Source organism: Rhea pennata, chromosome 3 (genome assembly GCF_028389875.1).
Source record: "Rhea pennata isolate bPtePen1 chromosome 3, bPtePen1.pri, whole genome shotgun sequence".
NCBI lineage: Eukaryota > Metazoa > Chordata > Aves > Rheiformes > Rheidae > Rhea > Rhea pennata.
In genome coordinates this window covers 113,774,146-113,918,324 of record NC_084665.1, presented here as the reverse complement: position 1 = coordinate 113,918,324, position 144,179 = coordinate 113,774,146, and the positions used below count along the sequence as shown (strand labels likewise).

The following is a 144,179-nucleotide window of genomic DNA, read 5'->3' as shown; positions in this document are numbered from 1 at the left end:
GGCCATTGAGTTCAAATGAATGATAGGGCCTTAAAGCAGCCGGGAGCATCTAAGGAGGAAAGAATCACGCGACTCACTCTGGAAGAAGTCCTGATATGCCATCCTGGGATGCCTGTAACAGAGCAAAAGCATTCAGTATATTCCAGCTATGCTCTACTAGCTAACAAGTATTTTGATCAAATGTGTTTCATGACATGAATTCTACAGACCTGTTACCATTATGGTGTTATGTCCCACCTGATAGTCTCTATACTTCTGCTTCTTCTAGCCTCATTATGTAGCCTGCCCTGCTGTGATCAGCTCTCCCTTCCAAAGCATTTCCTATTGCTTGGAGCAGATGTCCTGCATTTTCCTGCCACCTTTTCTCTCCATTTCCTGCTGCAGATGAAAGCAACATTGCTGTGGTGCTGTTATGGCAATACTATGATACCACATGCAGGGATCAGTACCCCATGGACATACCTGCACAGACTGTAGTATTAGGCAGGGCTATAGCCCACACTGTTGCATTTGGCCAGTATGCCACAGGAAATCAGGGAAGGCAAAGGAAGAAACTGAGACAAATGCTACTGCATAAATCCATTGCATGGGTGGCTGCCAACGTAATTTTTTTTCTCTCTCTCTCTCTCCCTCCCATCCCTAATTATTTACTCTGATTTTATTGTTCAGATCTCTAATTGCACTATTCTCTAAAGCATTTGTCTAATAGTCATTAAGCTAAACAAAGTCATGTTATTACATTATAGTAGTGTTGCCTTGAGCAGAGCCCCACAACAAGTTCAGAAAAGATGGTCTCTCTTACGCCCCAGCAATTCTTTCTTTTCCAGTATTGTTTGGAGTATACAATTATGCGCCCGATAACAAGTTATCTTACTTGACATTTGAGAAATGCCAGTGCTATGCTTCTTTGTATGCTTTTGGAAGAAAGGCAGCATTTCTGTAAAGTAAATATGCTTAAATTGAACTCGGTAATGTTCTAGTTTTGGTGTCTTTAAATTCTAAGCCCTCCTACATGGTACAGGGTGACTGAGGGAAAGTCAGAGTGTATTATAAAGTTATTGCTCTGGTCAACAAGGGTCAGAGAGGAAAGACTTAACTACCTAGAGACTACATTTGCACAAGGTATGGAGTGCACACCTAAATGAAACTGGGACATTTCTGTTGGAAATTATCAAAAATTCTCTCTCTAAGAGCAGACAACACAACATTGCCTAAAAGGTATGCTGTTTCCCAAACTCCAAATGAACTTTATACCCTTTCTCATAACTCAGTCAGTCCCTCTGCATCACTTCATATCCTTTTCCTTCTTAACATCTTTCATGTCTCTTCCAATACTCACTATCTTATAGCTAGTTTCTCCAATAGCAATGGCAACTGAAGTGCCTTTTTCTACCAAAAGCAGCCAATGCATACAACCATCAGTATATGCAACACAGGAAAAGAAGGGCTTTTTATCTTCTTCCTATCTTAGGTACCCTCAGGTACCCTTAGGTACCTTGGATCTGCCTATAATCCCTCTGTGACTGAGAAAATTCAAAAACGGAACCTTAGATCTTGCAGCTAAGCTGTAATTATGAGACTTCATGTGATTTTGCTTTTATTAAGAACTTAAAACTCTAAAGAGAACAGCATTTGTATCATCTCTTCATTTGTCTCCTTTTATTTCTTATCCCTATACATGTAGGTTTCCTTCTACGGCAGCAATGCTAACTGCCAGAAGAAAATGCTGCAGAAAGGAAAGGCATTCATTTTCCAGTAAACCTTTAGCACACAAACTACTTCCTCTTGGCACTCTATCAGGAAGCAGGACAGCTTGAGTTATCTAATTACTAATATTCTTTATGCATTCCTTTGTGATTGTATATTTTTAATACTTTCTATCTCTAAATAAAACACCAAAGAAGCTCAGCCTGTAAAGTGCATCCAGTCATTACCTGATCTTTAGTGCTCCATTTCTGAAGACTTTTTTTCTACTGCATGGATTTTTAAATATACACTTCTATTGTGCGTCTGGAAAAAGAGGTGGCTCAGAGACAGCTAAACCACTTAGCAATCCTTTGCCTCCAGACACAGAACGCTTGCACAAAGCTTGCAAACTGTTGCCTGCACCTACAACTGCAAAAAGCAAGGGAATTAAGTGGGACTCCCTGACCTAGAGCTTATTTGGAAACGAGAGAAAACAACAGCATTTAAATCCTTAAAAATAAGAGGACTGCCTGGGTCAGACCAAATGTCACTATCATCCAGCATCTTATCTCCAGCAGTAATGGGCAGCTGATGGTTGGACAGAACTGAGGAAGATGAGATGTGTATACATTAGTGTCTCATAATTATCTTCTCACAGACTCTATCAGGTAGATATTTAGAGATTTCCTGAGCCAAAGGCTGCATCCAGATAAGTATCTTTAACAGCCCCTGATGGAGCTGTTCTCCATGAAGGCATGCAATCCCTTTTCAAATTCATTTCTGCTTTTTCTTTTAATGACATCCTGAAGCAATGAGTTCTGCAAATTTAATTGTGTGTTGGGTAAAGAAGTCTCTGTGCAAGCTACCTGAAAATGTCACAGGAGTGACCACTAAATCTTGTAGCATATCTTCCTTCACTTTTCTCTCTCTGTTTCTATTTCTATTATGTCTTTTCTAAGATCCAGGGAACATTTGAACCTGTCCATTAGGTGCTAATATGTTCAGCTGTGCTTTTTCCTCTCATGTACATTACTTAAAGTCATTGTCACAGAATTTCACTTGCTGTTTTCTTATCAGGTCAGTCAGTATCACGAGGTTCTTACTGCAAGAAGAGCTCTCTCTCTTAAATCCAGAATCAAAGCTGAAAACGTATTTGTCAGCTGCAGTGGTGAAAATGACAGAGACAGTAGGAATATTGTACATGCTTTACAGTAACTCATCTCAGAAGAAGCTATTGTTTCACTGCCTCCTTGGTAGCACATTTTTCAAATCTCTTTTTTTTCCTATAGAGGAAATTTTCCACTCTGCAAAGGATCAAGTTTTATATACTACTCAGGTTCTTAAAATAGGCCTTAAGAGAAGCTTAAGTAGTGCTTAATATATGCTGATCTCAAGAGAGAAAGTATTCAGTGAGTCCATATTCCCTCAAGAAGCCAGAAATTTCTAAAAGAAACCCCATTGTTACTCAAAATGGAGGGTAGCAGCACCACAAAGAGTCTGGCTAATGGCACAGATCTTGTCTGACTGCTATTAAGTTATCTCCTTATCTGAAATCTGGCAAATAGCTGGTGACATCCTGCCAAAGCTCTCATTGTAGAAACTCCAGGAGCTAAGTATAAATTGCTTTCAAAGAAGTGAAATGAATAAAAAAGCAGCTGTATTCCTGAGCCACACTAGAATAAATAATAGCCATAATAGATGGATTTTGTTTTGCCTATTAGTTAAATTATTTTTTAAAATTGACCCTGGAATGTATGGTGATACACACAGCCAATCCCCTTGTATCAGAAAGAGAAAAAGACAATGTCCCTGGGAGCAAATATAAATCCCAGGAACTACAAATTCTGGCAGCTGTAGCAGCACTAAATTTTTAAGATGGCTTTAGAAGGTAGAGTCTATACATGTGGAAGTAAGATTCTATTTAATTATTAAGGTCTCAGTGGAGTAATAAGAAAATGGAGAGCTCAAACAGCTATTTAACACTGCATAGTCACTGACTCATAAAACATACACAGTATAATAAATTTAACCATGTATGTGTGCATGTGCATGTGCATGTGTATATGTGTATGCCCACACGCATTTGCAAGGCTATAAAGAGTGTACATTAATATCCTATAAACAAAGCATTTCACTTCATTGCCTGTGCTGACAATCTACGTTCTTGTCATTACTGTTCAGCACTCAGGCCCTTCAGCATAAGAAAATAAACTGTGAAGGAGATTACAGACCATACTTGGTCACATAAATAAGCTTTATAGTTTCCATCTATAAGGAAATATTTGTCACAGCAAAACATAAGTCTGAGTCATAGGAATTTAAATTTAACTAATTTTGTATCTTAATGACTATAGGTACATACTTTTTTCTATAAATTACGCAAAAAATCAGGAATACCAATTAGATCTCAAAATAACATGTTCATTGGAATTTCCAAAAACATCTAAGTACTCGAAATTGTCAGGAGTTAGCTCCTGGTACCAAGGGCTTCAAGGTACCCATCTACCCTTTTAGGCACTTAAATACCTGTTTAAATCCAGCCTCGCAACTTTACCAAGGACAGTTCAGCCATTCAGTTTAACACGATTTTTTTCCCAGCTTGCAAAAAACAATTGGTCTGTCTTCTAAAGTACTCCTAGAGGAGACAATCCATGATGAGCTGACAGCCACAATGCTGGAAGTGACATTTATAACATTAACATTACTTCAAATGTCAACCATATAGAAATAGCCCAAACCTATTTGTGCTGAGCTGACCCTGAAGTTTCTTACTTTTACTAATACAGACTCTTTTCCCTTTAAGTGCATTGAGAGCTAATAATTACCAAGGATACTTTTGATATATTTACACTGTGTAGGAATTCTGCCCCAGTGAGAACACTGACAGCTCTTTCAAAAGTAAGGCAGGAGCTAAGCATGAAGCTCTGACTTACCTTTGTAGCTGGATCTAGCTAGGATGGTTGAAAGAGTCTTTGCTTTGCTGCTCCCCAGAAGGTTGCTGCCCAAAGAGTCAGAATGGTTTGATGGGACATGTGTCTCCTCTTGCAGTGCAGCACAGAGTCCAGGGTATCAGTATAGCATGAAAGGAGAGGCAGTTTGCACTAACATACCAAGCTGAAAATGGCCTTCAGAGATGGATATGTCTCCTGTTCAGCGTTTTCTGCTTCGAGAACATTGACTTCTGCAAAAGGACTGATGCAAGCAGTGGGAACTACTTCAGCTGCACACATAATCCTGCCTGTGAACACAGGCCTGAACCCTGAGTTGTGTAAATGCAATTTGAACACAGGCAGGTAAAGATGCAATGGTTACCAAGTTTCAGAAATACATCTAGGAGGAGGTTTTAAAGAGCAGAATCACTCAGGAGAAGCAACAAATTTGGAATAACAATTAGTCTTATCATTGGTCTGTAGCAGTTCTCCGTCCTGGTACCTCTCTTCTGTGATGAATAGCAGTTGTCTGCAACATTTGGAGGTTGAGGGGCTTTGTGACTATGATTGTATTAATAAATTAAATAATGCCAGATATCATTCCCTGGCCCTGAAGCCATCTAAAATGGCCTTGCAATGTTCCCAGTATTAAATTCTCTTAACCTGTAGACAGTGGTACTCCATCTGACCATTACCGGGAGAAGTCCTTGGCCTCTACACTCTCTCAGACCACATTGGGAAGGGTTTCCAGAGACAATTGGATGGCCCAGGAAATAAGCCATATCGGGGAGTAAGCTAACAATTTAATAGTACAGATGACTGTGCTGCTGTGCTTAGATTTGTGCCATGTTTTTTTTTTTTTTTTTTTTTTTTCTGATTTGCTAATAGAAACATAGCTTGTATATAACCGCATACTAGTATTTCTGAATGGACACTGGTCAATGGGACATCTACAGCTCTCAAACTCTTTTTCCTCTTGGTTCAGGAACTGGCTTTGGTGTTTGCAATAATCATGTCTTCCTGGGTTTCCACAAAATTCTGTATAAATTCAAACTCCAAACTCTAGGTGCATAGCTGAATCCATGTGCTCAGTCTCTGGGAAAACAAAACAAAACCAAACAACAATAACAAAAAACCCCACCTCCACTGCAGGGCCTGTCATTATCATGCAAATCAAAGCAAGCACTGTCAAAGGACTTACTGAAGGGAGTCTTATGTATATGTCAAGCTTGCATCAATTAAAAAATTGCTCATTGCCTAATTTATTAAGCAGTAGGAAACAGAAATGAAGCTTTAAATTCAGCAGAGGTACTACTGCTAATATGAACCACAGTTTCTTATTAAGCAGTTGTCTGTCATTTTAATGAACAATATGAACAAAAAAGAATAAAATCTAATCTACTAATCAAAATATAATCTAATCATATCCAGTAGAATAAGTATGTGGTCATTTTCTCACAAGATCAACTAGTGACTTTATCTTGCTATTGTTAATTAACTGGGGCTTTATTGCTTGAAAATAACATGAATTATTTCCATATCACATTCCTTACTGTCACAAATAAAGAGGAACAGCATGCAGCACTTGAATAAAAAGCACTGCAGCAGGGATGTAACTCAGTTTGTTCTCTTTGTACTTTTTATATGGCATAGGACAATTATCTTCACAGAATAAAATCTTATCATGTGATTCAGGTTTGACTCTTCTCACTGCCATGGTAGCTACTTTGGGTAGATGCTACATGATTTACTTCTTTATGTGCTAGGTTCAAATGCAAATTATCTGTCTTTCATCAAATACAAAAAAAATAGACTGATACCCAATTGCTCTGTCTGGGGAGCTAGTCTTTTCAAAAGTTCCTGTCATGGTTTTACTAAAGCTAGTGGTTTCTCTTTCTGAATGATGAAATTTTAGAGGTAAATGCTGCCTTCACACACCTCCGCGTTATAACTGAGGGCAAAGTTTTCAAGCTATTACTAAAATCAATCCCTTTCCAAGAAAATGTAGATTATAATGGCACCACGTTTTTCTACAGGACTTTAATTAAACTGCATCCAATAAATCAGTTTCCTATGTCACTTTTTTCCACTTGCTCTACTGAACTTTGCAAATCTTACGTAGGTATTTGGAAAAAAATACAATTTATTATCTCTGTGAAATCAGGCCATTGGCTCAGCTTAACTCAAAAGATCCCTCAGAAAGGATATTCAAACCTGGGTGTCAATCTATAAATATGCTGATGACCACTGTCTTCCTCTCCAATCCATTATCCAGTCTTCTACCACTACAGAAATCAAATACAGAGAATCCTCATGTAATAAACCATGCATGGGCAAAAATGGTAGGATTTAACTCAGATAACTGAAGGTTTTTGAAAGTTAGATGCCAAAGTACAAATGAGTGAGCCAAGCTCACTTCACAGTCAACAGGCTATTGCAGAGGGTAATTCTATTGTACACAGCTATCTTAGGCTGAGAGAGACCACCTTCTAAAAGATCCTGTCTGTGTCCACTGACCATGAACAGTGTCCCTGTTAATTAGTATTGACTTAGATGTCCACTTTTTAGACAGCTAGCTAAGCAGAGAAGAATTCCATCTTACACCTTCTTCATGACAAAAAAGGCAATATTATCTGCTGTTATCATTCGCAGTATGTAAGAAATCACAGGTTTGGGCTTCAAGCTTAGATAAATATTTTTTTTGGCTCCCTCTTTGACCAGGACCCCAGTACTTGACAGGAATGAACTTCACTTGCTTCTACTTTACATTTCAGCATGACTGAAATGCACCAATATTTGAGTTTGGACTCCACAATATTGCGGGGGGGGGGGGGGGGTTAACAAGTAGCTTTTAAAACCTATCTTGCATTGCTTTGTTTTGCAGCTCTGAACATACCACAGCTCAATACTTCCTGGAGTTAATTAACGGTTATTGTTTTCCTTTGCTCCAGAGGTTAATTTTAAGACAGATTCAACAATGGCTAAGAGAGCACTGAAGATGCTCTTTTCCAGAACAGATGGTTAATTAACCTACCCCTTTTCTATGCTTGTTAAAGAATACACTGCCCTTTTTGTTAATACCTCCTCTCTTGAACTATCATTAAAGTCTGTGCCTTTTGTCTTGGGATCCAAACCTTCATCTTTTTTTTGGCTACGGATAGGTAAAGGACTGTCCCTTCAGTCCCATACATCACCTTCCCAGGCTGGGATACAAGGAAGATTTTAAAGGCTCTCATGAACTGTCAGTATTTTTCCATGTTACTGCCTTTCTTCTTTATTATCAGTGAACTTCAAAGGTTTATTACTAGTGCAACGCCTTCATCTACATTAGATTTTGTGGCTATCTAACTAGCATTAACAACTCAGTATGAAGCAATCCTAAAGGCAACATCTTCATCTTGTCAGGGCAGCTCTACGCAGTTAAAGACTAAAAATGAAATAATTTATCTTCAATTATCTGCTACAAAAACATTAATTGTGGATGCTGCATTCCTAAACCAAGATATTCCTATCTCTTTGCTCTAAACCATCAGAAAAGCCATGTGAAAAGCCTTCCTAGTCTGTTTCAATGGAAAGGCAAAATTGATTGAAGAAGACAAATTAAATTTAAAAATAAATTTTAAAGGATGCACACAAAGTCCAGGTCCCGGAATGGAACACATGAGAAACAAAACAACAGAGCTTCCACAAGAGTTTTTCCTGCAGATTTAATCTTCTGCTTCCCTCCATCAAGCACATAGTTATCCTTGCTCCTCTTACTGCATGCTGGCTTTCTGTTTGACACAGATTAAGCTGCAGCCGGTCTCCTAACTGCTGTGTTTATAAATGGTCCTGAAGAAACAGTGCAACCTGATCATCTTAGGTTGTGATTGACTTTACCGTGCTACCCACAGCCTTGAGAAGTAGCTTGCTATTGTTTCCAACTATCAATACATAATGGCGGTTTTAATTGTGTTTTCCATTTACTCTGAAATAACTGACATACTTTTTCAGTTTTACTAACTTTGGACTAAAATCGTGTTTGATTGGATCCTGATGATATTTGGGAATAAGTGTGATAAAAAAACATTAATAAAAGATGTCAATAGTAAAGAGACTGGACTGTTGGATTTCAGAAACAAATCTGGAAAGTTGGACTTTTATCTTTTGAAGTGACCAGGAGTATCTCCACAGGCTACAGAGACTCTGCAGTAGGAACTTACCAGTTCTAACTGTGCTCACACAATTATTCTGTCTTTCAGCCTGGACTCTGTAGCCTTACTTACAATTTAAGACTGCATCCATTAGGTCTCTATTCATAAAAGGAGTAATTTGTCTGGACAAATGTGGGTGTCATTCCATGTGAATTAGTTGTCTATGCTGCTGTAGTCAATGGAGAGATATGTAGAAGTTTTAGGTTGTGATTCATCTCATTTATTTTAATTGTCTTCATGAGGGTGAGATGAATCACATTCTAAAATTGTCTGTTTCTTACCACTGCGATGAAAGTGACACTGATTAAAATGTGTATTGTAGGCATCCACATCTGGTCAAATGAAAATCATGCGGATGTAACATCTATGCTACCGACACAAACAGCATCAGGGCCCATTCTCTGGCATGGGCTGGCCAGATAAATATGCTTAGCCTCCAAGAAAGGGTGATCATGTGCAAACTGCACATTGGACAAAGTCTCTAGCCTGGGACAGCTCCCTGGTTGTTCTCATGAGTGGTTTCAGGGAGTGCTAGGTGCCTCAGACCAAAACTGTGTCAAAGACTTTTATAATAGTTTAACGGTACAAACAACAAGTTCCTAGTCCTTGGCCCATGTCTTGGAATCCTTTAACATATTAGTATGGAGGTACCCAGTGTCTTAACCAGTCTTTGCAAAAATCCTGATATTGTGTTTCTCCCTTAGCTTTAAGTTCTAAAACAGACTAAGGATCAGGACATTTTAATAATAAATATATACTTTTTCTTTTCTTTTAGAACATCCAGAAATTTTCCAGAATCCACATTTTCTCATAGACTGTACTGCTTTGTTGAACCGCTCAACTGTTCGGTGCTTCAGAGTTTAGCACCATATGCCATCACCTAGCAATTGAAAGTAAAGCACACTTCTCTATCCATCTAATATTAATCATTCATTGATTTTTTGGAGAGAATTAGGTACACACACACATAGACAAGTCATTAATCTGACAGTGAACTGTGATACAATCTCCATGCAAGACCAAATCACTTACAGCACTTCCATCCACAGCAGATGCTACCTGTTCTCCAAGACTAGAACACAGAGTTTCCCTGTCTGCACTAACCTGCTCCCCCTGTCTGCTCACTAGTGAATTCTTCCATCCTACTATATAAAGAGGAATGGCTCCAACAGAAGGGGGTTGGACACCCCTTCTTTTTCATCCAAAACCACCTAGCTCAATGGTTACAGCTTACCTACATGAGATGCAGGTTTGAAGCAACTCAGGCAAAGAAAGCAATAAAAGAAATACACTCCCCGTATCCTGTTTTACAGCAGTGTGCAAAGTAACAAATTGTTTGGACTGAGCTCCACAGGGCATTTTTTAAATCTGCATGACAGGATCTTGACAGGCAATAGGTATTAAGTAAATAACACGCATAGCCCTGTACTTCTGGCATGCACAGAACTCTCAGCACTTGGCTAGGTTAATGTAGAGAACTGAGAGCTCTGTGAACCATAAGTATCTCTGGGTTTAGGTAGTAATTGTATGGAAGTGTTGATAATTTAAGTCTTTGGTTCCCAAGTTCCATTTTAGGTTCTTTTATGGACAAGAGGCTAATTCATTCACCAAACACAGAAAGTTTAGTGCAGCTTTGAACAGAGCCTGGCTGAACTGTATAGCAAAGTTTTCCACATAGGTTTTTTTCAAGGAGGCAAAGGCTAGAAGCATGAAGCATGAAAGGGAACACAGCACAACCCACCCATTCTTACAGTATCAGTTCCCTCTGCTCATGGTGGTGTGTAAGGATCACAGGGGCACCATGAACCTTAACCATATACTCATTTCTCTGGAGTCTCTGCCAGCCAGGAAGTCACTTTGCTATGCCTTGAGTGGTTAATGTGGTCTTGGGTCGCTAGTTGGAAAACCTCATGCAGAATCTTCTTTACAGTGATATTGCAATTTCAATAGTCTGATGTTTGCAAGCAGGATGATTTCAACATATTAATCACCTTGGTGCAAAGAAATGTCTCATTTAAAGATGAAAGAGAAATTAATGCCTTTAGCTCACAACGTCCAGCATTCAAAGCATGGGCACCCACGCTGAGATCTGTGGTTCCTGCCTAAGTTGTGGAGCATCAGTCACCAGTATGTGTCCTGATATCCTCAGAACTGTGTGGATAAAGTCATTCTGTTTTAGACTGGCTGGTTCTTCTTGGTTGGGATTTTTTTTTTTTTTTTGGCTTCTTTGTGCCTCTTTATTTGCTCATTGGTTAGTGCAAGTAGCATGTTCTGTACTTATTAATTAGACAGAGACTATCCTACTTTTCTGTAAACAAAGAAATTCCCACTTATGATATATGTTCACTATCTGCAGACATCTTCCCCTCAAATGCTGCTAAATCCTGAGCTTAGAAGAGGGTCAGGAAAGTTCATTCACTGCTGCAAGTCCCAAGCTCCAGGGGCTCAAAGAAGAGTTATGGTTGCAGGTGTGCTCCAGAGCAACACTAATGCAACCAAAACATTGGTTAAAACCAATCAGGTAACCATGTACCAAAATCTGAGTTGCAGTTAAAAAAAATAGATTACTCCCATACTTTAAAAAGGTTCAGAGAATCTTCTGACATGATTCCAGCTACATTCTTATCTTAATGGAGATGTTTAGACAATTCACTGAAATAAGGAAAGGGTATCAGAGACAGACAGGACTGTATATAAAACTTATTGCTGTTTTTAACATATAGTTTTTACATCAATGTGAATTTGAGAGCAGAATCAACTGACCAGAAACACATAAGCTCCAGAATGTGGTTGTGATGTAAAGCGGTGGTGGAAAAAGATGTACTTCTGTTTGTTTTTACTGCCTTGCTTGTCTGGAATTGATGAGCTTGTATTAAATATTTTAAAAGCCATTCCTTTCTTATTCAGTCTGGGTAAATCCTACCTGTGTGCAAATGAGAACAATTACTCAACTTTTTCTCTGATATGGATGAGACTGGATTGTAGCCATTTAATTTTCCAGATAATGCTGTAAATGGATAATGAATCAGCCAGGAGCTGCCAGTGCCATCAGGCCTGGGACAGGCACTGGCATGGTGATACCAAGATGCTTAATCCATCCATTTGGGCATTCCCTTGCCAGCCAGGAAAAGCACCCTTCCTTTCTCCCACCTTGGTCCCCCTGGTTGAAGTGGGAGGACTCACTCATGTGGTATGGTCAGAATAACAGGTTTGGCTTATCGCCCTGCAACAGGCTCTCCCAGGCAGCACTGGTCACAAGATTTGCCTGTCATATTATCCCTTTCCCTACGTCTTGGCCCCCCTTTTCATCACCCTTATACTGCCCTTTCTCCAGTCCAGTCTTCTCTCAAATAACCAACCTGTCCCCAATTACTTTTCCACATTGTCCCATTTTTGCTCTGTTCATATCCAGATTTGGTATTTCTGATACGTTTACGTAAGTCACTTTGGACTTACTAATACTACTGATATAGTTCCCTAGCCACTGTTGGACTTGCAAGATTGTGCTCCCCAAAATACTTCCCTAATACTTTTAATTTCTCACAAAATTTCCCTTAACCACCTGTGAAATTCAGTCTTCTCTCCAAGTAAATATCTCCTATCTGTAATTTTTGGCACTCTCACACTGCTAACTGTCTCCTGTCATGTCCTGCCACTTTCTGCATTCTAGTCAGGGAGCCTTACCTCAGGTCAGGACCTAGCCAGGGACCTGCAGCCCCAGCAAAGTATGTTACCGATAGGAAGGTAAGCTCATCTTGGCCAAGAAGCTGGTTTGGTATTTATTGTTGTTACTATGAAAGTACAAGATCATCTCTCCTAAGAAATATTAACATTTCTCCCCAAATTATCTTAAGTCATTTGCTAAATAAATAGATGTACTTCAGCCTCAGGAAGAATAACGGAATCACACAGAATCACAGAATGGGACCTCTGGAGATCATCTAGTCCAACACCTCTGCTCCAGTTCAGTGTAACAGCTGAGGATGAAGAAGCTGGTAACAACTTCACAGCAGATGCTTCTCTGAAATTTGTAAATTTGTGCAGCTAAAATCCCTCTAGTTAACACCTTTATCATTAAATTTTGTTTCTATATCTTCTTCAGTAACTCTTGGGGATCACTAAATCTGGATCATATTTTTAGAAAAATATTCCCCCAACTATTGCTAGGAAACAATTCTAACTTCTCTATCAGAAGATTTCCTTTAAATATCTGCAGCCCAGTCAACATGCATCTTTAGACCCTTCTTCAGATGGCAATCAGCCTAAAATTCACTCTCAAAAATGTAACCTCCTTATGCTTACCTTATATGCATCCTAAAAAAAAATCTCTTCGCAAGAAAAAAATAAAGAAAGAAATCAGATTTGGGAATCATTCCCTTCTGACGTAGCAGAGCAGAAGGATCACAGCCTTCGGCAATTCAGATACATCTCCTTTGGCAGCAAGTTCTCTTGTGCTGTCCTCCCCTTTGGTATCAGGGGTTAAGGAGTGAAGAATTAAAGCTCAGAGTTTATCCTCTGCCTCTCTAGAAGTAACTTGTTCACCCATTTCTGCGGCTTTTTTCAGGATGTAGCTTCAGTCTGTGGCTTCAGTGCTTATAAGATTTGTACTGACCTGTATTAGGAAGTATGAATAAGAAAAATAAGGCTAGGGAAGGGAAATGGAGCCCACAACTGCAGTTAAAGTGATTGTACTGACTGATACCCTACTGTCATTGCCCATCTGTCCCTACTGAAGAGCTCTGTTCCCAGGCTCCTCAAGCAAAAACAGTATGCTGTGATATTGAATGACAGCTCCTTATTTCCCTGTCTTTAGAGTCTGCGTTAATGAGCTATGCAGATTAGCAAACCAAAGTTATTTTTTTTTTTGACACAAACTAAGGGAGATGAATCACTGATGATTAAAGCAAGTTTAAGATCTCTCTTTGAATGGTTTATGTAAAACAAAGAGGAAAGCTACAGTCACGCACACAGCTTGGGTAGTGCCTGAAACACCTCTGAGCAGGGGTAGATGTTTCCATGAGTGTGCTTGAAAGCCATCAAAATCACTGGGGTTCTCTTTAACAGAAGGTTTCCAAAACAATTGAAGAGTTTGTCATATGTGGGTGAAGTATCTGGAGGAGCTAATATTGGCCATGATGGGCAGGAATACACTTACTCAGCTTCATTAGGAATAGTTTTGCCAGCAGGTCGAAGGAGGTGATCCTACTGCTCTACTCAACCCTGGTAAGGCCTCGTCTCAAGTACTGTGTCCAGTTCTGGACTCCCCAGTACAACAAAGACATGGAACTACTGGAGGGAGTCCAGCATAGGGCTATGAAGATGATCAGAGGAATGGAGCATCTCCCCTGTGAGGAAAGGCTGTGAGAGCTGGGCCTGTTTAGCCTAGAGAAGAGAGGACTGAGAGGGGATCTTATCAATGTCTACAAATACTTTAAGTGGGTGTGTCAATGGGATGGGGCCAAACTCTTCTCAGTTGTCCCATGTGACAGGACAAGAGGCAACGGGCAGAAATTGAAACACGTGAAGTTCCGTCTGAGTACGAGGAAGAAGTTCTTTCCTGTGAGAGTGACAGAACTGGAACAGGTTGCCCAGAGAGGTTAGAGTCTCCTTCTCTGGAGATACTCAAACCCTGCCTGGATGCAATCCCGTCTAAAATGCTCTAGGTGACCCTACTTGAGCAGGGGGCTTGGACTAGATGATCTCCAGAGGTCCCTTCCAACCTCAACCATTCAGTAATTCCATGTTTCATCTGTCTGAAGGTTAGATACTGCCTTCTTGGTTTGATCATTGCAAAGAAATATGCACCTTACCCGACCTATCAAGATGCCTGTCTTAGGATGAAAGGAGTATTCTTCTTTCTCTAACTACAAAGGCAGCCTAACTACCTGCAAATGTGTGTAACTCTTAGATATGGAAGTCAGATAGATGATTCCTGTTGTCTCTGCATTTGTCCTCTGCTCTTTGTTAATCAGAAAGAAACTCATTTAAACAAATGTCTTTAAAAAGCCAGCAGGAATTATTGTTTTTTGTGGAAGGAAAAAGGTCATATGAAAATGTACTGGATTTTGTTTTGCATTTTGTTTTCTATCTCTGGAAGTCATATAGGAATTGAAATTTAAGTAAAAAAGCAATCTATGCTGAAATCTATAAGGCTGTATTTATACTAATAAATTAAACAAGACACTTGATTTTCTAGACTGCTATGCTATCCATGGTACAATTTTTTCCCAGGCCAGCTAGCTCCTTCCTAAATAATTCTTGGATACAGCTTTTCCTAAATAATTCTTGGATATAGTTTTGGAGTTAACACAGGGTAGAGATCAATCTGGATGCAAGCAACATTGTTTCAGAAGCTACAGAGCTCAATAGTATGTTAACGGTCAGATCATGCCAATTGGCATGGAAGGCAAAGAAAGAACCAGATATTGCTTAGTTTGCCAGCAGAAGTATAAATGTAGTATATTAACAGCCCAAAGCAATGAAATCAAATTAGTCATATTCTACTCTCAGCTGTTTTGCTGTAACCACACTGAACTTGCTCAATTTGTGCTAGTAGTAAAAAGAGAAAAATCTGAGCTTTATGTTTAAGACTGAAAATATAACATGAAACTAACCATAAATTGTTCCTTCTTTATCTACTGCATGAAATCTAAGCTCTGGACTTGGAGTTCACTGTTGGCATTACTGTTTTTATATACAGTAGTGTAAGGAAAACAGTTGGGTATTTGAGGGGTTTAATAGAAGTGTCATGGGCAGGTTACTGCCATGAGCAAAGAATTAGGCTTGAAACAACAGAGCTGCACAGAATCAGAGGTTCAAATATAGGTGTAATTGTCTAACAATAGTGATATTTGTATAAAACGCATACTTTGTATTTACCTTGCATTAATCACACTGACATATGTGAACAACTGACATGTTCATATTGGTAATTTCTTATAATGCACTACCAGAGGCTAAGGCCATAAATTTTGAACTTAGGTGATAAAACGCAGACATTTAAATCCATCATCTGTTTCCTGTATTGATGCCCTGTCATTCTGATTTCAGAAGAACCTTTAACTACACAGAAGCTGTGAAAAACAGGTCTCATTTATGCACTGAAGCCGTGGCACCTGAACCACTCCACTCTGAACACATTAGCTCACTTAAAATCATACCAGTGGCAAATTCAAAAATCAAACCTGACTCCCAGTGTAGCAGCTCATTTCACACAGGCAGTTCCCTGGCAGCCAGCTGAAAAGAAGCTCTGTGTGTATGTCAAATGAGTCTTCCAAAAACACATTTTCTTACTCTGCTATTAAAGACCCACAAAACTTTTCAAAATGAGGGGATGCTCAGCTGTGATTACTTAGCTTTTTCCTCTGCTCTGTTAAAGGGCAGTATACTGGTGGCTGCTCATCAGAACTGGATGTAGTGACTGAAAAGTTCTGCCAATCCCTTAAGGTGAATATATGCTAATAAACACAATATCATCACTTTGTGATCAGCTGTGATACTTAGGACTCAAGTAGTGAAATGTCTTGCAAATTTTCTTTAAGATCATGTTTTAATTAGCATCAGGAAATTTCCAGCTAAGTACATAAATATAGTATTTACATATCACCCAGGTAGCCCACATGTGGAATACTCTGTTCCTAAAAATTCACATTTCACAATGGAAATATAGGTAAATTCTCATGATAATGTGTACATGAACCTTTCCATATAGGTAGTATTACCTTTGCATAATATAGAGATGCTTTGAAACAGTCACTAACAAAACATTTTCTAGTTTCTTGAGTCTTCCTTTTTAGTCTCCTAGCATCCATAGAGGACCCTGCTCATTTAATGATCTTCCACATTCAAGAAACTACTAGTTTCAACCTTTAGCAACATTGCAAGGACATGCCCTTGCACTCCCCTTCATTACCACATTGTAGAACTCTTAAATTAACATTCAAGCTACCCTGTTTCTTAGTCCTAGACTTAGCTGATAGGAGTTTTTAATTTGAAACATTGCCCTGCTCTCTGCAATTAAGTTTATTTCTCTAAGTTGGATGGGATGAAAAATTCGCTACTCTACTATCTCAGTTTCCCTTTTATCTGGTAACTCTGCATTCATAATTGCCTGATTTAAATGAAGTGTCCCTACATCATACTGATGATATTGAGTTTTGTAATACAAAGGATAGCCTACATCAGAACTAAAACAAAGACTCAAACTATTAAGAAATGATAATGAGAACATGAAAAAGAGAAAATCCTATTTAAACATAATATATATTTTTGTAACTGTGAAGGTAGTCAGGCAGACCAAACACAGAGGTTGTGTAGTCTCCATCCTTGGAAATATTCAAAACCCAGATGGACAAGGTCCTAAGCAACCTGTTTGGTTAACAGTGTTTTAAGCATGGATGCTGGACTACACAATCTCCAGCAGTCCTTTCCAACATCAATGATTCTGTGATTCTAATGAGGTTGGATCCATAAAATCCCTGCTTAAGGAGACAAAGGAAGGGTGGGACTTTGGATGGGACATAGTGGTGAGGGAAAGATCAAAATCATTATCAACTCCTGAGGGTACAAAAAAGCTTATCTAAAATTAGCAAATGGTCATCAACCTAAGGAGAACTAAGGAGGCATGATGAGTACCAAATAAACAATGTCCTCTAGGCTTTGTTTCACCACAAGGAACCTGGACTAGACTATCCAGTCCACCTGGTCTACCAGCCCACCTTCTAGATGCCTGAATGCTGCACAGGCTACTTGGACACTATGTATTGCTATTTACGGGCATGTGGATATGAGGTTAGGAGAAAAAGGATCAAATCACCTTTTCTTCCAATAAAATCTGGCATTTAGGTTTACAGTATTTTTACTACAACATTGCAGCATTGCAGCACTACAACAATGTGATGCAGTATAAGGCAGCATGATCTTCTTCTACAAAAGCACTGTAAAATTCAGTACACAAAATGCAATGTATGAGTTCCTCATCTGGCATAAATTGGCCTCTCAACGTTTGCTCATTTTTAAATCACGATTGTCTGCTTTTCTAAAAGATATGGACTAGGAATTAATTTGTGGAAACCTTTTGCTTAGACTTTTGCTCACTCAGGTCAGTCTAACCCAGCAGAAAGAACCCTTCTTGCTCTGAAATTGATAGATACTTCTATTTCTGAGTACATAATAAAAAAAATGCCTCAATAGATCTAATTTTGCATATATGAGTTTCCATTTTAAAGTTAGGAAACACTGCAATTTGTCATGTTAGTGCAGTTCAACTAATTTTACTTATGTTTTTACTTACTAATTTAATTTACTATTTTTACTTACTTTTTGATCAAGATAAGGGTTGAAAGACTCACTGCTGTTCATCCCTTTTACTCTTTTCCTCCTACTTTGATCTCCTTTCTCCAACATACAGCACCTGTATAAAAAGGCAACCATATTTGGACAGAGTGCAAGGATAAAATATGCTGTACATGAAGGTAAACAGCACCATCTGTCAGCTATGCCAGTATCTTGCAAGGAGCCACTGGGACTGAAGGAGCCTAGCACTGAGCCTAAGCAATCCTGAGGTAGTAGTGGATAAGAATAGGAAAAATCATTTTTCCCACACGCCCTCCACTCCCCTACAACATTCTGTATTTAAGGCATCTGCTCATGTACCATAGATTCACTTCATAGCTCAAACTAATAAAGAGTTTTTGGAAGAAATGCATCAAACTACAAAATATTTCTTGGAATATTTTGATTTGTTGCAATAAAAATGTCTCCAAAGTAATAGGCTAGCTTAATTGAAATGCTTTTGGGAAAACATTTCATCAGGTCCAGGATGGATTTCTGGTGAGAGAGACCCTGCCTCATCTGACCACTGGCGTTCCTGGACCTGAGTCCATCAAGAAGTTTTTATCTCCTGATGAAGCTGTATACTATGGGAAATCTCTAACTACTGAAGAAATTTCTGTCCATTCTTAGCCTGTCTGTACATTAGAAAAAGTCAAGATCAAAATCTTTTCACAGTATTCAAAGCCTTCTGTGAGACTAGTCCTAACTCATCTATCTGCCATCCAGCAGGGGAGAGGTTTTTACAAGCAGATGACACATGCTCAGAGGAGCTCTATCCATGATTAGAAACACTGGCATTTGACCAAGGGACTTACTACTTTCAGAGCCAATTATAAAATTCATTATTTTAGCATAGCTTTCCTCTGGTAAGTCACACACACAACAGGTTTTGCACATAAATTAATCAGAACATAACTTAGAAAGATAAGCAATATTCTTTTGTTCCAAACAATCCTCTCTCCCAGGGAATCTCTGAAAAAGAGTACAGAGGGTTGTCAATCCATCTCAATGTCCCAGAGAAAAAAAACAACACCAGAAAACTATTTCTATTTCTTTCTTCCCTTCATTTGCTCCTACACAGCCCCTTTCAGCAGTGTGTCTGTTTGAAGGAACCTGTCTCCCTGCATAGGTGGAGGTGGTGAGAAAGTTTCCAATTATTCTTTTTTTTAAAAAAATTTTGGAAAGTTGCATCTTCTGCTAATACACAAGCAGACTTGAAAACTCTGGCATGGAAAACATGTGAATACTAGAATCCAGCAGGTCTGACTTGCAGGATCCAATCATTAACTCAAGGAAAACACATTCCTTCTCAACATGGTTAATACAGATTTCACATACTTCTTATCCATGTTCTAAAATGCCATCAATTTAGCCTAGACAGAGTACTAGTTGGTGTCTGGAGACAAGATGATACTTTGATTTCTTGCTTGTCACTCATTTGTCATTCAGACAAAAAACAACGAACTTGCAAGATATCTGAACTAATATTTGAAAAATGAACTGCATCATCCCAGTGAAAGCCTGGATACCACCTGTTAAACAGAGTAAGTTAAGACCCCAGAGATTCTAGTGATACAGTATCAATCAATTTACTATCATATTAAATAAATCAGAGTCACAAAACAATACACATTGCATATGAGACGATTAATGTGAGTTCATTATACCACTGGCCTGGCTAAACAGGCCAGTTGCAAGACAAAATGGATTCCTGGAACTTGTGTGATGGTTCTGTGTTTTTTTCCCCTCTTGCTTGGGCTCAGCCTCTATTTTCATGGGCTTTTTTCAAATTTCTGTATTATAAACATCTAACCGACTACACCTGAATGTTTTTACATTGGAAGAATCCAAGTGAAACTGAATGCTCAGATCTCAGATCACCTATTCTCGTGTATCGTCCAGTGACTTCCAGACATGAGGAAAGGCTTTGAATTGGGTGAAATACTGATTGAGGAATGAGTAATGATAGCACATGGAAAAGTAAATCAACACAGTAACCTGCCAAATGATGCCATATAGACACCATGAGGGGTATACAAAGATGAGCTTCACATGAGAAAGGTGCGGAGACAGAAAAGTGAAGATACACAACCTCTCTGAAAGGAAATCACAGCTAGGCAGATCCCATCTGGGTATATAAGTGACATGTTGTATTTCATAAACAATGCTGTCAGTCACATCTGGCAATAAAGCATTGCCCCTTTTCACTGCCAGGAGAGGACAAATCAAATCATTATTACAGTGTCACTGTCATACCAGGCTGAAAAGTAGACATAGTTCAGAAAGAGTAATAGGGGAAAAAAATGTCTTTTAAGAGAATATTACTGCTGTCTTGATCTGGACAGGCAATGATTGGAGGGGTCTAGCCCATTCCAGTGGACAAAGAGATTCACTTTGTGGGGTTCCTTGCAACAGAAGAAACATTTTTTTGTATTACTGGAAGGGTAACAGTTCAATTTCTAAATTTATGCCTGAAAAGTGGAAAAAGGTGATCTCCAATCCATATGAAATTATGTACTAAAGCCAGAGGCATATGCGCTTTTTGCAGTCAAAATCAAGTGCAGAATTTTAATCCAGTGTCAACAGAGTACTCTCAATTTCCTAAGTTTTTAATACATGCAAAAAGACAATACTTAGCTTCACAGCATTGCAAATTAAAGCTGACATATGCCTGGAAGAAGCAGTGCATTTAAAGCAGTCAGTGCTTCTGGGAGTCCCATTTGTCTTGGCTCTTGGAAAGAGACAATTGAACAGCATCAGTAGCGCCTCCTGCTTGTCAAGTAAATAAGCTATAATAAATGCAGATACATGCCTGCATCCAAAGCTCCCTTAGTTTCTGTGGTTTGCCATGACAATTCATACCTCCTCTTGGTGGTTCCCAAAGCTCAAGTGCACAACAGCAATGTAACAGGATAGAGCTACAGGGCTGCAGGAAAAATAGCATGTTGAAATACACTTTTGCCACCACAATTTTGCACTCTCCAGCAGAACCTGAGCTATCTTAGATCAAAACAATTCACTCAGCTCTTTCTTTGTGATGGTATGGGAGTGGAGGGGGGGCAGCGGAATTTGTACCTACTCCACCTGTAGCACATCTACAGATTTCTCCCTCTGGATATGTTTGCTGAGATGTACCTACTGCTCATGTGCACACAGTGCCTCAGAGTGGAAGCAGGGTGCCTTCATGCACCAAATTAATTTACTGGGGTCTCTGCCCCAGCAGTCAATACTGAACTCCACTGTTCAGTATTAATGTTTAGGACATTAAATGCATCCCACTGGGAGAGCAGCAGGAGCATTAGACAATGCAGAATAAACAGCCAAAACTAAGTGTACATTTGTGATTTGATTATCTCTCAATTTCCCATCCTCATTCACACATTGAATGAGTGTGAAATACTCACAGTAAAAAAGTGTTTTCTTGTGTTTAAGTGGAATCTCCTCTATTTCAGTTTGTGCTCTTTACCTCTTCTTCTGTCCTGGGCAGCACTGAGAAGAGTCTAGTTCTGCTGTCTTTATTCCCTCCCATTAGGTATTCACACACACTGGTCACTGTCTGGTTCTATCCTCTTTATACCCTCCCTTCAGATGCCTATACACAGTGATAAGATCCCCCCTCAGTCTTCTCTTCCCCAGGCTAAAGAGGCCCAGCTCTTGCACCCTCTTCTCATATGAGAGATGCTCTAGTGCCTTCATCATCTTAGTAGCTCTCTGCTGGACTCACTCCAGTGTCTTCTTTGCACTGGGGAGCCCAGCTCTGGATGCAGCACTCCAGATGTGGCCTCACTATTGCTGTGAAGAGGGGAAGGACCCCCTCCCTCAACTTTCTGCAACTCTCTGCCTAATGCAGCCCAGGAGGTTGTTGGCTTTCTTTGCTGCAAAGGCATATTGCTCATGGTCAACTTCTCTGCAAAGCTGTTTTCCAGACAGTTTGCCACTAGTGTGTACTGGTGCAGAGATTACTCCTCTCCAGGTGGAATACACATACATATATATATATATATGTATATATATGTATATATACATATACATCCATGTATGTGTGTATGTGTACACGTATATGCATATTTGTATGTTTTTTAACTTACGTTTAAATGTATTACAGAGCTCTGATACAGTCATTCCCTTGCACTGTTTCCTCATTGGGGGTTGCACTGGCTATTTATAAGCTCACAAAGACTGACATGTGGTAAATCAGGCTGAGAGCAAATATGAATGCTAGGACTAAGTCACAAGATTTTTTCCAAAGCAACAGCCATAATTTTTTTCTGTTTTCCAATACATAACATCAAATATTCTCACCTTGTTAGTACTATCTTGATAATGAACAAGCCGTACTCGGTTTTTTTGTAAGTTATTGCTCTCTTAAACTTCTCATTTGATACATCTCTGCACACATGTACACACTCAGTCAAATATACCACAAACTTTTCATGTTGGAGAATCACCAGCTAAAAAGAAAAAGAGGTGCTGATGTGGTCCTCCAGTCTACATGGTCTCTGGACCATGGCTCAGCCTAATGTTGGATGTTGAGAGAAAGTCCAGAGCTGCTACTGGTGTGGCACTGGAAAGCAGCTGCTAAAAAAACCCTCAGGCCCACAAAGAGTTCTTACATGAGGACTGTGTAGTTGGAAGAAAGACTTGGGTACTCTGTCTAAAGTTCAGTGTAGTACCAGGGTTCTGCTCAGAGAAAAAATATCCAAAGCTATAGCTGGACTGGAGAGCTGGAAAGCATTTTTCGAAGCAAAGGGCTGAAAGATTTCTTCCAGCCTCACTCCTGCGGTAGCTCTGGGTTTTCTCTTTCTCTCAGCCTAACACTTAAGTAAAGTGCAGGCTACACTAGTCTTCTTTTCTGAGGAATAGTTAGTTCCTGGACTGAGCAGGATCTCCAGCCTATGGTTTAGTCTATTACTAGAGTCAAGGTTAGGTCAGAGATCAAGAAAAAGACCACAGCTGTAGCTAGAGCAGGACCAGAAGAGGCTGCCAAACAAAAGAAAGGGCTCCAAGAAGTATCTTCCCTTTAAGACTTTTTAACTGGGGAAAGGTCTGGAGTGCCATGGCCAAGGGACACCATAGGATTAGGTTTAGAATTGAGTTGAGAGACAAAGACAGTACAAAACAACAGTTTCAAGGGGACTAGAAAGCATATTCAGAAGTAAACTAAGGGCTAATGTTCTGAATCTTCTCTTAGGAATACTTAGTTCAGAGGAATCTCTTACCCTGGGGCTAATGTGGCTTATCCTCACCAGAATTTTCTAACATCAATAAAATCCTTATCATTCTGTCTTAGTAGTGATTAAACAGGTCATAAACACTGCACAAGTAATATGTTACAAGAAGGTAAAATATAACAACAGAGGCAACATTACAGTTGTAAACAGGTGATAGCCTGTTGTAACTTGGAAGAGGCTTCTTTTTTGTTTTTTGTTTTTTGTGTTTTTTTTTTTTACTAGTGCTTAAGCACTTTACAGCACTTTTGTGCATTTCTGCCCCAACTTAGTTGCCCTGTGTGGATTTTACTGTCTGTTCCCAAGTTCAGACACGGGCATGTGAAAACTCAGGCTGAGTGCAAAAAGGAACTTGCAGAAGAGCTCTACAAGGTTCTTAACAAGGTAGTGACCATTTGTTTCTGTTTTCCATTATGTAACAAATAAACAGTCTTATTAGCATTATGTTGATAGTGAATAACTTACATTGTCACTATCATTTCTATGATAGTATTCTTTTAAGTCTCTTTTGGGTTACATAACCCTAGGCACCAGTACAAGCTGGGAGCTGACCTTTTGGAGAGCAGCTCTGCAGAGAAGGACCTGGGAGTGCTGGTGGATGAAAAATTGACCATGAGCCAGCAATGTGCCCTTGTGGCCAAGAAGGCCAACGGTATCCTGGGGTGCATTGGGAAGAGTGTTGCCAGCAGGTCGAGGGAGATGATCCTGCCCCTCTACTCAGCCCTGCTGAGGCCTCATCTCAAGTACTGCATCCAGTTCTGGGCTCCCCAGGACAAGAGAGACATGGGGCTACTGGAGAGAGTCCAGCGTAGGGCTACAAAGATGATCAGAGGGCTGGAGCATCTGCCCTATGAGGAACAGCTGCAAGAGCTGGGCCTCTTCAGCCTGGGGAAGAGAAGACTGAGGGGGGATTTTCTCAATGTGTATAAGTACCTGAAGGGAGAGTGTCAAGGGGACAGGGACAAACTCTTTTCAGCTGTTCTGTGTGACAGGACAAGAGGCAACGGGCAGAAATTGAAGCACAGGAAGTTCTGCCTGAATGTGAGGGGGAGTTTCTTCACTGTGAGAGTGAGAGAGCACTGGCACAGGTTGCCCAGAGAGGTTGTGGAGTCTCCTTCTCTGGAGATCTTCAAAGCCCGCCTGGATGCAACCCTGTCTAACATGCTCTAGGTGACCCTGCTTCAGCAGGGGGGTTGGACTAGATGATCTCCAGAGGTCCCTTCCAACCTTACTGATTCTATGATTCTGTGATATGTGCACACACATACACCCTTCCTGAAAATTTTGTGCTGAGATCACTACCAGTTAAAAGCAACTAAACTGCTGCTGAAGGGTCGGTAGTCACACATAGATTCAAAAATGGCACAGTGGCATCTAGTGGATATTCGTGGTATTAGCTGATATCCTTCAATAATTTTCTTAATTCAGGCTGTACCTTGCACTAGTGCTGACAGAGATGAATATAAAGTCAGCAAAATGTCAGAGAGATCCAGAGGTCTGCCATTCTGTCTTTACACCATAGCGAGAACCCCTTGCCTTAGGGGAACCCCTCAGGCTATGCATCTGTATTCTCAATTGCTCTTCCAATGAACAGCTTAAATGAGCACTTTTTTAATTTACTCTCACTTTTTCACTGCCACATACTATAGCAAAAAAAATTTAATCACCTGCTTATTTATACTATACAGATATTTATCATCAATGTTCAGCTACATACCTGGCATTTACTTACTATTTAGGAAACAGGTCATCTCAGTTCATCTATCTAAACTTCTGTCACCTTGAAGATCTTCTCCAAAACAGTTGCAATTTATTGGTATTTCCTTCTGGCAAAATAGTCCTCAATATCTGTGTCATGGTGGGAATAAATGCAGGCCTACATATTGTTCAGCTAGTGAAGTAATATCTCTCACCCATTAGCACCTCAGGCTAAGCAATTACAGAAGAGCTAACAAGCTTTGTAGTACAAGCTTTTACAATCCCTTAATGAAAGACAGATAAGCATGTGAGAACATAAAAGCAACAATACAAAGGCAGGCCACCCAGCTCCATATTCTATTCTCGAGGAAGGAGTTAATAACAACAAAAATATAGGTACCTTTTCCCAGTATACTCTGACAGCCTCCAACATTCTGTGGTTACAGGATTTCCTGAGTCAGAAGTCATGTTGTTAGCCATGAGTGGATTCTTTTTTCATGACTCTGTCCAGTCACTTTTTGTATCAATTTGAATTTTTAGCACCCACAACAGCCTGTGGTAGGATAGTAATTTAACTACATCCAGTTTTGGTTTTGAATCAAACACCTACTATTTTTATTCTTAGTGCTTAACTCTAGTACTTGGTGTCAAGGGGATGGGGACAAACTCTTTTCAGTTGTCCCGTGTGACAGGACAAGAGGCAATGGGCAGAAATTGAAGCACAGGAAGTTCTGCCTGAACGTGAGGGGGAATTTCTTCCCTGTGAGAGTGACGGAGCACTGGCACAGGTTGCCCAGAGAGGTTGTGGAATCTCCTTCTCTGGAGATCTTCAAAGCCTGCCTGGATGCAGCCCTGTCTAACATGCTCTAGGTGACCCTGTTTGAGCGGGGGGTGGGGGGTGGACTAGATGATCTCCAAAGGTCCCTTCCAACCTTACTGATTCTATGAGTCTATGATTCTATGATACTTATAAAATAAACAGCTGTTACCTATCTACTTTCTCCATGCCACTCAAAAATTAAATTCTTCACATTTATTGTAGTTAAAAAAGTCTCCACAAGAAAGTTACTGCAGAACAGCATGTTAGTACCATGACAGCCTATATTGTATCCGCATGCTCACAAGCGAGGCAGTAAATTACAATTTTTCAGCATTTATTCTTCATCTGAGTTATGTCTCCTTCTCCTAGAATTATATGGAAAAAGTCTACCCATACAGGACAGATAAGCCTGTCTTTTCCATGCCATACAAGGTGATTACCCCTGCTTTATATTCGTTGCTCTCTAGAATACACTGCACATAATTCTTGTTCTACTGAAGCCAGGAGAAACCTGGTAGTGGGGTCAGGATTATGCCTCCAGGCATTTCTAGGCTTTGATGACTCAGAGTACCTAAATTTCAAGTCACTCTCTCAGACAGACTGGCCTGCATTCTCCAGACTTAATCTCATTGATCTCTCTTAGATCATTCATCTAAGTCTTTGATCTGTTTCTTCGCACTTCCAGCATAATACATAATATTGCCTGTGGATCTCATTAGTACACTTTTTCCTTTGAAATCGTTTATGATCCTGACCTAGCTAGATGTGCTGCTGTCCTACTGTTACCTTGCCTGCATTGTTTATAGTGTGATGCCCGATACTCCTGCTACTCCTTCAAAACAATTTCTTGCATGGTTCAGTCTCATATTGGTTTTCTGAGTTGGAGATTCCTTTCACTGCCTATGGCTTTTAGCATTTTCTACAGTCTCCTACATTCGTTTCTGCCAGTGGAAGAGGCGAACCATGTGGAAGAGACTGTGCTTTCAGGACAAGAAAACACAGGTCAGGAAATCCCAGGAAACACACAGTCTGCTGGATAGTTGAAAGTACAGCTTGCCATTGTGCACAATTGCTCTGACTGAGTGTATGTACAGACCTAGACTTATGATGGTGTAAGGAAAGCAAGAAGGTGGGGCTCCAGCATCCTCTGCTCTCATCAAGCACTTCCAGGGCCACGGACGCAACCACAGCTGCAGACAAGCTGCAGGTAATGCAGGCTCCTGCATCCAGTCAGACTGGGGCTCTGCCCACCCCATATGAGCAAGCTAGCTGAGATTTACATGAATAAAACTTCTGAAAATATTGCCTTCCCTGTCATGGTTAGTATTTTTCCCTTCTTTACCTCTACAGTTTCCTCCTTGGTTAACATACTCTGATGCATTTTTCATCTTTCTCAATATCTGTTTTCTCTTAGTCATGTTCCACTTAGTGCTCTACTCTTTTCAATCTTGGGCTGGTTTGTGTGCGCGGTGTATCAAGGCTACACAGTAGAGTGCTGTGCCCTTCTCATGCCCCAAGCCTTGTGGACCCTTCTGCCAAGGCTTGCAGAGGAGCCCTGTGATGAGCCCTCTCATAGCACTAGGCAGATGGACTGATCCCTATCTCAGATAGGGAGCACTTGGAGAAAGCTCTGCTATAATACAGGTGAGGCAAGGCTGGCCTTATGAGACATGTTTATCACGGTTTAAGGAGAACCCTCCTGTCAGATGGTAGAACAATATAAACCTGGAAGGTCTAAAGGAACAGGATTTCTATATTTCAGTGATTTATTAAACAAGGCCCCATGAGAGGGAGGCCCCATTATATTATTATTATCATCATATATACATATTAGATGCCCCCGAATGCAGATTTCTGCAGAGATATATGTTTGTAACAGGTCCCCTTCAAGTGAGTTTTACGTGACTTCAATTCTTCCATCACTTAACTAGAAATCACTTGATTTTTTTAACTTATTTACATTCCCTCTAGTACAATCTGATATGAGCTTTAACTCCTGACTGCACTGTTAGTTGTTGGCTCTTAGCCTTTCAATACCTCCAACAGGTTGATGCTTTGCCTTGATGAAAAGCACATGCTTTTTTGGTTAAGTGGCCATACCTATGCTGTCTGCATCCATATGCGGCATTTGTCTAGCAGTAATAGTGATTAGATGTGTAGAAATACACATAGCTATGAAGCAAAATCCTTTGTGTGGATAAAGCTTACCTCCACAGAAAGCCTCTCCCAAAAATATAGTTTGTCATGCAAACAAAAGCTTTAGTTACACTAGTAATGTTGTGTTCACTGCACAGGTAGATGACAGGGTTGGGCCATTTTGAGGGTTATTATACTTGTCTGATTCCAACAATCACAAAGGCACAAGCTGTCTAGCCCCCTAGATAACTGATATGATCCAGTCAGCCCTGAGATTCATTAAGATTGGACTTCCGTGTTTAGCACAAATGTGAGGCCTAATTGCAGCAAAGCTAATTAACTGGAGGTACTCTAAAGGATGCTGTGTTTGCAGTGAGTTCCCCGATCCCATCCAAGCTCATGTTTCTTCCTGAAAAACTTATTCTTTTGTGTGACTTTTTAAAAATCCTGAATGTTCTGGTAAATTTGTCAGGAAGATGATAAGTATTTTTCCAGTAGCTGCTATACTGTTTCTGTGCTGCCAATCCCCTTTAATTACTTCAAGCTAGAGGGTTTGAGACTTGCCAGGTTAGAGAGTTTGAGATTCACCAAGCCTGTACTAGCTAGGTCAAGCTGAAGAAAACAGATAAGTAGACTCAGAAGCAGCTCCAACTTTCTCTGCTAAACAAGAGTTCATTTTCTCTACTATTTTCCTACTCCCTGCTCAGAACAGTGGGCACAGGAAGCCTCAAAGTCTTCTTATCCATTGCACTTTTCTAGCTGTATTCTGGAATTTATTGTAATGGCAATGTATTGCCATTTCAGTTTTCCTTTTGCTGATGAAAACTGAGGGTTCAGTCTGTGGCAGCTTAAGCTAATATAAGTCAAAGTTGTTGGGCTCTTGCCCAATTCGTTGCCTCTGAATCTGCACCCTCCCTTGTGGGCTGGCCCGGGTAATCAAGGGAAATGAAAAAGAACACTACCAAAAATAAAATGATCAGCTTTCAGTTGGGTATCCCCACAATCTGACTGTCACTCCTTCCAGAGGCAACGGAATGAAATGAAGCCACATTAGTAACTCTGTTTCTACTAGCACTGCCTAATCCTGAATTTCTTTAGAGTTAATATGATCTCTAGTAAAACCTGCTTGGGTAGCTCTTACGGTTATAAGTACTAAGAAAAAGGAACATCCTAAAATCACAATTTCTGTTGGTGTTTTGAAGAAGGGGTAGGTGTATACTCAGATCTGGATAATGTAGGCTTCACAGCTCAAGGGGGAGGACCTCTAACAGACACACTACAGCAAAGAAGAAGCTGGAGAAAGCCTCAGGAAATCCTTCCAAAGATTACTATAATGTGACCCAGCTGATGTGATTGGACTTTGTATCCAGCTCATCTGTTAGCAGGATATAACCTAAGAAAGCAAACATCTGGCACTGGTAAATACCTTCCCTTCTGCTGTTATATGTAAGTGACAAACCTCACGTTTATGTGCCATGTGATTTGAATTTGGGGCTGGCAGCCAGCACAATGAATTCAAACTGCTAAGTGCATTTAAGATTATTTGTTGTTCAGTGTTATTTTGAGATTTCAAAAATGATTGTAAGCTGGCTGTGTAACGGACTAGTTCCAAGTAAGTTATGATACAGAAAAAGCACATAACAGGTCATGCTGGGGACAACAGCATAAGACCTGTGAGAGAAAGAGAAAGGCATGGATCTGAAGAGGTCAGTTCAAATAATAGAATAGGGAAGGTGGCTGATTCCAGCTACGGTGGGGATATGGCTAAAATATTCTTATCTGTATTAGCATAATGTTGAAGCTTGGTAACTGAGTTCCCATGAGGAAGGTGAGGTAGCACACTGAAGAGGTTATTCCTCGTTCTGATAGCCTGAATCTGATCAAGGCAAAAGGGCTCCAAGCCTGGTGACGTGAGGGAGAAGCTCCTAAGCCACATCTACACCTCTCTGCTGGATAGCTGCCAGTGGCCACCTCACAGAGTACTCTGTGCCAGCTGCTGGCTGCAGGCTCTCAGCGTGCCACAGGCAACAGGACCTGGAGGCACATTTGTGTGGAGCTGCCATGCAAGGGACCCCCAGCCTGCAAGCCTTTGCTGAAACCCTAGAAACGTCTTTCTAGGAATTTCCTCATGTCTCATTTGTCTATTCCAGCCCTTCTTATATACTAATCCACTCTAATGCTTTCTTGCTAGTATTATGATACTTTCAGGGTTTTAGATGCTTGCTTTTGCTGCAGAGGCTGGTGACTTCACTGTATGGATTAATGAGGGATGGATGTCTGGGTGAGGGCTGGACCTATGCACTGTCAATTAGCTAGATTACTTACAGCAGCTCCTTGACCCACTCCAGGGTCAAGAGGCATAGATGCACAACCCCGAGGTGCGGCCACATGTGTCTCATACTTTAAATCCAAGAGAGCAACCATGATGCACTGGCCTAACCCAGACTGCTCATAACTGTGTTTTTTTGTGAACTCAAGTGAGACCAGCCCAGTATCTGAGCTAGGAATAAGAGACCTATGTGTGGGTTGTATGGGGTCATTGCCTTCTGCAGTCATCACAGCTCAAAGGCAGGGATTAGGGGGACAGGTATGTAGGACAGCAAACAGCAGAGTTTCCAAAGGATATACCTATTAGGCTTTCATTTGTCTATCTGCAGGGTTTAGTGTTTGTTCAACACCCCAGCTCAACATCCTGCCCGTAACAGTGGCATCCTAACTAGTTTCTGGACCTGTTACGGTTGGTCCATGCAGGCAGGCCTCCCCGTGGCACCATGCAGACAAAGGGAGTTGTTGTAGTGCTCTTCCCAATAAGTTTCTGATGGGATTCCCTTCTAGCAAAGGGAAGGTCTGTAAGAGCTGGGCAGACCAGTGGTGCAGGTTCCTCAATTTCTAATTGCCATACTCAACTCTCAAAGTGAGTTAATGCCTTCAGTACCTAATCCTGGGAACTGAGAAAAAGGGTTGGAGATTAACCTCCCAGATAATATCCTTCAAAACATGATAGAAGGTTTAGGGTAAGTAGAGAAATAATACATTATCTGATGTTAATTATGACCATTAATGATCAGGTAACTTAGTAAAATGGTACTGAATTTGTCAGTGTTTTTCTTTGTCCTATTGCACCTCTGAGGAGCAATGGCTGATGCCTGGAATATGTATAGGGCTAGACCTGGCAGTTATTGAAAGCATCTCAAAACTTTTACTGTTCCCAAATCTTCTCCTTCTTCAAATATGTTTAGTTCTGGTCACATGTACCAAATCAGCTGCCATACGGCTTTCTTCTAACTTCCCAGACCCATCTTCATCCCAATTTCATCCTAAGCAGACAGTAAGTCTCATGAAGTAGGCAAAAGCTTGTCTGTCTAAGCTGTCTAAGCAAAGCAACAATCCTGAGGCTGAATGGGCAGCTGCCTCCCCTTTTGCTGGAAACAAAGCCAGTTGTTCCAGAGACCAATCCTTATCCCCACTTCTTTTTGCCAGCTCTAAGGCTTCCCTCGCTTTTCCTGTCTCTAGTAAAACCTATCTGCTGCCTTCTCATAATTAAAGGCCACTGAGATTAAATGCATGTAAATCAAAAAGGTTAATAGCACAAATGAAAAATGCTCTTTCAGGTGAGCCTTGCTTTATTGTGAACTACATTTCAGGAACCCTCAACTATTTCTCAGTTTTGGAGTCAGCAAGTACCCAAATTGTATAAAGCATACGTATAACGCATTTATGCATATAACGCATAAAGCATAACATCCCTGTATGTTATGGCCTTCCCATTCACAGGAACCAGGCAAGATCCCTGAAATACAAGAATATTCCTTCCAATTTTAACATTAATCCTCTTGCTAGCTGTTTGGTACAGAGACACGGCAAGGAAGAGAGGCAAAACATCTACGCATCATTAGTGGGGTTACCTTGTAAGGTTATGTAAAAAAGACCTATATTAAGCAATTCCTATGGTTTGAGCTCAGCTGCAATGCAGTTAGACAAAACAGAAATGACAAATGAACAAGATTCACTGATATGTAGCAACTAAGGTTGCATTATGAAAGAATATTTTTAGTTGAGCCCTAGAAGGAATCATTTACAAATCAAAATCAGGATAGAAAGGCAGCATTGTTAGTAAAATCTGCCTTTCTCCAACAATAACTTTCAGATTCTCTCCTGTGACTAAGAAGGGTCAATCCGCAACAGAGTAACCTTAATGAAGATATCTGGGTTTGGAAGCATTTTTCCAAACTTAGACTGGAAAAACCTTATTGTTTTCCACCTATCATTTCCACTCATAATCTGTTCCTCACTACTCAAAATCACAAGGCTTTCATCCCACTTCTACCATATTGATCCTGATGGAGATTAAAATCAGCTTAACTTAAGGTCTTAAATCCACTGGCTGAATGGGTTACAAACTCCAAATACTTTTTAGAGCATAGATGTGCATGACAATGAGCTATAAATCAGCTTCTCATCATTTTGAAAATAAAACATTCCTAAATCTTTTGGTTTTTGAGAAAGTAAGTGCATTTATCTGTGTGATACACATTCAGATCATAGACCTTAACACAAATGCAGTCTGTATATATACAGAGAGAGAATATAAGCCAGATCTTGCAGACAAGAACCTTGTGTATTTTTTCAAATACCGTTACATTTCACTGGTGACTGATTTCCAGTTTTATAGCAGCCAGCTCCCTCAGTAGCCTTGGATGCATCTGTCTGGTCTCAAAGACTTATATACAGACTGGTGTCTGTGATATCAGAGGGTTGACCTAGATAACCTGCAAAGTTCCTTCTAATCCTATACCTAAACATACGTATATGTTTTAAAATATAGACCCAATAATTGGTCTCATGAATCTCTGTAGACAAAATATATTTTCATTACTTCCCTTTTTATGGTGCCACAAATCACATAAGCCTTTTTACCAATAATATCATGTTAGAAGTTCATATCACAATGGAAAAACAGTATATAAACCTGATACTGGCCTGCATTCTGTCTCCACTCAGACAGTGAAGTCCCACACAAACCCTTCAAATCCTTTGTGCATTTTACCTGAATGCACCTCATTTATCAAACAATCTGTACCACTGCCTTGCTTTCATCATTATTTATCACTCTACTAATATTTGTGCTAGTGCAGGTTATATTAGTACTATCTTACATGTATTGCTAGAACATATATAAAAATGTTGAATAAATCCTGGTGTAGAATTGTTTCCTGTAAAAACTCACAAGGAATTCACCAATTCAGGAAACAATTGTGTTAAAAACTTCTCATCTGGCAATAATCAATTTGACATATGCCTTCTTGATATTATAATGTTAAACATAAGCGTTCAACTTATTATTCCACAGTACTGATGAAAAATAATGCATTCTACCTTTATGCAGATCCTTTTATTAACAGCAAATCCCTAAATTTATCAATTTTCTTCTACTTGCCACAAAACCATCCTATATCTGTATTTAAGCATTTTGCCTGAAGCTAATGTCATGCTAACTGCTCAAAAGTGGCCTGAGGTGTTATGTTCACTTTTTTCAACACACTGGTGCAACAGAAGAAAAATACTGATATTCCTCCCCTGCTGGGAAGGATGCATTATATTCTCCACAGCAGCTCCTATTTATCAACTAATGATCTCGCATCAGAAGGGCTGGTACCCAGAGCCACTAGACAGCATCTCATCTAAGAAGCTTTTCTGGTGCCATAACGTAAAACTTCCACAAAATAGAAGACTTTTACAGACGGATTTGAAGTCAGTAAAAATAACGTGTTAAGTATGTTGTGTTTTATCTTAAGAACTAGGAATCATCACAAACTTGAATCTGTCTGTTCAGCAAGCTGCCTTTTTTAAGAATAAAAATGCCAAGATGTCAGTATTACAGGGCCACTCTGATCGAGACTGCTTAACTTTGTGCATCCATGTTCCTCCCTATCTGAAACAATGTGAACTTGATAATGGCTGGACACTGGTCTCACTACTGTGCTAACAATTTAATACTTTAAGGGGAAGGTCTGAGTAGCACTAAAAGAGCTATTTCCAAGCATGAAATCATGAGAGTGTGAATAGAATTAGGAATTAGTCGATTTCCCATCCAATTTCTAAACTTTTCTATTTTGATAGTAATTAAGTACAGCTACTATTACTGCACTGAAAAATCAACCTCTCAGTGTATCTTTGAATCTTAACTTCAGCCTGGATCCATGCCCAACACCACCATAGCCCCAACATGATATACCTCCTACAGTGTGCAAATACATGGAATAAAAAAATGAGGATTTTGAGTCAGCTGTTGCCATACCTTCTGAAGTGGGCTATCTTCCAGAGTAGCCATACACACATTGCACCACTAGATCCAAACTTTCCAAGTCTCTGTTGGATGCAGGGAGGCTAGCCAAGCTTTAATACTGCCTATGTTGGCATGCACCAGTCTTCCTCACCTAAACCCTTCCATTTTTTTTCCCCTCTGGCCTCCAGCAGATATGCTTAGACTAATTTCAGTTTGTGCATTCAAGCTTTTGGCTTGTAAACGTCTTTTTTTTTCTCTAATCGAAGTGTTGGTCCTGGTTTTCAATTGTCAAGACCTGCAGGCTCAGCCTGCTTTTCACGGCAGCACAGGCGGGGCCTTGGCACCAAACAGGCCAGGACACAGGCCCGTCTCTGCCTTAACGCCCTGTGCCGTGCTTCGCCCAGGCCCACGTCCCGCCAGAGCGCCCCGCTCAGCGCGGAGCAGGACTCCTGGCGCTCCGGCCACGACGGGACCGCGCGCAGTGCTCAACCGCGCACTAACGAAGCGCCTCCCCCGGCACAGCCCGCCGGCCGCGCCCGCGGGGACACCCCCGCCGCCCCCCGCCCTCGCCGGCTCCCGCCCCTCGCGCAGCCTCGCTCGGCTCGGCTCGGCCCCGCGTTCCGCTCCGCACGACCCCAGCTCCGAGCGGCGCCTGACGCGGCCGCCCCCCATTGGCTATGCAAATGTGCCAGCGCCGGCGCCGCCAATGGGCGGCGGCCACGGCGGGGAACGCGGCGGCGCGTGGGTGCGGGGGGGAGGGGCAGGGAAGGCTCTAGTAGCGGCGGCGGCGGCGGCGGCTGGGCAGGGTGTTGCGGCAGCGATGGGGGCGCCGGGCGTGAGCCGCCTGTGGTGGGGTAGGAGCCGCGCGCGCGCAGCGGGTCGTGCGGGAGGCGCCGCGCGACGCGGCGGCGGCGGCCGTTAGCGGGGTCGGGAGGGAGCTGCCCCGCCGCGAGCGCGGTGCGCGCCGTGCTCGCCTGGAGCGGGGGGGGGTGGGGGGTGGCCGCGGCGTCCCCGTCAGGGGCACTTCTGGCCCGGTTTGCGGGGCGAGAGGTGTCTGCGGCCGCCCGGGAGAGCCGAGGGGCCTCCTCGCGCCCCTCGCCGCGGTGCCGGAGCGGGGTGTTGGGGTCCTGGGGCCGAGCAGGCCCGGGTGGTCGGGTGCGGGGTGGGCCTGAGGCGTGCCCGCCGCCCGCACGCGGGGGGCAGCGCCACCTGCGCGGCCTGCGGAGAAAACTGGGCCGTGCACGCTGTCCTCTTGGTGTAGAAGGTGGGAAGGGGCTAAGTTAAACGGTGGGAAGCCTCTGAAGGCACAGAGGGGATTTGCATCTGCTTCAGAAGAGGAAGTAAGTGTAAAGATTGCGGCTTTTTCATGTGTTACCAGCACGAGCCGATGCGTTGCCTTAACGTGCGCTAGTCTGCCTCAGTTGATGGGTTGTCACCGTGCAAAAATGAAAGTAGGAGGTTTAAAGAACCTGGCGAACAAACAAAAAACCCTCAAAAATCAGTATTTTCATTCTGAATAGAAAATAAGAAAACATTTCCTTTAAGTGGTGGCACTACTTGTCTGACTATAGAGTTAGTAAGTAATTTATTATTGGGGGGGGGAAAGGGGAGGAGTGCATTTACTTCTTCTTCCCCCTGTTTTGGGGTCTTCTGTGATGAATTAACCAATAACCAATTTACTAAGCATTCTCAGTTGTTCCCCTTTATTTATTAAGTACTGAAGTGCAGATTATTACCATACAGAACCAAAGAGATCTTGCTCACTGAGTGCGCAACAGGAGTGCTGTGTGAACTTTAGCATACCAAACTCTTGCGCAGAAGATGCGGAAGTTTGTTCTTTAATGATTCTTATAGAATGATCATCATCCCTTAATAGGGAAGGCTTTCCTTCCCAGTTCTAAGTTACATTCTGGCTTTTCAATGAGAACTGGTAATCCTAACATGAAGCCTTCTTATTTGCCTTAGCAAAACTCCTATCCAAGTGATTAATTTACACTGGAAAACAGCGAACTTTGAAATTACATTATCTTACATTATCTAAAATTTTTTTTGGTCTTATTATCAAGCAAAGCACATGTGTTTTCCTGACTGAAGTTTTACTGGAAAGTGATCTGTTCCTTACTTAGCTAAAGAGGAATTTAACTTTGAATATGTTAAAAAATGCAGTGACGTATGATCAGGTGACATTCACCATATACTTCATTCTGTGAGTTCTTTGGCAAATGTTCTTGTATAAATTAGTGTTCTCACTTTGAAATAGCTGAGAAGTGATGGAAATGATTGTGTGAACTCTGTTTGGTTTCTGAGTATATTCGTAAGTGAATATGAAATATGCTGAATTCAATTTAATGGTCCACTTTCATCTAAGGAGGAGTTTGTCTTTCTTGAATGACAATAGCGTTCAAGTAGCTTTTTGCATCCTTGTTTTCTTGTTCTACCCTAATGGCAGCTGTTACTGTAGGTCACTGTGACATGCTGTGGCAGCCACGTATTGCCCTGGAAGTCTGTGCACTCCCGCAGCAAAGACTGATCTATGCTGATGAAGTGTTGCTTGTATGTGGATGTACTGAAGGGAGAGAGAGCGCCTTTCTGGTGTGCAGATCTGATGATGGAAACCAATTAGGATCCCCCAAAAGAAAGGATTTGAGTTCCAGGGCTAGAAATCATTGGAGGGAATATGGTGCAATGGATAGAGCACTGGGTTGCAGTGAACAATTCAGTCTTGATCTCTGGCTCAGCCTGCTAAGCAGTTTAAATGATGTTACTACTTTCAGCTTCCCTCAGGTGCAGAATAGCTATAATGAAACTGACGTTTCTTGAGCTGAATTGATAAAATGCCAGTGATGCTGAGCAGTCTGTGTGCTACAGACTGTAGAGTTTCTGCATCACTGAGCTGTATCTTTCTCTCGCATTTGGTTGTGAAGAGTGAGAATCTGCCACTTCCTATTCAGGTTATTAACCACTTGGAACAAAGTTAACAGTTTTTATCTAACTTTTAGTTACATGTCTAAGCTCTTACTGCCTTTCTTTAGTGAAATAAGAGTTTCCTGCTACACAGGTTTATTATACAGATTTATAATAAAGATAGTTGTCTTTTTTCATGAGGTCATCTCTTAATCCCTTTGACAAGATAGAAAGAGAGATTGTGAACTCTTGTACTGAATGTCTGAAGCAATTAAAAGGTCCTGAAATGACTAGAAAAATGAAGTATTTCTTAACAAAGTTAATAGCCTTGTGTGTGTTGTATGTGGTGGTTTAGGGGTATTAGGGGTATTTTGGTTTGGGTTTTTTTTTTTTTTTTTGAGTTCTACAGGTGCTTGAATCATTAACCAGAGATTTAGCTGTTCTTCAGTCCATCAGTAGAGCGCCAAACCAATGTGAGAATAGGATCCCCAAGAATAAGAATAAAGAAGCTCTTTACTCTATCAGTGCATAAAATGCTATTCCTAAAATCAATGTAATTGACAGTACTAAGGCTAGTTAGTAAGGGCTTGCATAATGTGATCCTATGAGCTTGACAGCACAGTTCTTAGTGCCTTATTGCATAAGAGAAGTGGAGATAGCAATTTCTTTAAGAAAACTGAGGAAAAAATTCAGCTGATTTTGAGCAAGATCCATGCGAAGCACTGTCTTGTGCTACTAGTTAAGATTGCAGCTTTGACAAAGTTTTATGGAAAACCTTAATAGGTTGGCACCACTCCAGCTATTTTTGTGTATAGAGAATCTGTTATGTGATCCTATGGAATCATGATCTCAGTGAGGAGGAAAGACATACTGCATTAACTTCCTTTTTTCTGGTGATGTTGGAATCCCTTTTCCTTTTTTCTGCTAACTTATAGGATGGCAGAGGGGGGGGGGGAGGTGATTTGATAATGGAAACAGTGCTCCTGCAAGACCACTTACGGCTTTCCTAATTACTTTGCTTTTGTTCTAGGCACTGTGAGTTGCACATTGTTCCTGGCTGTTAATGCGTTATATTCGGCCAGTGATGATGTGATAGAGCTAACGCCAACAAACTTCAACAAGGAGGTCCTTCAGAGTGAGAGCTTGTGGCTTGTGGAATTCTATGCCCCATGGTAAGTATCACAGCTGCACATTTGTTTACTCTTACCTTGCAGAGGCACCACAGGAAGCTGGTGCTGACCAGTCAAGGGTTTTGTTCTGTTTTTGGCAATACAGATCTCAGTTTGGTGATCACATGACTAGCAAAATCAGCTGTGGTTGGTATTTCTATTTTCAACATCCTTACCAGGGAAACATGGAGGGAATTAGTCTTGAGTTGGCAAGAGGTGTCTTGAGTTGTTAACGTGTGTAACAAAAATCTTATATGCCATTTTACTATATTTCATTTCTGTTGAGATTAGTATTAAAAATGACTGATCGAAGTGCAATAGATGAGAGAGGAGGTCTCTCACTTCTGTCTGTCTTAAACTAATCCTGAAATGAAAGCACATGCTTGAATTTACTCTTCAGGATTTCCAATTAGGAGTTACTGTTTTCAGTGTAGTTGTAATCTTTATCACCTCCTTCTCCCATCCCATTTGTCTCTAGAACAGAAAGTCTCTGACAGCCTGCTTCATCTTCTGTGTAAATTTGGGTGGTGCATGTTGCGTTTTCGTAGGCATCTCCTGCACTGTTGCTATCCAGACCTCTGCATTCTGAAGAAAGGGCCTCTCATCGCAACAGCCTGGTTGCAGCTGCACTGAGAGGTTTAGGCCCCTTGGTCCAGTATTATTGCAGCTTTACAGATTGAATAGTGGGAATGAAATGTAGACTAGGTGTCACTAAATGACCAGCTCTCTTTTCCCACAGACCTGTAATGCAATGATTACACACTGGTTGCCAGTCAGCTGTTAGTCTCCTGCCGTGGAGACCTGCAGGAGATGAGCACAGATTTGTGGCATGTTTTGTTAGGGAGTTATCTGTGTCACTATCTGAGGTCTGTTTTAGCTTGCAACAAACATACCAGTGTGCAAATCTGGATTTTGGTGCTAGCCTTTGCTTGTGTGTTAGAAAAGTCAGGTAGCTTCTGATACTTCTTTATTCATGTCGATCTCAAAACCTTTCATAACTGGCTCTGGTTTTAACAAGGGATTGGATTTTTCTCATCTAAAGTGTTAGATCACTCCATATCATCTATAAAATTACTTGAAATAAAACACTGTCTTTTGATATCTCCTATGAAGTGTTATCTGGCTCTGTACAAATGAAACAGGATAAGATGGATAGGCTCAGTCTGGAAGTTAACTTACACTTAGGATTAGTAGGATTTGCTTTTTAATTAAGTGTATTGGGTTTTGTGCTCTCTGTATGGTCTGTGTTTAAAATAAACTCTGGAAGTGTAGTGTGTGTGCATATATATGTGTGTCTTCTGGTGAAGGTGTCTGGATTCAGTTTAATATCACAACAGATTAGTTGGTTGAACTGTTCTACTGTATAGGAATTCTCTTCACAGCAAAAACACTGATGGAATTCCTTCTTTCACTTTTTTTCCATGGTTTAACAGCATTGTGATGCAAGTTCTTTGTCAGTCCTACTTTTACATCTGAGTTAGAAATCACCCTCTTGCATATTTTTAGATGCTGCTTCTCAGCAGCGTATGTTTGTAAAACATGCCTCTGGAGGTTTTTTTTCCAGATGTCTGAGCCATACTGTGATGTGATGTCATGGCCTAGCATCTTGCCCTCACCATGAGTAGGACTTAGGACATCTACAGATTGCAAATTGTGTGACTGTTTTATAATTCCAAACCCAATAAGGCTACTGTCATACTTTGACATAGTCATGCAGTTTTGCATGAAAACTGTTTTGTGTTTTACTTTCCCTAAAAGGTGTGGTCATTGTCAAAGGCTAACCCCTGAGTGGAAGAAAGCAGCAACAGCATTAAAAGTAAGTTCAAGGTTTTTTTCAAATGTCTTTGTGACTGTTGATTGAAGACAGTTTGGTTCTGTCATCTGGCTTAGAAATGTGAGAGGGGAAGGGAAATCCCCCAAGGTGTTGTGCTTTGTCAGTCTTGCAAAAGTTATACTTCTCTAACCTGAGAATTGACATACATATCACAAACATTAAAATATCAGGATTTTTTTTTATTTTTTTAAAAAGGAAGCCATTATAGAAGCTTTATAGAGGACTGTAGAGGAATCAAGGCAATTCTGTGCTGGTAAATTTCCATTACTGTTTTCCAAGGCTGCTTTTAAAACCATCAAGATGCTGGAACCCAGCCATTCTCTGGAGTACTGTATTTTTCTTCCCTTCCTTGACATCCTGTCACTTTGAAGTTCAGAAGCAGCATGAACTGAGTATTCGAACACAGCTCAGTAAACTGTGGTTGATGAACACTTATTTCATTACAGAAGACTTGGACATGCAGTGATTTGTTGAACTTTTTCTGGATAAATTAAATCCCCTTAAGAAAAGTCATCTATTCAAAACTTAAGTTCTTCAGGGTGAAGAAGAATTAGGCACATAGTTTTCCATGATTTAATCCTTTTCTTGTGGTACATGTTCTGCCTTTCTAATAACTGTCTGTTCAACCTGCACAGAGTATAAAATGCATTAAATCACAGTGGAAGATTTGTCTTGATCAGTTTCTGTTTTTACTTTAACAGGGTGTAGTGAAAGTAGGTGCAGTAGATGCTGATAAGCATCAGTCCTTGGGTGGGCAGTATGGCGTTAGAGGATTTCCGACTATCAAGATTTTTGGAGCCAACAAAAACAAAGCAGAAGATTATCAGGGTAAGTGTGATGCTCTTTCGTGTGTTGCATGCCTAAAAATATCCTTGAAGACAGTAATTATGTTAACTGTTAATGCTGGCTTTTGTGGTGTTTTCTTCCTAAATGCTTGTAGTAGCTGTTTGAGAGGCAGACAGTTGAGATTTGTTTGACCAGATTGTGCATGTGCCTGAACTACTTGTCCCATCTCAAGTTTGTAGTTGGTGGGGGTTAAAAAGCAATTCAGGGAATTGTTCTTTTCTGTTTACTATGAGCTTGCCGTAGTTACCATCTTTCTAATAAGATGAGTGTTTGGAAGTGAATTGAAATGAATCCTGCTGCATATTTAGATCAGCAATATCCAGCCACTAGTGTCACATCACTTGCAGCCCAAGTCTGCTCTGCTTGAATCCACCAGGAGACAATTTGATCCCTTAATTTAGAATTCAGTCAGTGGTTTACCTTAAACTTGCTTTTTAGTGCTTTAATTGTTCATTTTGCTCCATTGCAGGTGGCAGGACGAGTGAAGCCATTGTCGATGCTGCTCTAAGTGCTCTTCGGTCCCTGGTAAAAGACCGTATTAGTGGCAGAAGTGGAGGATATAGTTCTGGGAAACAGGTATTTATCAGGAAATGTGTAACTTTATTTGTAAATGCATGCTCACCTGTGCAGGAGATCAGGGGCTTGTGCTCTCAGCTTGGAAGGGAACTTTACTGACTCTCTATTCCAGAAACTGTCTAGTCCAACATGCTCAAAGCAGGGTCAGTTAGAGGTGGTGGTTTAGGACCATGTTCAGTCAGATTTTGATCATCTTCAAGGATGGAGACCCTACTCTGGGCAGCACATTCCAGTGTTCAACCATCCTCAAGTTTTTTTTAAGCTTTCTTATGTTCAAGTGACATTTATTGTGTATCCCTCTCTGCCCATTGCTTCTTTCCTGTGCCTGGGCACTACTGAGAAGAGTCTGGCTCTGTCTTCATTCCCTCTCGTAAAGTAATTATACATATTGATAGGACAACCCCAGAGCCTTCTCTTCTCAGGTTAAACAATTGCAACTCCCTCAGCTGCTCATACGCTAGATGCTCTAAGCCTTTAATAGTCACTGTGGCTCTTGACATAGGAGTATTGGAGCAGGTCTGACCCTTGTTGTACTGGGGCGCCTAGCACTGGACTCCACATTCCAGATGTGGTTTCCCCAGAGCTGAGTAGAGGGGAAGGATCACCCCACCTTGGCCTGCTGGTGACATTCTTTCTAAGGCAGCCAAGGAGGCTGTTGGCCTTTGGTGCAGGGGTGCTTTGTTAGGTTGTGATCAACTTGGTGTACTCCAGGGTCCGTAGGTCCTTTTCTACCAAGCTGCTGGCCAGCTGATTGGCCTCTGGCATGGGACTATTCCTCTCCAGGTGCAGGACTTTGCATTTCCCTTTGAATGTCATGAGGTACCTGTTATGCTGTTTCTCCAGCCTGTTGAGATGCCTGTGAATGGCAGCACACCTACCTGATATGTCAACTACTCCTAGTTCTGTATCACCTGGAAACTTGCTGAAGGTGTGCTTTCTGTCCCATCATCCAGGTCATTAATGAAGATGCTAAACAGTATTGGCCCCAGTAACAACCTCTGATGGACACCACTAGTGACTGGCATCCATCTGGACTTTGTCACTGATCACAGCCCTTTGAGCCCAGCAGTTCAGCCAGCTCTAGTCCACCTCACGGTCCATTTATCTAGCCTGCAGTTTATCAGTTGGTATAGGAGGGTTTTGTAGGAGACAGTGTCAAAAGACTTACTAAAGTCAAGTTATATAACACCCACTACTCTCTCCTCATCCACCAAGCCAGTCTTCAGGCATGATTTCCGTTTTGTGAATCCATGCTGTGTACTCCCAGTTACCTTTGTCTTAAATATACTTAAAAATGCCTTCCAAGAGAATTAGGTCTATCAACTTCCTAGGGATTGTGGTGATGTTTCCACTTGGTGTCAGGTTCACTATTTTCACAGTCCTAGTCTAACCTGGATAGATAGGTTTTTTTAATGTTGTAATGCTCTGAAGTTTTCTGTGACAAATTTCTCCCCAAAGGTGAATTGTAAAGATTGTGACTTCTAGTGCTACTTTTGAATCATGGAGCAAGTACATTCTGACATTCCCAGATTGACCCAGTAGAAGACCTGGATGGAGTGTACCCTGTAGGGTACATCCCACTCACCCATGTTTTCTTTGACCTGGAAGCCAGGGTATGATGTGGAGGGGGGATGGCGAGGACTTTGACTGACTTGAGCATGGATAACTGAGATGATGTGGGAATGTTTCCAGTTAGGTACAGTTTGACCTGGTTTCTCTTTTTGTTAAGAGAAAGTTCACTTGCCGTTTCTTGAAAGTGCTGTGGACGTAAGCTGCAGATACTGTGTTCAGCTCCACAATGGGAAAGTTGCATGATGTAATGCTGCCTGTCTTGTATCTAACTGAAATGCAGACCATTTGGTACATGATACACAGGACATGGCTTGTGTGGGAGATCCAGTTTGGTTATTTCTTATTTGAGAGTCTGTGTTTGTTTCTTACAGAGCCGAGAGAGTGGAGGCGGAGATAAGAAGGATGTGATTGAGCTGACTGATGACAGCTTTGATAAAAACGTCATAAATAGTGACGATGTGTGGATGGTGGAATTCTATGCCCCATGGTGTGGGCACTGCAAAAAGTAACTGAGCTTTTTGACAATTCAGTTTCAGTTAGTGCTTGCTTATGTGGAGCAGCCTTAATCCTCTAAGACCTTGCTGCTTTCGTTACATCAGAAGTCATTTTTTCCATAAGGTGTTCTACTGAGAATGCGTGAGGTTCTCTTGCTCAGGACACCTAAATGCTGTTCAGTGTTTAAGAGCCTTATCACTGCACTCCTTATTAAAAAACTCCCACTTGCCCCTGGGAATATAATCAAGAAGTTATATTAACCCTTTATTCCTTCTGATGGATGGACTGAATACAGTCCCTCTTGATGCTGGACTTAAGACTATTTGGAGTAATCAGGCTAGCTGTCATTCTTTGCAAAGACTTTTTTCCAATCCCAGTGGAGTATGTTGCATAGTATTGGCATGTCAGCTAACTTTTGGAGTACTTACAGCACCAATAATCTGTTTTTCAGTTTGGAGCCAGAATGGGCAGCTGCTGCCACTGAAGTGAAGGAGCAAACTAAGGGAAAAGTAAAGCTTGCTGCAGTAGATGCAACAGTCAATCAGATGCTGGCAGGCCGATACGGGGTGAGTGTGCTCTGCAGTGGTTACGATTCCTTTTCCATCTCTAGAAACTCCAGTTTCCTTTTAACGCTTATAGAACTATTTATTAACCTGGTGCTTCTTAGTGTTCTATACTAAATACTTTAAGAGTGGCACATACCATATTTCCACAAAATTATTTCCTTGATGTGGGGTAATAATGTGAATAACTGGGGTGAGGGGAAAGCAGAGTAAATGTGGATGTTGCTAATGAAAAAGGCCATTTGTTTCCTTGAGATCTTGTATAGTTCTACCACCCTATGTGAGATGTTTCCCCTTTCAGATTGTGTGCTGGCCAGGTATCTCCAGAACACAGACATGTTTTGGTACAGAGACTGTAGTGGTTCTTTTAAGCCAGTTACCTGGGATCAGTCCAAAAATATTAGCTGCTTGAATCAGTTATGCTTTGAGCCTGAAGTGAACTGGCAGTCTTTAATTCTCAGTGATACAGTACAGGGCAACTTAATAAAGTACTGCTTAACATGTCCTTTTAAGTATGTGTGGCTGGCAGTCACAAGGACATTAGGCAAGTGTCCACAACTTCCACTTAGGAAGTGGAGCAGAGGGAGCCTAGAACTTGCTCGTTGCCATGAAGACACAGCACTGTCTTCCCAGGGCAGAAGTGGATTTAGGGTCTTAAGACTTGATATCTTATAAATATAAAGGGTTAAGATGGCTCCCCTGGTATTTAAACATGTAGTGCTTAGTGCCTCTAAATTGATGAGACCATTTCAGCTTCATCAGTCATAAAAATTTGAAACTATTTCAGTTGTATTGACACAATTTTAAATTGTTGATAGACAAAGAGATACAAAACTGTTGAATTCGGTCATGTGGTGTTGAGACTTTTTTTTAAGGGTAAATCTCTTCCCTTAATCTAAAGCACAGTAAAAATGTTCAGATTTGTTTGAAATGATGGCTTCAAGTTCCCTTGCAGATTCGTGGATTTCCCACAATCAAAATCTTTCAAAAAGGAGAAGATCCTGTTGATTATGATGGTGGAAGAACTAGGTCCGATATCGTTGCTCGTGCTCTGGATCTGTTTTCTGATAATGCACCGCCTCCTGAGCTCCTGGAGGTATATTGACTAAATAAAACAGGCACAAAGTGTGCTGTTTGTGGGATTTAGTGTGGCACCATTTTTATGACAGAGATGTACAAAGATTGTAAGTCTGATCACTTAGTTTTCCTTTTTCTGCTGTGAATATATTGTTCACTGATAGGCTCTCAGAACTAATAGAGTGAAGGCACTGGCAGTGCTGGTACCAGAGTGGATTACCACTGTGTCTGAATCATCCCCCAGAGGGAATGGGTGAAAAGGTTGGGTTCTATGCTTAATCTAAGAACTGAGGGTGGGGTTTTGTCATCTACAGTGAAGTCCATTAGGAGTTGGACAAAGCCTGTGATTTTGCTTGTTGTCTGGAAAACCCCATTCGCGTGTAGTGGTTCTCAGTTGTAGCTTAAGGTAGATTTGGAATGGTGTTCTAAATAACAGTTGATTTCTTTCTAAGGTAGTAGATCAGTAACACTTCACTGACACAGACAGAGCAGTCTTTAGTGCTGCACCCTGCTGGCTCTGCTTATGCCAACAACAGTGTGAATGATACTGACAAGGCACGTGCATAGGTTTGGGTGTGCTATTTGCAGAGTAATTCGCAATTTATTAGAGTAGTAGTTTGTTTTATACCATCACTGGTCCAGAGACAGTGTTTTTGAGCAAGAAGTGAAATTTTACTGGATTCCCTGTAAGCATCACTTATTATTGTTTAGTGCTGCTACTTCTCTGTTTTATCAGAAGGCTTTGTGAACTTTGACTTATGTTGGGCAACCAGTGATGTAGGAGATGCTTATAAATTGTTGTGCCAAGTTGTTTCAAAAGCTTTTTTTTATCAAGTAGGATGGAGTTTGTGGGCTGATGGAGTACCCAGTTGTAACTGCACTTCCCTCCAAGGTCTTAATGTCATTGATTTTCTGCTTTTTTTTCCTAGATTGTTAGTGAAGATGTTCTGAAGAGTACCTGTGATGCTCATCAGCTCTGCATCATTTCTGTCCTGCCTCATATTCTTGACACAGGTAGAATTCAAGGAAGCAGTCTTCTGTATGAATTTGCACCTAGTGTGCGTAGTTACATTTTTCTAACTTGTGCAATTCTGTCTGTTGAACAGGAGCCTCAGGGAGGAATTCTTACTTGGATGTCATGTTAAAAATGGCTGAAAAGTACAAAAAGAAAATGTGGGGGTAAGTGTCATTGTAGATTGGGCTGGTCCTTTTGGTAAAGATGGGAGATTTTTAAAGAGGTAGTGGAAAAGAACATTGCATGATAGTAACTCAACTGTAGATAGTTTTTCTGTGTTCATGATCCCACGTCATGTTGTTTTTTGCAACTGTACCTACTTTTGTTGTAGAGATGGATAGTTCTTGTTCTATGAAGTCATAACAGAATGAAACCTAGTCTGCTTAGTGAGTCACTGGATTACTGGGGGGAGGAAGGGGTTAATGGCTCTAAAACTGGTGTATTTCTTTCCTTCTTCACCTTCCTCTCAAATACTTCATTTATAAGTAAAAGCTGATAAACACTAATGAGATCAGATGAAGCATGTTTTACTGTTGTCCTGGACACTAAAATTGGGCAGTGCTTAGTCATGTTTAGATCTGTGACTTGGGCCATTTTAAGCCTTATTTAATGTAGGTTGGAATATAGCAATTTGTTAAATTGATAATGTGGTTCTTGACTTGGAATGTCTTTCATACCTGTTCTTCTAATACAGTTTTCAGTAATTGTGGGCTGCCCTACATATGTTATTTTTGAAAGGTTTTCTTCTGCTGTGTGGGTCAGAATCAGGACCTCACTATCCCCTGATGACTTGAATAACAAGGAAGTGGGATGGGGAAATGCTGTCAGGCAGTTAGTACCCCTGCAAAAACTCTGCAGGGCTGCTGAGTATATGTTGTTCTAAAACAACTGTGCTGACTTTGCTAACTATTTTCTGTTTTGTTTTTTTTCCCCCCAAGATGGCTGTGGACAGAAGCAGGTGCTCAGTCAGATCTTGAGAGCTCTTTGGGGATTGGAGGCTTTGGGTATCCAGCAATGGCAGCTGTTAATGCACGGAAGATGAAATTTGCCCTTTTGAAAGGATCTTTCAGTGAGCAGGGGATTAATGAGTTTCTCAGGTATTAAGTGTTTCTTTAAGTGATTTAAATCTTTCAGTAATTGGAGCTGTGACTCTAGAATAAGAAAGGACTTGCACACTTAAAATTTAAATGATGGATAATCACTGGATTAAGGGAATGAGTTAAGTGGAGTTGGACGTACTAAAGCAGTCTTCAGTACTTTCTTTTTTTTATGGTGGACAGAAGTATTCAAGAAGCTGGCCACTTGCAGTTTAACCCTGAATGGGTTTTAATGACCATTCAAAGTTAACTTTGATCTTGAAGAATTCTTCTCCTCTGGTAACCAAGGAATCCATAGCATTTGATGATCAATAGTATTTAATTCAAATGGTGCATTCTGGCTAATATTATAAATAGGTAGATCCTGACTTGAGAATTGTCACTTCACAATGGTATAAGTAAGCCTGAATCAGGGTTGTTTTGGTTCTGTTTGTTGCTAGTCATCTTCCCGCAGCCTTCTCTTTGCTCCTGGTCTCCTTCAGATTGGACTTAAGGTGAAATGATTCTGGAGAGCTGTACCAATCCAGCCAAAGTCTGAATGGTTTTCTGCTCAGTGACTCCCTGAACCAGCCTCTTCCCTAATCAGGGGAGAGCCTGTGTTGAGCAGAATTGAATGGGAAGGGGAATAAGGAGGAGGACAGGGCAGCAGCAGCACTGAACAGAGCAGTTAATGTTACTGAAATGCCAAGTGAGATATTTGGTTGCTGCAGCAACCATAATTCTGGATAAAATCCCAGCTGCAAAAAGGCATGTAAGAGCCTTTGAGAATTCGTGTTAGTGTTAATCTCCATGTCCTTGCTCAGAGAATGGAAGAGAACAGTTAACAGTTGCAAAAACAGATGTAACTGAATCTATCTTCTCAGCATTCCTCAGGAAGCACATTAATTGATCCCTGTTCCTGCTGGATTCATGCAAAGAGTGTTAGATTCTACTTTATTTTTGTTTCATATATATACAGTTTTCTGTGCGAGTTTCTTTTCTTTCCCTTTTTTTTTTCTTTTTAAGAACAGAACATTGCTAAAGAGAGAAGGTTTGAGAGGATTAAATGAAACTTAGGATTCAGATGCAGGAAGAATATACTGGACATGCACGTCAAAGAAATGTCTCTTTCAGACATGGCAAATTCTCTTAGGTTGTAAAATCCATCGTAGTGAAACTTCTGGCCTGTGTGGTTGGTGCTTCCAGGACAGAACAGCCAATTTAACAGCTTAGTATATTAGATGAGTGGATTGATACTTTCTTACTGCAGAGCAATAATTTGGGAATAATCTCTTATTCTACACTTCAGCTCAGCTGTGCTGCCTACAAGGGTATAAATAGTCACAGTTAGTGTAGCTGGCTCTTAACTCTAGCCACGTATAGTAGGATTTCTAATCTAATAGAAGTATCCAATGTTGACCAAAATTAAGAACTGGCACTGAGAAAAGCATAAAAATGTTAGTCTTATTTAGATACAAATGCTTATACAGTCTGATTTCCTGCTGAAAGGTTACAAAGGGGATAGCTCTTCAGCATTTTAAAATGTTAGATTATTTAAGTAAGCATAATAAGCAGATTATGCCTAAAGGCAGAAGCTGGTTATTTTGTGAGTGCCTTTGTAACCAGTAGAGGCTTAGAATCAGACAAAAAAGAGGAACTTAATGACTGGTAGTTTTCAGTAACAGCTGTATAAAATCAGTAACTCTCAAAACTGGAATTATACACTGTTCTTGGACTAACTTTGTGATACACAGAATAAAGTTAAGGGGCTGCATTTGTTCATGAGTATTACTGGGGAAGCTGCTGAAACACAGAAGCATGTAGGTCACAAAGTTCTTTCTTTGAAAAAAAATCTTGAGATCTAATTGAAAACTATCAATACTGCTTGAAGGGCTTTTTATCATTCTCTGCTTCTCTGAAAAGCCGCTGCTTTCAGACAGTTCAGATTGGAGATCTGCTTATACCTTGATCATGTTTCTTGAGGCAAGCTAAACATTTGACTCTTATCCAAAGCAGTCTTCGCTCTGTGTGAATGGAGATTGGAAAATTTCTCCAAACCTAATTTTTACTTGTTTCTTCTTAGGGAGCTCTCTGTTGGCCGTGGCTCTACAGCACCAGTGGGTGGTGGAGCTTTCCCCAAAATTAACGTAGTTGAAGCTTGGGATGGCAAAGATGGTGAGGTAAGAGATGCTCCATCTCTAGAAGTACTGTTGCTTTGCTAGGTTGGAAAGTGACTGGAGAGAGCTTTTATTAAGAACAAGTACTATAAAAAAAAAAGTCTTTGTTCTCCAAGGTAGGATGGTACCTAAGTTCTACTAGAATACCAAGAAGAAATCAAATACCAGTTGGTTGTCTGACACTATGGGCAATTGTTCCCATCTAGCAGTTAAGGATATGATCTAAATTTGAAACCCTTGAGGGAAACTTGAGTTATTAGGCTATGCTGGGTAATGAGGAGGCTGTAGTGGGTGCATGCAAGACCTGAAGTTTGCAGACACTGATTCTGCAGAACTTGACCTTGCCACCAAAGTTTCACTGTTGGAAAGTGCCTAGGTAAAACTTGCATAATTACACAAGGCTTGACACCAGCATATAAAACAAAGCCACTACTATCTGTTGATCTCCTTTGATGGAGTAAAATACAGATGATAATGCTGTTATATACTGTTTGTAGTTACTTTTTTATATCTGAAATATTTGTATTAGTAGACTTGCAGTCTTAACTCTGAGAACTTGACCTGTACTTAATAACACGTTGAGCTTTTATGAATGGAAGATATGACAGGAGCCATTAAGCCCATGGAGGGAGCTTTACTTCTAAAATTCTTTTAATAATGCTTCTAAAGGTATCCTTCAAAGTCAGTGATGTCTCAATGTTACTAGGTGCTTCTGAGCCCTTGCTTAAAACCCTTACTTCTTCAACAGCTTCCAGTGGAAGATGATATTGATCTCAGTGATGTGGATCTTGATGACTGGGATAAAGATGAGCTGTGAGATCTTCAGGAAACCTCTTTTCTTGGGAGAGTTTGTGCAGTGGTTTGCAAGCTGGTTCCCAATCAGATGGATATTCCAGTGGCCTTTCTATGGAGAAGTAGTACATGATACACCATGCTACTTGGTCTACTGCAACAGTAAACTGTACGCATCTCAAGAAAACATTGCAAAAATTCTATGAATTGTTGTAACCGGTAAACTTGATTGTATTCTGTGTAACAAATATTTTGAGGACAACATGGATCTTTCTTTGAAATACCTTAGGTTTTTTGGTTTTTTTGAGACAGTATGTGCTATTTGAATGTTACTGGAGATTGTTAGTGTAACTGATTTTAAATGTGACCTTTTTTTATTGAGGTGGAACCTGGTCAGCTTCTGTTTCAATTAAAGAATAAAACAAAATATTTTCAACATACAGTGTTAGTCTTGTACAGAGCAACAAGGGTGCACATGATAAACTATCTAGGTTTGAATGACTGAAAACTGAACTGTAGGATACAAAGGCTGGTGGAGAGTGGAGTCCTAAACCACCCCCCTGCTGTAAAAGACCTTTAATGATTTGGCATAAAGTCTGATTAGACAATCTTAGTTTAAATGCTCTTTAGTCTTCCTTTTCCTTTTCTCAGGGGCTTTCTTTCTTTTGTGCCAGAATTGATATGATCACTAATACAATGAAAGCTGGGTTGCTGCTCAAATGGGAGATGCATCTAGTAGAAAGTAGTGACAAACTGGGAGCTGTTGGTTTTTCCCCAGGGTTAGCAGGAAAGCTAATCCCAGTTTAAGGCTTGAGAAGATGCTGACAACAAAATTGCTGTCCCCGGTAAATGGGATCTGATATTTCTTTACTTCCCATCTGCTGTTTTGATTTGAAATTGCGATTCCTTTTTTCTTGGAAGAGGGATCAGGATTGGGATTGGAGGGGATAGCTACTTTTTTTTTTTTTAATAAAAATACTCTTACATTACTGCTGTTTTCCATGTCTTGTGTATCAGTGTCTAGTGAAGTGACCCTCATATGATCAGCTTTATTTATAAGGTAAAAAATGAAAGAAGTGGAAGTTTGCATCCTTTCAAGGAAATAATTCAATATGGATATTCATAACCCAGTGTTCTGTAAGAGAGTGCCTTTTATAGAAATGAGCTAAGGCAATACAGTAACTGCTGGTAGCAAGTTATAGTTTGACCACTCGTTTGGGACAGGAAATACATGCTCTGACTCTAAGCTCTCTCAGCAGGCAAACTCTAATGAGCATGTTTTAACTGAAGTGCCTTGGCAAAAACTAAATCTGTGGGTAGTTGGGGCTATAGGTGACATTACAGGTAACATTGCCTTTGAAGATCTGACTACTTAACATTTTTAAGATTAAAGCTTGAGTTTTGCTCTAATGCTGTCTACTTTTAAGTGTATTTTTTTTATAAAACCGTGACTGTACATGCCTACTAGATCTATTATCCACCACAGTTTTTAAAATTCATTTTATTTCAAGTCCACTAAAGGTTCTCTTTCATTCCCTGCCTCCTCCGGGAAAAAAAACAAAGTGAATAAATACTGCCATAATACTACTTGATTCTGAAATGTTTTCTGAAAACCGCGAACCAGAGGCAGTTATAGTGAAGTCATTTTAAATTATTGGAGGTGTTAGGAAAATCTTTACACTATCATCCTGCTACTGAGATACCTGCATTTTGATTTATTTATTCAAGTAACAGAAGTTTCTTGGAAATGTTTAATTAGGTTTGAGCAATTCTCTCTCTAGCTGCAATCAAGAAGACTGAAGTCAATCTTGAAATAGACATAAGGATAGTATTCTTGGTTACTCAGTTGTAAGCCAGGGATGTCCATGCCAGGCTGTAAAAGGAGAGAATATTACTTTAGCACCAGAAAATTGTTCCAAGCTAATCAGCTGCTTTTACACACTTCTTTGGTAGATGGAATGGATGCTTGTAGGTGTGCTTTCTTTGCTTAGTGCTTGGAGTTCACTGTGTGAATCTGGAATTTGCTTGGTGTTTTTAGGCTGCCTTATGCTTTATTCTGATGCAGTTAGCACTGAGAATTCACCTTTGGTTCCATTGTCTTCCTTTCATGCAATGTCAGTCTCATGCTTGCCTGTTACTAAGCTGTTTTAACTGTGATAGTTCATCCTAGTGGGAGTAATCTTTTGCATGCTTGAGATGCAAGGAGAGAAAAAGCAAGTATCACTATCCACTGAAGTACTAGCAGAGATGTCTAGTCAGTAACAGATCTTTACAGAGGAGGGAGGTGTCATAGTCCCAGCATTTGGTCTGGGTTCATTTTTGTTGTTTGCATTTGTCTGAGGGTTTATAGACAACTTGGCTTTTTGCCTAGACAAACTGCCTGAATGGAACAGACCTAGCTGTAAACATCAGATACTTCAAAGGAAAGTGTAAACAATCTGTGTGTTGATCTGATTCTACTTGTCATCCTAATCCATTCTATAAGTACAAGTGATCACTGTAGCTGCATCCAGGGATGCTAGCACTGCAAGGCATGAGGAATTGCTTGCTCTGGCTCTTAAATTACGAGCATGGTCATTTGACTAAACTGTGACAAGTTATAGCAAGTGCAGTTGTAATCTAAATACATACATCCATGATACTTGCTGCTGCTACTTCATCCAGGTGTTTGAAGACCACATTTAGGACATCTCTCAGGCGTTTTACAGACTTCCTGTTTGGCTGCAGCAACATTGCCTGGAAATTTACTGGGAGGCCATACCTTGAAACACATCAATGTACATGATCATTTCCTGGGAGGAGGCACGTCTGCCCACTCCTACCCTCTCTCTCTTCAATCTCCTGGCACTCTAGCTGATTGTTTCTGCATCACAGAATCTCAGCTGTGTTGTGATGCCTCTGTACCTAAATGCATTTTCTTTTTGAAACCATAAGGAAACTAAACTATATTTTTCAGTTTCCACCTTCCCTGAAAGCACTCCTAAAAAAAATGTTGTCAACTTCATATGTCACCTCTTTTGGTAGTCACCTGTATTGTCCCCTATGAGCTCCTGGACTCAAGTGTGTAAAATGGATATTCTCACCCATGAATGAACAGCCCCAGAAAGTGAGCTGTGCATTTTGACTTCTGTAGGAATCTCTGCCAGCCTTGCATGTTTACCCACTTACCTCAGGACGGATTCAACAAAAACTCTCAAGGCTTTCACATGAATCCAAGCCACGAATGCTTCACTGAAGTTCACTTTCAGCCAGCGCAGTAATGGGCCCTATGAAAGCAGATAAAACAATGCTGTGGTCCCTTTGCTGTTTGAAGTGGCTCCACAGCTCCCACCGTTAAAACTGATGAGGTGCTGAGTTCATTCTCAGGCAGCCTGGCATTGGCTTCCAGCTTACTGCAAACTCAAGTGACCTTGGACAGGTTGTGTTATCTACCCTGTGCCCCAGCTTTCCGTGCTGAATAGAGCTCCTGGGAATCTGTTGGGAGTGAGGGCTGCTTAGGCACACTTGATAACAAACGCTGTCAACGGAGGGGTCATCAACTGCATGTGCTACTTACGTACTGTTGCTTCTTATCAGAAGCTAATTTCATTAGCTCTTCTTTTTCACATTTCAATTCTTTCTCATCAAAATAAAATTCTCGAACCATGAACCTGTAATGGAAAGACATTTGTTCTCATCTATATTCTGTGTGATATGCACACCCATTTCTTTTGCTTCCGGAGAAGCACACATGGGATGTTTTGAAGTTGCTGGTCATTTAACTATTTAAAGTATGTGGAAGGTGGGAGTTGAAATTACCCTTAGAAAGCAAGAGTGAATCTTCTGGCTGCTCTGCGGCATGACAGCAGGAAGAACAATGCCAAGATCCATAGTTTGGGGCTTAAAGAATGAATTCACTGTATCTGCTGTCACAGCACCTTCCCACCCTGCTTTCTCAGTGCCTTTAGGGCCAGTAGCAGACCCAACAGTAAAGCAGCTTTAAAAACAATGATGCATTTAACTGTGCTGTACAAAGAACAGGCCTCGCTTATCCCCATATCTGTTTGCTAGCCCGGCCTGCGGAGCAATCAGTGATCATTACCTGTTCTCTCTGGCTTTAGCCTTGAAGTCATCCATCACTTTTCTAAATAGGGTCACTGTGAAGAGTCCTCCCTCTGCATCTTCAGCAATCATTCTGCAGGAGGGAAATTCACTGCTGTGATTTGGTGTGACAAATAACTCACGTCTTGTTCACATTCCCCTTTTTGCAGTTCTTTTTTTCATTTATGATAGTGAACAATACCCTGCTTTTCAAGACCTGCTGTGGCTGAAATATGGAACAGACTTTACTAGCATCACCTACAATATTTCAAATCTAGATGTCAGTCACTTGAATCCATCGCAGTGTATACTCTGCTTATCTGTTTTTCTGTGTCTCCTGATAATCTTCCTGCACTTCCCTTGTACTTGTGCCTTTGAGACAGACAGTGGCACACAGCTGTCTTCGTCCTCTTCTCCCTCCATGTCTAGTTCTTCCATTTCAGATAATATTACTGACAACTCTTGTGCCCTGGATTTGACTCCATTATGTGCTTTGATCTGAGCAGTAGAATATTTAATTTATAGTAAGGAGTTTTTAGTCCAGGTGAAAGGATAAGTGTTAATATAGCATTTGCTGATACAAATAACAGTTTGGAAACTGAATTAACTTTTCTACAGTCGGAAGCAATTAAAGATGCAAGAATAGTGTTCGGTCTTTGTCAAAGTGGTTTCCATAAAGTTGTATGTGTTTACCTAAGTCTGAATTCTGCCTGCATTGCTGTAACATGTTTATCCGCTTTTCACAAAAGGCAAAGGACGTCATTCATTTTTTGGGTGAACACTGAAAGCAGATAGAACTAGATTACTGGAAAAAGGAACAGCAAACTAATTGGAAAACACCTCTAACAGTCTTTTATTTCACCATCTATACTTTCCTTCAGCAGAGCAATTTCTCATTTTAGTCAAGGTTGCAGCAGAAATGAGACTGGGCAAATCTGTATGTTAACATGGAATCCATGTGTTAGACAAATGATTTCCTCCAGGCTCCAGTAATTTGAGGAACAGAAATATGACAGGGATCTCTGGAGCAAACTGGGAGTTTAAACTGAAATTTAACTTACTTTGTGGAGCGAGGCACTACCATATCAGAGAGGGACTCATAGGTTTTCTGCCACTGCATGTAGCTTGACCTTTTGGTAACACAGAACAAAGCACAGTCAATAAATACAGTATACTAGGAAGCAACATATTGATAAATGTAGTTAATTATGCTAATAGCTTGGGGTAGGAGGTTGGAACTCTTTGGGTTGTGTTATGTGATAAAGGCATTGCCTCTCCTACCCTCTCTCTCCTGTCTTAGCCACCAGCTGGTCTGAAGACAGACGTTTTCCTCAGTGCCGCACCCTTACGCCCCTCAGCTTCAGGCTTGGCACAAGGAAGGGTCTAAAGCAGGGATCTGAAGATGGGAAGTATGTGGCTTTTGGCACACACTTCCAGGCTGCTACACAGTGTTGCGTGCTCCAGCCCCCCTGCACAAGATGCAGCCAGTCTGCAGGTGGGTGTGCTACATCTGTGCAGCCTCAGGCCTGATCTCATGCTGTACTGAAAACATGGGAAGTGCTGGCACTGAGAGAAAGAGGCTCAAGAGAAGGATGAGGGTTTGCAAAATGAGAAGTCTGTTTTGGGGGAAAATCTGAGAGAACATGAACATGTGTAGATAAAAAGCTCAAAAACTTACCTCAGCTTTTTGAAAATGTTTTTCACAGACAGAAGATTGATGGTACTGTATGTATGTATACTGTGAAAAAGCTTTACTGAGAAGATAAAGTTTTGTGGAGGCTTCTAAAAAAGGACACCCTGTAACTTTGCCACTGACAGTGAAGGCAGCCATCCCACATGCAGGTATTTAAGAACACAGGACTGGCAGAGGCTCTGTCAGCATGGCAGGTCTCATCCTTTTTATATACTGGCTAAGTTCCAGTAAAGATCTGCCCCCCACTTTTTTTTTAAAAAAAAAAAAAAAAAAAAAAAAAAAAAAAAACACTTTACTATTCCTGCTGCCAGGAGGCTGTTTGAGAAGCCACTCTGTAAAGAGTTAATATTGCTTGGATCTAGTGTTTAGGCCTGAAACTCAATAGCACACTTGAGCACATGTGCACACATTATAGCCTTACTTTGGCACTACGACTAGGAGTGTGATAAGATACTCAGAATTCAGAACAAAGTCGTCTTTGTGCACAATGTCTGCTAGGGTCCGGGTCAGTAGATTTCCCCTACAATGAACAACACAAAGAAGAAATAACATTAGCAGGAACCCAGCAGTGGCACACTGGAAGTACTGCACTGTATGTACAGTTGCTATGTAGCAGTATATACTGAGGAAGGGAACATGAGGAAGAAGGTGGCTAAAGACAACGTCTGCACATGGTGATTTTTTAAGGCAATTAGAAAGAAAGAAAAAAATGACTAACTCTAATGCCAGAATATTGGTGACTAGCACTAGGCTAGTTTATGCTCTTTCTCTATGTGAAATTCTACTATTCTGCTGCTGTTGCTTTTATAGTAATGGTGCAGATGCTGGAAAAGTGCATGTCTCAAGTTACCACTTGTCCCTTAGTCATTGCTACATCTTGCTGGAGGTACCTGCTTTTTCGAGGCTGCATGTTAAGCTGACTGTGTAACCACACTTCAGTTACGGTAAACAATGTTAGTAAAGACTTGAGCCACCATAGCAAAGCTGGCATATCTAGACTGCATCAGATGAGCTGTCACTCGCATGAGCATGCAGAGCTTACCTCCAGTTGAGGACAGTGGGAGCAGCAGCCTCACATGCGGGTACTGTGTGACCTGGGGAGGGTATCTATTTACAGCCTAAGCCTATTTAATCATACAAAGTCGCACTAGAGCTGCACACCTAGTAAGTGCAGATGAGTAGGGCTGGCTGGGCATGCCCAGCAGGGAGGGACTGGGGGGCATGAGAAGAGAGTACCTGCCCTCCCTGTCACTGCCCTGTGGGGCAGGAGTGAGGAAGGACCAGTTTTTGGTTAGCTGTGCCAGTCTGAACAATAATTACATGGCCAGTAATATCTCATTAGCTGTTTGTTAAACCTAAGCCAGCTGGCACAAGTTCACACCAAAGAGGCCAGTATTTAAAGGCAGACAGCATTGTGAGAGGGAGACAGACACGGACCATAAGCTCTCAGCTTTTTTCCTTTGCCACTCTCCTAGAGCCCTTGCACTGCTCACATTCCTACACAGACCTTTTGCCTCTCTTCGGGTGCCTAAAGCTGACACGGGAGTTGTGGAGCTGGAGAGAAGCTGCAGAAGTGAGCAGGGAATATAAGGGCTGGTTTCTAGGTAGGCTGCCAGCTGCACTGCCTGCAGTGGCAGGGAGGCAGGGACCAACACACTCTGCCTAGAGCATGAGCCTGTGTAGGAAAGAGTGGCACTCATGAGCATGCATTGGATGAGGGCTTGCACAGCATCTTTGAAGTTGCTCTACATTTACTACTTACAGGAACAGTACAAGAACTAAGTATTCTCTGAAGTCATACCCTGGAGAAAATCCACATAACAGCACTGACAGAGGTAAAGAGCATCAGCAACTGAAGAGAAGAGAGAAAACCTTTGGGAAGGCCTGAGTGAGTATCTATGATTGCTCCCACTAACAGAATGAAAGAAAGAAAGAAAAGAAGAACTAACTGGGTTGCTGCTGAAGTAAGCACAGCAGGGAAGGAGAATTCAGCCTTTGCCTAAAATATTGTAAAGCTGACCTGCTGGAACACCATTTACAGATCTCCTGTTGGAAACAGCTCTGAGTTGCAAAGGAATTCACCCAGTTGACTCAGTTGATTTAATTTATGACTCCCTGAAATCTTGTCAGAACAATGCAGGAGCATTTGGTTATGATTCTTTCCCAAGACTATCTGTTGACACTGCCCGTAAAATCATGAGGAACTGCAGCCTCCCTCAAGCTGATTTTAAGACATGCTGATCACAACAGCTTCCCCTATCTTCCACTGGGTCTGGGAGGGGCTAGCATGCCCCAAAGCCAGACACCAGATTTGTTCCCATCAGAACACATGGTCCACTGAAAATAAGTGAATGCGGGCATGCTTTTTACTCAATTCAGCCAGTAGAGATGGGGACAGGCATGTGTTGTACATACATAGTTTTTTTTTCCAGGCTTTGCAAATTTCCTTTAATGTTGTTGTATGCAGCTGCGCGGGTCTTCAGGTCTGTTTCTATCTGAGTGATTTGCTAGAAACAAAGTAAAAAAAAGCCATTCATCTAGATGCTTGGGATGCATTGCTCTCATCCTCCTCCCTCTACCTCTGCGCTGTAAAGAAAGAACCTGACAGCTGTCAGCAGCCCCTTGTACAGCAACCTGGTTATGGCCATGAGTGAGCCAATATCAGACCTAGATGCCAACGAGTTCCCCTGTGGCAAAGACCTCTTCAGAAAGTAGGATTCAGTTAGCTGTGTGTATTACAGTTGTACCTAAAGGAGCAAGTTAATTGTTTCATATATTAGCAATATCATACAACAGATCATTCCTCTCCAATGAATTGAGAGTGTAAATAACTGTTCCAACTTACAACGTGTTTGATTTAACATAAGGCCAATAATTTTGCAAGAAAACTCCACATGGAAAATAATACTGCAGTCTCTAAAAATGATAAAATATTACTATAAAGGGGAATAAAGTGAAGAAAGCATGTCAAAATCTGATAAAGTGTCATATGTTTATGGAGTGGACAGGTTTCAATATATTAGTATTATTACAGTAGAAATTAAAATTAAAATAATAAAATAAAAAAAAATGAAATAATGCCAGAAGATTTAAGAAATTAAAATAACGCCAACTGTTTCAGCACATAATGTGTGCTTCTGAGACTGTTTGTGCCCAAACCAAAGGCAAAACTCTCATTGACTCTCGTGAGAGGAGACCAAAAACTTCAAAAAGACATGATTCCCCATTCTGGTGCATTTTAACAATTTAGAGTATAATTTACCTTTGCTAATGCTTCTGATATATTCTTCAGTGGCTGCTTTATGGGATATTTGGCCATGTCCCACTCAAACTGGGTCAGATAGCTAATTAGGTCAACTGAAAATACAAAAAAAATGTATTAAATCAAGCTGGTTACTTTCGGGTAGCAGTCCCAGCTATATTCTAGATGTAATTTTCATTAACATTAGAGGTGTATTTGAACTAGATAGCTTTGGATCCATTTGATCTTGATCTAATATGCACAAATCATACTCCAAACCTGGAAAAAGCTGAACCAGAATCTAATTTTTTTGCACTACATCTGTTAACACTAATACTGCAAAATCGGCTGTACCAGCAGGACAAAGCGATGTGCATCCAATGTCCACTGTAGAAATAGGTCATGTAACACATCTCAGTCTTGATGAGGGATTCAGTATGCCCGAATTTAATCTCAGCAAGAGCTATTAGAAAAATACTTTGGGTCCAGCTCCTGTAGTAATATTCAGGGTTGTTGAGAGCTTGATCCAAGATATTAAGAGCATGGCCCTCCAAAACAAGTCAGCCTTGAACCCTAAGAGCCCTAGCTTCTTCCAAGAACTGAGGACAAATGATGCACAGGACATCCAGCTCTTAGAACAAGCTCTAGCTGTTTTATTTCATTTGAAGACCAAGGCTCCTTAACACCAGAAAACATTAAGGCTTGGGAATGTTATGGTACCAAATAAAAATTCTCCTCCAACAGCTCGCACAATCAAGTGGACAGCTCTTTGTCTTAGTGGAGCCCAGAGACCCTTAGGATGCCAAACACCCTCCTACAGCATTCTTGGGCAATTTCATGGGGTGGGGAAAACTCACAAAACCTGATACAAAAAAACAGAGGGGCTGGGACTCTCACCCTGCAGGTTAGGAAGGCTGGAAAAGGCAGCAGACACTGTCTTAGTGTCTGGACAAATAAGCTGGAGGCACCGACTCACATCAACAAGGTGGACTTGCTTCCAGACCAAGAGGGTGCACATGGAGAGTATCTGGGAAAATTGCTCTGGGGAAATGGGGAATAAATGAAGGTCAAGGTGCTAAGTAAAAGGAGGGGACATGCTGCGACTACTCAGAGCTCTTTGCTACCTTGTCCAAAGAGTTGGCTCATACATGCAGCAAGGACTGAGCATGATTTCTTGTGGATGGTCTTGCAGGGTGTGGGAAAAATTTTGTGAAGTGAGTTATGTGAAAAGGATTGTGATAAGTTGCTTAATTGCCACACTACCAGGCTGACGGTACTACACTATGTGGTGTGATACTGAATACCTTTGGCAGGAGAGCACTATCCTTTCCATGGGCTTCTCTCACCCTACAACAGAGTCAGTTTACCTTATTAGATTTCCAAAGCATGGAAAGTCTTGTGTTAGAAGGACACAGGCTCCTTATCAAAGGATAGCCCTGTCCAGGAGGTAGATAGCACTGGTGTGACTGAGTTCTCCCCCTCTTTCTTCAAAACCATAAACAGCCATGTAAACTTCCCACACGTTCAATGTACATGAGTCACAGGGCAAAGATGTAGCCCTTCCTCCCAGGTCTGATGAGGGAACAGCAGATTCTCTTGCACAGGGAATGTGCAGGACAGGGACAAAACTTCAGAGCTCTCACATAGCCACTGCGTGCACAGTTTTGTGGCAGCCTTTGCTCACAGTCTCTGAAGAGAAAGGGAGGAAATCAAAAAAACTTGAAAAACAAAGATCATGGGAGCATTTTCAGCATTATGGTTTCAGTAGTCTTCATGCAACAGTTCTGTTGGTGCCTGTTTCAAGGGGTGAGGGATATGATGTGGATATGACTAAAGGATTTCATCCTGCTGCCTCTCTCCTAAGCTTTCCTGTTCAGCCTTAGCTAAATTCATCAGAAATGAAACCTGCAAAGAATTTGGTATTACAATGGTATTACACAGCTGTGTGGAGGAACAGTGCATTCACGTACTGACTCTTTAAAGACAGATACCGCCCTATTTATAGCTGAGGAGATATGAAAGTTCCCTCAAGACATACACATGCCCTTTCCACCCTTATATGTCTTTAATCTCAGTAGAATACAAATGTCAGGCACTTGTGCACTGCATGACACTTCAACTCATTTTACAACCTTTCCCCTCAGCAGTGCACTGGCAGTGCTCTGGCAGTGGCGCAGGGAAGTTAAACAGCCTCCTCTTGGGGATGGCAAAAACTTCCCTTCTGTGAACAAATTAATGGAACGGAGTTTCAAATAATCAAGCAGTATTGGTATTAAAGAGCCCTGACACTCCTGGGATGGTGTCCCTTCATTCATGGAACTTGTCGAGCCACTTCTAAAATATATTTCATAGCTGCCCATCCAAAAGAGACACTTCCTGCTCCACTGTGCCCTGTGCCCACAGGCTGAAACCTCTGATTTACTTACCTTACTGTAAAAGGCTATTTTAAATGTTTTTCCTACAAAACTCTTTATTCTTCAAAATATTCATGCTTCTCATTTTAATTTGTTGTTCATCACAGTTTTAAGCTCATTGTAAAGAATGGAGTTATTTCATTGATTATCAAAATTTAAAATTAATTTTGGATTAACATCACTGTAAGTGGAACAGAATTTGGTCTGAACCCTTGAAGAAGAGCTTTACTTACATTTCACATTTTTGATTCCATCATGTGCAAGAAAGCATTTTTTGCTGCTGTGATATTCTGAAATTCCAATAATACACAAATACACATTCTATAAGAGAGACCTCTCCATATTGCTTTCAGCTTTTGCCCACTGAGATGTAGTACATGTGTTCACTTAGCTAAAAGAGCTGTATTTTTCTGCTACTTTCCGTGTTCCTTTGCACAAAGCTAACAAAACAATTGTTAGACACCCAGCCACCACTTAGTCAGTATATGGGCTAAACTGCTGTTGGGAATATACACAAAATGAGCTAAAATGGGACAGCTTGCATAGTGTAACTTAAAATTTGAGTTGGAATGGTTTAATAGTCTGAAATGGGACCGTGCAGCATGAGGTCATATGTTATAATCTCATTTCTGACTTTATGACCTCAAAGAAGTCTTCAATTTTAGGATCCTTCCTTTCCTAATTGGGAAAGGAGAAGAGGAAGAATCCCTACAACTATGTTGTTGCTGTCTACAAGGAATGACATTGAAATATATTAGGAGAATCCTTCTATACTAAAACTGACTAATTTTTTTTAATACACAATCAAAAATATTTGAAAGGTTGAAGTCTTATGAATCACTCAGATGATCAGAGGACAGAAATTAGTAAAATGTACAGTCAAGTAATTTCCACATCCTTCTATTACAACACATGCAGAGCTGACAGGAAAGCAAAATGATGTAAAAAGAGGAAATACAGGAAATAAGTTAAACCTGTTGTTTCTCAAGTCATAGGGATATCGTGATCAAGCTACGAGGTTGTTACTTGAGAAATCCATCGTAACCTGATCACTGTATCTCTACAACCAGACCAAGACTTGTCTCTAGCACTAATACACACAAATGCATGCTTGCAAGAACACTGCAATCACTAGTTCTCAACATACTTTTTAGATATTTCATTTTGTCCTTTAGCCCTGAAACACAATAAGTGAGATTATTGTACTTGTCAAGCAGTTATATTCATCAAATGCCAGTCTTATTTCATGCAAGAACGACATTCTAAAAGAACTTCCTCCCCTTAAGATACTCACACAGATGTGAAGTACATTACAGGCAGTTAAAGGATCTGATGGAGTATGCACTTTTAGCTTCTTCCTCTGCCAGTTAAAGGTATCACTTTACAAGCCTGTAGTAGCATGTGTAAGGCACCTAGCTTCGCTCTAACATTTCCTGGATAGCTGGGTAAAACCACACTTTTCAGCAGCCCTGAAACCCACTCAGGATCTAAAGAGATGTGTGGAGATCCCTGTTAGGGAGCCATCAGTCTTCATATGTTAGTTTTGTCCTTGATACAGATTCCCTTTAGGGCCTTAAGGATCATATGATGAAGGTAGGAAGTAAGTCCATGGAAGTTATAATAGCACCATGTTGAATACTTAGCAATGATGCAAGGGTGCATACGATAGAGTACTTCTGCTCCCATAGCCCTTTGTCATGCCAGAAGTGCTTCTGCTGTCAGTGCATGCTCTTATCCTCTGCTATGCAACTGCTGCCAGCCAGGGCAGGATGTCAGAAGAGAAACCAAAGTGAATTCATTCGCGACAGGAGTAGCATGTAGCATGTGCACATCATCTCAGCTTCTGGCACAACCTTGTGATTGCAGTCCAGGCTTCCCTGAGGAAATGGCATACAGACAGAGCCCAGCAGAGCCTTCCCTCTGGGCCACAGAGAAATTGTGTTCTGCTGCTTGTACAGGCCTATAAAGAGCACATATCTACCTGCCTGATGTAGAACAGCAGGGTAGTTCTACTAATAGAAGAAACACATATACTGAGTTTTTAGTATCAAAAACTGCTCAGGCCTCACTTGCTATTGCAACACTGACTGTTAACATGGTATTTTTGATCTTGCTGCTCACAACCAACTCATAACTCTCCATTAGATTAAGTTTTTCATGCTTCAGAGCTGTCACCTCGCACATCCACCTGTGATGTCAGACAGACCCACAGCTGTCTGAACACATCCTCTATCCCAGCACTGTAGGAAGGAAAGAAACATTATATTTCTGATGGATGTCGTGCAACCATATAGAATAAACTTTAGCTGCCTGTAAGTGACTAGGCCCATAGAGACCTCCAAAAGAGTTAAATTATTTTAGAAATGAAGGAGAATATCTCCTGCTTTCTTCTTCACCCCTCAGGTCTGGTGCTGGAAAAATTCCTTCCTTAAAGGAGTACTGGACACTGAACATTATCTTGGAAGCAAAACTGGAACGGGACAAAACTTCTAAAAATTTTGAGAAAAATGAGATCAGCCTTTAGATGTGTTTATTAAAAGTCTTGCTGATGTTTGTCCTTCATAATGTGTTTGGATTCTATATGCTCATATTCTGAAGCAAACACAGGCAGTAACCAAGCATCAAGGTATTCACATTCACAGCACCTACCTCCATTGGCCAGAAGATTTTCCTGGACTTTGTCTTTTGAGTCCTCCATAACTTCTCCTATGTACTGGGCCATTTTCTTTATTACGCTTAGGTGTAATAAGAGAAACTTTGTTAGTGAAGAAAGTAAATGAATATAGAACAGTTGCCACAATTATCTGATTAACATGGAGATAGCCAAACAAAATACTTCTGAAGCAAGGCAGTTCGATTTGTAATTCAAATTACAAATGATAATGATAATAGACCTCTGGCACATTGCTGAACTAAATGCCTTATTTCTAAATACATCTATCTCTGTAAACATACTCTAGGCAATATCATTTCCAAAAGAAATAAGTGTTTTAGACTTTCACAAGGTTAAGATTCAGCCTTCTGTACATTATATCTCATGATACTCATAGAAGAAAACAGAAGAAAAGAAACACATATTTAAAACTCTAGCAATGATGAAGGGTTCAGAGGCTACACAGAATATTCCAGACTAACAGTGGCTGAAATAGATCTCTTCCACAGGATACTACATGTATTTTTATGGCTTACTAAAATAAAGTTCTTACAAAGTACTTAGTAGAACACAACAACATTTTCTCGTTTGACAGTGAGAATTTCCTTCTTATTCCACTTCTTGAGGGGATTTGCTTTCTCTCTTCTCATTCATTCCTCTCCCTCTTCAGGAAGGGCAGCAAGCTTGGAATCCATGAGATGTTCAGTGGATCTGAGCTCAAGGTGGCCATAAGAGCCACCTGCTCTGGGAGCCTGTGCTAGTGCCCCAAAGGCCAGACATCCTTGGCCTGCCTGGCTCCCTCACAGCACAGTTTCCAGTCACTGCCAGCCCAGCATTACAGAGTGGCTGTACCCACAAGGTTCTTTGCTGGGTTTTCCTGGCCTTTCTCTCAGAGCAGTAGGTCTTAATCTCCTTGTAAGGACAGGGGAATTCTTGATCCTCCAGTTCAGTGACTACTAAGCAATCTAAGCAAGAACAAAAACAGTCCTTTACATCATTTACCATTTTTGAAAAAAGAGACTTTCCAAGATTTCTGTTGGAATGTTTAGCACCATTCTTCTTTTTCTTTTTTACTAAAAGCAATGAGATCTCTTTACAGGTAGGAAGAGGTGGTTGTGCCTTTCATTATGCTTTTTAGTTTAGCAGACTGAACGCTTCTTTAAGATGTGAGAGAACTAGACTCAAATTCTCCTTCTGCCCAATTCAGAGTAGGGATTTGAACAGAGCTTCTCCTGGAGAACATTCTCTCCACTGGGTTACCTACTCTTCGCTTGTTTTAAAAAGGAATTGATAAGCCCCTTTGTCATCCCTCTAACATCCCTCTAACCCTAGTCAAAGTACCTATTTCATAAAGGCTGAAGAACCTTTCTCATTGTTCCAGTATCTTTCTGTACTCAAAAACATTTGCATAATTTGTCTTCAATCCCCTAACAGTTCCGAGTTGACTACATCTGGTAAATAAAGAAACAGCTGAAAATAAACTGGCTGATCATAAAATTTGCAAAGACATGAAATGGATATAATCCTTCAGGTGGTGAGATGAAATGGAGCATAATGGCAGGTTTCTTTCTCTTTTCTTTGCTTAGGGAGAGGAAACTATAGTGGCTGAAGGTGTTCTAGAGAATGAAAGAGTATTGCAATGTTTGGGCAACGTGTCTTGTGACATCCTGTGGCTGTCAGAAAATCACAATCATGGAATCAGGAAATGGATTTCAGGTCAGGTACAGATGCCATGAAAGCATCAGAGAAAAAGAGTTTCACTGATGTGCTGCAAAGCAGATATGTGGGCTGTATATAAGGAATAATTCATAGGGGTAAAGATTTCTGTCCATCTCAATTCCTGTGAAGAAATTCACAGTTTTTGGAAAAGTTTTCCTGTTGTGTGATGGGGGAGGAAAGACCAGTGATTGTTGATGCTGCCACAAATGTAGTAGTCAGAATTGCTGCTATTCTCATGACTCTAGACAGGTGCAGTTCAAAATCTAGGCAAGTGACTAGTGAATCAGATAAAAATCCCTCATTCCTTGGGAGGAATCTGCACTATTTCACTCTCATTCACTACCATCTAAGGGCTGCTCTAGTTTTTCACTGACTAGCTGCAGCTACTTAGGGACCCTGCACCAGCTTAGTTTTGCTGGAGAACTTTGCATTTTGTCTGTGCTCAGGCTGTGGATACAATGCAGGAGTCAACCACAGCAGCTCTGTGTCAGCTGAGACCTTGTGCAATTTTCAGCCTTCAGACCTGGCTGACTTTCAGCTTCTTCATGATGCCTAGAAAGCCCAATGGAACTTGGAACAAAACAAGACTCCAGCCCAGGGGTAAGAACAGCAGCAAAAGGCTAAAGGCGTAACGGACAAAGCAGCCAAGAGGAAATCATATAGACCAGCACTTACTGCAATGGATCTGATTCACATTCATTCCTGTTGAGGCACTCAGATGCTAACCTGATAGCTGGGAGACAGCAGTCTCTCTGCCTAGGTGAGGACTGCAGGACAAATGGGGGCTCTGGTACACCTTACAATTCTGGTTGCTCAGTCAAGACCTGGCTACCTGGCTACTTGGCCAACACACCCTGGCATCCCTGCAGATGATAGGATATGGCCAGCATGTAGCCTCACGAGGTGCCAGAGAAGTGCTCTCCAGTCCCAGTTTAGTCTCTACGCCTCATCTTCACTCCTGTGAAATGCAAGCGGGATTCACTCATCTAAGTCTGACTAGCTATAGTCTGTCACCTATACAGGGAGAGGCAAAACCCCCTCCCTGAATAACACTGTTGTCTGAGGTAGGTAAGAAGATCATCCTACAGAAGAGCCCCATTGACTATGGCAGCAACTAGTTCTTAAACCTCTAAATTTGGATGAGATTAATTCCACCCTGAGCAAATATTATGTTCAAATGCTGTGATGTAAAATGAGAGGGTTTCAACTAAACTGCAGCTGAGTAATAGAAATAAAAATCTATGAATAGACAATGTATAAAGATAAATCCATGTAACCTATTATAGCATCTTGGAAAAATCACACATTTTGCTTGTGAAAGTATCACAATATCATTACTTTTTTTTTAAAAAAAAAAAAAAAAAAGCATATAATTCTTTAAATGATACTGTGTATTAAGCAGCACTACCAGCTAGGCCCCCTTATACTACTGGGAGCAGCCATCCTGCAATCTCAGGACACCACAGAATGCTCTGCAGACCTAGGAGCTGGGAGAATCCCTGAGCAAGAGTCACTCAGGGGATTGTGAGCCTCAGAGAGCACCATGCTACCATATGGTGACATGGAAAAATACTCTGACTCCCCGTGTAAATAAATAATAAAAGTATGTGGAAACAATAGACCCTGCAAACTCTTGCCCCTTCTCTGCTGTCCTGGCAGGAGGCAGTGCTGACAGGTTTGTGCTGCCTGGCTTTACTGGCAGTTTTGTTTATTAGCAACAGTTCAGCAGGTAGCTGTGTCAGAGGAGCAGGAATGTAAATGCCCAGGTCATTTAAACAGGCTTGTAACCCTCTGTATGTCATTTACTCCAACTAAGTGTAAGTGCTTGGCACTTTAACCTTTGAATAGCAATTTATAATCGAAACCTGGGACATTTATTTTATGCATAAAACAATTTTGTACTTCTTTGTTGCACTTTACATGCTGCTACATTCGTGTTGATTATTCTCTGCTCTTACTCCACCCTGATGCATTTTTCTCACTTTTCCCTGTTTTTACAACTCTTTGATCCATCTTGATTTCTTAGCTCTATAGATAAACAAGACAAATAGGAAGAGTACTTTTCTCAGCAACTTACTCTGTTAGGGCCTGACTGAGCCCTTTGCTCAGTGCCCATGGCATATACTATGATGAGTGGCATTACTTGTTTTAAAGGGACAATTAGTGGAGTAAAGTGGCATTCAACTTGAACAATAACCTGCACCAAGTTATGACAAAGGTAACAGAAGGAGATAGCGAGCCTAGGGAGGTACTACTGACATTTCATTTAAATTTACCTTCAGTAACCTGAGCGCGTAACCTACAGCAGGTTTTTCAGATATCCTAATTCCTCACAAAGTTGGGAATTAGTTATGCCCTTCTGAAAATAAGTTCTGCATGATTTTTGCAACCCTCAAACCCAAATACATAATTGCTTGGGTATTTTTTAATGTCAGCAGATCCTTCTGCTAGGATAGCTAACTCACATTGGTACTGTTTCTCCCTATTCTTACTCACATTCCCACTTCATTCCAGCATGAACGATCTCTGCAGTAATAACCAAAGGCCTGAACACCTATAACTACCACTCAAGCAGATCACTGTGCAAATCACTGTCACTGACTTAATTTAGCCAAATTTTAAGGAATGGTCCTTTATTTGTGATGACTCTATGATAATCAACACAAGGGTTAAACAAAGCTATCCACTTCAGTTGAGTTGCAGTCCAGGTTAAACTGAGTCAGACTGAGGTGAACACAAGGACATACCATCCCATAAAAACAAAAGACTGTTTCTCATTTGTATGTAGTAAATAAGATCTATTTTACCTTTCAGCAAAGCTATCAAGTTTTCCCAACTCATCTGAGAGTCCAACAAGAGCATCCAGTGTCCCAACCTGTGCAAAAGATGAGAAATAGGTAAAAAATGCACAAGGCAGTGAAAAGTCTCTGTTGGCAGAGTATTAGGTATATTGACTTCTATTTAGCATTTATGAATTCATAAGTTTAACAGAACTGTATTCATTTAATGGAAAGTAGTAGCAATTCCTTTTCACGAGACATAGGGCAAAAAAACCCTTTTCCAATAAAGGAAAAACTGTGTATATAGTCTCAAGATTACACATCAGTGTCTTCCTTCCTATTTTTCATTCCTGAATCATCAAGTAGCATGGACTGATCTTTTACCTCATAAAATATTGAATAGAAATGCACACAATAGATACATAAAAAAGACAAATCTTATGTACAGAGAGGAACAAGGGAAGCAGCAACATTTACTCCAAAGAGAGTCTTTGACTGTGTTCTTCGCTATTACCAAAGACTAAGTCTCTCATAAAAACCTTTTCCTCTAGGTCCAATATCTACTTTTGTATGATTCTCTGTCCTGCATTTATAGTATTGCAATATATTACTGAACCTCTTCTCATAATATCACCAACTCAGTGTGGCAGACTATATGAAGGGTTAAATTGAAAGAGAACAGGAGAAGAAACAAACTTTACAGAAAACAATTAGTAAAATAAGAAGAGCTGCATCTTCAGATATTGCAAATGCTTTACTTTGAAATTTATGAATTGACACCAACACCAGCTGGGTAAGGCCCATAGATGATAAAATCATAGCTATCTCAGATACGCATGTAAAATACAACATTTCCAGTCTTCAATGTTCATGTGAAAATTGTTATTTAAGAATATGCCACACTCCTATTTCACTTACATCCTTGTGTAACTGGAATAACTTAAGTTATAATTTTCAACATTTTTTTTTTGGATTAAGGCCAAATCCTGGATGCCTTGTAAGTGATGGGTGATGGCAACCCCATGGAACCAAGCTGCACATCTGTTGTAGATCTATTGACTTTAATGCAACGTATTTGAATTTTTCATACCCATAACTGAAATAAGTTGCATATCTTTTAAAATAAGGATTAAGTAATGCAAAAACATGAAAATCCTGGATTAATAATATTCCTATTTATATGACACCTGGTCATGTAGCTGAATGAAACACACCTCCACTTCCCACAGACTAATATGAATTATAAGGGACTACCTTCTCTTGTCAGCAGTCTTACTGGTGTAGTTCTAGATACTTAACTACTCCCTTGGTAGTAGTGATCCAAGAGGTACAATGTTGTACGACTTTCATGACTGGGAATTAATAGTACACTGAATGCAATAGATCAGTTATTTAATTAGTCATCTTCACTTCTTATACCTATATCCTCTCAATATGAACAAAAGCCTCAAGCAGACTGACTTGTCTCTGATCAATTTTCAGCTGACTACAATTCATTCTGTAATTGCAATCCTCTTCTATTCTATGCATATTATCCCAAAAGAGAAATCCTATATCAATCTGAAAAATCTTTACCCCTGGCTGGGATTGCTGTATTTCCCATATCCAAACCCTTCCCCCTTTTACCTTTAAGTCTGGAATATGGAATTTGCTGTTGCTGGACAGATTGGATTTAGATGTCACTGTGTTCATTCTCTCCCAGGCCTGCAGATTTGTTTTGTCTCCTGGAGCAGAAATGAGCCAGAACTCTGACATGATTTAGTCTTTCCCCTTTGCTCCTGGTCCCTGTAGAAACACAAAGCAAGTAAGAGGCTAAAAGAGTACTGTATAAAATGAGTTTTTTCCCCTAAGAACAGAAAAAGTTAGAATGAACCCCCTGGATTAGTAATTTTTTTTTTTTTTTTTTTTTTGAAACACAAGGACAGTGAGTCATTCCTCTGTCTCAGACTGAAATGGAACATGAACGTGACCTTCTCCTGAATGTCACAGAAAAAGTGCAGCAGTTCCTCCTTTCTCAGGGTTTTCATCCAGTTTCTGGGCAGGACATTCTTCGGAATGAAGAAATGAAGCTTCCTCCTCCCCTTTTCCCTCCCACCCTGTTCTCATTTGCACTGTACAGTAAAACTCGTATCAGTGCCAGTCTCCTTTGTGGAGTTTGGAGACTTCAGAAAACCGTCCAAATGTAATTAAGGATTTCTACTCGATTAATATTGTCGCTTCAAATCTTTGGGTACTTGTAGGCAAGAACTGAAAATAAAATGTAAAAAGTCCGCCATTGAACTTTCAGGTTGCAAGAGATGCCATTGGTAAGATGGAGCATCAGCTTCCTCTGTGTTTTTCTTTCCAAGTTTGATGGGAAGGAGTTGAAGAAAGGCAAGTCATGATGCACAGAGAGAGTATCAGCAAAACACAGTATCTGTAAAGAACTGTGGCCAAAATCCGTGGGGACAACTAAACCCGTGTTAACTGAACAGATCAGAGCAGGACAGCAAGAAGCAGGACCGGCACACACAGCTCTCCCATTCTTCTCCCCAGAGACTCCCCAGGCGTCTCTCCTGTGTGGTGCATCTTGGTCTCAGGCGAGCGGGGTAGAGGAGATTTGGCACTTACCGCTCAGCACCGTTGCCGACGGGCCCCAGCGGTGCCTTCGGGGGCGGCCGCTGCCGGAGCCAGCCTTGCCTGCCCCCGGGGCCGGGGCACTGCCAGCGGGCCGAGCCGGGCGGCAGCGCCCGGGCCCGGCTCTGCGGCCGGGGGAGCCGAAGGCGCAGCGCGGAGCCGAGGCCGCGGTCAGCGCCCTCCGTGCTGGCTTACCTCTGCGAGGCGCCGCTTCCCGCAGCCGAGCCGAGCCGAGCCGAGCCGAGCCGAGCCGTGCCGTGCCGTGCCGTGCCGCGCCGCCGCTGCCCGCCCGGCCGCGGTGCCTCAGCGCAGCGCAGCGCAGGGCGGCGGCGGCGGGCGGCTCCCGGACATGCTCGGTGAGGCGCCCGGGGCCGGTGCGGGACCGGGCCGAAGGGCCGCGGCGGCGGGCGGGGAGCCGCCCGGGCGGGAGGCTGCGCAGCTGGACCCGAGTGCCCAGATGTGGGTAACCGTGAGCGGGGAGAAGGCTCCCCCGACGGGTCAGCGGGACCCGCTCCTCCGGCGCGCCCGGCGCAGCTCCGGGCTCCGCCGCAGGCTCTCCGGGGCTGCGGCCGCCGGGAGTCTCTTCCCGGCCGTTCTCGTGTATTTGCGAGGCGCCTCGGGGGCTGCGCTCGTGGTGGAGCCCGAGCGAGGCAAGCTGGATTGCTCTTCACAAACCTCGGGGCAAAAGGCAAGGAGCCGCTCTCTTGCCCTGGTGAAGGAGGAAAAGGTACTGTTTTTCTTTAGACTCTCAGGGCAGGTTATTACACCTGATAAGACAACTCCTTAAAACCTGTTAAAAGCTGTTACTTTTGTGGTTTCATCTTCATACTTTCTTCTAGCTTTAACTCACAGAAATACCGCAGAGATAATTTATATTCATTGAAAACTGGCTGCCTTTATCAATTCTGAAATTTTGGGGATCACTAAAGACACTTTTAGGAAACTTTTGTTTACTGGACTTCCCTGGGTGTTTTATTTGACAAATCTCACATTCTGCAGAAATCTGTAAAGTTTCCTGCCTTCGGCGATGCTTCTTCTTTGGCAGAATATTGTTGAGGCTTTTAGTTCTTACTAAAGCCTTCAGTTTGTCTTAAGCTGTCCTAAATTTGCCTACAGTATGAAGAGTGTTTTGGAGCTCATGTTGGATAATGCTCTACAGGCCCTTCTAACTAGACATCTAGTTGGGAGATGCTTTAAAAGAAACCTTTGTCCATTCCCTGAACACTTAGACTGCCTGGCTTTCAATGGCATTTCTGCAAATGGGAACTTAAACCCTTTCTTACTCATTTTCTGCAGAGTGCTCTAGTCACTGTGCTACCATATAACATTTGGACACCTCTATTATTGGTGCTCTTTTTCTTCCAAAGACAGTGCATTTTTGCTCTGGGCTTACTCATGTTTCTGTGTGCCCAAAGGTAACTGAAGCCCCACAAGAATTTAAGTGGAAGGATGCTTTTGTTTTTCCTTGTGATCTGTCCTAAACTGAGGTGGGCTTTGGATCAGGCAGGTCTGGCCATGCACAGAGGCAGAAGTCTAAACACTTCTGTGAATCTTAAAAGAAGTTCCCTATGAAGTTTAGGCATATCTAAGCATGAGGCAGAAGTGGGATGGGAGACCTCCTGAATCATAGTATTAGACTGGGATACCTCTGCTCCATCTGAGTCACACTTTAGGCTGTTAGCATACAGGTTCTGGTTTTAGACTCTACATATATAGAGTCTTTAGATTAGATGAGATAAAAAACAGGATTCACCTTTTCTCTTTAATCTTTTTCATGGAGGAGCATAATCTCTACTGAAAGCTCTCCAGAAAGACACAGAGAATTTTTAGCTCAAATAATCACTGTCGGAGTTTGTTTGTTTGTTTGCTTTGGTTTATTCTCTTTCCTTTCTAAAAAGGAAAGAAAACAGTAAGAGTTCATAACTATAATTAGTCTAGTTCTTTTGAATCATAGTGTCCTCCAGGGCACAGCCAAGGACTTCACAGAAGTTAGGTAAAGAACCTATTACAGTGGTATATGTGTGTGTATGATGGGGGGAAGGGGAGGTAAGACTGAATCCTCAAACTGGCATTCACAGAAATTGTGATTGTTGTCTAATCTTCCATTTTTTGTTTCTCTAGGTATACATTTTAATAATAATGAAAATAGAATTATCTGATGTTAAAGCATATACATCATATATTTCTACTTGCAGGCTGGTGGTCTGACAGGCACAAAAACCTCATTGTTTAGGTAAAGCCATTCTTCCTCAGTTCAAACCAAGTACAGAGTTTCATCAGATCCTTGATGCAGTCTTAAGCAATAGATTTTTTTTTGCATGAATCATTTTAGAAATGTTACATTCTTATAAGCTTCTTATATTTAAATTGTATCAATTGACACTGATGTAAACAGATCAGAAATGTTATTTGCTGCACTGATGCTAGCTGTAGCAAGGTAATATCCAAACTGAATTGCTCTTAGATTTCTGAATTCCACAATATATGCTATTTCATTCCCAAATGGTTTAATTACAGCAATGTCATTTTAATGATTCTTATTTTTTTCATATGGAATCATTTGCTTTGGTTACTTTTATTAAAATGCAAGTCACCATACTCCTTAATTTACTACTATAATAGCAGATTATCTAGGAAACAACTTACTGATATTCTTGCCTAAGCAATGTCCTCTAGAATGTTTTCTATTATGATATATCTTGTTTTTATCGTGACTTTTAAATCGTCTCCCCCCTTCCATTTTACACTCTTTTTTTAGCCTGGATGAAGCAGCAAAGAAGATGGAGGAGGGAAGAATTGTCCAGCAGCACAGCTCCTGTCATGGGATAGGCACCATATGCTGTACACGCTGCTGGTAACACAGCTATGACAGCTCCTGTGCCCTAGCTGGTGCTATGTGTTATGCCTTGTGATCTCAAGGCTGTCTAATTCCCTTATGATCATCATGTGTTCTTCTACTCATTTTGATCTGTCAGAGCAACCAACATCTCTAACCGAGGCTTTGCCTCTCACTCTGTGTATAAGTACCTCTTCATGTGTCACACTGATATGCAAAACTCAGTCTCCAAAGAGTCACTAAGAGTACTGTAATATCCAACTAGAAATACCTCCTGAGGCAAATTTCTCATAACAGATAATCCGAGTTGATTACTTAGACACTTATGACATTGATATCAATAGGAATGCTTATGTTCTAAGTATTCGGTTCTAAAACAGCAACCACAGAGCTATAGTCCTCTATAAAACAACTTACACAGCTACTACAGGCATTACCTATTCAGTATTCCAGTAAGGTGTATTTTTTCTGCCTAATTAAAAATAATCTTTTAGAAATAGCATTTTCTGGTCCTGTGAGTGTTTTATTATTATGGTAGTAATGTATTTAAAAATATAGTCTGCAATATTTCAATGAAATAAACCACTGTACTACTTAAGTGAAAATAGTTTCTGTGTACTGTTAAGACACAAGATTACTTTGTAAACTATTTCTTTAACTATTATAATTCCTTAGCTGTGTATCTGTACCTTAAATATATTGTTAGGAAACATCGGTTATTCACTCTCTCATACCCTGCAAATATAGCAGGAGCTTCTTGATGAGTTACTTGTTTACTTTTGTACACTGAACGTGAAACATAGTTTCAGTGCAAATATACTTGACAACTTGTACTTAGCAAATTTTTTATGTTCCTAATCAGTGCTTGAAATTGCCGGTACAGAAAGTTATACTATGCCAATACTCCTCAGGGCATCAGGTCTGCATTCTGGCACTGTTCAGATATGAGCTGCAAGGTTGATAGGTTTTATTTTTGAACATACACATTTTCTTTTTGAGCAATTAACAGAAATAAAAAGAGTGTATACTCCTGTAGGTATTTGACATTTGGAATACAAATGATTTCAAAGTGTCTGTTTAGTTTTGAGAAATAAGTATATAATTCATGGGTTCTGAGGCCAAAATTGTAACATACAGGTTGCTTTGAAAATGACTTTGACATATAATAATCATATACTATATTGTAGCAGAAGCACATTACAGTATAAAAAAGAGAAGGGTGTTCACAGCAATCACCTTGAGGAAAAGGCTCCTCAGAAAACAGAAGCTGAGTTAGATGAGCTGCATGCATGAGGAAGCCCATCTCTCTTCACTGACTACACAGAGTAAGGTGACTAGCTCCCCAGTAGGGTTAGATGCCTTGGTTAGGTATATTGAACAAATTGAAGTGTATGTACAACAGATTTTGTTTATAAATGATGACAAAATGTGACAAAATAATTGCCACTGTCCCCCAAAGAAATAAAAGCATTAATAATAAATTAGAATAGTTGTGTTTTTGTAGGGACTTGTAGGAGTTTGTAGCTGGGTAGGGGCTACTTTGAAGCCACTTACTGAGTAATATATTCTCTGTGTATTATACATGTCAGAGCCTTCCTCTTCTAACAGGTGGGACCCCCCCCCACCAGGCCTTGGAAACCATGATACTGACAAAAGGAGTACAACTATGAGCATGTCAGGATGGGATCCATAAAACCTTCATGCTGAGACAGAAACTCATCTAGAAGTGGCCAAGAGGAAATGCTAAGCCAGTGATTATATCTGTAATCTCATGACCCTGCAGAGAGGAGTTTAAACTCATAATTTCCTCTCCTAAGGTACATAACCTAACCATCAGGTTTTGCTCAGATGTATGAAAGGTAAGTGGCTATGGGACTCAGGCCCCCTACTTCTGGAATGCTCTAACCATAATTTGTTTCATAACTTAATTTTAGAACTACTATACCTATTATTCAGCCCTTGGGTTTTTTTCACTGGTTTCCATTTACAAAATATTTAAATCCTACTGATGATTCATGTCTGTTTGGAAACCTATATTGCATGCCTTGCAGTCTCATTTACTGACAACTGAAGAATAAACAAGAAATGAAAAATAAGCATATATTGTTTATGCAGTGACATCATTGGGCATTTTCATAGCAAAAGAGAGAGATTGATGATTGCATATCCAAGCACAATATGAAATAGTTACCAAAAACTAAACTATGTATGGATTAGGTCTGTGGTAATAATACCATACTAATAAATGTTTCCTACACAAACAAAGGTACCAGTTAGAATACAGGTAATGTATCATGAATACAACAATCAGATCAATGTTAGAAAATGTTCAAGTGCCTATTTTATAAGTTAATGTTGTGAATCCTTAGTTCTATGTAAAAATTTCTTAATTACTTTTTTAAAGAAGTAGGTGGCCTATTGTCTTCTGGAGGGAAACAATTGTATTATTTTAATCAGTAAATAAACATTTGCACAATATTTATTGTTCCACAGATTTGAGAATGTCACAGCAGCAGAATGAGAAATGTGTATAAAAGTTGGAAATTCAAAACTGCACTATACTGAGGGGACTCTGTGCATCTGTTGTCATCAAAGTCAGTAAAGATTATTTTCAGTTTGCTTGTAACTACATCATTTCACAACACTGCATTATGTATTTCAGAAGATAACGCACAAAGCAAATTCTGACACTAGTGAAAATAAGAAAAAGCACACAAAATAATTTGGTCTTAGTTGGAAGCATTCTATATCACACCTATTTGTAATCAGTACACCTAATTCTTCTTCTGTGTTCATTCCAATGGAAAATCTGAAATATATGATTACTACATGCAACTAAGAATCATACTATACATGAAGCAAGACCTTGAGCATCATTCAGATACTGATTTTTGAACTCACCTGCAGTAAGTGTAACAGGCAGATTTAATGTCTCAAGTTATCTGGACTGAAACTTAGTCTCCATCTCAGCTGATCTTTTCTCTTACAATTTTCTATGAAATTTACATTTGTGAATGACAAGTCTTAGATTTATCAGCTTTGCATGAGAACAGAATTTGATAAAAGGAACAAGAAATTTCCATTTCAAGCAACTTGAAATAAAATGTTACTCCTTGCTGTCCAGCAAGAACCTCTGAATTCTGCCCCTCTTCTTTTGCACTGTGGTCATTGAAATGGGTCTGGAGAATGGACAAGAGGAACAAGAATCCTTTCGGCAATCTTATCCAAAGAAAGTCACATAGCTCTCTAACATGTCAGAAACTCCAGTGGCTCTTCCTCTGGGAATTTCAGGAATTCTTTATAGGTTAGCCTTTTGAGGTATCCTGGAGCATCCTGCCTTCATCTGCTGTTGCAGAAGGGTGATTGTCTTGTACAGATCTTGTGCCACAACAACCAACTCCATACAGGTATCTTGGATATCTTGAAGCATTGCAAATCACACAAGACACCTATGTGTGGGCAAACAAATTGAGCTTTAAATGTCTATTAATAACCAGTGATGGTCCAGGTATTTAGACAGTGGAACCTAAACAAAGATTCAATTCTCCCTGAAGCAGACATCTAGTGGCTAATAAGCTACATTGCTCAGGCTTCATTAACTCTATTTTTAGGGATGAGATTCAGCTGCCTGAGCTTCTAGTGCCATTTGAGATGTCCTTGCATATCCTGCCTGGCCTCCAGCTCATGCTTCAGAAAGAATGGGTTTTCCATAGGTCTGATGTCAACGCTATCTTCTAGGTGTCCTGGATACCATAAGGTATCTCAAATGCCACTAGACAACCTATATTTATTTAAGTGAATTACACCTTTGCTTTCTGAATGGGAGCTTAGATATCTAGCATCCATTTAGACACAGTTAGGTGTGTTTGATCTAACATGAATTTCAGCTCTAAGACCTTATAATACAAAATAAAACAGAGTCCTTTCCAGCTGTGATACTGATATCATCATTGCAGAAACACATAATCTGTGAAATACCATACTGACGTAAGATTTATTTCAAAAGGCTTCAGTTTGCATCTTGTACCAGAGTTGCATATTGCAGTGATAAGAAATCTAGTTGTAATACTCATTGCTTTTCTGAGATGATAATTTGATAAACATTTTTGTTGCCATTGTTGTTTTTGTATATTTAGATATTTGATTTTTGCATGCCTGTGTCTTGTTTAAACTGTGATGCAAAGCAATAAAAATATGCAATTTTTCATGTTTACTGGCAAGATTCTGATGAACCAAATTCTAGATTCATGGTTTTCCATAAATAACTAACACGGTTTGTTGTTAGATCAAGAAAATGAACTGCCCCAACAAAGTCTGTGAAAGGAACACCTGCCTTGGCGATGGTTTGGAGTGGCAATGCCAGCTACCTTGTGGACAGGCAATGTTTATGTTTTGCCTCACAGCGAAGAGAACCACAGATGGTGCAGCCCAGCCACCCTTTTGCCACCCTTCTCCATAACCATCGATCTGTCCTCACTCCTAGCTGTAACCTGCACAGGTATTTCTGAACGTCAGAAATTACTTACTAACGTTTGGGGAGAGCGTTAGTAGCTAAGAATAAACCACTTTTCTGTAACCAGTGGAATGAACAGAGCCTGGTTGGTTTACGGAGCTGCATCCTACTAAACGTCTCCCCATCGCTCACCCGGCCCGCTCCCGCCCCCGCCCCTGCGCCGCGGCCCGGCCTCCCGGGCGGCCTTCCGCTTCCCCTGAGCGCCGGAAGAGGCGTGCGGCGCCGCCATGCAGGTCTCCAGCCTCAACGAGGTGAAGATCTACAGCCTCAGCGCCGGCAGGAGCCTCCCGGAGGTGAGGCAGCGGCGCCCCCCCCCGCGCCCCAACGGCCGCTGCGCCCCTCCCCCCCCCGCCCCAACGGCCGCTGCGCACGGCTGCCCCATCGCGCGCCCTGCGGCCTGGCCATGAGGGGAGGGAGCGCGGCGCGGCCGGCGGCGGCGGCAGTCAGCGGGCGGGAGCCGGGAGGCAGAGCCGGCAGGGGCGGGCGGCGAGGCGGGTCTCGCGCGGGGGAGGCCTGTGTCGGGGCGGCGCGGCGCGACGCGGCGGCCGAGCTGCGGAAGGGGGAGAGCCGCCGGCGAGGGGCTGCGAGCGAGCTGCCCGTGCGAGTCCGCACCCTCCCCGAGCCCGCTCTTCTCGGAAACCAGGTGCTCCGCCAGGCGCGGCCTCTGAGGCGGAGGTCGCCCGGTCCGCGTGCGGCTTAGGGGCCGACTGCTGTCGCCTGGTCCTTGGCACGCGTGTTGCGGCAGCTCCCTGCTGCTGACGGGGCTGGGTGCAAGGCAGCTCCGGAGGTACCACAAGGCCTCGGAAGTTCACGTGGGCCAAAAAGGAAATGGATGAATCCATATAAGAAAAAATTACCACGGGCTGATAAATGCAAAGAAGGGCTCGGGCTTTGGTTTGGTGGAAGTTGGGAAACAGGTAGGGAAAACCACTGTGCCCTGCCTCATTCTTGTTCTGTTTCCTGGGCATCAGTCGCTGACTGCTGTAGGTCATTTACCTGACCGGGTGTGGCTGTTTATATATTGTTACAGCAAAAGCTTTAAAAAGCTGTATTATTCTTTTGGGCCTGATTTCTTTCCTTTTCCTGAGTTACCTAAACCATTCTAGGTGTAACTCTTGGAATTTTGTTTCAAAATGAGAAAAAAAAAACAGACTAAAATGAAATCCTTTTGGATTTGTTAGCTAGCTAGTTTGTGGGTTTTTTTGTTGGCTAGTATATCTTCTCTATAATATGCTGGTAAACATTTGAACTGATGCTATATGTGTAGCTGCAGCCAAGACTAGAGTGGCTTACAACTGTTCTATTTTTTTTTATATATGCTTATATTGATTTTTTTTTCACTGAAACAGTTAAAATATTTTAAAACTAAAAATACAACTTGAGTACATATATCTCTGTAGGTAGTTATTCTACAGCCACTCAACAATTTGAATTGTTTTTTTTAATGTAAAATTGTTAAATTTGGTAATGGAATTTTTAATGTAATAATAGAAAAAATTTAGTGCACTTGACAGTTCATCAAATTATACTTTCAAATTTGATGAACTTTAAGCATTCGTTTGTTTTCTCTGTGTGTAATGAACTTAATCCTGATAGCTGTTTACTTTCTTTCAGTGGCTCTCTGACAGGAAGAAAAGAGCTTTACAGAAGAAAGATGTTGGTATGTTGTCCCATTATATAGTCCTTAATAATATGCGGTTGCATGTACACAACATGAAAATCTAGAAATAGACAAATAAAATTACAAACTGATAAAGTTAGTTATATCTAGCTCACATTTTGATAGCTACGAAATTAAAGCTACGAAGAATTTAGCTTAGAAGACTATAATTTAACTTCCTATATAGCTTAATGTGAATAGAATGTTACCAATATCATTTTAAGTTCCAAGCATTAAGTATTGGGACTGTAGACTGAACAAAATCATGATAGGTACGTTCCATGTATATTTTTTAATAAAGCCTAACTTCAGAGTCCTTGTGTATTCTGCTGTGTTTAGACCAGTGCAGGAAAATCATTATTTTAGTCTTAAGCTTGTTCTGCAGAAAAAGGATGCCATTTAAATATCGTAAGTAGCATCATATAATAATACCCACCTAACTAAAACACTTACAGAATAGGTAACAGGAAGGTGGGATATATTATTCAACCTCTCAATTGTATAAAATGTGTGATACATATTTGCTAATACAAGATATAATAATGTGTTACATTTTTGCTACTTCAGAATAGACATTTATTCTGCATGAAGATAGCCTACTTCTCAGTAAGGACTCTATTAGTCTGCATATAGCATATCTTAATTACACTTAAAAGATCAAGACTACTTTTTTGTATTCAATTCGTTCAACATACTTCATAAGAAACTCTTACACTTTTTGACTGATAAACACTACTATATTTTAAAACAAATTTGTTTTTACAGATATTCGTAGAAGAATTGAACTTATTCAAGACTTCGAGATGCCCACAATTAGCACAAAGATTAAGGTGTCAAGAGATGGACAGTATATTATGGCAGTTGGTGAGTTAACTTAAATGTCTCTGTATAGCAAAGGCTGAAAATACTAGGAAATCTTTATCGCAGAAGACCTTACTATTTAAGGTAGATTCAATAGGGTTTGTTTTTTAAATGGAGCATTGTTTAGAGTTTGCGTTTACTGTTATGATATGATAAAACCAATGTCTTGATATTATGACACTGTGCTAAAACAGGTTTTAACTGTTTCCTAAAAGGAATACCTGTATTCTAAAAACAAACTAACTCCTATTTTAATATTCTATACATGTATAATCTTTATATATAAAATGTATACAATATTTATATTTCTGTGTAACTTCAGAACACTTGTTTGAGTATTGCTTTAAAGGTCGTTAGATAATACTACATTTTGTAACTACTGAAGCAGACTACAAACTTCAATACTTTAAGTAGAATTTATTAGCATAAGAAGACTTACTGGAAGATACTATTACATTTTAAATAGTATGTCCAGTAATCAAAAGAACCTATGTGTAGGTAGAGGACTTCCAGGCATCAAAGCGAAGAGATTCTTTAAGATTAGTTAGAGAGGCCAATTTTCCCAGTCACAGGCATTTTGATCATTTTGTTGTTTTCTAAGGTCAGAATTCTTGTAGTTAAAATGTAGTAAAGTCTATGTATGTAAGACATGCATTGATGTTATCTTTTTAAATTTCTTATTAAAAATCAAATGTTTTTTTCAGGAACTTATAAGCCAAGGATTCGCTGTTTTGATACCTATCAGTTATCCCAGAAATTTGAAAGGTGTTTAGATTCTGAAGGTTAGTACAAGATATGACTGCTTACTACCTTTCATATGTTATTCAGGTTCGACTCAAATGCATGTTTCCTTCTGTATGTTGAGAAGTGAGAAGGTGTTGGGAGGTGGGGAATGATACAGGAATCTAGAGTAATATGTAACCTGATTTTTATTCCTTCTTGTTTTATCCTTTTTTTTTTTTTTAATAAAAGTTCTTCCCTTGAAGCCAAGTGAAGAATGTAGCATTCATTTTGAGCCAGTAAGCATGGAGCTTGGAAAGTGAATGTGATCAAAGACCACAACTCTGAGGAATGTTATGTGTGTGTGTGATGGCTAGGTAGCACCAAGTTCTCTGTTTCTCTTCCTTCTGTGAACTCCTAATGTAGAGGAATGCAGTGAGGTGGTTGCACTATCATTACTTCAATGAATTCTCATTGTTTTCCAACTGGAGCCCATGCTCACTAGGTGAGTTACAGAAGCAAGAGGTTTTTCTTAAGAAAGCAAGTGCTAGATGGTAGCATGAGTAAGACCTGAATTACATCTTGTTTGCTAGTATTTTGGTTGGAGAAAAACTGTAGTGAGGACAGCAAGGAGCCATCTGAACAATGAGCAAAGGAGAATCTGTTGGAACTTAAACTAGGGGAGGAGATCAGAGCTGCTGTGGCTCTGAGTTTTAGGAAGCATGGATTTGAGGAAGATTTTGTTTTGTTTTTAGTTAAAATATGAAGACTAAGGGCTGTAGACTGGGATACAGATGTGAACAAAATAATGAGTGATGAGTACAGTGGCAGAAGCTGTAAGTCATTGCAGAAAAATGAAACTGGTCTAGCTGTGGTGTGTGCGAAACTGGATTAAAAATGAAAATTAAGAAACACTGGATTAGATCAGGAGAAGGAGAGCAAAGCATAGTGGTGTTTTCTTACACTATGCTGTAGGACTACAAGCAATCATGTAGTAAGGGGACAGTGCTGCAAGTGAGTAAGAGGAGAGGAGGTGTAGGAGTAAGGGTTATGAGTGGCTGGGGAGAAGAGGAGGCAGGAGTGAGACCTGATTTATTTTTAAGAGTAGAAGTCATTGCAATAGTGAATGATTGCTGATCTATTTGAGCTTAAAGTTAAATATTTTTGAAACTGTCATCTCACTAGACTGAAGTTATGTTTACTTTAAAATTAGCAGAGTTGCTTCAAGTAACTTAAGCTAGCTCATTTATATGCAGCCAGCTTAGTTGAAGCAGCTACTACCTGATGTTCTTGACCCAGCTTATCTAAAGCTAGCTGAAATTCAATACGTTTCAGTCAAATTTGTGTTTATTTGATCCTTAAATTTTTTTTCTGTGGAAGTGCTGACACCTTAGAAAGTCCATGTCTGCAGATTTCTGTGTAGCATATCTGAACTCTTTTTCTTTTTTAATCATCTTTTTTGCATCGTCAAAGATTCATGGACCACACACACATGCTGAAAACCATTGGTTTAGACCTTTCTTGAGCCAATAAATATGCGGTTGAGCATTATGTTGAGGAAAGTGTCAAATGTACAAGAATGATAAAAAGATTACAAGGTGCTTCATATGTTTGTAAAGATTTAGAAAAGTACTTACTGTCTTGCAAATGAAGTTACATAATTAAAGATTTTATCACAATGCTTACACCATGCATTGACACCTGTGGGGAATACTTATGTGACTACGGCTCACATAAATGGGTTTTCAGGATTTATGCCAATGTTTACAAATAAGTTTGCTTACTTAGCTGACTTAAAACCTTCTTGCTCTCTCCTCTAGTGGTTACATTTGAGATTTTATCAGATGATTACTCAAAGGTATGTTTAATATTTTCGATGTATAAATGAGAAAATGTGTTTAATGTGTATATTAGAATGCAATTTCATATATAGTTAAGGCAGTCAATCACGACTTTGGGAACAAAAAAAGGGTAAACTTTTATACTTTCAAAAAAAATTTTTTTTGCTTCTTTGTACTATAATTTGCTTTATTACCTTTAAAGTCTTTTGACTGTAGTAATAAAAAAAAATCAAATAACAGTCTATTCTCTGAATAAAATAATGTGAAAAGCAGAATTAATAATTCTTTTTAGGGCAATATATAATCATAATAATTTGTAGTGGTAGCCCAGATGCACCATTTTTGAAATGTGGCATAGCTACAACGAAGTAAATAGCCTGATCTGGCAGTGTTGTTGTAGTAACAGTGATCTAAGCATATGAATGAGGCAAAAATAGTAGAAAGGAGAATCTTCTGTTTTATGAACTGCTGTAACTGGAGAAAACAGTAGAGTTCATATGCCTATGAGCCTTTCTTCAGGTCTGATGCAGATACCTCTTGTATAGTTAATTTCATAGAATGGTAAGGTTGGAAAGGACCTCTGGAGATCATCTAGTCCAGCCCTCAGCATACCCCATACAGGGATTGAACCCACAACCTTGGCATTAGCAGCATCACACTCTAACCAACTGAGTTAAACTTGCCTTCTGATTCCACAAGAAGAATTTATATACTTGAAAGTTCATCTGTTTTCTCCAGCTACAATAGTTGACATAAAAAAAATCTTTCTATAAATTTCCTTTACTGATTCATCAGGGTATGTGTCCAGTTCTGGGCTCCCCAGGACAAGAGAGACATGGAGCTACTGGAGAGAGTCCAGTGTAGGGCTACGAAGATGATCAGAGGGCTGGAGCACCTGCCCTGCAAGGAACAACTGCAAGAGCTGGGCCTCTTCAGCCTGGGGAAGAGCAGACTGAGGGCGGATCTTATCACTGTGTACAAGTACCTGAAGGGAGGGTGTCAAGGCGATGGGGGCAAACTCTTTTCAGTTGTCCCATGTGACAGGACAAGAGGCAATGGGCAAAAACTGAAGCACAGGAAGTTTTGCCTAAACGTGAGGGGGAATTTCTTCCCTGTGAGAGTGGCGTAGCACTGGCACAGGTCACCCAGAGAGGTTGTGGAGTCTCCTTCTCTGGAGATCTTCAAGGCCCACCTGGACGCAACCCTGTCTACTATGCTGTAGGTGACTCTGCTGAGTGGGGAGGTTGGACTAAATGATCTCCAGAGGTTCCTTCCAACCTTACTGATTCTATGATTATGTGCCAATTAAATATGAAATTTAGTCATGCAGGTAGTTTTGCTGATTTCATTGGGACAAGCGATTCTTTGTTAGTTGTTTACGGAAATATTTTTCTGAGATGAAACCTTAGTATTTCTCCTGCGGGTTTGTTTCAACAAGTATTTCTGTTTTGTCAGATAGGTTCTCAGATAGCTTTCTAGCTCTAGCCTTTTCAAAATTTCCACTGTGAGTTTTCTAAGCATGTGTGTGAATTCAAGTAGAAGAGAGCACTAATGATGTAATACAATTGTCTCCAATCTGTCTGTCTGTGGGAGAATGTTTCCCATTTTAAAGACATTTCTCACTCATATAGCTGTTTGGTACATTCACAGATCTGTTTTTGACTAGTTACTAGCAAGTCTTATGTATATATTGAACTAAAATTGGTACTGTATTCCAGACTGGAGTCCCAGTTTACAACCTTCTCTTCAATTTTATTTTCCAGAAGTGTACCAAATCGTTAGAAAGAAAACTGTTTTCAGATAGTTATTTGATTTATATCTTAAACATGATTAAAAGAGGACAGTAATGTTTGAGAAATTACACTTGAAATGTGTAGAATCATAGAAATATTGATTGGAAAGGGAAGTCATTTAATGCTTGAAGCAGGACTGTTGCTAATAGTGAAGTCTCTGGATAAATTGTTGAAATGCTATGCTACCACTTCATAAAGATTTTTTTTAATTGATGTTCAAACTGATCCTCCAAACCTCAGTTTTTCACTATTGCTTTAGTATTTTGTAGCTGAGAAGATTTTTAGTCTGTCATCTTTATAACTATACTTTAGTTATATAGGCTGCTGTTAGGTAATGCCATGGGATCCTCTTTGCTTGACTCTGACTTTGCAGATCCCTCAACCTTTTGTGGTAGTCAAGTGTTCTATGTCTTGTCTGTTTTGGTAGCCCTCTTCATCCTCTCAGGATCCCTCTTGAAGGGGGATGCCCAAAACTAGATGCATTGCCTCATAAGTACTGAGTATAGCACAGAAAATAGCCTTTACCCCATCTGCTGCCAGGATGCTGCTAATGTAGCCTCTTGAGGCTGGTTTGTCTCTTCACACTGGGAACACACTGCTGGCTTATATTCGATTTGGCATCCACAGTCCCAGTTACACTGCTGTACTTTTCCTGGTTTTAGACAGAGTTACTGAGTGCTGCCTTTGTTTCAGCCTTTACTGCTGAGGCCAGCAATCAGCAATCCCAGACCTTTTTTTTTCCAGATTCTCTCTCTTATCTCCAGGAGGACTTTCTCTTAGTTGAGAAGGGTCAGGTTAGAGGTTGTTTAGGCAGACTTGACACCCACAAGTTCATGGGCCCTGATGGGATGCACCCGTGAGTGCTGAAGGAGCTGGCAGATGTTATTCCCAAGCCACTCTCCATCATCTTTGAAAGGTCGTGGAGAACTGGAGAGGTGCCTGAGGAAGAAAGCCAGTGTCACTCCAGCCTTTAAAAAGGGCAAGAAGAAGGACCCAGGCAACTACAGGCCAGTCAGTTTCATCTCCATCCCTGGAACACATGGTGATGGAACAGCTCATTCTGGTTCTCGTGTCTAAGCATATGGAGGAAAAGAAGGTGATCTGGAGTAGCCAGCATGGATTCACCAAGGGGAAATCCTGCTTAAGCAATCTGATAGCCTTCTATGATGGAATGACTGGCTGGGTAGATGAGGGGAGAGCAGTGGATGTTGTCTACTTTGACTTCCGCAAGAAGACTTGATGCTGTCTCCCATAACATTCTTACAGACAATCTCAGGAAGTGAGGTGGATTGAGAACTGGCTGAAAGGCAGAACTTAGGCCTGTAGGTAGTGATGTCCCCCAGGGATCATTACTGGGTCCAGTCTTACTCCACTTATTCGTCAGTGAGCTGGATGAAGGGGCAGAGTGTCTCCTCAGCAAGTTTGCTGACCATACCAAACTGGGAGGAGTGGCTTATACACCTGAGGGCTGTGCTGCCCTTCAGAGAGACCTTGACAGGCTGGAGAGCTGGACGGAGAGAAACCTAATGAGGTTCAGTAAGGGCAAGTGCAGAGTATCTAGCAAGGAATAACACCAGGCTGGAAAGCAGCTCTGCAGAGAAGGACCTGGGAGTGCTGGTGGATGACAAGTTGACCCTGAGCCAGCAATGTGCCCTGGTGACCAGGAAGGCCAATGGTCTCCTGGGGTGCATTAGGAAGACTGTTGCCAGCAGGCTGAGGGAGGTGATCCTGCCCCTCTACTTAGTCCTGGTGAGGCCACATCTGGAGTCCTGTGTCTAGTTTTGGGCTTCCTAGTTAGTACTAGAGAGACATGGAGATACTGGAGAGAGTCTAGTATAGGGCTATGAAAATGATGAGGAGCATCTTTCTTATGAGGAAAAGCTGCAAGAGCTGGGCCTGTTTAGCCTGGGGAAGAGACGGAGAGGAAATCTTATCAGTGTGTATAAGTATCTGAAGGGAGGGTGTCAAGAGGACGGGGCCGGACTCTTTTCAGTGATGTCATGTAAGAGAACAGGGGGCAACAGGTACAAACTGAACCACAGGAACTTCCGTCTAAACATGAGGAAAAACTTCTTTACTGTGAGAGTGACAGAGCACTAGAACAGGTTGCCTAGGGAGACTGTGGAGCCTCCTCCTCTGGAGGCAATCAAAAGCTGTCTGGACACAATCCTGTGCAATGTGCTCTTGGTGAGCCTGCTTGAGCAGAGGGGGTTGGACTAGATGATCTCTGGAGGCCCCTTCCAACCTCAATCATTCTGTGATTCTGAGAAATGCATTATTCTTACTGAATCTTTTCTCTCCCTAGTAACAGTTTTTTGTTGGCTTACTATTATTTTTGTCAGCAGAATGTGACACTGTTATTTAATTTAAATATGATTTAATTTTGTGTTACTCTCATGAGTTTACTTAGCTTTTGTGCTATGCAAAGCTGCAGAAATTTCTTCTTTTGTGGTGATTTAGGTACATAGAGAAAAGTTTTGATCTGAATGTTGGTTTAAGAACTAAGTAAAGAATTTTGCTTGTTTTAGAGATAAAAACATGGAGGTATTAGTTGACAGTTGATTGAATTATATGTGAAAAACAGAACCACAGAACAGTTATGGTTGGAAGCAACAACTGGAGATTAGCAGGTGGAGCTCCCCTGCTCAAGCCGAGTTAGAGTGAGTTGCCGAGGATCATGGCTAGTTCATTTCAAGTATCTCCAAAGATAGAGACTCTACAACCTCTCCAGACAACCTGTCCTAGCATTCAGCAATCCTCACAGTGAAGTAGTGTGTTCAGGAATGTCATTGTTAAACATCACCTGTGCAGCTGCATCTATACTTCTGTATGAAACGGTAGTTGCACTTCTGAAAGATGATATTCTGCTTCGTTTTGGATCTTAGAAGGACCTACCTATGAATAAAAGTTGAAACATTGTGATTTCAGAAAAGACATAACTAAGAGGGGACTTGGTAATAATTTTTTATGAAGTAATTATCCAGGTTAGTACTTTGTTGATGTCCCATAAACGAAGAATGTATCAGTATATGAATAAAGGTGACAGATTTAAAACCACAGTGGTACTTAGTCTTTCCCAAGATTCTCATCAGTATTAGCATTGCTAACAAAGTAGTCCAGCAGTGGGGAATTAAAAATCTGTTGTGGCGTGTTAACTTGCCATCAGGACTATTAAGCAGGTTCTAACCCATTTTATCCATTTTAGGGTAGATATCTAACCACCTGTTTGTGCCTCACTGTGGATTCTTTTAGGACTGAGAAATTTATGTGAATTTCAAAAAAGAAACAATAATATCCTTATTCAGTCAGTAAACAAACAAACAAAGTTTATTCCGAGGTTATTGATGTCATTTACTGAAACACTGCCTTGCATCAGGATATAGTCAGTAGGCTTAGTACTTCTATGTTGTCTATGTGGTGTTGTATTTGAAATAAATTATTTCATCTACTGTGTGAAAGAAAAGCTGATACTAATTTTGGTGCTGCAGAATACAGGCTTCTGATTGTAGAGTTAGTTTCAGAGTATCACATATACTTCTGTTAACATTCATTTAGTATTATTTATAAAGTGCTTTGCTGTGGCTAATGTGAATGACAAAGTACTTGTCAGTTCTGTCATTTTAATAGAAATGATTTATATGGATTGCAATAACCCTGTGTGGGTTTGAAAAATCACTGGAGTTTGTGTTGTAACAGAAGTTGAGGAGATGCTGTTGTTGCCTTTTGTATATTCTATTCTCTCTATTTTGTTTTCAGATTGTCTTCTTGCAGTGTGACAGATTTGTGGAGTTTCATTCACAGCATGGCCACTACTACAGAACAAGAATACCAAAATTTGGTAGAGATTTTTCTTATCATTATCCATCATGTGACCTGTATTTTGTAGCAGCAAGGTATTGCTCAATGGATCATTTTGTTTCACTTTTGTTAGGAATGTTTTCCATGAATAAAATGAACACAAAAGTACTGGAAAAGTTAAAGACTACTTTTTTATTGGGAAAAATGGTAGAAATTCCAAATTCAAAGTGGAAACTGTTTGTGAAGAGTAGAAAATGTGGCAAGTCTAGATTAATTCAGTTTATTGCATCATTTAAGACTTTAATTCTTAAACTAGGTGCATCATGTTTTTGGAAACTTGTCATCAAAATTGCAATTCGTTGTATTGTATTTTAAAAATGATGCACTTCTAAATAAGGAAAATGAGAACTTTTTTCTATCCTGGTTGGTGTTTCATTATTGTTCAAATTTAGTCTATTAGTAAAATTGTATAGAATTACTGAGTTTGTGAGAAGACATAGTAAAAATAGGGTCTTTAAGGTTTCAATCAAGTTGTGATTCAAGATGTAAGTTAATCAAAGCAAATTAAAAAAAAGTCTTAAAGGAATTAATACATTTTTCCCTGGAAAAAGAGTAGTTGATATGACATTGCAGTGTAATAAATGTCTTTGAACATACACTTCTTTTTCTGTATTCTTAAAATTGGAAGGTGGGTGTATCTTATGTGATAGAATGCAAAATCTGAAAATTATTTATTTGGTAAATTGAAGCTCTTGACAAGAGTTTTCATGACTTCCCCTAACTTATAACAATATTTTTAAGTATTTGGAAGAAAAATGAGTAATTTTAGGTTTTTTTTTTCTTTTCTTTGCAGTTCTGAAGTATACCGGCTAAATCTGGAACAAGGAAGGTTCCTGAACTCTTTGCAGACTGATGCTTCGTAAGTATCTGTAATGCATGATGGATGTCTTTTTTTTTCCACCAGGTGGAGCCAAACTACTAGTATGGCCACTATCAGCATTGTATCAGAGTACTGCCCGAGTACTTTGTAAGGTAGAGTTCAAAAAAGAAGCACATGCTGAGTGTAAGCCTCATTTTATTTTATGTTCTGACATTCTTTGTTTTTTTTAATATATATTTTAATAGAGTTCTATTTAGTGGATATTTTAAAATTACTTAATATAGACTTATAATCAGTATTATATAACTTGATCTTAAGAATGTTCCATTAAACCTTTGACATTAATCTTCAATTTAACCATCATATGTAGATCTACAACAGGGCATGAGCTTTCCCAGACATGCCCTTGTCCTTCAGCTCTTGAAATAACCAAAAGAGATTTTTATATCACCAACATGTCTGATGTGTTTGAAATCTATACCAGAGCAGCTGCTGAGCTGCTTTTGTGTGGCAAGAGAACAGACTTGACGGATAAAGTGCCCAGTAGATGGGCAATAGCAGGTAGTCAGTGGGTAAGATAGCTTAGTAGCAATGTTTGGGGAGGCACAACTAGAGAAGCTGAGCAGCAGCAAAACAAAGGGCATAAGCCTGAAGCAGGAGAGTTGTGGGTCTTGTGTGAAATCTGAATCCTGGAGATGAGACTTGGAGATAGAAGGCTTTGAGGTAGAGGAATTGGTTGTGTTATAAAATTAGAGGTGGAGGGCTTTGAAAGGAAGAGGTTAGAAGGCTTTGGAATAGGTAGGTATCTAGGGTGTAAGGAGCAGTTAAGGCTTTACAAAAGTAAATATTTGTGCTCTGGAAGAGCTGCTGGAGATGTGTGGAGCTTCTGGGGTGCGCTGTTGAGAGCAGGGTACTTTAGAGAGGGAAACAAAGAGTGTTGCTCGGAATACACTGGGGATTTCTGTAAGCTTCAAAGGATATGGAATCTGGAAGATCTTTTGACAAAACTGAGGTGTTCATGAATATAGTGGAGGAGGCAGATGTTGCAAGGCTTGATGGTAGTGTGGTGGGTATAGGCAGAGAATTGTTCAGGTTGGAAGGAAGCCCAGGAGGTCTTCAGTCCAGTATCCTGCTCAAAGCATGGTCAGTGCTAATTCAGATGAAGTTGCCCAGCTGGGTCTTAAACTCCAGGAATGGAGATTTCACTGCCCTTCTGGGAAGCTTGTTCTAGTGTTTAATTATCCTCATGGTGAAAAATGTTATCTTTACATCCAGTCAGAACCTCCTGTGTTACAGGTTCTGAGTACTCTGTGATTCTCCTTCTGTGCTTGGCTACAGCTTCTTGATATGCTCCTCTTAGGTATTGAAAAGCTGCTATTAGGTGCTCCTTTGCTTCTCCATGCCAAGCAGAAGTGTACCTGGTTACCAAAACCTTTTTAGTTGTTCATGTGTCAGGTTATTCTGAGGTCATTAAAAATACTCTTTATTTTCTGTTCTAGAGAGAATAATGTCTGTGACATAAATCCTACACACTTCTTGTTTGCTACAGGGACAGCTGAGGTAAGTGTTTGCATCCCTTTTATAAAAAGGGCAGTAATATTTGTTTCTCTTTTATATTATTTTGCAAAAAGATAAGAAGAAATCATGACATATAGCTAAGTACTTAACATAGCAAGTGAGATTAATTATAGAACCATTAAACAGGAAGGCTATTTTTAGAGAATAATGTGGTTATAATTTCTGAACTGTATTGGTTACTGAAATGCTTAAGATTTTGCAGATGAAAGAGAAAATAATGTTGTCTTACCTTAAAATACAGACATTGTAGAAATTAACTGGCATGTGCACCCTATTAAAATTGGGAATTTTAATATTAGTAGTTTACATTGAGATCATACTTTTAAAAAAATAAATGAAATGTGTAGAAATTGTGCCGTTAGAACAACCATCAACCTAAGAAATATGATTGTTTATATTTGAAATAATTCATAATCAAACATTTTCAGAATGCTGGAAATTTGTTATATAAGCTCACAATGTATTTTCTGTACTGTTTAGGGTAAAGTGGAATGTTGGGACCCTAGAACTAGAAATCGAGTTGGGTTGTTAGATTGTGCTTTAAGCAGTGTGACAGCAGACACAGAGTGAGTAAAAACTGCCTTTATAAAGTATGTTCTTTCTTTTTTAACAAGTTTTGCCTTTAGAAAAAAAATTCTATTTTGCATTAATATGGCATGCAAATTATCTCCTCATTGCTAGTGTGAATAAAGGATTCATCCTGCCTTTGATCACTTTGTAACTGATCTGAATAAAAATGGCTATTTTTCAACTATATATACAATGGCAGGTTGTAAATAATACAGTTTTTTTGAAGAAGTGCTTCTTAGTGATACCAGTAAATTAATTTGCATTAATTTTAGCTATTTTTCATTTTTAAATAGGTATTTTCAGCTTTTAGTGAAATAGTGTCCAATTATAATCATTATGCTTTGCAGAATAGATGGTTTACCATCCATTTCAGCACTGAAATTTAATGGAGCTTTGAATATGGCTGTTGGGACGTCTACTGGGCAGGTAGATTTAACTTTGTGTACAACAGATCTTAGAAGATCCTATTTTTGCAATTGCCAGTTCATGCATGTCATATATTGGGTACACTTACTGTGATGTGAATATAAAATAATAAAAATAAGATCATAAATTTAATGTATAGAGAAGTAGTAGTAGTCATTCTTACAGATTAATCTGATCAAATGATCCTATGATCTTATGGTTCAGAATACTGTAGGGACAGTTTGAAATGATCACAGCATGCATACTATATAATTTCAAATTCTGCAGTTTTCTTTTAACTAAGGAGTCAAGTAGGTGAGGAACTTACTGCTTTTCTTACTGCTTTCCATGGCTTTATCAGTACCATCTCAGTGCAGCGTATGTGCTCTTCTTTATCTTGCTTGTCACTACAGAAGCAGAAGTGATTCTTTCAGCTGTTGTTTTTACTTTCTTATCTTCCTCTGAGCAAAATAGGGGATCATTTCTATTCATTTTTATGAATCCATTTGTAAAGTGGAGTACAAGGATTTTTTTTTTCTGACTTGAGTCTTTTCATCAGGTTAGAAAACTGTAGCTTGTTCAAGAGCAGATGCATACATAAGAGTTGTAGCTGTGATGGTCTTGTACATGTGAGGCAAGTTTTGTTGGAGAATATATTTTTTATTAGAGAAAAACTAGTAACATTTCTTCCTCAAAATTATTAGTATTCACATTTTGCATGTGAAAGATTTAAGGTATTCCTCAGGTTTCACAGACAATTTTTGAGATACACTAAGGAGATACTAAGAGCCTTGAAAACAGCTCATTTTTCAGTGCAAATTAGAAAGACTTTGGGAAGATGGTAAGGTCTTAAGTTTACTCTTAATTTTTCTAGACTGAAGCATGTTATTGGTTAAAAAAAATTGTAAATTGGGCTGGTTTAATAGGCATTCTTCAGATTGCTTAATGATTTCCATTATATAAAGCTTGTCATGTGTTTTTATTTAAAAAGAAAAAAAAATCATAACTTCATTTAAATCACTAGTGGAGAATTGTTTTAGGTGAGTACCTCTTGATCTGCAGTTTAATCTGAATTTTATTTTTCTAGGTTTTATTATATGATCTCCGGTCTAGCAATCCATTAATAGTCAAAGATCACCAGTATGGCCTGCCTATTAAGTCAGTTCAGTTTCAGCATCAGTTAGATTTAATTATCTCTGCAGATTCTCGAATCATAAAAATGTGGAACAAAGATACAGTAAGTGTTTTTATGTTGTTGAATTTATATCTTGTATTTCTGTATGTCTTTTTTCACTGGCATTTCAGAATTAAATAATAAAGCTTAAATTCAGTGTGAGAATTTGGATTTTTTACTGTGTGCTAATTTATACAGTATTTTGTCCTGTCTGACTAAACAAACTAACATTTGAATAAGTATGCAGCAGCCTGTCAAGTGTAAAGATACTGTCTTAGTTTTAGCTTAATATTTTGTTAAGATGCTTCTTGCAGTAGAAGATTTTAAAAATAAAAAGCAGTATCTTAGCCATTGCTATAGATTGTGCATTTCTCCTAGTCTGCTTAAACACATCCATTTTTGATTTTTTTTTGTCAGAGAAAAATTGGTCATCTACTCCAATTTCCTTCTCAAAGCAGGGCTAACTTCAAAGGTAGATCAGTTAGTTCATAAACTATTAAAATCAGGTACTGCTTTTTTCCACAGAAAGCTATTCTAATAGTGAAACAGACATTACACCTATATCAAAATTACAGTGGTTATTACATTGTATTAATAGATTATGTTGTAGTAGGCAACATCTCATCCTTGCTTTTTGCATCTATAACAGAAGTTGAACTTTCTAATTATGATGCTTTCATTATATTGTACTTTTTTTTTTCTTTGCCTAAGTGCAGCTTGCACAGAATATGCTAACCCATAGATCCATAGTAATACTGCTGTAATTTGGTATGGTTTAAGGGTTTATCTTTAGTCATTGTATTCCTTCTAAAAACATGCTCTATCGTGTACCTGTACTTTTTTAGCTTTATAATGAAATATATCAAGAGCAATTAAAGTAATTTAAAGAATTTTTTTCTAAGTATTTCAAGTAGTTGTTTTTCTGTTGTTGTGTTTCTTCATAAAATCTCAGTGGTCTCTCTTAGTTTTTCTGTGATCTCAAACGGTCTTTTTGTAAACTTCTCTGCAGTTACTTTTCATTGTCTGAAAGGGCAAATAAATTATTGGTTATTTATAACATCTGCAATGGCCTCTCTCCATTTTCCTTAGGTATATATATTTCTTTCACTGAGAATTAAAAACTGTAAGGTTTGTCAGGTGGCCTCTGCAGTGGGAAAAGGGAGGGGTCTTTGCTGCTGGAAGGCAAAGATAGCTTTGGACTCTTTCCTAGAGTATGTTCCAGCTGGCTCCACCTCTCCCAGATGTTGGTTCTTGACTATCTCTGGCTGGGAACCAACTGCAGAGGCAGACTGTGGGGTGGAGAGCATATGGCTTTGATACCAAAATAGCCCCATGCTGAGACGTGCCTTGGGGTGGGGAGCACGAGGCTTTTGTCTGCTAAGATCGGGGTGGGGGAGGACTCCTATTAATCATCGGGGAGAGACCAGAGGTGGGTGGGGTAACAGCATATAACTGGGAGGGAAAGGAAGGGCCCAGAAAGGTAGGTGGGATTGCTGCAGGGAAAGAAAAAAGAGGAATAGGATCAAAATTTGCTCTATTCCTGTCCTTCATTTAGAACTGTGTAGACATGTACACTCATGCTTCAGAATCTGTGGCCCAGTTCTTAGAGACTCTTCTTTTACTGACTGTCTTATATGTTGGCATATAAGAGCACCTGTATTTTGTCTGGGTTTTTCAGACTCTGTTCCAACTTTTATTTTTTGAGACTGCTGTTTCCTGCTTTTTACCTTTTCCTTAAATGCTATTGCAACTTCAATTCTAATCATTTTAAGTTAAATACAAGTGAGTGCTTTTATTCAGACTTATACAATACTGAATTTGTAAACTGCAGGTAGTGTGAAGTGGTGTGATGAGCCTCACTTTTATGTAGACGTGAGCAGAGTGGAGGAATCAAACTCCAGAATCAAATTCCACTGCCAACTTACCATTTAGCTGATATACTTACTAAAAATGAAAAAAAAAAATTAAAACTACCACATTTAGACTTGGACAAAATAAAACTTACACTGGCAGTGTGCTAGTGACTTAAGGACCTTACTTTGCTTCTATAAAATAAAACAGCAGATCTGACATTTGTATTTTCAGTGCAGAAGTTGGGGCAGAGACAGTACAATCTCACTGTACATTACTGTGTCTTCAGTAACCAGCAGGCTGCACCTCTTTTTAAGAGATCTGATCAGTGACAAAATATAATATTGAATTTGTGAATTCCTTATGTTCATCCATGTATATTTCATATTTTTTAGCTTCTATAATGGCTATCTTTTACATTTAGTTTTACTGCATTTAATTATAATGTTTGAATTCTTTATAAAATATTTTCTTCCTACAATTTCAGGGGAAGATATTTACTTCAATGGAGCCAGAATATGATATCAATGATGTCTGTCTTTATCCAAATTCAGGTACATTAGATCTATTAAGCAAGTTCAAAAGAAAAAGTTAATGCTACCCAAAGCTGTGATCTTTTTCTTATTTAGGTGATAAAGATTAGGTCTACTTTCATCCTTATGTCAGATCTAGGAAAAAAAACGGTTGCTTGTCAGTTAGTGTCACTATATCCTCTGCATTTGTGTTGAATTGATGCCTCTTTGTAGGTGAAAGTTACTGTGCTGTCAACTGAATGATCAGCTGCTTTTGCCTCTTCAAGTGTCTTAAATCTTCCATAAGAATTTTAGTCTTTTTTTAGTCTTAGTCTCAAATGAATCAGAGTTCTCTTTCTAGAGCTAGTAAAAACATCTTTATAACAAGGTTAAAAACTTCTGCAAGTATTTACAAATATTTTATCTCTCTTGGTTTTAGATCTAGCACTTGTACCCAACTTACAATTGAGTAGTCTGTTTAAAATTTTAGATTTCTTAAGTTTTTCTAAGATTTCCAAGATGTTAAATTTTTGATTTTTGAATGCACAGATTGGCATGCATTTATTGTGACTTTGCTCAAATTTGCTGTGTCTCCAAATGTAACCAAAAGGTTACATTTAAAAGTCGAGACAGAGAATCATTTTAACCAAGGTTTCTGGATCTTATCTGAGGAAAAATGTTTTAAAAATGACATATATATGTGCATGTGTGCTTTGGTTCTATGTGAGATTGTAACTGGCTTTAATTTTCCCCACTTGGTTTGAATTGCTAATTGAACAGCTAATTGGTGTTTATAAAGCAGTACTGAAAAATGAAACTAAAGTCCTCTAGAATGGCACGTGACAAAATCCTTTATCCAGAGAATACCTATGTTGCAAACTCTGCTCTTACCTTTATTTTAGATAGAAGTAGCAATGAAGACAGTGACTTGGACTTTAGTTTATACTAGCAGCTGAAAATCAAGATTGTAGATAAGTGAGTTTGAGATTTCTGACAAGTTAAAACTTATCCTGTCTTTTCTGCCAAGTTTGGTTAAGAATGTGTCCTTTATTTCCTGCAAGATGAGTATTTAAACACTCAGCACTACTGACATGGTGGGCATTTCTGAGTTCATGCTGTAGCAAAACTCTAATGGTCTGCAGGATCTTACTGATAAAAATATGAACTGATTTCCATGTTGCTCAGGGCTAATCTCTCTGAAACAAAATGGTGTTTCACTACTTAGCAATTGGGCCAGGTTAGCTTAGCTTTCAAAAAGACATCAATACCATTTTATTAGTGTCCCATGTACTTGTTTTTTTTCCCGGTTCAGAGTGCCGTAAATAATGTGAGTAATAAGTCAAAGCCTGCCAGAAGAGAGACCCTATGGCATGATGCTTAGGGTACATATTGCATGTTCTGGTTATATTTACAAGTTAATTTGTGGGTATTTGAGAATAGCTGTGGTAAGTGTGCACCGTGTAATATGGAGGTCACCAAATCTGGTCTTGTTTCTTCCACAGTGCCTACAGGGGGAGGTCATTAGAGTGAATTATGCTTAGAATCATAGAATCGGTAAGGTTGGGAGGGACCTCTGGAGGTCATCTAGTCCAATCTTCCTGCTCAGCAGGGTCATCTAGAGCATGGTAGACAGGGTTGCATCCTGGCAGGCCTTGAAGATCTCCAGACAAGGAGACTCCACAACCTCTCTGGGCAACCTGTTCCAGTGCTCCGTCACTCTCACAGGGAAGAAATTCCCCCTCACGTTCAGGCAGAACTTCCTGTAGTTCAGTTTCTGCCCATTGCCTCTTGTCCTGTCACACGGGACAACTGAAAAGAGTTTGTCCCTGTCCCCTTGACACCCTCCCTTCAGGTACTTATACACGTTGAGAAGATCCTCCCCGCAGTCTTCTCTTCTAACATCCCTGCAGTATTGACAATAATGGACCATGAGAAGGAGTGAAAAGCAGCTAAGTTGTTTGTCAATGACAATTGTCAAGCTTGACAATTATCTTAGAATAATATACTCCGGAAGTGAACAGTGGAGGTCCTATGTTCCTGCTCAAAGTGAGGCCAACTTTGAAGTTAGATCCAACTTCAAATCTGACTGGGTTCAAGTCATACCCAGTCGAGTTTAGCTAACTATAAGTTTGGATGTTCCACAACTAAGGATGTTCTACAATCTCTGTGGTATGTAGGCATACCATAAGTGCTTTTGCAGACATAGGCTTTATTGTCATGAGACTCTGCAGGAGTCTTTTAGTGTGAAGAATTAAATGTAGATGTCTCCCTGATGCTGCTTATTGGACATTGCATTTTTAAGTGTCTGAACCCAGTAACGTAGACTGTGTATTCGAGTCCTATGTTCTATGACTCCTTGTTCTTCTGTGTAAATTCTTCTTTCTTCTTGGACTGTATCTGTAGAAGGCAGATTAAAATATGGCATTTGGCAAGAGCTGTTGTGGGATGAAACTGGTCTCTATTTTACAGCCCTATAGAGACAAAGGGAAAATTAAGGGACAAGGGTAAAAGTGGTGCACTGCATGTTTTTCATAAATACTGTTGCTGCAAAATGTAAGATGCCTAGCACTACCTTATCCTCATTGCAAATATGAATAATTAAATTCCTGAAAATCTGGAAATAGTTTCTGTAATATCAACTTCTGGTTGTGGGAATCAGGAAAAACAAAATCATTTAATCACCAGTATGGCTACAAATGTGCTGTCTTTGGTCTCCGAGCATCCCTCGATGTTTGTGAAGCTATCGTGAAACAGCAAGTCCTGAGAGATCCTTGCCTAGGCTGTACTCTTAATGCTTTATGCAAAACTACTGCTTGCAAAGTCCTTTTGCTTATGTTCTTATATTCACTTAAACATAGCTTTTGCTGTTCATCGTTGCATAGGAAAAGATACTTGGATGTTTTATTTCACTGACGTGGGTCAAAGTTTAGAGTTTTGATGAGAAACACGTGTTTTATTTCAAACTTGAAGAAAACTTCAAAAGTGTCATGAACAAGAAGGCCTTGAATTTATGTTTAGAACGCTTTTGTTTGAGAAAATTGTTGTTTCACACACGTAGATATATTACATTTTATAATTTTATGATAAGAGTTGTAACATTCTGATTTTATTTTAAAATCACAAAAGATAGCTGCTACTCTGAATTGCAGCCCTTTTATACAACAAAACGTCTTTTGCATGTGCTGTAATGAAATACTTTAATGCTGCATTGTCAGAATTATTAAACAATAACAGAATGAAAACAGAAACTACATTGAAACAAAATATTGTGAAATATTTATGGTAAATTGTGGGTCTGTTTAATGCAGAAAACTTACTCTTGAATAAGTTGAATAGATATGTGTTTCTCTTTTTAATAAATGGTTTCACCAACCAGCTTCATTACTACTACCTTGCATGGGAAGCAAACCCTTGTGCGTCAGTAACCAAACTACATGATGACAAGGTTTATTACATCTCTTAAAGTAATTATGGGTCTCTTTTCTTAATCACACGTGTACAGAACAGGGTTAGGGGGAGAAAAGATTTGCCGTTATTGAGTAGCCTTAACTCAGCTTCAGTTAAGTTGTAGAATATAAATGAAACCTAACAGCATTTTAGCAGCAGTGGATAAAAATCTATGCCTCATTTGTTTCAGTTATTTTAAAACTATTTAAAAGGAAAAGCAAAACCTTTTGCTTTCTCTAAAACTGCTTCTCTCATTTAATACTACTCATACTTGTATTTTTTTTAATCCCCTTAAATCGATAATAGCATATTTTATACTATTTTCCTCAGATGATCCTATTAAAATTTCTTCTCTGGAAAAAAAAGTTTTCTCATTTATTTCCCTCTGAAGAATTTGCAAGTGATCAAGTAGACTGTTTTCTCTTTAATAATAGGTGGAAGACTCTCAAAGATAAGGCTTTTCTTTGTTGTCATCTTTGAAGCACCTGCAGAATTCATTTCTATCATTTTGTCTCTCGTGATTTTTATTCAGTAAATGATGGAGAAATGCTTTTCTCTGGTGGTAGAAATGAGCATGCTGATACATTAAGAAAGCTCTTAATTCATGAAATATATTCTGTAATTTTTTTCTTTTTCTTAAACTGCCTGCAAACCTTTCCAGATTTGATTTTTAGCCTTAGTTTGCTGACTAAGCTTTCACAAATTTCTTGCTTTGCCAGGAAACCAAGTCCCCTTTTTACCAACATTGAGAGTCCAGCTGCATTGTATATTTTTAATAAAAGGATTAGGTAGGAAGGATTACCCCACCCAAGTTAATTGCGTTCCTCTAGTTGGGTGTAAATTATATTTCTACCCTCTGGGTGTGTGGTAATTGACCCCATTATTCATAGTCTCAGTAGCATGTATTACAGTACTTCTAGATCAGAAAGTTATCTAACTTGATTGCTCTTTTTCCTCTTCTTTTTCATGCTCCATCTTCTTGTAATACATGATGTTCAGCTACATAGGAAAGTCAAAATTAAGAAAAAACATAAAGTATATGCCAAATGTCCTTACTATGTTCTTATGTAGAAAGAGTATTCCTCGTTTTGAACTTAACCTATGACAGTTCCAGTTTTCTGTGAATTCAGTGTTTCTACAGTAGTTTTTTTATATTCAAAGTATTTGCAATCATTACTCATAGCATTTCTGTAAGAATAAGTATTTCAAGTTTTATGTTTGCCCTAGATTGTTAATAACACTGGTATTACTACATTTGAAGCCACAATATCCTGTCTCTCATTTTGTTATCCTTGATTTCCCAATTAAAAAAATATAGAAAGCTGTAAGCCATGCTATAATTGATAACTTTGTTTAGAATATATGTTTATATTTGAAAACAAACCAAAACAAAACCAAAAAACCCTTGTATTATTAATACCAATTTATGGCCAGAGTTTTAAGTGCAATACTAACTGGATTTGTTCTAAGGAGTAATATGTAATGAACTATTTAAATTTGTCATAAAAACTGGCAGTCTGCAGGTGTCAGAACTTAGTGTTTCTTGAAGTAGTGATGGCCAGCTGTTAAGTTAGAGGACAAAAGGCATAAATATGTAGCAAATTAAGCGTCATTATTTGTATTGATGTCACATCTTTCCTTTCTTAGTGTATGAGGTAGCAACTTATTAGCTATTCCATGGCCCCATTAGCTATTCTATTGCAGATCCTGAATAGATATTGTATGAGTTACAGGTAATGTAATTTCACCCTTGCACCCTCAACATATGGAGGTTTTTTTTCATACAAATACTCATATTTCCATTCTAATAATTATTTTTTGGCAGCAGTAAATCTTCTCCTTCTCCCCCCCCCCGTTTTCCTGGAAAGATACTGTAAGCCCAGCTTGTCTATAAAATGGATTTGGAATGAATGTATGAATCTACTTCATCTGAATTAAATGCCTCATATATGTATTAAAAAAAAAAAAAATAAAGTTATCCTCTTTTGACCAATATTTTTAATGTGGAAATCTCTTTTTAGGAATGCTAATGACTGCCAATGAAGCTCCTAAAATGAATATCTATTATATGCCAGTAAGTAATACAGATTAACTTTGGATTCTTCAAAATACTGATAAGCAAAGATATTGCTCTTTTAAACTGTCAATAGTTTGGTGCTTTTAAAGTTTTCGTGTTGGAAAATGATTTCTGCAAATCCACATTTACATTCTCTGACTTCTCGTGATAAAGAAGATAAAGCTATCCATAATTTATTCATATAATATATTATTGAAAACAGTCTTTAATCCTACCTTTTGTTACCAGTTTCAAAACTGAATAGTGGCAGTAGGAAATGCATGTGGAGCTTTGACAGAAGAAAATTGCTGCTTTTTGATCAGTTGATCAAAAAAGAATGATTTAAATAGAGACCATATAGTTTGTTGTCAAGATAGCTTTGCTTTGTTGTGAACAATTTTGTTAGTGTCTTTAGTATGTAACGTATACTGCAGTAGCCATGGCAGTTAATATTTTTTTCTCTTCTGACAGAGAAATGTTATTGTGTGGCTTCAAGATTAGTTCTTAGCAGTGCTTTCTGCTCAATATCCTACTTGAATGAAAACCTTTCACTTGAGAAAACACTCACTTGGAAAGCTTAACTACACATTCATCTCTGAGGCTTGATTTTAAGGAGACAATAGCAGCCACTCTTCTGATGTTCATATAGGGAATTGCACAGAAAAATACACCTATGGTTTTTGACTACACAGGGTGTTCACTAGGATTTTTGGCCTGGAAAGTATAAATTCTTAGATGTGTATGAGAATGTTGCATGCAAAATAGTAGACTGAACTGAAAATATGTACGCTTTTCCTTAAGTTTTTTTTTTTCACTTTCTGGACAGATTTTAAATCATAGTTAAAATGTTTTTCAAAATAAATTTTAAATTGGCAGCTAAGAAATCTTAATTCAGATAAATAATTTTTGTTTTGTTTCTTTTTTGTATTTTTTTTTCCTGTATAGTTTTGGCTTCACTTAAGACACATAGATACAGCAGTTCACATTTTTCTCTGTGTAGTGTACACTATATACATGTAGTATATACATGTCTACACAAAACTATGTCCCCCTGTAAACAGTTTTATAGTCTAAATTGTATTCACATGTATTGCTAGATTTTTGAATTTTAAAAATGTGCAAGTCTTAAGTTTTTTTGTGTGTGTGTCATGTATGTAAACTTGCTATCTGGAGGTAAATTGACTTTGTATGCCATTTCTAACCACCTTAAATCTTATTATGGTAACTAGTGCAGTTACCTGCTTGGGTTACCAAAGGAGGAGAAAATAGGAAGAACAAATGTTTTTGCATTTAGGGACAAATATTGTCTATAGTTAGAAATTGAACACCTTGTTTCTATTTACTTTGTCCTTTGTGAGGTTTAAAGAGTAGCTCTCTGAGGTCTTTTTGGCTGTCTTTTTAATTACTTGTTGGAGAAGACAGGCTTTTATACTTTGAAAGTCTGTACAATATTTAAAATTTGAATAGACTAGTTACTGAATTTAAATAATTCAGAGGAGAAAAAGCATTCCTGCCGTCACTAAGAGTAGGGTCCAGCTTCGCTCTGAAAATAGTTTGTGTGCGCAGAGATTTTCTTGTGCATGTAGATGTGCATGATATATGAATTTTATAGCTATAGTACATTAGAGTTGCATATTCAGCATTGCAAATTAGTCAAAAAATTGCTTGTCGCCAGTAATCAATGTTTGTTAGAACTTGCTCTAGCCAGTATTGTTTTGAGTATTCTTGCATGTCTTCAAAGTTAACGTGAACTTCAAAGTTAACTTACTCTCTTAAAAATCTCACCATCATTGAATCCTCTGTGAATACTGAATTCAGGTTTCTGAAGCCAGATATGTAATTTTTAGCTAATAATAAACACTTTTGTAGTAGATTTCAGTCCATACTTTATAGATATTAGCTGTGAATCTAGGTATTATTTAATAGTAGCTAGTATTCATGCAGAGCACAGGTCATTCCATTGAAAATCAACACAAGTCTGTCTTTCCTTAAACTACCCTCCTCTGTCACCTTTCTCTGATCTTGGTATCAAATATTTTAGTTACATGGATAACTGAGTCCACTTGCAGTTGTTTGAATCATAGCTTTTTATGCTTTTTGTGTCCACAGTGGCACATGGACTTACAGATGGACCCCCACTTATTTCTTTTTTAGCAATGTGAACTACAAATGAGAATTTGGTTTGGGGAGACTGTTGGGTAGGAGAACTTGATTTGCTTTGATTTGATCAAATCAAATATGCAATTTGAAAGCTACTGCCCAGACTAAATTTGCTATTTGAAATGAGCTAAACTTCTCCAGTTCGTCTCAGTGACTTTGAGTTTGAGGATCCTGAACGTATCTTAAATATGGCTTGATTTTTCAGCAATCTGTAGTTCATTTAAAAATGATATTTGCATGTGATATAAAAACATGGAGTACTCGTTTTAGCCAATAGAACAGTTGAAGGGAGTGAGAAGAAATTACTTTAAAATAGATATGAAAGTTTCATGGTGTAGTAACTTGCCATTTTCCCTTGTCTGCCTTTTCACAGACGAGAATGAAAGGGCTGGTCCAGTTGATACTGCATAATTGAAGGGTTTCTTATTGTATTTCCTAAAAATCGAGCATGTAGCTGACTAAATCTGTTTTTATTGACTGTTTTGGTTTTATTTTAATCTCTTTCCTAAATGAAGAAAATAGAGACATTATTTCAGCCTTAAACTATTCCATGGTGTTTGTTTTTATGAAAAACTCAATGTTGTTAATGTCATAATGGAAAGATCAATGTCTTGATCTTTAGGACCCTTTATTTGAGTTCAGAGATTCACACCTATCCTTTAGTTTGTGTGTCAGTAAATATTGAGACATGTTTTCTTGCTATCCTTGGAACACAAGAGTAATTTCCTTGCACAGACTAAGATGAGTTTAGTTGTCTGGGTCTTTGGAACTTTGAAAACTTAGCAATTTGGCATTTGCCATACTGTATGAACCCTTTTCATAGGCAAATTTTCTGGCTTTTTAAGAATTAGGATTCCGATTTTTCCAATAAATAATTTGATTTTCTGTTTGTTTGTTTATTTTGAGATAGACATTAATACTACTTAAGACATACCCACTGTTTTTGAGATGTTGACAAGAATTAAGTTGTTATCCTTGAATTCCACAACAGAATAAATGCCTGAGGGAAATGCTACTAATATAGTGGACAGTCTTGTTTCAGAGCTTTTGCAAGCAGTTTTGTATATCTTAGCCAAATAGAATCCATTCAGCTGTCCCAGTCCTTTATTGCCCTGTAGTGCTAGTAATTATTCCAATTTTTTAAAAGTCTTAATTGGAACAACTACAAGAAACTGTCGTGGTTATGGTCAAGGAAGATATTCCAGATATCTAATGTAGGCTGCTATGCTCTAGCCTTTCTTGTTAACAGACTGAAAAAAATAACAAAATAAGAGATACACAGAAGTAAAGTCTTACTGAGCAGGGGTATTTAATTATATGGATATGTGCAGACAGACCCAGAATCTTCTGTGCTTGATTCAAGTTGGCCAGACAGTGTAGGACTGTGCCCAGCCTAATATACACTGTCTCTCAGGAGGTTTTATTAGTGTGGGCACAGCACTATGCTAACAGCTGTATGGTTCTGAACTAGAACCGGCTTGTGTCCAGCCAGCTTGGAGTACAGGCTGACTGAGCTCCTGTCTGACTGAATCATCTATGTAGATATGCCCATTCTCTCTATTTTTAATGCCAAAGCTAGGTTTTCTTTGCAAAACTCAAATTACTGGCTCTTGAACTTTGAGATTATAAAAAAGTTTGACAATGGATATCATAATACTGTCAGTAAATGAAATGGCATGCTTCGGCTTTTATTGCAAAATTTTCTGCGAGTTATGTATGACATTTAAGACTAGGGATGTCTTCAAGAACTATACTTTTCTTTCTTTTAAAAGAAAATTTGAAACAGTTGTGCCTTTTGTGTGCAGAGCTGTTAGTACACGGAAAAGGGAGGTGATTTTTGGTTTCCTAGAAAGGATAGGCAGATTTGGTTTTAAATGGTTTTAAGAGTCCTTATGCAGGTACACAGTGCAAGGAATACATAAAAGTCAAGCTGAATCTGACCGTTAAGATAGTGTCTGCTTTATATAGGTAACATCTTGAGTGGCTTAGTTTAGAGACTTTGGGTTTGTTTTATTTTGTTGGGCTTTAATAAGGGCAAGCACCTCTGACTGAAATTGGGCTGTTTGCCAGTAGTTTAATAGTTAACTTGCAGTTTATGCAAACATTTGGAACCTGCTGCTTGCCAGCTGGCTTGTGGGTACATCATTTTGATGTTTGCCTCAGGAAGGTTGAAATGAAAGTTATGTGTGCCTTGGGATACTTTTCAGACTACTGACTCAGAAATGTAAGTTTGAGCCATGGCCAAAGAGATGAAGAGAGGAAGGAGCTCCACTGACACATGGTGGTCCATTGGACTGAGGTATAAAATAAGCCACATTCTCTTAGGTTTAGTCTAGACTGTCAGCTTCCATGACATACGATGTTCTCCTTTCAAATTGTACAGAATAAATTCCTAAATTATCTCCTGGATGCTTTGAGGGGAAAGCAAGGAGAACAGACATCATTTATCCTGAGTGTTTACTACTGGTTACATGAACATGTCTGATCTTAACATAGACATTTCCAGCCAGTTGTCTCCTTTATGGTACTTAAAACTTTGGGCTACATACTGAAACTGAAACTTGCTCTATTCATTAGGCTGTTAAAAGAAGAGAGCAATTAAGAATGTAATAATAATTAAGTGCAATATTCTGTTTCTGGATTTTTTTTTTTTTACTTTCCTGCAGTCCTGGCAGAAAGCTCCCCATTGGGGCTAGAAGCAATGTGCTTGTAGTGTAGAGAAGATATTAAGTTCTTTAAGAAAAAATAAATCCCGGAGCATCTCTGGCTTCTTTTCAGGTGGTTTTGAAAAATCATTTGATATCCTAGAACTCTCCTACCTAGTTCAGAGTTGTTGGAGTTGGAAATGTTTCAAGGGCAAATATTTCTTGCCCACTCAGTAATTCAGTTTCTCCAAGAATATCTCTATAATAGGTCTGGTTTCTAATACAATACCTACTTCAGATATGCGGATTCCTTTATTGCTAGAAATATTTATGAACTTTGTCTTCTTTAAATTGGGTGCCTTTTCAACCAACCGTTTTTCAAACCAACCATTCCTGATGCTTATTTCCATTAATATATGCCATCTCAAGTGATCTCTCTCCCCTCTTTTTTTTTTTTTTTTTGAAGTCTTCTACTAATCTAATTACTTTGTATCATTGCCCTTTTTGCATATTCCTCAAAAGTACTTATTCTTAAGGAAAAATTGGCACCACTTTTTTTAGTTATCTGAAAAAACATCATCGAAGATTAAGACACCAAATTCTGCTAGCTTGTATGTTTTCATTTAATGCATTGGATATTTGATGAAATAAATTTATAGAGGGAACTTGTACTGAAGTAGATGCGAGTGAAGGCAATTTTTTAATACTTTAGTTCATCCCCTTTATTTATTTTTTTGATACCAGTTTCGAACAGTTCTGGACTGTAAATTAAGGATGAATATGTTTTGGGTGGATTGTAGGCTTCCAGGTTAGCTGCTTCTAAATCTAATTGTTACTGACTTGAACAGTGTAGCTTTTACAGATAGAAAAAGCATTTATCTGAAAGAGTGGTTTTTTTTTTCCTTTTTTTTTTTTTTTTTCCTTTTGTCAATCTGGTAATTGACTGCTATCATTAGTTCTGTAAAAGGTGTTGTAATAATCATTCTGTCTATCATATACATTCTACATCCTGTCATTTTATCACTTAAAGATTTTTTTCCCCCCGCCACTTTGTGGCATTCTGAACACTTACCTCTGTGAGCATAGCATTTCAGAATAGTTTTATCAATCTAAGAGTTTCTCTGTCATTCTTTCATTTTAGAATCTACTCATTGTCTTTTTTTCTCTCTTGAGTCTGTATATGGTGGAGATAAATTTTGACAAAACACCACTTCACATTTTGTACTTCATGCACTTAATGTTGTGAATGTTCATCTATCATTCAGATGCTTTATAGGTGCAGTTTGGGTTTGCAACAAGATTTTCTCGTCTATTTTGGGGGTTCTGCACGGTAAAAGCTATAAAGCAAACAATGCAGTTCTTGGTGTATTTGTCACTGGCATTTTGACAATAATAGAACAAATTGATGTTATTCTGTGATATTTTGATTTCTTTCAGAATGTTTTTATATCTTCTGATTGATGATACTAGGTCATTCTGGAATTAGTGCTACCTCAACTGTTGTCTTGAAGATCATGTGATAAAGCTGAGTTTTTTTTTTGAAGATAGTTGTTCAAATCCTTCAATATTCAACTCCTTCAGCTTTCTTAGCTAGTCTTAGGTAAGATGGAAAGTCACCATGAAACTGAATGTTTTGAAGAGAAAATTTTCTATCTTGAAATAATATATAGTGTAGAAAAATGTTTTATTCCTTAGGAAAAATTTGTAGTAAAAAATACTGTATTTTTATTGTAGTAAAAATACTGTAGTTATGACACAGAATGGTAACTGGTAAAAGCAACAGATTACTGTTGCTTATTTTGAGAACTATGGCTAGAAAGCAGAAATGTTAAAGTAGCATATTATAATTGTTCTTCCAAAGACAGACATGCTAAAAGAAAAATATTTCCATTAGTTAAAAAAAAAACTGAGTTCATCTTTGGCTTTTAAGCTAATTCTGAGTTTTTCATTCATTTTAAAACTGTTTTCCCTCCAGAACATGTTAATCATTTACGCATGAATTTGTGCAAACAGTATAAAATGGATGTCAGGTGAATGATACATTGCCTATCTTATAGTATTAAGTGTAGGAAAAAGGTTGTTTATCTTGACAAACAGAAATGTGAACTTCCTAGTTTTAACCTAAACACTTTCAAACTGAAATATAACACATTTGGTTTATTCCCAGCAAAGGATATCCTCCATTTCCCATACACTGGTTCAGAGAAACTCTGCCACTTCTCGTACATACACAGAAAGAAAGCACCAATGTGTGATAACCAGGAAACAATTTCTAATCTTCCTGTAAAACTTTTTTTATATTTTTTTTTTTGCTGATTATGTAGTAGTTCAATATCATGTATAAACTATTGAAAGTGTATGAATCCTGCTTATTGCTTTTGTGAATAATAATATGCTATACAAAACTGCTCTCAGTTTTTTAAAGGATGATAGCACCATGCTGACAGTTACTTCCGTACATGCTTCTTTATAGTTATCTGTAGATGGTCTGTCAGCTTGTAATAAGAATTTTTTAACCTTTTTAATTAGAAAAGACTAAGCATGTGAGAATTTTCTTTGTGAGGTAGTTTCAGTCAGATTTTGATTTCATTATGTTTCAGAAAGTAGCAGCAGGTGACTCTTGTGACTTATCTGTGTTGTCATCTTCCTGTGTTGTACTCATTAGTGAGCTAGATGTGTTGTGAGTAATGACTATTTCCTTCTATATATAAAATTTCTTTTAGCAAAACTGTGCTCTGAAAAGAGTTGATTGGTTTATGTTGAAGATATCTTCATTGTCTAGAGGTGTTGGACATTCCCAAAAGTGTGCTGCCTCTGTGTGTTATCTCACAGTAGTTGTAAAGCTTCCCAGACCAGTCATCCTCGAAGGTTTGCAAAAAGCAGTTGAACTCCCATGGTAGTGAGTTATTAGAAGCTCACATGTTCTTAGATTTCCAGTAGAGTTTTATCTGTTGCACAAAATAGCAGGAACAATTGGGTTTGGCATTTTTGGTACTTTTATATCTGTAGCATCCCTCAAATTTCTCTAAAACACAAGTCATGCTTTGAACTCCACTGCAGTGAATTTTGTTTTCTTGAACTTAATGATCTTCATAGTATAAAATCACTTGGAATCTGGTTTGTGTTGTGAGAACCCTGTTGTTCCCGGTCACTTGAAAGTGCAAAAGGCAAGTCAGCACACAATGCAACAGTCGGAAAGTTTCCTGTACCATCAGAGAAATGGATAAGATGAATTGTTGGGATTTTCCTTTTTTGTCTTATTCTTGGTTTCCCTTGTTAATATAGGTGGCAGTCAGAGGCACTCATGCTAAAACTGATGTCCCTCTCAGTGCACATATTCTTCTCATCTGTTTCAGTATTGGAGGCTGTGTCCATTTTTTTTTGCCCTTGTCCTTAGTATTGCAACAAATGTTACTGTATTTTAAGTTACAAATTCCTGACTTTGTGAGGGTAGTTCAAGGTTGGAGACGTTGGTGTTTTTTATTTTTTGCCAGGACTTCCACTGTGTTCTGCCTGCTAAAGTTTTAAAATAGTGCTGTTGAAGAAAAATTTCTTAAACTTCATATGAATATTGGCCATTTCGTTCTGAGCAGTAATAGGATTTACCACTTACAGGGGCTGCTACCTTCGTTGGAAGAGCAAGACACATATTGAAACCAGAACTCAAAAATAAAATGAATAGATTGAGGGAAGGGAGAGATGAAAAAGTTGGCCGCCTTCATCCTTACATGCCCTTATACAGAAACCAAATACAGTGGTTACACACAAATGCCCTTTAAGGTATTGGAGGTCATGAAAATGTTGTTACAATCCCTGAAATTATTAGATTGATGTTTTCTGTTCTCATAAGGCTACTTTGCATTAAAATGGCACAAGATATCCCCTGTGTAGAATCTCTTCCCTTTTGTGAGAAAGGTCAAGGCAATTATAAAGTCTCCCCCCTGTCAAGACTTTTTCTATCTCCCCTGTCATCACAATTCTAAATGGATGGGAGAGAATTGTGATGGATTTACCTTTTAAAGAATATTGTGATAATTTGTTTTTATTGGAGTTCATATAGGATCAAGAGGCAATGCAAGAGTTCAAGAGGCAATGGGCAGAAATTGAAGCACAGGAAGTTCCACCTGAATGTGAGGGGGAGTTTCTTCACTGTGAGAGTGACGGAGCACTGGAACAGGTTGCCCAGAGAGGTTGTGGAGAGATCCACAGAGAGATCTCCTTGTCTGGAGATCTTCAAGGTCCGCCTGGATGCAACCCTGTCTACCATGCTCTAGGTGACCCTGCTGAGCGGGGAGGTTGGACTAGATGATCTCCAGAGGTCCCTTCGAACATTACTGATTCTATGATTCTATGATGTGGAGGGCATTCTTCACAGTAATCATTTTATTGCAAATTTGGCACTAGTACTAAATACTGCACTCTTTAAAAATATCTTTTTTTTAGCAGAGAAATCTGAGAAACTGGGAATTCATAGACTGAAACGTTCTTTAAAATAGTGAAACTCAGGAAGAATTCTTGTGGGGAGGGGTATAAAAACTAATTTACATAATACTAAAGTATTTTAAATCTGATAATTCACATATAACTTTAATTATTTTTAAAGTCACTTTCTTGCCTCTATTAGTATAACATTCTTATCTGCTGTGCAGTTTAATTGAGAGTGTCAGGATTCGGTGTGACAGTACTACTCAGCTGGTCCTTCTGCTGAAGGTGATGGCCCTATTCCTTTATTCTCCACCCATTCCTGCTTCTGGCAGAGCCAGCCTACCCCATTCCCTGTGATAGTCTTGGAGTTTGTTGGACCCTCTGGTGTGCTGATTCAGTTGCCAAAACAGATAGGGGTGTTTATGATTGTTCATTGAGGTAACTTGGCTTAGTGAAAGTTCTTGTGAATACTGGAACCTTTGCAAAGCAATTGGTAAGAGAACATAGTTAGATGTGGTAGAGAATGGGAGGTGTGGATGGCAAAAGTAAAATGGAACTTGTCAATAAGACCAGCTCATCATACCTGATCTGCATTTTTCTTATCATGGATAATCAGCAGCTGTTCACAGGTAAATACATCTGAATACTTTCAGAGTCAAATCTTGACAAAAAGTTAAGATTTCTTTACATATTAAATGTGATAGTTTCAGTTCAACTTGTTACGTTCGTAGAATCAGTAAGGTTGGAAGGGACCTCTGGAAATCATCTAGTCCAACTCCCCCTGCTCAAACAGGGTTATCTAGAGCATGGTAGACAGGGTTGCATCCAGGCGGGCCTTGAAGAGCTCCAGACAAGGAGAATCCACAACCTCTCTGGGCAACCTGTGCCAGTGCTCCATCACTCTCACAGGGAAGAAATTCCCCCTCGCGGTCAGGTGAACTTCCTGTGCTTCAATTTCTGCCCATTGCCTCTTGTCCTGTCACATGGGACAACTGAGAAGAGTTTGTCCTTGTCCCCCTGACACCCTCCCTTCAGGTACTTGTACACATTGATAAGATCCCCCCTCAGTCTTCTCTTCCCCAGGCTGAAGAGACCCAGCTCTTGCAGCTGTTCCTCATAGGGCAGATGCTCCAGCCCTCTGATCATTACAATTTTTTTTTCTTAAGTAACTTGGAAAAGTGGCTGTAGCAGAAATGTTTTAAAAATTGCTACATTAGAATAAGGAAAGACTTTGAGGAACTTTTGATTCATTTCCAGCTAGTATTTGTGGGAAAGTGCTTGAAATACATCATGCTTGTAACATGTGCTTTGAGAGGTCATTCTCTTACCTCTTTTAGCTTCATTTGATCAACTGACTTGAAAGTAGTGAGTTCTTGCACTTCAAGTTTCTTTATTTTTCTGACCTCAAATCCTCTCAACTCTGGTTGTCTAAAGAACTAAAATGAGTAAGGAGTTTAATAAGTGGAAAGACCCTTATAAATAGTGAATTGTGTTTAGCTTTTAAGTTTGTCCGCGTACCAGAACATCACAGGGATACTGATGAAAGCATCAGACTCATTTACTCTTAATGTCACTGCTGAGAAGTTAGAGATGACTTGTGAGAAATCTCCATTTTTTTTCTTCTGTACTGAGGAAGCAAATTATTCTGTTAATTTTATTTACAGTTTTAAGGAGTAACTCTTCTGTCTTTCCTGAAAAATTACTTGTTATTTCTGTCCTGGAGGGCTTTTTTCCAAGACTGTGAGCCGCAGAACTGTTATCTTCCTCAAAAGATGACAACTTCACCAAGAAAACACTCGTAGTAAGTGAGAGCAGACGTGTGATTGGTTAACTGAATAATTTATGTTAGATAGAAAAGCTATAAAGCCAAGAAGTTTAGAAGTAGAAAAAGAAGTACTTACTATCTGATAAATACCAGAGCAGAAAGATGTAAGAAGATGCCTGCAAGTTTCTGCAGCATGTGTGGCTTTTTTGTTTGTTTGTTTAAATACTGGAAAGATCTTAATCAACTATTACCAAGGCAGAAATAATTAAGGCACAGCTTTTCCCTGTGCTCAGACTGGACACATGTTTTTTCAAGACCTCCTTCCTGCACTTGCTGGATGAAGTTTCCTACAGATTCTCTGATCCATGTTCAAGAGGCATATTCTTTAAATGCTAATTTGAGAATTTGGTGATTCCAGCTACTGCTTTTAAATAAAGCAGTATTCTTCCTCTTAGGGCATCGTACATATGGCTTGAAAATATATAAAACTGAGTTTCTTCAAGCCTCAAATTTGTCATGCTCTATAAGAAATATAACCTCCAGTTGTTGATTTGGCAATCTATAGCCAAATCGTTAGTGAAATGAATGAAAACCAACCTTTCTGAGATTAGTGAATCTGCCAAAAACATCTGCATGTACTGGAGCTAGAGCTGATTAGGGAGTTGTTTAGGGAGTTAGTGAGAGAATCAGCGCACACATGCCAATTGGTTTGTATATTTAAGTGAAATTTATGAGTGTTAAATGCAATGCTGTTATCAGTAGTATACTGAAAAAGAAGAATGTACAAGTCAGTCTGTCTTGGTCATAGTTGTACTCCAGTAATCTGTTTGATTGCAGTTAGTGTTAAGGCATCAAGTCTGCAAGATACAATGTAGAGTGAATGAAAGCATAAAATTGAAGAATGAAATTATATGGGAGATTCATATGGATTTTATTCCTAAAACTCATTTAATTAAATGGGATTACTCATGAGATTAACAGGGTAGAATTGAAGTTGATTGTGGAGATTGTTTAGGAAAAAGTAGATTTGAAAGGAATGGGGGAATAACATTCAAACTTGCAAATTGTTCTGAGTACATTAGTGACTAAGGGAAACATTCTGCATATGGAAAAATAACAAGGTAACATGATCCCAAGGCTCTTTTGTAACATAGCCTGATCTATTAGGCTCCTTCTGTGTTTCTGGTCAAGAACTTGAAGCTTAGAAACAAGAACAGAGAGCCAGTTTGTCATGTCAACAAGTTAGAAGTAACACATCTATTTTTCAGAGAGTTACCAGTTACATTGATGTAAACGCATCTGATGGAAACTTTTCAAATAATTTCATATTGAGATTAATTCTTTAATTCTTAAAATTAGAGAACAAAACATTAAAAATAGTACTCTTAAAATGAATAGTAATTAATTACTCATGTAATTGCATTAATTAAACTTGGCTATGCAATTAGGGGGCTAATTATGTTGAAAACACAATTGTGTATTTCAACCACTGCCCACACTTGGGATCACCCAGTTGCTTCTCCTTATCCTCTCCTTAGGTGGCATAATTGAAGCTGAGAGTATGTATGCATAGGTATGGAACTGCCTTTACCAAAAAGTGTCTCCTGTTAAAAGCTTAAAATGACTTGTAGTGTGCCATTTTAATTAAACCCCCTCCACCCCCAAATGATGATTTTGTTCATTATTGTTTGTCTCCTACAAAGAATTTATTTTTGTCTTCTACAGATAGATATGTATGTGATGTCACTGGAGCTTTGCATGAAAAATGTTTATATAAAATTTGTTTAAACAAAGTATAATCTAGAAAAGAATATCTTTTTTTTTTTTTTTTCCCTTCCTCCCTAATGGGAACAGGAGAATGGCGGAGCCTTCTTATCATGGAGTCCAGTCCCAATTTATCACAGGCAATCAGACTGCATAATCTTTTTGGTGAATGTATCAGATCGCATCTTAAAATTATTTTTTTTCTCATAATCTTCATTATAAGACTGTTCTAGATTTACATTCCTCTGATACTTAGCTAACTTTTCTAATTTACAGTGTCAGTGTGATAACTTTGCTTGTGTTTGTTCTTGTGCAAGCAGTTTCACAGTCATTCTAATAGCCTTTCACAGTATGTGTTACAGTTTATATTTGTATGTCCTCACTATTATTACCTAGAGTTGTACAAGGTGTTTCAGCTTATTACTCCTATATCATAACAGTGCTCTTATATTTTACTATTGTGTGATTTAATAGTATCAGTTATTTCTGTTCTCTTTCCAACTGATAATTGTTGGATATAAATTGAGCTCAATTTCTAGTATTTTAGTTTTTAAGGCAACTGTTTTTTGTTGTTATTTTTTGTTCTCTTTTTTTGGACAGGTTGTCATCGTCAAATTTCATTGGCATTATCCTACTATATGTGACAATCGTTAGTGAAAATATTTAGTATGATGGTCCTTGAGTGTCACTTGAAACCTCCTTTCTGTGCAGTAATTTCTCTTTCAGCATAAACTTTCTCTTTAGCCAGTTCCTTCTTGGTATTACAGTTATTAAAATCTCTCATCTTGACTAGTAATTGTACATGAGACACTATTCAGAGCTCTGTTGAAGTCCTTATAAATACATTATTTTTGTTTTAATCGGTATTATACAAATGTAGTGGCAGTAATATTTTTTTTAACTAAAATTATCCATTTTTGCTACCTTACAGTCTAACTTAAGATCCATAGAGAATGCCACAACAAGCAATTTGAAAACTTGTGAGAGGAAATTTTACTTTTAAAATAATTGTGCAAGAGCAATGGTATAACATAGTTTCCTTTTTACTTGTTGTCAGCTGTGTTACTATGGTATTGCACAGTATTGCCTTACAGTGTTAACTCCTGTGAAACTGTACAGTGCTGTCTTGTGTTTAAGTATTAAGAAGTATTAGCAGGAAACTAATACTTCTGCTTTATAAAGCCTCTGGAAGCTGTTAAATATTTTTTTTTGAATCATGTTGTCCACGTTCATTAAGTTAGTCTTCTCTTCTAGAGCAATTCATGCAATTTAAACTGCAAATTCTATTTAATTAATTTCTAATCTGATTTATGCTGTCTGTAAACATTTTACATTTTTTTAATTATCAAAATAGACTAATAAAGGTTGGGAGGGGTTTCTGTTGTTTTGAGTCTTAAGGTATGTTTGACATCTTTTTACAACTTATCAGTTGTTATTGTCTCATATGAAATCATCCAGGGGCTTAAAATTTAATGCTCCGAAAAATATATTTTGGAACCTGTTTTGGTTCTCAGAAGAAAGCAGAACTGTTCAATTCGCTCGTGTAGAATTGATCACTTAAACCTTCAAATAAATACTTAACAATATGCATCTTTATATGTATTCGAAGTTGTTTAATTTTAATCTCTTGATATCTGACTGCTAAGCTGCTAAGCATCCTGAGCTTCTTGAAATTATTCCCAGAGTCACATGCTTAATATTTATTAAGATTAGACCTAGTCTTTTATGGTTCAAATGACTATGAAGCTGACTGTCAAATTGTTGAATGGCTTTTAAAAGAACAAGTGCTGTCTAGTATTCCAGATTGAAGATAATGAACATCTGTTGTGGTTTGGAAATAATACCTAGTCTGTCCTGAAATTCCATTAATTTCAGGGGAAATATAGAGTGATGACAATATGATATATTCTACAGAAGTCCTCAAGAATTATGCATGATCTTTAAATCATAATAAATACAGTGTATTTCAGAATTGTACCTTGTAGGATTTATGGTAATAGTAATTTAAATATCTTGTAAAACAGAACACACAACTGGATTTTGAAGTTATTTTAAGGTATTTAAAAAAAAATCTGTGTTTTCCTCTTCCTTTTCTATGGCAGTTTGGCCTTGGCCATATGAGAAGCTGATCATCTCAGATCAGCTGCATATTAGACTACTCGTCATATTATTTTGTATTTTCTATGTCTGCAGTCAAAAAAAAAAGACATTTCACTCTCTACTGATAAAGGTTTGGCATCAGTGGCATCATATTTGTAATATAAGGTGCATCTTTACTTTTTGTGCTTTGCATAACACCAGTGATGTTTGGTATAACACTATAGTACTTCTAGTACTTCTTGGTACTTTTGGTCTGGTATTATACCATCTGGTATAACACTTCCCAGTGAGCCTAGTGACAGGACAAGAGGCAGCAGGCACAAATTAAAACATAGGAGATACCATCTGAAAGTAAGAAAAAACATTTTTACTGTGAAAATAGTTGAATGCTGGAACAGGTTACTCAGTGAGGTTGTGGAGTCTCAGTCTTGGGAAACGATCAAAAGCTTGAGCACCCTGCTGTAGGTGACCCTGCCTGAGCAGGGGGTTGGACTGGATGATCTCCTGAGATCCTTGCCAACCTCAACAATTGTATCATTCTGTAATAATACATCCAAGGCAATGGCAAGACATCTCTATTATCCATTGTAAATGGGAGGATTGCAGTGGGGAGCCTGTTTGGATCATAGGGATCTATGTAGTATCACCTGTAGGGAGAAGAGCACCCTGCTCCTTGACTGGTCTGTGTCACATGACCAGGAGTGTGTGTCATGTGACCTGGCTGCCCCTGAGTCTTGTGATCTAATGGCTGGACAGCTAGGAATAGGATGGGGCGTACCTGCCTTTTGATCTTGTCATAGGTATCATTTCCAGTCATTTAACAGGAGAGAACATAAAACAACCTACCAACTTGCTGTCAGCTGGATCCAGCCCACAGGCTAGGGTTTTCTGTTCTATTTATAGGCAAAAGTATTTTTGTAGGCAGAAGTATTTTCAAAGAACAGTCTTTAATCAGAAATTAGTGGTGATTATTTCAATACATGATTATTCTATTGAAAATAGGATAATCATGAATATAGCAAAAATGTTTTGATCACTGTTGATGGTATCTGACTTCTTTAATAAAAGAAATATTTGAAACAAAGTTTAAAGGTGTACTCACTGAATAATGATTTTCCCACTAGTCCTATGTAACTTTTTAAAAAGTGACAAAAACTAATTTGATTTATCATTAATTTAGTAAAAATGAGAACAGTTAGTTTATAACTTATTCTTCCTGTGAATTCCAATGCATTTTTCTCCATTAGATATAGTAGAATTGTATGTTCTCAATTTAAATTGACAAATAAATAAATCCTCAGTCTGTCCAGCTTCCTGGACGGACTATCCTGTCTGCTTGCTTGCTTGTTTGTTTTGGTGAAGACTGAACAGCACACTAACAGGATGTCTGTGTTGCCCGGTAGATACTCTGAGGTGAGCTGTGGGGCCTAGTTCTGTTCTGACCTGTGCTGCCATGCTTCCTTTGTATAGAAATCAGTGAACTGAGGTAGAATGTGCATACCTAAATCTTGTATTGAGACAAAGTAATCTGGATCATAAAGTATGCACACAGCTATACCCCCCTGCGCACACACACGTGCACACACCTCCTCAAGCTAGTATCCTTATAAAATACTAAATTGCCCTCTGTGGACACAGCAATTTGAGCTGGCGCTGGTTCAGCTGGCACTGGCTCTGCTTGTACTTGATTGCCTGGTGTCGACAAGTCCTCCGAACTCTGATATTTGTACCTAGCTACAGGAATATCAGAGCCTCTCTTTTCTGATGGTTGGTACTATTCCTGGGACATCTATGTGTTGGCAGTAGATGAGAGAGGAACACAAAACTGCCATTAAAATGCAGTGGCATTTTAGTTCTGTAAATAAATGCATTTCCAGGAGAAGAAAATTTCTTGCTTGAGTTTTTTTCTTGTTGTATCTGGTTTTGTTTGCCTTTTTTATTTTAAAATTTCTTCCTTTCACCGTAGCCTTAATGTTCTGTTTTAATGTGTGCAGCAAAACTCCAAAGGTATCCTAAAATAGGTAGGCAGTCAGTTTCAATAGGCTGTGAGAGAGGGAAAGAAAGTAATAACGTTTACACAAACATCTATGTAGGATTTTCCTTTTTGTCAGATTATATGAGAAATCTGAATAATGGTTGACATACCTATTTTTTCCTGGTATTCTGTCACTGTTTTTTTCTGCTTACCTCATTTTTCCTTTATTTTCTATGACCTGATCTTCTAGTTTACTCCACAGATTATATTGAATTATCAAGTCTTGAGCTTCTAAGTGTTTCATGACAGATTATGTGCCATAGAGCTTCTATTCTCAGTGCCAGGTTTTGAGTACAGGGATATTTAGAACACTGTGTGGAGCTTCAGTTTAAAAGCAGATAAACTCTTTTCCCTTATTTCTGAGTCTTCTGCTTTAGTTGTCCATTTAAAGATTTATACCAAACAAAATCATACCTGGGAATTACATCGAGTATTTGGAGTGGCCTGATTTTTAATGAGTAATGTGTACTTTGTAAATCTTGAACAGATAACATCACAGAAGTGAAAGGGAAGAAAAAGGTTTATTGAAGTGATAGAGATCTTCACATAATGTGTCAGCAAGATGAAATGAAGGGGAACTTTAATTGAAATAGACATGAGTTAAAGATTCTCTAATCTCATTTCTAACAATCTTCAGCAGGCAAATTTGATTCTCAGAGAAGTTTTGTTTAGTTAGTAAACAAACTCTTTTTCTAAAAGAAGCACAGTTTTATCCAAAATCAGAGTACAGGTAAACTTAAAAGATCGTCTCCCCACCCCAATCATGTTTTAATTGTCTTGTAAGGAAATATTGCTTAGTGATTTCTTGAATAGCATGAAAAACTGGTACATGTTATATAGTTTCTGCATTCTTGTTAACATTAATAAATTAATAAGACTATGACCACTTGAAACAGTTCAACATGAAACCTCTATATTGTTGGCCTCAAATAAATGATCTATATTAAAACAAATGTTATGTAATTTACAGTACTTTATTGGTAATGCAAGCAATAGGTTTAATTGCATTTTCTAACTGCTCTTGTTCTTAAGGTACCTTTGTTTTCAGAGGGATTTGTTTGTATTACCACCCAGTAACTGAGAGCCTAGCCGTAGTTTTCTGTGTGTAAGATACACAACTTTGTAACTTTATTTCATATTTACAGGTTTTAGGACCTGCCCCAAAGTGGTGTTCCTTCTTGGACAACCTGACTGAAGAGCTGGAAGAGAATCCAGAGAGCACAGTTTATGATGATTACAAATTTGTTACCAGAAAAGACCTTGAAAATTTAGGTAAAACACTTGAATCTCCTCTTTGATTGGCTTCTTTATTCAGTTTTAGATCATTTATGTGTGTAGGCTTGTAATTCAGATGTGACACATGAATAAGCAACATGGAGGACTGTTAGAAATCTGCTGGCGATAGTTTCTGCCAAACTTCTTGGTTATTAATATACCAGCCTGATGGCTTTATGTTCTGTAGTTCATGCCCAGTGTAACAGCACGTGTTTGTGTTTCTCAGATTTTGATCCCAAGGAGAAGATTAATATTTGCTGATATAATATGTCTAGGAATCTGTGTGTGCTTTCATGCACTCAGTGGAAGGCACACAAAAAGTTCATTTAGCTTTCAAAATATTTTTTAGGTTCCCTAATAGTATGTTGGAATGCATAGCAAAATTAGAAAAAGATTAACCTGCAAAAAGATATCTTCATTAAATGTAATATTTCCCTTCAGAAAATAGAAATCATTCTAGGGCCAATAGAAACACAGTTTTAATGTGTATGATACTAGAGTACTGAAAATAATTTAGCAGAGGAAGTATGTTTCGCTCAGACCATTTAGTCCTTGTTATATATTGTGATTTTGCAATGCTTTACTCCAAGCTACTTTAAATTTCTTTACCTCTGAATAAAATGCTACTTTATGGCAATTGACTTAGTCCTGGTAGGAGGCCATACAAGGAGAAGGTCCTCCAAAGCACCTGCATCTTAAACGTTGTTCTAAAGTAAGTGGTCTGAATGTAGCCTGCAGATCCTTATTTGAAAGTGGAAGGATTAAGGTATTTTGGTATTACCTAGAAGACTGACTCCTGGAGACGGTTAAAACTTTTGGGGAAAGGACTTTGCTTTCTGAGGTGTACAGAGATATCTCACTTTTTTAGTAAAGTTTGTTGATTCTTAATTTCTACAGACCTGGGGTCTGCAGAGGAGATTTTGTTAGGAAAAGCTTCTCTTAGTTTTGGAATTTTGTGGCGATACATGGAACAAAAATCTGAGAGCATTTAAGTATTTTCATTCTGACTTAGGTTAGGGCCTAGGGTGACAGTTTTATGATCTGATGTGGTATTTCTTTCAGCATGTTGATTCTTCAAAGATAGTGACCCAAGGCCAAACTCTTTAATTAAAAACATCTCTATACCACACTAAAAAAAGCGAAAGTCAAATGTGTATGGACTTTCAAAAAAAATTTTCTCAGATTTTTCCTTTTAAACTATCTTAAGAGTTTAGTGCATGTGGACAGCTTTAAAAGATGCACAGTAGTATTATGAAAGAAAAAAGGACTATATTGCTCTAAAATAGTTCATATTTCTTGCTGACCTAACTGATTTTTTGTGGTTTTACTTAGTCTTTAAGTAATAGATGTGACTATTGGAGAGACTGATGTGTTGTGCTGGCAGTGCTTGTCTGTTTTGAACAGAGTAAGTGAAGTGACTTGCTTGGAATAAGAATTCTTTATATATCGAAGTTCTTTGAGATCCTCTTTTTTTTTTTTTTTTTTTTTTTTAAACAGGCCTTGCTCATCTCATTGGATCGTCATTACTCAGAGCATATATGCATGGCTTTTTTATGGACATAAGACTTTATCATAAGGTAAGTAAGGCTAATTCTTTTAAATTTTTGCTCTTAATGATAAAATAGTTGTGCTATTTTTTTTTCCGAGTAGAGGGCTGTCTCTTGCGTTAGCAGTATTTCTTCTTCTGTCTGATTAAAGGCAAAAATGATGGCCAACCCATTTGCTTACGAAGAGTACAGAAGAGAGAAAATAAGACAGAAAATAGAAGAAACACGTGCACAGAGAGTTCAACTGAAGGTAAATCCTATTTCCAATGAGTGAGCCTCTGGAGAAAACTATTCATAAAGCATAATATGTTCTTCAGTATGTCTCAGAGATATAATTGCTGGGGTTTGATTCTGTTTATCATCAAAGATGCAAAATAAAGTTAATTTTTTTAATAGATTCATAAAATTTCCATGCAGATGAATCCTGTGAATGAGAAAAGGTGATACTAAACAATAAGGAATATCTCTCACCTCATTTGGGAGTTGAGCAGATAGCCCAGTGATGAAACTTAGAGTTTCTACTTCTGTCATTAAGCCAAATGACTTATATCTTTCAGAGTATTCTATTTTAATGCACGCTCTCGCGCACTCTCTCTCTCTCTATATATATATAAATATATATATAAAAATACTGTGGGGCTCTATGTTTCTACCCAGTAGCTTTCTAAATTAAAGTTGTTCAGTATGAAAGCATTTATTTTTCCTTATAAAGTACCAAACCTAATGCCTTACAAAGAAAGAACAATATGGAAGAAGCTCTGTGTAAATTTTATCTAAACCTTATAGCACTTGGAAATGTCAAAAATGAACCAAGGAGCTCTTTCAGTAATGGCTGTAATAATGAATAGGAACTATTTTTTTTTTCTTAGTACGATGTGCTTTCAGTCTCATACTAAAATGTCCAAGTGTATTTTTTGTTTATCTTGAGTAAGATCACTGTTACGAGGACTCTCCTTTTTTCTTAATCCAATAGGTAACAATCTAATAAAAGAAAGAGCTAATAAATGTAATGCTGGTTTTGTAGGAAACACTTAGTCTGTTAAAATAGCATGCAAAGTTTCATTCTAACCAGGTAAGTTTAGTTTTTTACTTTGATCCAGAGTGAGTGTTATATAGTGTAAAAGACAAAATATGCTTCGGAGGTAAAACTCATGAATGAGTAGATTCATGCAGATTTTTTTGTGCATGGAAGAATAATTATTGATTAATTGCTTTCCCCTCATAAGAAACTTCCAAAAGTCAATAAAGAGCTTGCACTCAAACTGATTGAAGAGGAGGAGCAACAAGCTACTAGAAAAAGGAAACAAAAGGTGAGTTTTTGTTTTTGGAGATCGCCTTAACTAGGAACACAGAAATAGAAATGCTTACAGTGATTGATTTACTGTTATTTGACTAAATAGATTCAAAGTTCCACTGTTTCTTAACTTTTAAGATAGCTTATTTTGGCAGGTGGACTTCATTGCAGTTGGAACACCAAGAATGCCATGTAGTAACTTTCAGTCATCTATATAATAAGCATATAATGATGAAATACTCACCGTGAGGATGAGGTGGGCTTCATAGGAATCCAGAAGCTAGCTAAGTGCAGCATCAATAACAAAGTTGTCCAAAAAAACTGCATTTTTTTATTTGTTAGTATTTTGGTGATGACCAAACAAGATAGGCGTTTTCTGTAGATAAGAAGAACAAGCAGTTGCCCAGAGTAACATTGCAGTATAATTACCCTTTTTTGTACACATGAACTCCATATATTAGTATTTTTAGTAAAATGTTAACTACATTTTATAAAGTAGCCAAATTGGTTCGCTCTTACTCAGCAGTTGATGATAGTTGATGTTGAAAGTAATCCATTTCTATATTTGATGTTACATAGAGGAAAAAAATGAATTAATATCTGGTAGGAGAGAGCAGCATCACAGAAATTTGCTTCGTCTGTCTCTATAAATTAGCAGAAAGCTCTGGTGCTTTATGTAGATGTCATTCTATAGGTGCTTATTCTCACAAGAATATGGATAGCACTTATGAAATAATAAGCAAGGCAGACATTAACTTTGTGGAGCATATAATGAAACATTACATGTTATAACTGAGAAGACAGCATGAATTGGTGAAAAAGTAGGTGGTAATAAAACCTTAAATACAAATTTTCCAAGTCGCTATTACATTGGAATTATGCATCTGATAAATAGGAGAGGGGGATTTGTTTAGGAATATAGATTGTATTTTTAAGTGGTTAAAAAGAGTACATAAAAACATATTCTGATTATTTTCCTGATATCTAAGAGTCTTAAGAAGAGCAATGTATTTGAGGCTTTGGGATGGGAGTTTTATTTTCCAAATAAAACTGCAAGATATACATTTGCAACACCTTCTGTATTTAAGATTTACACTTGTTCTTTTCTGTATCTTTTTTTTTCCTCCTTGCTAGATAGCTGTAGAAATTTGGGGTAGATAGCTGTAGAAAGTTGGGGTGGGATAAATGTGCTTAAGTTTGGCAGTGTTGACAGACAAGCTTTTTATGATTAAAAGCTTTGTATTCAATGATTTAAAACAACAACAGCTTATTCACATGAGCTTGAACTGTGCCTAATTCAGCAGTGGCATAACTTACACTAGTTTAATTTCTTTTAACGGGAACAAACTGACTTCCACTACTCTATGTGAAAGCAGCATAGAAAAACTGTATAAGATATACAGAAACACTTAGTCATAAGAATTTATACCAAAACAATAGTAGCATTGCCATAAAGATGTGTTTTACCCTAATAATTTTGTTTTATATGGAATAGAATCATCCTGATCAGACAGAGTATTCTCTTTGAAGGTACTACTGATTAGCCAATAGATAACACATCTCCAGATTAGCAGGCTGGATATATGAGAAACATTAATTCTAAAGTATTAGCAATAGTGTATTTAAGCTGTGTATAGCGTGCATAAGAAATCATCTTGTTTACAGATAGCTTAGAATGATAAGGTACTTGATTCGCAAAAGTAATAAAACATAATTAGAATAAATTTTTTTACATGACCTAGAAGGAAAAAGCAACTAGCATTTCCCGTAATGTTAGGGGGTTTTGTTTAATTAAACAGATGTTAATTAAATGAGCTTTGTTTTACCAATTTTAGAATTTTGTGACTAACTCATACTTTGCTTTGTTTCCAGAATCTGCCTAGTCTTCTCAAAGATGATCGCTTTAAGGTCATGTTTGAGAACCCAGATTTCCAGGTAGATGAGCAGAGTGAAGAATTTAGGCTGCTTAACCCACTTGTTTCTAAAATAAGTGAGAAAAGAAAGAAGAAACTAAAGATCTTAGAGGAAAAGGAAGCGCAAGAACAGGTAAAATATTTTCTATTAGGAAAAAGCTGTAGTTCTTTGTTTTATTTCAAATATTCAGACTTTTTACTCTAGGAAGAAGAAAAGAGGAAAGAAGCAGAAAAATATCTGCCAGATAGATATAATTAATAATGTTATAGTTTGTTTTCAGATGTAAATATTATGTCTACGTAAGTATAAGTTAGAAAAACATGTAATATGTACATGGGGGTAATTTTATAATCTGTTTTCTGCTTCATTTGCTGTTAGTGCTTTTTTCAAATTTAAGTTCTCTTCAACTGTGCTTATGGAAAGCTATCACGTATTCTATTTGCAGGAGTAGTTTGAAAAGAAAATTAATGATAATTTCTTATTTTAAACTATTTTTGTCTACAGGAAGAGGAAGAAGAACCAGAAGGAAAACCGAGTGATGCAGAAAGTTCTGAGAGTTCAGATGATGAAAAGAGCTGGGTTGAAGAGGTCAGGAAACAGCGCAAACTTCTACGCCAAGAGGAAAAAGTAAAGCGGCAGGAAAGGTTCAAGGAGGATCAGCAAACATTACTGACACCTCAATTTTTTGAGATTAAAGAAGGAGAAGAATTCAGAAGCTTCAAAGACTCTGCCAAAAAACAAAAGTTAATGAAGTAAGACTAATATTCTTATTTTAATAGGTGGGGGTGGTGGATTATCAAGTATCTCTTTACTGTGCAGGCCAACAGTATATAGTTAGTTGGCCTAATAGTCTTGGAAAAACTTATTAGTAAAGCCACATCTGGTGGTTCAAGGATATAACTTGCAGGCACAGAGTTAAGTTTAATTTTCTAGTTAAACAATAAAAATATTTAAAATGCAGGAGAGGGATGAGGAAAATGAGATGTAAAGTCAATATTCTGAGGTAGATTTGTGGATCCACTACTCAGTGCTAGTGATCTGCTGCTCACAGGAATAACAACACTGTTGTCTGTGGGTTTGGCTATATCTCCACCAGTGTCGTAAAGAGGTTGACAGCCTAGATCTTTTTGATCTGATCCTCCAGAAGACTAGAATACTGCATGATTAGTCACTGTTTTGGCAGTAAGATCCAGGATGGTAAAAGAAAATCTTATGGTCTGGATATTTTTACAGCATCCAGAAATTTTGACAAAATATGCTTTCACTTTATTGTCAGGGCTCACTGTCTATTTTTTCTATTTTTCTTTTTTCAATACTAAAAATTAGACTCTTGGTTTTTTATTTGAATTTCACATTACACTTTTATCCTTAGATTGTTGATAAACTGAAGTAGCTGGGTAATATATAAAAAGCACATTTATCTTTTAGACTTGTGAGCTAAAGGACTTGGGTTTGAGGTGCTTAACGCCCACAAATCTCTCTTTTTTTTTTTTCTCTTTTTTCTTTCTTTTTCTTTTTTTTTTTAATAATCAGAGGTAAGTGAAGCCATTCAGAAGTTGAGATTTAATAGCCTTTTATTACTGGGAGAATAGACCTCAATATTAAAGCCTTGAGAAACAATAGCTTCAAAGTTCTTGCAACGTATGGATACAGAGCAGAATTTTGACCAGTATTGGAAACAGGTTGTTGCACTAGATGGACCAATAACAGCTTTTAAGCTTTTATTTAGAATTAAATGATTCAGTAAAAGAAAAAAAGAAATAAATACATATAATGGGACTGATTTTTTTTTTTTTTTGTGTGTGTGTCACTAATGACTGACTACAGAGTACTATTGGATCAGTCTAGAAGTTTTGTGATATTTTCTAAAGTTCCTTAAGGAAACATTTGATTTTAAAAAATAGCCTTTTCCTTAAACATACAAACTTGTAAGTTAGATTTTAAATATATAGATTAGATTTATAAATTAGTATTTATAGCAGTTCTACAGAACCGATTCTTGTGTTTCCCTTACCTCTTTTCTATCAGCAAATGTTTACAAACAGGGTTTTTCTTTGCTCTTTTTATTGAATATACCCATTTATTCTGGACTCTTGGATTTCTTAGTAGATATTTTTTCCCTTTAACTTTCTTCTGTTTTATTGTTTGTTTGTTTTTTTTTAATCCAAAAGATACTTTATCTATTTGCTATTGTATGTTTTCTGCATTGTCAGAAGGAAGACTCTCAATTTGAAATACTAAGATTTATTTTCATTTAATTTTAAGCATGGAAGGCTTAAATGTGAACAAGCAGACTTAAAGTTAGATAAATAAGCCAAAGCAGGTGTAAAGAAGAAGAACTCAGGGGAAAAAAAAAAGTATAGTGTAATACAGGAAGAAATAAATTGTTTCCTCTAATGTTTAGGGGGAGGGAAATTGCTTTGGTCAGAAAAAAAAAAGATAGCAAATACTATAGAATTGTTCGGTGGATAGAGGAATGTCAGAGAAGACATGAAACATGGAAAGACATGTAAAAGGCTCCTTTAGGGAGAAGAGAGAATATATCTTAAGGTTCACTGTTAATACTGTGCAAAATATTTTGCAAGGTGTGGTGCATAATTAGGGTGGCTCATGTTAGATGCCTGCTGTTTGAGAAGTGCACAGATCGGATGTAACATTATGATTGAAGACAAAATTGAAGGTAGAATAGGGTGACAAAAATGGGTGTGACGGTGTTCGTCTTTTGTCTGAATTACCTGCATTGAATTGTCTTTTCATGATTTTTTTTTTGAACACCGATTTCCATACTAAGTGATCCAATTTGTGCTCATTCAGCCATTATTAAGACTATCTAGTTTTATATTCTTCTAGTTCTTAGAACAAATTCTAAAATTACTTAGAACAAATTCTAAAATTATCAGCTGGTTTCTGTTTCTAATCCTGTGTAACTGATATGATTCTGCAGTCATAATCAGTCAGCATTGTGAGATGACTTTTTTTTGTTAATAAGCATTTTTACATACTAGAATTTTATGTAGAAAATACCTAAATACGTTTTTTGCTGGCCTTATTCAATGATAAGTAGTCAGCATAAAAGCAATTAATTCAAGCAGTGTACTGAAAATTGGAAAGACTGTAGTGGCATGTACAATCTGGTGAGTCTGGCATGTTTGTCTTTGATTTATCCAAGCTATGGAATGATGGTCTGTGACCAATATAATTAAGCACCTTAATACCTTCACTATGCACTTAATGGCTAGGTGTTCTTTTCTTCTCTAATCGTATAATGTTCTACCTGAGGAAACAGTTTATGACTTATATAAAACTGGGTGTTTCTTTTGACATGTTCCTGACTCAGCACGGCTGCAAGCCCAACTTCTAAAGCAGTGGTGTATACTATAAATTTTTTAGTAGACCAGCAGTCTACACATTTTGTGCAGAGAAGCTGCAAAATTTATTCACAAATGCAACAAATGCCTTGTCTCAAGTCTCTTTACACCCTGTTTTCCCCTCGTGTACTCCTATGCTTACACATGAAAACCTGTTGCAGGTGCTGCTAGTATAGATGCAAAACTTAAACTTTTATTTTACTTATATAATAAGCTCCTTACCTAATAACTTCAATACATAAAAAGGAAAGGGTTTTTATCAACGTACTAAGATTTGATTTGATGAATGTACCTTTAAAATAATTGTTATAAGTGTTTATATATCACTGTGTGTACAATTCACTATCATTTGGGGTGGCATATTTCCGGATAAATATAGCCTTACCTTCATTTATTCAGTAAGATTGCAATCCCAAACCATTTTCCATATATCTCCTCATTTTAATTTTTCTCCTGACCAAAGCAATATCTAGGCAGTCATGCTAAATAATTGCTGGGTAGTAGCCATATTTCTCCAATTCACTTTCAAAGGGGAGAAAAATGGAACTTCACTTGAATGTAGAAATCCGACCACAATGTGAGTGACTGATCTTCTGCCATAGTTAGCTCTATGGCTTAGCTTGTCTTCCTGATTCACAGAAGTTTTTACATGTACTCAGTGAAAAATATAATACAGAAAAGATACAATCAAAGTACCTAGTCATGAGAAATAAAGCAATTCTTGACAGTGATTTTTTTATAGTTAATCTGAAAAGTCTTAGTTACATAAACGGCTCATTATCCAAAATTCAGCAGACTTCAGAGATTTCATACGTTGGACGCAATTTGTGAGTCCTTCATGCATGGAAATTATATGGCCTTTAGTGGCTGCTTATCATGCTTATTGCTACTTATCCTATTTTTATGAAGACTTACTTTCCACATTTCATAAAAGTAATTTGCAAAAATGTAAGTAGTCATTTACCCCTCTTCATAAAGACCTAATAGAGTACTAATAGCAATATTTCAAATTGCAAAAACTGAATTTATCTACAGGTATATGAAAGTTTTCTAAGTACATCACAGAATAGGTTTGTCTTCCTTACTGAACTGCTCATACAAGCCATGTCATTCTCAGTTAGCATTACCTACTTGTAAGGATGTCCAGTAGGCCCAGATGAAGGACTTGTCGTGTTAGGAGTCACAACAGTGTTTAGCAAGGCTGGCTGAGCAAGTACCACCTCTCACTTTCTGCTTCACCCCTTTGCTGGGGGCTATGAGGAAAGAAGGTGTGTTTCTACTCCTCAGCTGTTCCAGTTTACAACCCAACATACTGAAGTCATCGTGGAGATACTAAATATCAGCTTGTAACCTGGAACAAGTGAGGCATGTTGACATGTCCTGCTTTTGTGGGGACATTCAGCTTTCCCTATTTGAAGTTAAAGTAGTATCTGTTTCAGCCACAATAGCTAAGTTCTGTAGACAAATGCTAGAGTTCAGTGCCTGAGGGACAATGTGTGTGCCAGAGAGCTTATAGAAACTAACTGACTGGCACCATGCAGTTAATGGCATATGCTCTTTTAAAGCTCTTTATAGAGTCAGAATCTGTCTTGTTTATCAGATCCAGTCATTTACATTATTCTGTTTTTATGTTTTGGCTTTTTTTGTTTAAACTACTTGCATTACTCTGTTCTAGCGTTGGTGTCAGAACAATCGTTAATAATTGGATTAAGTAGTTTATCTCTGTCTGTGATGAATTATCTCAAAAATATATTCAGGATTATTTCCTTCCCTCCAAAGTGGAGGGAAATTTCAGAAATATGATTTCAAACAAGCTGGATATATCTGGTTTTAAAATACTTGTATTTTTATTTGTGACATGTATCTGCAAGTGCAGCTGAATATACCTAACTTTTTCTGACATGTCATAGAAAACTGTTGCTATGGAAAGGCAAGATTTTTTTTTCTCAGCTCAGACCTGATACTTTTTTAAAAAGAAAAAAAGCAGGGACCTTTAGGCAAATTTTAAAAATGACTTTTCTGTAAGCAATATTTGGAGGGAATGATTTGAGCTTGCATTTCTTTCCTGTTTATTGAATGTTTATTTTTGAGACTTTCAGCATTTGAGGTTTTCAGAGAATCTGGGATTAGTTTTGACTGCGTTATCATCTTAAAATGGCAAGAATAGGAACTAATGTTAATTATTCTCTGCAGGAAAACTCTTGGAGATCGTTTAAAGCTTGAAGAAAAACTTGGGACTCTCAGTGTATCTGATACCACAGTAGGCAGCAAGCAGGCAACATTCAAACTAAAAAAGGTAAGCTTTATATATAATATTTTTTAAGATAGTACACAAGCAACTTTAGTTTTTGTATGAAAGAACAGGAACCTTAAAACCATGAAACAAATGTCCCTCTTCATTTCTTTATAAGCTGCCAACTCTTCTGTTTCTTGCCAAAGAGAATGAAAGACTCCAGTAGTACTCTGTGTTTATGCCCTTATAACTCAGGCAGCACTCATAAAAACTTATATTTCAGTGGAAAATACTGGCTTCCATCTTTTAATAGTTTATTTGCAGACACACTGTCAGAAGTTTGTGACCTTACCTGACACCTGTGCCAGGACTAATCAGATTTTGGCGTGCAGGTTTAAACACAATCAGGATGTAATAGGTGATAGGCTTTCTCTCCATTGGTAATGATGCTGAGTCTCAACATGATGAAAACAGAACTCTGAACCACTTCTGTCATTGAGCTTTTGTAGCACAAATCACAAGAATGAGTCCTGGTCCTGTTCTACTTGCCAAATTCTATTTGGTATATGTATTTGAATTCTGCCTATCTAGCTTTCCCATAGCGTTTTTATTTACTATGGTAAGAAATTTTGTAGATCCTAATATAGGTGTAGTGAAATGCATGCATGCATTTGCTAGATTTGTGGAACACTTAGGGTTTTTTTTGCTAGAAAAATGTTTTAGAATTGAAGCAAGGACATATTCTAAAACCTGAAGATCCATGTTCATTCTTCAGATTCTTTAGCTGACAAAAGGTACTTTGGTAAAAACTGTTTTACCTCAGGTAAATTTGTTTTGTCTAATACATTTCCCTTTACCACTGGTCAAATACTCTACAAAAATAAAACTACACTATGATCACAAGAATATTTAAGTAGTTATTTAATTATCACTTTGGATACACATGAAAAAAACTTGAAATAACCAATTTTATTGGAATGTTTCTACCTTTTTTTTTTTTTTTCATGATTATTGTCTCTTTTCAAATGTTCTTCTTCATCTTTGGAATTTAAAACGGGTTAACTGTGGAATAAGTCACAGATTCCACTGGTATCACCATTCCAGGGCTTTTACCAACTTTTAATTATGTTAGTGCCTTACAGCTAATTAAATGGGCTTTTCAGGGTTCCTAAAACATCCTCTTTTTTTATAGTAACTTTAAATGTAAAAGTTCTGAGCCACAAGGTTTCTTGCAGTTGATGGTGAAGAATGGTCTGTCACCTTCCATTAGCGATTTTGTAGGATTTTGGAGTAAGGGGAGAGAGAATGGATGTGGCAGTAATTCAGAAGGTTATTTTTACATGAGTCTATTGGATATGATTTTGGGGTGTTTTTTTCCTCCAAATTAGACAGTCCACTGGGTATATATTCTGATGTCCCGAGAAACAGAGCAGGGAGAAGTAGGAAGAATTCATGCTACGCAGTAATGCAGTATGCTCAGTTATGACACTTTTTTTGAAACAATGAAGAAAATGAAGTTGGCAAGCCAAGAAGGAATTTAGTATTACTTCAGTCATTATTAAATTCTGCTTTGTGATGCCCTGTCTTTAAAGTGCAGATGTATTTGGGAGTAAGTGGAAAGATTTGGGGTTGTGATTCCATAGGATTGATATCATTTGACCTTGTAGGTCAGTGGAACTGAGGTTGAATATGGCTGTTGCACTGTAGCTGTTGATGGCTCTCCAAGTGCTGACACTTGGAGACTGACAAATCCAGTGCTACAATCATTTGTCATTGATATTTCACAGTTCATTTTTGGGGGGATTTCATTATGGTACCTCAGTATTTTATCCTGTTTTTACAATTTCAGCATACTTTATTGTAGCAAAAGATGTGATAAAATGACAGATTTTCTAAACTATTTAAAGGAGATAGTGTAGAAGACTTTTTTTTTTTATTAAAAACCAAAGCTTTTAATGCAATTCAAGCCAATTTCAGCATACTAGTTGTAACAGTAAACATTAAACTAAAAAATATTTCTTGAGGCTGTTTCAGATGAATTTTGAACAGTGAGGAACAACTTAGGTTTTGATATAGCAGGTTTCTTGATCTCTGCTTGTAGGGAAAATAAGCCAATAAATTTTGGCAAAGTCAAATCATTAGTCAGATCATTAACTTTTATCACCATGATATGGGTATGAGTTTACTGCTACGTTTGTTAAGTTGGTTCATATCTCACCTCAGCCCAAACGCAAATCTCTATCTCAAATTCAAATGATACTTTTAGTAGGAGATTTAGGGAGAGATGGGTTAATGTTTGAGTGCTGCTGATACAGAATTAGTGGTGCAGTGGGCATGCAGCTGTTTGAGTTACAGTAATTCTATCTGTCTATTAATCCAGTCATCATTTGCTGCTCTTTGGAAGTCACTCTGATTCCTGCAGTATTTTGTAGCAGAGACGCTTGAGCTTGGCTGGTTCAAGTCCACTAGATCCAGTTTATGCTTAGTTTGAAGACAAACCTTAATCTTACAAAGATGACAGTATTTTCTGGCTGTGAGAGCCCTTTTATCTATGTAGTATGTAAATGAAACACTTTCAATGGATTTTTGATGAAGAGGAAAAGCATTAACAGTGATTGTGCTACATGAAGAGATTATAGAATCGTAGAATCAGTAAGTCTGGAAGGGACCTCTAGAGGTCATCTAGTCCAACTCCTCTGCTCAAGCAGGGTCACCTAGAGCGTGATAGACAGGGTTGTATTCAGGTGGGCTTTGAATAGCTCCAGAGAAGGAGACTCCACAACCTCTCTGGGCGACCTGTGCCAGTGCTCTGTCACTCTCATAGAGAAGAAATTCCCCCTCACATTTAGGCAAAACTTCCTGTAGTTCAGTTTTTGCCCGTTGCCTCTTGTCCTGTCACATGGGACAATGGAAAAGAGTTTGTCCCCATCCCCTTGACACCCTCCCTTCGGGTACTTGTACACAGTGATAAGATCCCCCCTCAGTCTTCTCTTCCCCAGGTTGAAGAGGCCCAGCTCTCGCAGCTGTTCCTCATAGGGCAGATGCTCCAGCCCTCTGATCATCCTCGTAGCTCTACACTGGACTCTCTCCAGTAGCTCCATGTCTCTCTTGTAGTGAGGAGCCCAGAACTGGACACAGTACTTGAGATGAGGCCTCAGCAGGGCTGAGTAGAGGGGCAGGATCACCTCCCTCCACCTGCTGGCAACCCTCCTCCCAATGCAGCCCAGGATACCATTGGTTTTCTTGGCCACAAGGGCACGTTGCTGGCTCATGGTCAATCTGTTATCCGCCAGCACTCCCAGGTCCTTCTCTGCAGAGCTGTTCTCCAGCAGGTCAGCCCCCAGCTTGTCATGGTGCCTGGGGTTATTTTTCCCTTGGGTGCAGGACTCTGCACTTGCCCTTGCTGAACCTCAGGGGGTTCCTCTCTGCCCAGCTCTCCTGCCTGTCCAGGTCTCTCTGAATGGCAGCACAGCCCTCAGGTGGATCAGCCACTCCTCCCAGCTTGGTATCATCTGCAAAGTTGCTGAGGAGGCACTCTGTCCCCTCATCCAGGTCATTGATGAAAAAGTTGAACAGGATGGGACCCAGTACTGAGCCCTGGGGGACACTGCTAGCAGCAGGCCTCCAACTGGACTCCATGCCACTGATGACAACCCTCTGAGCTCTGCCTTTCAGCCAGTTCTCAATTCACCTCACTGTCCACTTGTCTAACCTGCACTTCCTGAGCTTCTCTAGGAGGATGTTATAGGAGACAGTGTCAAAAGCCTTGCTGAAGTCAAGGTACACAGTGTCCGCTGCTCTCCCCTCATCTACCCAGACAGTCATGCCATCATAGCAGGCTATCAGATTGGTCAAGCAGGATTTCCCCTTGGTGAATCCATCCTGGCTACTCCTGATCACCTTCTTTTCCTCCATATGTCTGGAGATGACATCCGGAATGAGCTGTTCCATCACCTTTCCAGGGATGGAGGTGAGGCTGACTGGCCTATAGTTGCCTGGGTCCTCCTTCTTGCCCTTCTTGAAGACTGGAGTGACACTGGCTTTCTTCCAGTCCTCAGGCACCTCTCCAGTTCTCCAAGACCCTTCAAGGATGATGGAGAGTGGCTTGGGAACAACATCCGCCAGCTCCCTCAGTACCCATGGGTGCATCCCATCCGGGCCCATGGATTTGTAGATGTCTAGCCTGCCCAGAAGGTCTCTAATCCTATCCTCCTCAACCAAAGGAAAGTCTTCCCTTCTCCAGACTTCCTCCCTCACGTCCAGGCTTACGGGATTCCTGAGGGCTGCCCTTAGCAGTGAAGACTGAAGCAAGGAAGGCATTCGGTAATTCCTCCTTCTCTGTATCCCTTGTCACCAGGGCACCCGCCCCATTCAGCAGTGGGCCCATATTTTCCCTAGTCCTCCCCTTGCTGCTGATGTATTTGAAGAAGCCCTTCCTGTTGTCCTTGACATCCCTTTCAAGACTCAATTTCAACTGGGCCTTAGCCTTCCTCACCGCATCTCTACATACTCTGACTGCATTCCTGTAATTCTCCCAGGTGGCCTCTCCCCTCTTCCACATTCTGTGTATTTTCTTCTTCTGTCTGAATTTGCTGCACTTCTCACTCATAGGGATGCACCACTCTTGAGCTTGGAGGAAGTGATGTTTGAATATTAACCAGCTCTCCTGGACCCCCCTTCCTTCTAGGGCCTTAACCCATGGGATTCTTCCAAGTAGGTCTCTGAAGACCCCAAAGTCTGCTCTCCTGAAGTCCAGGGTTGCAATCCTGCTTGTTGCCTTACTACTTTCCTGCAGGATCCTGAACTCCACCATCTTGTGGTCATTGCAGCCAAGGCTGCCCCCAACCTTCACATCTCTAACCAGTCCCTCTCTGTTGGTAAGGACAAGGTCCAGCAGGACACCCTTCATTGTAGGCTCCTCCACCATTTGTGACAAGCAGTTATCATCAGTGCATTGCAGGAGCCTCCTGGACTGTTTGTGCCTTGCTGTGTAGTCCTTCCAGCAGATGTCAGGGTGGTTGAAGTCCCCCATGAGACCCAGGGCCTGTGATCGTGAGGCCACCTCCAGCTGTCTGTAGAAGGCGTCATCGACTTTCTCTCCCTGGTCAGGTGGCCTGCAGTAGACATTTTCACATAGAAAAATCTACAGTTGTAAACAGCATATTAAATACTTCTAATGTTTTCAGAAAGTCCATCTGTTTCAGTGAAATTTTCTAATTGTCCTTTCTGTCTTTGTAAAATGCAGTTGTGCAAATATTAAATACGATAATACTTTTAAACCAAGATAGGTAATAAATAGTCTCAGATTCCTGAATGAGAGTGAATGAATGTGTCTAGAGTAGCCAGAATCAATGGGTAGAGTGTAAGGCAGGATAACATGAGAACATTTATGGTAACATTTCTGAATTTCGAAACCTGAGTAGAATAAATTACCATTTTATAAACTCGTGTGCTAAAATTACTACATCATCCCATTCTCACAATTCTAGATCTAGCACCGTTAAAGTTCTTACTGATTGCTGCCCTAGAACTCTTCCGACTTTTAGTACTGTCATTATTTTTCGAGATTCGGGTTTCTAATTCATGTCTGATTTTGTTTTAATATTCTAGTCAGAGCAGCAGAAGAAACAGCAGGAAGCTGAGAAACAACATCGACAAGAGAGGAAAGCACTCAGGCGTTCTGCTGGCCACCTGAAGAGCAAACGTGGAAGAGGGCAACGGTTTCATTGATGTATTTTATGCTAATTTTTTCAAGAAAGTTCTTTTCTCTTATTTTTTCATTTGAAAATGGGACTTCACAGTACAAACATATTTGTATTTTGTTAAAGTAATGGACACAGAAACCAGAACTTGCTAAATACTGTATTAACTATTGAAAAGCTTATGAAAATGTTAAGTATTGGCAAAAGGACATTGTGAGTATGGTGTATTATAAACTCCAATATGGTTGTATTTGTGCAGAAGGCATCAGCAGCTGGTTATTATGTAACCCTGGGTGTAGTCTATATAACAATTTATCTATGCAACAAGGCTGCCTGTCTTTCTTTCTTTTTTTCTTTTTTTTTTTTTTTTTTGTTAGCTTAAGTAATGGGTTTTGCTTTCTGAAATATTTCTAATTTGTGACAACTTAGATGCATGATCAAGTGTGAACTATTTTGTCTTAATACTTTCTTTATGAGGACCACTGTGAATTTTGCTTTTCATTTATGCTCCCAGTAGGGTGACATACAACTGTGTTTTTCAAAAACTGACTTTGACTTTACATTCTTAGGCTGCCTATGTAGCCAAGAGGAGGTTAAGTAACTGGTCATCCTGCGGGCAATGGACAATGGCAAGCTTGGTTGCTGTGAGTCACCCTATAAGGATATCTCTCTTGCCATGCCAGTGCACAGTGGGGAATCTAGGAAGGAATCTAGGAAGGATAACTTTGTTAAGCTAAAGTTTGGTGAACATTGCCTTTACTCAGAATCCTTGATACCAGGTATAATGTGTTTTGGTAAGAAAGTTGTGATTCAGCAGGTATCGTGGAGTATGTATCTATATACCCAGCAAATTAAGGCCATACAGGTAGTCTCCATTCCTTCAAATTTTATTTAGTTAAATAATTTAAGCAACTTGAGTCTATGTTAAGGAAATAATCAAAAAGATGGCATACAAAATAATTAATTACTGACTGAATGCTTGTTGCTAAGCAGGATATAGCATCTCTTTCTGGTTTTTATCTCGCAAAACCTTTGTTTACATAAAAAGCCCACTGTATAGATAAATTAATTTTACCTTTGATCTCAAAGGGACTTTGTTACTGCTTTTTAAAAAGCTTTATAATTTGCCTTCTTGCTGAATCCAAAAAACTCTGAACTTTGGATCCAGCAAGAGTCAATGAATATCCTCAACCCTGCAAATTACTTTGAGACTTGAAAGTTATTAAATGTTTTGCTTTATAAACCAAAAGGACTATTAATCTCAGGTCAGGTCTCTTATACAATACTTACCATAAATGTTTTGCAGTTATTTCAATAAAAACCTAACAATTTTTATTTTTATTTGATTACTACTGAACCAAACTACTAAGGGAAACCCTTTTTTATCTTAGCCTTACATTTTCTGATCAAGATTTATTTTTTAGAGAATAGATTAATTGGTCACACAGTTAAATTTATTTTCTTACTTATTTTTACCTGATTTTAATTCCCTGCCTCTGGTTTTATTTATGTTGTTTATTTTAATTTAAAAATTCCTTTTGCACATAGTATTTCCTTCTTTGAAACATGCATTGTGATCAAGTCCCCTCTAAGTCTTTGCATTTAGCTAAAGGACAAGAATTCTCTGTGTCTTAGGCTTTTCTCTTCAGCTTTCAAATTCTGTGTTGTCTGTGAATGTGAGGCACTTTATATGTAACAAAGAACTACCCAGTATTCCAGTATCAGTCTTACCTATACCTTGTATTGAGAAGTACCATTATTACTTCTCTTTAGCTGCTGAGAAACTCTGATGCAATGTGGTTGCTCCAATGTCTGTCCCTCTTTTTGGAGTCTTGTCTTTCAGTGACATTAAACTTTTGAAATCCAACTGAAAGGACAAGTCAAAGTATGCACGAGTGCAACAATAACATCTTTCCTCTGAAGCATTGTTGTCTATTGGATGTTATCTGCATACAATTCAGGTGTGTTCTCTCCATATGTACGGGCTGTATTGAGCATGCAGAGATTAATTGTGGAAACTTGCCACAACTCTTAACAGGAAGAGTTAAGAGATTAGCTATACAGAACTAGTACTGTAAGAACAGGAATTTAGAGGTTCTTTGCCTGTAAATATGTCACATTTTTATATGCAATGTGTGTAAATTGTGTATATGTATATGTGATACTGCCATAGTAAGGTTAATTAGAGATAAAAGTGTGAGTAAGAGATACCAGTCGTTCTGGAGAAGAATCTTAGAAAATTGGAGGTCACAGATAGTATTTGTGAATGAGGGCATGAGAGCTGGCTTGTGTTTCTGAATATTCTTGAACTTCGTATCGAACTTCTCCAGTTGTGATGTGCCTCTTCAAGAAGAGAGACTGTACTGTGTCTTTGAATTCTTTAGTATGCTTGTCTTTGTTCAGGAATACCCGCTTTGTGGATGGTTCTTCATTCAGCAGTTTCTTCATTTGCGCACTTGATTTCTCAAAGCTTGCAGGAGATCATGGTGGAGTAGGGTAGTTACATAGATGAAGAATGGACAAAGCTCTATGTAATCTCCATCTTAGTTGTAACTGAGTTCATCCTCTGCTAGGTAACCAGTGGACCATTATAGGTTTCAGAAAAACAGAATTAACCAGTAGCAGGTCTCTATGCCAAAGGTTGGTTTATGCTGCTGATATATTTCTGAAGGAAGTACATATCATTCTAATGTATGCAGGTAGACACTCAACATGTTTCTAAAGCAGACAGTATATAATGTCAAAATTAGTCAATTAATTGAGCTAATATTTAACCTAAGACTACTTTTCCCCATGACCTAGTTTAGGAATTTAGAGGTTTTGATGCCAGTGATACTCTGAAAAGTGAATTTCCTTGTCTTGGTCTGACTATAAAGTGTTTGAAAGAGGGCAGTATTCTTCATATATTGCTCACTTCAGTGAGGAGAAGTGTTAAATGTTTGCATTTTGGTAGCAGTGTTAGGCATGGCTCCTTCTGGGTGCCCAGCGCTTGAACTCTGGAATACAGATAAGCTATTGTTGGTGGGCTACGCCAAGCTACTTGACATGCATTCAAGCCCAAGACCTCTTAGTGAAATATAATGACAGGTCCTTGCAAGCCTTGCCTTTGAAGTGTGAGGGAGTACAAGAGTAGGCTGCTCCACAAGGAAAGGGAGGCTGGGAACTGAAGGTAACAAGAAGGCAGGCAGGGGGAGTGACCTCTCCAACAAGGGGTGCAGTCCTGCCTTAACCAAAAAAGAAGAGCAGGGCAGGTCTGGTAACTGTAATGAGGTTCAACCAGCAGACTGGATTACGAGACAAGTCTGTAGTGACGAGGACAGTCCAAGGTCAAGTCAGCAAGTCAGGACCAATGAGGCGCCTGGAAAGGCATGGGCACACCTGCAGCGTAGCTTAGACAAGAACCAAGGCTGATGCAGCTCCCAAGCAAAGGAGGGGAGACTCCCAGAGAGGCTTCTGGGGGCTCTTTCTCACACAGCTCCTCACTGCAATCTGATCCCTACTTATTTAGCTGAACTATTATCAGGGCTGGCTTTGAGCACAGGCTGCCAAACCCTTGGCAAAGTGTGGGGAGAGGTAGAAGAGCCTGTTGGTGCACTCAGGCCCCAGACATGAAGCACATTTCAGATTCTTCAGACTGTTAAAGCAGATTAATGTCCTTGAACAACTGTTTGAGGTGAAAATTGAGAGCCTCAGTAGAAGCTGACATTAATGTGATATTAATGCAGTATCATTGCAACAAATTGACTTCATGATGCAACCTGAACAGGAGTTCCTTAGGTATCATCCTGATTGTATTAACCTATTCTGTTAAAAGTGCTTTATTTTCTATTCTATAGGAGTAAGTATTGATCCAGTATCACAAGTCCTAGAAGCTCAGCAGCTGCTGGGATCCTTCTGACGTTTAATGTTGGTTGGTCTAAGGCAAGAATGACCAGATGCTATGGCCTTATGGAAACCCTGATTGTTTCATGTGTATGAGAAATTAGTGTTGTTAATCTCCTTTAAAAACTCACTATAAATAAACTCTAAATTTCAATTTAGTGGTTAAACATGCATGTGTGAAATATCAGCAAGATAGAAGACCTGGAACTGACATGTTGGCTAAACTTTAGTGCCATCTTACTCTACAAATGATATAGCTGATTTCAGGTAATATCTTCATCATTAAATTGAAGTTATTTGTGTGATGTTCTTTCCAAAATGCTGTTAACAAACCAAGAAGCATGTTGAATTCCAGTGAGCTGAGTTCTGATAATTTGTTTGAAATTGAGAGCATTCATCAATTTACACGAAACAGTGAAAGAAGTTAGAGCATCTTTTTTCATATCTGAAAATAATCGGGAAATATGATTTTAAATATTTCCCTTCTTAAGTATCAAGTGTATTTAAAGTGTATATATGCTTTTTTTTTTGGCTCATGGAGTGCCTTTCTGTATGGACATTTAAGTATGAATTGGAATTAACAACTTCAAGAAAAGTTGTGTGGGAGGATGTTACAGTTTTTTCAGGATATTCCATCCCCTTTTCAGAATATTCTGTCCCTGTTTTTGTTCCCTACATTCATTCACCCTCCTTTGGGAAAAGGAGTAACAGACTTGAATTCCAGGAAGAAAAACTGAGACAAGCTTTCAGATACGGAAGGATAGTGAAACAGTGGCGTAAATGACTGCAAGAAGTTTTTAAATATCCATTGAAGGATTTATAATATCTGATTAAACATCTGCAGGAATCGCACAAGTATAGCGGAATCTGCCTTGAGAAAGAGGAATGGATTAATTAACTTCAGAGGACCTCTGAAGCCCAACGATTCTGTGATTGGTTGTAGGACATAAGGAATAGGCATGCAGCATTAATTGACTGGAGTAGTTTTTCCTTTGTCCCATCCCTCAGCTGATTCACTCACTACTTTTTATCTTTTTATCTCTTTTCATAAAGATTAAATACTTTTTATGGCTTGTTTCCATAGCTAATGTATTTTATCTGTTCTTGTGAAGTATGGGTTTTATATACTAAATGAAAGCACGTAAATCTATTAATAAGCTTTAGCTCTTGATCATTATCTCTGTGTTTCAAAGACCATTTTACTCAACAACTGACTCTTTGTGATGAATATGAAGTAGTCCTATTGAATTACTGAAATAAATTATAGTACAGCCTGTAAAAAAAAAAAAAAAAAAAAAAAAAAAAAAAACAGATTTAGCAAACCCTTACACAGCTTGCTTATGCAGCTTGAGCAAAAAGAATCCTAGCATTTTAAAGACACTGTTGTTGGATAAATGTAAACCTTTTAATGTTCTGAAGTTTGTTCTTTGGTCATTCTGTCTATAAAACTGGGTATTTCTAATTTCCACACCCCTTCCACAGACCTGTAATTTAGACTTTCTTTCTCTCCCTCATTCCTCTCTTTGATGTCTGTGCTTGTTTTAACTGCATTTTATCTTCCTTCCTCTTTTACTTTATGATTTGGTCCAGATCATTGATCCATATGAAACCTAGTGGCAAATTTATGTTGATAATGTGGAAAGGTGATAGAGGAAGGGAGGCTTCAACCATCCTTTGGTTTTCATTCTCTTCTTTGATTTCATGTATGATTTCTTAGAATTATTCACAATATCCTGTGTTTGCCCTGTTAGTGACATTTCCATATGGAATATTGGTGAGCATCCTATGGTACTAACTAGTTTGCACATTGTAGCGTAATCATAGGTAAAGCGAGCTAACTTTTATATAGGTGAATAAAAACTGCAGTGACTGTGAATCATCCACAGTGCTTCTAGTGTAAATTCAAAAATATGTTGTTGACTTTGATTTTCAAGATCTCATCTTCTAATTCTTGTTGTCTTAGTGTTTTCAGATGTCAGTGCATTTGCAAGGAGTGAAGATCGACCATGAACATGGCTGCTGTTTGGAAAGCAATCATTTTTCTCTTGCTGTTAGAAAGTAATCATCAAATACAGTGCTGCATTTACTCCAACTGTATTCGTATAGGAAAGCTCTAACTGAATGTTACAGTCATTTTATAGTAAGATCAGGTACAAGTTCAAAACAGTATTATTCCCAGTGTGGACATGCTTTACAAATGACATTTGGGTCAGCTTACCTATGAAAGCAAGTCCTTGTTCTCATTTAATTCTTCCTTTGAGTGGGGCAAAAGTGAAAATCCCATTTCCTCATTAAGAAGAAAACTAGGCAGTTAAAGTGGGAAATACCAGCCCAGCCCTAATCAAAACTTATACTCCCAATTCCTGGAACCACCCTTCCCTTCCCTACAGCAGTTTCTGCCAAAGCTGTTCTGTCTCTCATTATCTCTTGTTTTAACATCTGGATATTTCTTGTGGGGTGCCTGTCTATACTCCAGTTACTTTTGTGAATGTCTGGATTTATAGCACAAGTTTTGTACAAATATAGCACAGACTTAAGAATGAGTTCTAAAATGATAACGGATGGGTTGCAAATAGGCACACCTCGAACAAGATCGATTTGTATGAACTTAGAGCTGTGCAGTGCTGTGACATCAAAGCACACAGTGGGGGTTGGAGAATTAGCAAATGATCTTGTGCAAGCCCCAAATTTGGGACAAGTAGAGGGGTGCATGTTACTTTAGCCAGAAAAGAAAACTCACTTTTACTGCTCAGTATGATTCTGAACCACTGTTCTAGGCCTAGTTTAGTAAATGTCTGGGTGTTTTGTTGGGTGGGTGTTTTAATTTTTTAAAGAATTGAAGCATTATGCATGGTTACACCAGAAGTCAAGCATGCAGAAATACATGACAATTACATATCATTGTAATTCAATAATGAATTCTATGACCATAACATTTACCTGCATTTCTCTTGTAAATACGTTTTGTTATATATTTTATCCTTTGAAATACTACAACTTAATATCGCTAGTTAAATGAATACAGTAGGGGTTGCGGTCATAAAAGGCCATGTGCTTACCTTTAATGATGTAATCTTCTTAAGCAAATGGAAATGTAGTGAAAAGTAATTATCTTGTCTGTTAGGGTTTTGCTGATAGTCTTGTAAACTGAATCAAGGGGAACATTTGTGACACTCCCATCATAGCTGCTATGTTTTTCTCCTTTCCGAGATGTGAGTGTTGCCCAACGAGACTATGACATAGTTACACTACAAATATGAGGCAATATTTTCAAACAGATCTCCACAGCAAATATCCTCTTAAGATATTTTAAACAGGTTACAACAACTCTCTTTTGCACAGTGCCATGGTAACTACATTACTGCAATTTAAATACTAACAAAAGTAGAATATGGATGATGTTCCAGTGCTTAGGACTGGGCCTAACACTATTTAGTAATATAGACAAGACCAACATTGTTTTTAATTTCCCATGTTTGCATGCAGCTGGTAACTAGTATCAATAAATTAATTAGTCAATAAGGCAAAAATTGGTATGAGGAAAGTATTGGTAAGCTTAGAGGAATATATTTTATAGAAGAAATTTGAAGGAGACGATCCTTATTTCCCTTTGCAGCCTCTCAAACTATGAGAGGTTCTGATCAAAACTGAAAGAAAATGAAAACCTCTTCAGAGCTGGTAAGCAGAGCATGAGACATGAGGCTATTTTAGGTATTCAAGAAGCAATGCCTAGACCTGCCTGGAATGGTAGGAATGAAGGCTGACTGCAATGGTGGCATTTTGGATAGATTTGAGGGCAGGACCACCAACATATGATGGTTACTTTCTGTCACCATAGCAAGGAAGATTTTTTTTACCTGAGTGGAGAGAACACTGCACTGCAGTATAACTAAGGGCGAAATAACTAAAAAGCCTAGACAGACAGCTCGCTTTCCACTGTTTTGCTCCAGAAGACTTTTCTCAGCCTCAGAAC

At 38.9% G+C, this 144,179-nt stretch overlaps 3 protein-coding genes across 6 annotated transcripts; 2 read left to right on the top strand and 1 right to left on the bottom strand.

The window, feature by feature from the left end:
- The first annotated feature begins 35,079 nt into the window (after window positions 1-35,079).
- On the top strand, window positions 35,080-51,816 carry PDIA6 (protein disulfide isomerase family A member 6). The gene is made up of 13 exons (XM_062573031.1): window positions 35,080-35,164; window positions 38,245-38,386; window positions 40,142-40,199; window positions 40,919-41,045; window positions 41,533-41,639; window positions 43,583-43,716; window positions 44,158-44,272; window positions 45,225-45,365; window positions 46,276-46,360; window positions 46,453-46,525; window positions 47,300-47,458; window positions 49,521-49,617; window positions 50,363-51,816. Exons 1-13 carry the CDS (start codon window positions 35,131-35,133, stop codon window positions 50,429-50,431), a joined length of 1,341 nt encoding a protein of 446 aa, XP_062429015.1. The 5' UTR covers window positions 35,080-35,130; the 3' UTR covers window positions 50,432-51,816.
- A 75-nt stretch (window positions 51,817-51,891) lies between these two features.
- On the bottom strand, window positions 51,892-71,887 carry ATP6V1C2 (ATPase H+ transporting V1 subunit C2). Of its 4 annotated transcripts, none has more exons than XM_062573032.1 (15): window positions 71,798-71,887; window positions 70,613-70,771; window positions 69,014-69,081; window positions 64,484-64,569; window positions 59,442-59,536; window positions 58,595-58,686; window positions 57,981-58,090; window positions 57,222-57,273; window positions 56,601-56,699; window positions 55,548-55,616; window positions 54,488-54,580; window positions 53,963-54,056; window positions 53,575-53,672; window positions 53,038-53,167; window positions 51,892-52,279 (listed from the first exon to the last, which is right to left on the bottom strand). In XM_062573032.1, the coding sequence occupies exons 2-15, from the start codon at window positions 70,739-70,741 to the stop codon at window positions 52,184-52,186; spliced, it is 1,311 nt and encodes a 436-aa protein (XP_062429016.1). In that variant the 5' UTR covers window positions 70,742-70,771; window positions 71,798-71,887; the 3' UTR covers window positions 51,892-52,183. The 4 variants fall into 4 exon arrangements, with proteins under 4 accessions (XP_062429016.1, XP_062429017.1, XP_062429018.1 ...); XM_062573033.1 differs by lacking the exon at window positions 71,798-71,887 and adding an exon at window positions 71,597-71,659; XM_062573034.1 differs by lacking the exons at window positions 57,222-57,273; window positions 57,981-58,090.
- A 7,274-nt stretch (window positions 71,888-79,161) lies between these two features.
- Window positions 79,162-136,651, top strand: NOL10 (nucleolar protein 10). The gene is made up of 21 exons (XM_062571159.1): window positions 79,162-79,244; window positions 80,566-80,611; window positions 81,377-81,475; window positions 82,177-82,254; window positions 84,013-84,050; window positions 89,583-89,719; window positions 90,478-90,543; window positions 92,004-92,064; window positions 92,563-92,648; window positions 93,000-93,078; window positions 94,145-94,294; window positions 96,570-96,636; window positions 102,063-102,115; window positions 120,137-120,263; window positions 121,764-121,843; window positions 121,965-122,063; window positions 123,040-123,123; window positions 124,980-125,153; window positions 125,526-125,773; window positions 130,583-130,685; window positions 136,233-136,651. The coding sequence occupies exons 1-21, from the start codon at window positions 79,179-79,181 to the stop codon at window positions 136,350-136,352; spliced, it is 2,061 nt and encodes a 686-aa protein (XP_062427143.1). The 5' UTR covers window positions 79,162-79,178; the 3' UTR covers window positions 136,353-136,651.
- The last annotated feature ends 7,528 nt before the right edge of the window (window positions 136,652-144,179 follow it).

Coding starts and splice junctions, on each gene's coding strand:
- PDIA6 (XM_062573031.1), top strand. CDS start 35,131: ATGGGGGCGCCGGGCGTGAGCCGCCTGTGGTGGG. Junction 45,366..46,275: donor CGCCTCCTGAGCTCCTGGAG/GTATATTGACTA, acceptor TTTTTTTCCTAG/ATTGTTAGTGAAGATGTTCT. Junction 49,618..50,362: donor GGGATGGCAAAGATGGTGAG/GTAAGAGATGCT, acceptor CTTCTTCAACAG/CTTCCAGTGGAAGATGATAT.
- ATP6V1C2 (XM_062573032.1), bottom strand. CDS start 70,741: ATGTCAGAGTTCTGGCTCATTTCTGCTCCAGGAGACAAAACAAATCTG. Junction 57,274..57,980: donor TTATGTGGATTTTCTCCAGG/GTATGACTTCAG, acceptor TACCCTCCCCAG/GTCACACAGTACCCGCATGT. Junction 54,581..55,547: donor GTAGTGCCTCGCTCCACAAA/GTAAGTTAAATT, acceptor TCCCTCCTGCAG/AATGATTGCTGAAGATGCAG.
- NOL10 (XM_062571159.1), top strand. CDS start 79,179: ATGCAGGTCTCCAGCCTCAACGAGGTGAAGATCTACAGCCTCAGCGCC. Junction 90,544..92,003: donor TCTTTGCAGACTGATGCTTC/GTAAGTATCTGT, acceptor TTTCTGTTCTAG/AGAGAATAATGTCTGTGACA. Junction 92,065..92,562: donor TTGCTACAGGGACAGCTGAG/GTAAGTGTTTGC, acceptor TGTACTGTTTAG/GGTAAAGTGGAATGTTGGGA.